This window comes from Salvelinus fontinalis, chromosome 1 (assembly GCF_029448725.1).
Source record: "Salvelinus fontinalis isolate EN_2023a chromosome 1, ASM2944872v1, whole genome shotgun sequence".
NCBI classification, from domain to species: domain Eukaryota; kingdom Metazoa; phylum Chordata; class Actinopteri; order Salmoniformes; family Salmonidae; genus Salvelinus; species Salvelinus fontinalis.
This window is the reverse complement of record NC_074665.1, coordinates 21,358,996-21,480,891: the sequence shown is the minus strand read 5'-3', so window position 1 is coordinate 21,480,891 and position 121,896 is coordinate 21,358,996. Positions and strand designations below refer to the sequence as shown.

General features: G+C 43.7%; 7 protein-coding genes and 1 long non-coding RNA gene across 15 annotated transcripts in view; 3 read left to right on the top strand and 5 right to left on the bottom strand.

Annotated features, from left to right (window-relative positions):
• Positions 1-810: 810 nt before the first annotated feature.
• Positions 811-6,321, bottom strand: LOC129837245 (5'(3')-deoxyribonucleotidase, mitochondrial-like). Its single transcript, XM_055903296.1, has 5 exons — positions 5,566-6,321; positions 4,962-5,062; positions 4,141-4,201; positions 3,915-4,029; positions 811-3,733 (listed from the first exon to the last, which is right to left on the bottom strand). Exons 1-5 carry the CDS (start codon positions 5,833-5,835, stop codon positions 3,594-3,596), a joined length of 687 nt encoding a protein of 228 aa, XP_055759271.1. The 5' UTR covers positions 5,836-6,321; the 3' UTR covers positions 811-3,593.
• A 925-nt stretch (positions 6,322-7,246) lies between these two features.
• Positions 7,247-23,001, top strand: cops3 (COP9 signalosome subunit 3). Of its 2 annotated transcripts, XM_055902942.1 has the most exons (13): positions 7,247-7,605; positions 7,760-7,917; positions 8,930-9,059; positions 9,334-9,446; positions 10,514-10,563; positions 11,114-11,206; positions 11,328-11,507; positions 11,699-11,839; positions 14,947-15,120; positions 21,490-21,576; positions 21,714-21,827; positions 21,945-22,025; positions 22,246-23,001. In XM_055902942.1, the coding sequence occupies exons 2-13, from the start codon at positions 7,863-7,865 to the stop codon at positions 22,297-22,299; spliced, it is 1,272 nt and encodes a 423-aa protein (XP_055758917.1). In that variant the 5' UTR covers positions 7,247-7,605; positions 7,760-7,862; the 3' UTR covers positions 22,300-23,001. The 2 variants fall into 2 exon arrangements, with proteins under 2 accessions (XP_055758917.1, XP_055758908.1); XM_055902933.1 differs by lacking the exon at positions 7,247-7,605 and having other exon boundaries at positions 7,745-7,917.
• A 4,465-nt stretch (positions 23,002-27,466) lies between these two features.
• On the top strand, positions 27,467-63,443 carry usp22 (ubiquitin specific peptidase 22). 6 transcript variants are annotated; one of them, XM_055902664.1, is made up of 13 exons: positions 27,467-27,971; positions 45,274-45,406; positions 48,331-48,444; positions 48,743-48,844; positions 54,323-54,489; positions 54,850-54,997; positions 57,235-57,340; positions 58,973-59,131; positions 59,430-59,556; positions 59,720-59,811; positions 60,816-60,878; positions 61,033-61,182; positions 62,064-63,443. In XM_055902664.1, the coding sequence occupies exons 1-13, from the start codon at positions 27,852-27,854 to the stop codon at positions 62,104-62,106; spliced, it is 1,524 nt and encodes a 507-aa protein (XP_055758639.1). In that variant the 5' UTR covers positions 27,467-27,851; the 3' UTR covers positions 62,107-63,443. The 6 variants fall into 6 exon arrangements, with proteins under 6 accessions (XP_055758639.1, XP_055758898.1, XP_055758880.1 ...); XM_055902905.1 differs by lacking the exon at positions 27,467-27,971 and adding an exon at positions 28,994-29,144; XM_055902757.1 differs by lacking the exon at positions 27,467-27,971 and adding an exon at positions 30,154-30,242.
• On the bottom strand, positions 63,436-75,911 carry LOC129837190 (tumor necrosis factor receptor superfamily member 13B). The gene is made up of 5 exons (XM_055903171.1): positions 75,823-75,911; positions 68,789-68,938; positions 66,464-66,580; positions 65,213-65,497; positions 63,436-64,634 (listed from the first exon to the last, which is right to left on the bottom strand). Exons 2-5 carry the CDS (start codon positions 68,901-68,903, stop codon positions 64,381-64,383), a joined length of 771 nt encoding a protein of 256 aa, XP_055759146.1. The 5' UTR covers positions 68,904-68,938; positions 75,823-75,911; the 3' UTR covers positions 63,436-64,380.
• Positions 75,912-78,194: 2,283 nt separating this feature from the next.
• Positions 78,195-85,189, bottom strand: sstr2a (somatostatin receptor 2a). The gene is made up of 3 exons (XM_055903047.1): positions 84,625-85,189; positions 80,080-80,868; positions 78,195-79,858 (listed from the first exon to the last, which is right to left on the bottom strand). The coding sequence occupies exons 2-3, from the start codon at positions 80,803-80,805 to the stop codon at positions 79,442-79,444; spliced, it is 1,143 nt and encodes a 380-aa protein (XP_055759022.1). The 5' UTR covers positions 80,806-80,868; positions 84,625-85,189; the 3' UTR covers positions 78,195-79,441.
• A 14,088-nt stretch (positions 85,190-99,277) lies between these two features.
• On the bottom strand, positions 99,278-101,493 carry LOC129836258 (somatostatin receptor type 5-like). The gene has a single exon (XM_055902220.1). The coding sequence runs from the start codon at positions 100,820-100,822 to the stop codon at positions 99,770-99,772; it is 1,053 nt and encodes a 350-aa protein (XP_055758195.1). The 5' UTR covers positions 100,823-101,493; the 3' UTR covers positions 99,278-99,769.
• Positions 101,494-101,586: 93 nt separating this feature from the next.
• Positions 101,587-107,759, bottom strand: LOC129836408 (uncharacterized). The gene is made up of 3 exons (XR_008756656.1): positions 107,548-107,759; positions 106,358-106,470; positions 101,587-101,942 (listed from the first exon to the last, which is right to left on the bottom strand). It is a non-coding gene; the product is annotated as an uncharacterized LOC129836408 (long non-coding RNA).
• A 140-nt stretch (positions 107,760-107,899) lies between these two features.
• Positions 107,900-121,896, top strand: part of LOC129836315 (zinc transporter ZIP11-like) — a 144,499-nt gene continuing 130,502 nt past the window's right edge. For both annotated transcript variants that reach the window (XM_055902438.1, XM_055902357.1), the window contains exons 1-3: positions 107,900-107,966; positions 108,555-108,672; positions 110,372-110,410. In XM_055902438.1, the coding sequence (XP_055758413.1) occupies positions 108,565-108,672; positions 110,372-110,410 (147 nt within the window). In that variant the 5' untranslated portion in view covers positions 107,900-107,966; positions 108,555-108,564. The remainder of the gene's footprint in view (positions 107,967-108,554; positions 108,673-110,371; positions 110,411-121,896) is intronic.

Genomic DNA, 121,896 nt, shown 5'->3' with positions numbered 1-121,896 from the left:
TCTGCATTTCTTGCTTCAAATCTGGCCTGCCTTCTTTTTAGGAAAATGTCACTGTGGTGGTGGCTCCTTCTATGGGTGGCTGTGGAATGGCAGCCCAGATCGTAACAGGTGTACAAAACATTAGGAATATCTGCTTCCCTATTTCCATGACATAGCCTTCACCTGGATACACCTGGTCAGTCTATGATCCCTTATTGATGTCACTTGTTAAATCCACTTCAATCAGTGTCGATGAAGGGGAGGAGATAGGTTAAAGAAGGATTTTTAAGCCTTGAGACATGGATTGTGTATGTGTGCCATTCAGAGGGTGAATAGGCAAGACAAACTATTTAAGTGCCTTTGAACGGGGTGTGGTAGTGGGTGCCAGGCACACTGGTTTTTGTCAAGAACTGCAATGCTGCTGGGTTTTTCACACTCAACAGTTTCCTGTGTGTATCAACAACGGTCTACCACCCACAGCACATCCAGCCAACTTGACAACTGTGGGAAGCATTGGAGTCAACATGGGCCAGTAACCCTGTGGAACGCTTGACACCTTGTAGAGTCCATGCCCTGACGAAGAGGCTGTTCTGAGGGTGGTGGGGGGCGGGGGAAACAACTCAATATTAGGAAGGTGTTCCTAATGTGTTGTATACCCATTGGACGGCGCACAATTCGCCCAGCATCATACGGGTTAGGGTTTGGCCGGGGTAGGCCGTCATTGTAAATAAGAATTTGTTCTTAACTGACTTGCCTAGTTAAATAAAAGGTTAAATTAAATAAAATGTATTATACAAAAATATTCTATCTATAAAGTATTGAATATTGCTATTTTCAATGTTGCATTCTTTATTCGATCTGTTAACGACAACATTTAGTATATTCTCTGTTCTCCAAAAAACACATTGACATAGATATCATCCAGCACCAAAGACATAAGACATTCATTGACAAGATGCAGTGACAAGTGAACAGACTTCGTGAGATACAGTGGTTGACTGAGCAGTGGACACACATCGCTTAACCCTAACTCACCCCACAGACAGGGTCATCATCAGGGCAATCGTAACACTTAGGCTGTGTACGTACAGTATGTTCCAACAATCTTGACAACATCTCCTTCCCTTCATGACAACTGTAAAGAAACTTGGAAGGGTAAAAAAAATCTATACAAGAGAATCCATGGGTTTTAAAATGTGATTAACATGAGTGATACGAGGAGAAGAAAGGAGGTGGCATTGGGACACATGAGGCTAGCTAATGAGGATATTTTATTTTACCGTTATTTTACCAGGTAAGTTGACTGAGAACACGTTCTCATTTGCAGCAACGACCTGGGGAATAGTTACAGGGGAGAGGAGGGGGATGAATGAGCCAATTGTAAACTGGGGATTATTAGGTGACCATGATGGTTTGAGGGCCAGATTGGGAATTTAGCCAGGACACCGGGGTTAACACCCCTACTCTTACGATAAGTGCCATGGGATCTTTAATGACCTCAGAGAGTCAGGACACCCGTTTAACGTCCCATCCGAAAGACGGCACCCTATACAGGACAGTGTCCCCAATCACTGCAACAGCATGCTGAAAGAGTTAGACTAAGACCAGTTAGAATCAGAGCCTTATAGAGTACCACAGTATGAGTCATAATACCCATAAAACCTAAAACAGGGAAATGGTTCCAATAATTTCCCCACCATTTATTTGTTCCATAGGGGATTTTAGAAACACTTAAAATAAGGCCTGTGTTTCGTGTAGGCTTACCCTGGCGTGACGTTTGGATAATTGTGAAAATCTCTCTAGGACAAGGTAATTTTTAAATCAATATATTCGCCTATAATTTACCCCCAAAAATGGAAATGCTAATTAGCTGCTAAACTGGCTATCATAAAGAACAACAAATGCCATGATGATCTGGACTAGACTGCCGAATCGAGGCAAAGGTAAGAATCTCTGGATTAACTATCTAATGTTAGCTAAATGTAGTAAATAAGAAATAGGCTACATTTCTTTAAATGGAAAATTCTGTGAAATGTCTTGTGCAAGTTTAAAAATGGACACATTCCCTGTTAGAAAAGGTATCAGTTAGAGATGACGTGCAGGAGCTTGGAGGGATTTATAGTTTTGCATGGTGTCTACTTTGATGCTAATTAGGATTTTTGAATCAGAGTAAATAGAGCCGAGTATATTGATAGAAGTCACCTTGTACAAGAGAGATTTACATGTTTATCAAAACGTCACGCCAAGGTAAGCCTACACGAAACAACCCTTATTTTAAGCATTTCTAAAATCCACTACGGGAAAAATGTATGGTCGAAAAACAATTGGAACCATTTCCCTGTTTGACCGCTAGGTTTTATTGGTATTATGACACCTCCATTGTGGGCCTCTATATACGTCAGGCCAGAGCTAGCTATGCCCTCTATGTGAATCACTGGGGTAAGGGATACTCACAATAGGTGAACTAGCAACGAACAACATTAGCACCAATTTCAACAAAAGGTACAAAAGGCTAGAGACATTCAGCTTGGTGTAAGTATTACTTCTTCACTGGACCACTTTGTGAACACTCTCCGCGGAGTCAGCAGCACGTGGATGTTTCTGGTTTTCAGGGATACAGTATCTTCAACTAAACTTCCGTTTCCCCTGAAAAACGTGGGGAGTCCGCTCAGGTGTCTTGCTACGCCTGCTACGTTAGGTTGCTTTGTGAATATACTTTAAGGCCTGTAAAGACACTTATCAAAAGAAATACATTTGTTTTGATGGAAGAGCTTGACCATATTCACAGCAGAGCGTATTGGATACTTTGAGTTGTAATATGCTATGATCTTTTTCTCAGTCAACCATTTTCTTGTCTCAAACAATAAGACACATAAGACTAATGCAAATCGATTACATAATGTTAAAATTTGAAATAAAATAGGAAGGTTTAGCATGTCTTTACAATACATTTGAATATATAATTTATATATTCTTTTAAATAAAGTATATTCACTTTTTCTAAATCTGTGTTTTAAATCTGTAGACATTAAGTTTATATCATGCAACCTAGTCATATCTGTCATTCTCAATACTTGCCTGTGGATTGGTGGATGCTTTAAAACACTTTAAAAAATCTAGCTAAACTAAGTTGAGAAAATAATATGTAGGGTACAATTTGATCCATGTTGGCACAATGTTGGAACACAACATTTACAAAATGGAGTCACTCCTATACAGTACCTGTGAAACAAAACTGTATGGCCCTCTGGCCAATGTCCTGGTCAACATACAAACAAAATATGTAGAAGGAACAACTAATAATAGTCTTATACAACTATAAAGAGTGAGTCAAAACAGTAAACTCTCCATTTACTCTCTACTCAATATTGTTGCTGGTCTTTCAGTGCAATCATTTTCAGTATTTCTACATCATGCTTCAGTCGATGTGTGCCCCCTAGTGGTAAAACAGATTCATATTCTCTGACATTGGCTAAATAAGGTACAGTAGAACCCTAAACTTCAAGTTCGAGATTGACTGTGGTGTATTAGTAGAGGTATTCACCCTTTGTACCCCAATACAGTGTAGGTAATCAGGGTGGAGAAGGGGAGGTTGACGTGTGTATGAGGGGGGCTCAGAGCCTCTTGTCCTCCAGGATGCCCCTCCAGTCATCTGCCCAGGAGAGCAGGCGCCGGTGGCTGGAGCTGGGAAGTATGTGCTTGTTGTGGCAGGTAGTAAATAGGATGTGCTCCCAGCTTGGGTTAGGCTCTACACCTGCCACAGAGGCACATCACAAAGGTCATGTAAAGCTTGTAGATTAATCGAACAGTCAAATACTAACTACCAAAAATACCTATATGTATGACACTAGCATGCATATGGCACCATCATATAAATACATGCACATATATTTACACGCGCAGTTTTCCAGCTTTGCTACAAATACTTGACTCACCGAGGATGTCTGGCTTGTCATCTATGAGGACGTCCCCAGTCACCACAGTCTTGTCTCTGGTTAGGATGATCTGGTCCAAGAAATCATAGCCCAGGTGCTTCTCTATCCAGGCATACTGAACACATAACAGGGAGAGCGCAAAGACCAGAAATATTGTTAGAAAGAGGTACCACAACCACCACTCTGCCTCCAGCCTAAAGGATTACTGTCTTGACTCCGAGCTTACCTTCTCATATGGGCAGTGTATATAATGTTTTATAGGGCTGGTGCAAATAAAGACATCTGTGCTGGAAAACGGAGAAGAACACAACTGGGTTAATTTGTTTTCAAAGTCAATTTTCTACAACATACCGTTTTTGAAAGGTGAGCAAAGGGGATGTCCTAACATGAGGATATAGGCTAGTATTGGAACAGAGTTACTGTGAATGTACTGTATCGTGGTGAGGGCATTTGCTTGAGGTTAACTACTATATGGTTGTTGACATAAGGTCGGCCAAAATGAAACACTAAAGCAAAGGTTCCCTCTATAAAGACAGCGTGGCCTCTGTAGCTGTTGGTAGAGCATGGCACTTGCAACAACCAAGATAGTGGGTTCGATTCCTAGGATCACTCATACATAAAATGCACGCATGGATGACTAAGTTGCTTTGGAGAAAAGCATCTGTCTGTTTATGCGCTATTAGCATGATGACATTTTAACACGGCAAATGCATACAGCAGAGCACACCATGACATAGCAGTTCCCTTCCTGAGAGGATTACCATGCTACTCTAGGACCACCTGCTCGCCTTCTCCACCCTATTTGTTTAACATGACCCATAGAATATAGCCTGACGGGTGACGACTAAATGGCAAATAGTCTCTAGGTGAGGATCAAAACATTGTAAAGCACTTTGGGAACACAAACAAAACAGCAATTCCTTCTCTTTGAACAGCTGACTCACAGGGCAAGTGTCTTTGAAATAAATGTGAGTATTTTAAGAATATTCCGTAAGCTATGGTATTGTTCAGATATGGTTTGAATGACCATATATGGTTCAAACTTACTTCTCCATCTTAGCCATCTCCTTGACGGCCTGCACTCCTCCAGGAAGGGGCTCCAGCTCTATAAAGAAGTCCTTTGACTCCCAAATGCTGATGGCCTTCTCCTACAGTCAATATAGCCTCTGCTTATCATCCAGACTTTTACAGATTGTGTGTGTGTTAATTTATGGCAGACACGGAGGACCTAGATGCATGGCATACTTTAATACTCTCATTATACAATGAGAGTATTATATACAATTATACAATAAAAGGGATATGGGAGACATCTTTATCAAGTGCATGCTTGCTATGACTATACTGTGGAAATAGAGCACTGTCTGAAGAAACTGGGGTTGCATTATAAAGCAGAATTTAAAGCACTTTGTCGAGCCACCATGTGAGTAGGGGTTAACTCAGCACAAGGACTTTCTTATAAATCAGATCTGTGTGTGACTGGCATTTACAGAATTCAATGTAATGACAGCTGCTGCTCTTGCAACCTTTTGAACATGCAGGGGACTTCTGATGCAAATGATTGAGCGACATAACGCCACAGACTATACAGACAATGAATGTATGAATATTTCCTGTTTTCAGACAGAATGCACAGTTCGGAACTACTTACACACAGGTCACTCCTCAAGTTCCCATACTGAGACGACACCCAGAATCCTCGTCTGTCCTCCAGGGTGATGTACGGTTCATTGGGGTACCTGGCCCGGTATTTCTTCAGGAATCCCCCTTCGAAGTCTGCAATGACGCCATCCATGTCCACCAGAACCCGAAGTCTCTTACCAGAGGATGAAGACATCTTGGCGGAAATACACTTGAACTGGTCATGGAGTAAGATCCTCCCTCTGTCGCGTAACGTTACTATTTTAGGCAGTAATGACATGATTTACTTGCTTCGCTGATTTCTGTCGGTGATCGAACGATGGCTTCAAGACTCACGAAGCGCGAGATAAGTATTCGAAAGTCCAGAAGAGAAAAAAGTGTTTTTCCTAATACTGATAGGGTGCCATTTAAACAAAATATATTTTGGGACGTTGCTAATGTAACTAACTATTTGACACTGTCGGCTATTTATTTATGGTTTCAACCTTTATTGCAATTGGTCAGGCTTTGGCACTTTTGCTGCATAGCATTAGCCAGCAAGCTAGCTAACGTTAGCACTACCGGTATATTGATTAGCGCACAGGGTCAAATTTGACCAATGCCTTTCAGCACTATATTTGGACTTGTTTACGACTCTTCAGTATGGACTGGTTCTACAGCAGTTAGTGTCGCATCTCACAACCATTGTCAGCCGCACAGCAGCTGTGAAATTTGGTACAAATATTATTAGAAGTGTCGCCTACTGTACAAAATCCTGCAGTCAAAGACAATGTCGTGAAACCAGATTACACACGTGTCCTCAGTTTCTCAGTGGGGTTTAAAAAGGCATTCTTGTACCATGGAGTGTGAACTGGAAAACATCTACAACATTTAACTTTTTACATCAAAAGATGCTGAGTATGCATGCAGCAGAGGGAGAAAAAAAACAGGGAAGGGAGGAATCTGTCAGATTCAGAGTGTTTAATAGTCACATGCACAGGGTTTGCAGGTTTGATTGCAGGTTACAGTGAAAATCTTAGGTGCCGAGCTCCAACATGCAAGACTAAGTGGAGTAAAATAATGAAAATTGTAATAAAAACAACAATAGAAATAGCACTATATACACCATACAAACTGTAGCAGTGATGAATAAATAAATGTCCATTAGGGTGGAGGCAGAGTGAAGCCTGTTGAGGGGGTGGGGGAACAAAGTGAAATAAAAGTAACAATATACATATTAACAACTGCAACAGTGATGAATGTCGTTGGGGTGGGGGCCCTCGGGGACACTGAGGGCCCTCGGGGACAGGCCCGAATTTCAGCTCTGGAGAATACAGGTGCTAGAATCTTTCCAGTTCCCACACAGCCATGAGTGCCATGAATCTGGCTAGCAAGACTACACAGGTGTGGTCAATGGGAAGACCTATCCAATGAGGAGGCCCCAGAACAATGAAGAGATTCTGAGTAGCAGCTACAGTTAACAGAGTGGAGTGTGCGGGCCTATTGTGTGGTTCGATAATTGTCTGTGGAAGGGAGCAGGGGAGGTCTCAGGCTCGTTGCTAAGCTGCAGGAAGACGTTGAGTGTCCCCTTTGTAGGGGCCCCCAATCTTGTTTTGCCAAATCACATCTGAAACAAGGCTAACGTTGTAGACATGAAAATTCATGTATTATTTTAATTGTTGTACTGTACCTTGTGTATCCTGTGAATGACAAGTAAACTTGACTCCATACGCACATACAGTCAAAAATGCAGGTGCTATTCAATTTACCTTGTGTTACTGGTGTCCCTGTCCTGATTTGAATCAGTCCGAGAAGAAACAACAACAAAAAACAGTACTGTCCTGTGGCCTCCACGGCTGCATTCGAGTGGGAAATCTCCAATTGTATAATGTCTTTGCCTGCAACCCGGTAGCATCTGCACCGTACTTCCTGTGTTTACTAGTGTGTGTGATCCTTAAAGTGGTAGCACAGGGAGACAAATTCCCAATGAATAAAATTCCTGATAGAACATAAAGACAATCAGCAGATGTTTTCAGGGGGTGTACGTTTCGAACGAAGGAGGAAATAAATGGTAACAAACAGCAATAACTAGGTTTCTGATGCATTTATATTTTGCGTTTAGCAAATCTGTGCCTGTCAATTTAAGAGCCTAAAGTTCCAACCGTAAATCTCGTTAGATCCCGTCTGTTCTTACGAAGGTCTCACGATACTTCTCTCTCTCTCAGTGGTGGCTGTGTTGCCCCCTGTCTCAGCCAGCACGGACGGAGTTGTTTCTGACATTTGAATGAAAAACAGTCTGAATTGCTACCACTTTGGACAGATGAAATAATGGCTTCAGCCTTGGAGCAGTTCGTGAACAATGTGCGGCAGCTCTCTGCACAAGGTATGGACACTAAACAGGTTTTAGTTCTCAGACGAGCTGGAACTATTAGCTAATGCTAACCAATGGGTTACTGTGCTGTTATCATGTATAACTAGCTAGGCTAGGTAGCCAAACTGGATAGATCCTTTTTGCTTTATCATGTAAACACAGCGCTAAATTTATTGTTTTGGTGATCGAGGCCTCAAAAAAGTAGTTCACAAAGATGCGTTTTTACCCCGGGACACTAATGTGTACCTCAAACAACACTGCAAACGAATACGTGTTTTAGAATCTTACTTTTTGTTTTTGTTAGAGAAAATAATTTCTGGGGTATGCCTTCCGGTAGTTCCGCCCTAAGCACGCGCGATTGGATGAAGAGCGCCATTGTCAAATGTTATTGGGCGACAGTCCCATCTGTAACGCAATATGCAATCCTACCATTGGTTATGCACCCAGTGCAGGCCTTGACAGGACACTTGACCGGCCGATATATTTTACAGCTGCCAAGTACCTCAAGTCCACGATGATTTCATCCACGGGGAAGTTTAGTAGGCGCAAAGAATGTGAGCTATGCAGCTAGACCGCGTAACATTATAAAAACGTGCTCAATATTCTATTCTTTAAAGCAAATATATATTACTAAATGATTAACGTTATCATTTACATATACGGGTGTATTCAGTTGACATTATGGTTATTTTGTTGGTACAGAGGTTTATAGAGGTTTGCTATTATAGCCTGTATTCTGTTGTTAGAAATAAGTGAGCAACATTATTAAATATTTATTTCTGACTATCATGGGCTTTCATCTCTGCGCAAGACTAGTGTAACGTGGGTCTGCTGTTGAACAGTAGAGTTTGGGAGGGCTCCATCTAAAAATGGGAGAAACACTTGTGTCAATTAAACTATTTATGATATAGACTCTTAATCCTATATTCACAAATGAACTCCCATTTATTTTGGACCTGTACTCTTCAACCAGCTCAAGTGCTGCATTGTTTGTTTACCTATTGTCTTTACTGTTGCATATCAGGTCAGATGACACAGCTGTGTGAACTGATCAACAAGAGCGGGGAGCTGTTGGCCAAGAACCTGTCCCACCTGGACACTGTACTGGGGGCCTTGGACATCCAGGAGCACTCCTTGGGCGTGCTGGCTGTGCTGTGAGTAGCCTGCTCTCTTCTGCAGTCATCTAATCGTTGATCAATGATTTTATAAGTCAATCACTGATCTAGGATATGACTTTGTCAGTTTCTGCTTACTGTACATATGTGTATTTAAGGCTCATAACTCAGGAAATTATATCACAGATCAAGGTGTTAAAATAAAATTGTCTGAAACTGGTTGTCTTTTACAGTCGACATTCTTTGTTTTAATACGGTGACAACATTTTTTTCTTGTGTACTCACGGACAGTTTTCACTTTCCCTTCATAAAGGTTTGTGAAGTTCTCCATGCCAAACATCCCTGACTTCGAGACGCTCTTTTCCCAAGTCCAGCTCTTTATCAGTACCTGCAATGGGGAGCACATCCGATATGCAACAGACACTTGTAAGTCTAAACGTAACTTATTTTTGGTTTCTAGAAGCCTTGTATTGATGTGTTTACTCCATAAGGTGTTAACGTCTTGTAGTGATGGAAGTGTTTTCTAAGCAATGTGGATCATGTTTTTCAAGGTCAAATGATCAGGGCAAAATGTATTTCGCTTGAACCTGTTAAACCAGGGGTTCCCAAACTTTTTTGCCCTGCAACCCAATTTTGACGTCAACATTTCTTGCGACCCCACCATGTTAAAAAAAATAAAAAATAAAAAAGAGGTAATCAACGGCCAATATTTACTATTTTAATTGGGTCTATGACAGTCTATTACAAATCAGTCTGACAGTATTTTTCTGGACAGTATTTCAATCTGAGGAAGCATAGTTTGAAGTGACTGAAATGCATCAAAGGTATTGGGATGTTCAGAAGATCATCAGGCAATAACTGTCCCCCGCAATGGAATCGGTGAGAGGACTGTGGATCTGTCTCTGTACATTAGTCACACGCGATATCTCAGACAGCTGTGTCTTGTAGAGATCCGGCATTTACAAAATGATACTGATTGGCCCAATGCGGGAGCTATAGTAATTAACTGAAATGTGTGATATCCCAATTGGCCCAAGGGTGGACGCTGCATCATTTGTGGGGGGGACATGTTTTGTATGATGATCTGTCTAGAAAATAATGTCATTGTTGATGTTCTTTTCCCTATCTGATTTAGTGCCTAATGATTTAGTGTTCTAATGAATCCTGCTCGGCTTGTGGTCATTGTAGAGGGAAACAGAAGACGGGTACGGGTTCCTGAGGGTGTTATCTTTCAGTGATGTGGTTGTAATATTTTGTAGCATAAACCATTCAAAAGGATAGAGCCACATTTTGTAGGAAGAAAACAGAAACGGCTCTGTTCATTACAACCGCATCTAGCGGCTACCAGAGATTAGATGTAACCGCGATTCTATGAACCAAGAACAATTATTCCGTATTTTTCCCCCCAGTTCCTCGCAACCCCATTTTCATATTCGGTGACCCCTAGTTTGGGAAATGCTGTAAAACCCACTATTTGATTATTCTCTCCACAGTTGCCGGCCTCTGCCATCAGTTGACAAACGCCCTTGTAGAACGGAAACAGGTAAGTCTTGCCAAAATGGGAGCAACACATTTCAATCAGAAGAGCTAATGCATGAACTTACTTGTCTATTAACATGGGCTGTTTGAGAAAATGACTCGTGTTTTTACAAGATAAGACTCAGCTTATGTCATTATTACTACTACTTTCAAAAACAAAAAGCCAACCCATGAGAAAGCATATTGGTTCATTCTATTTTATATAAGTTTAATGCAGCAGTTTTTTCAAAGAAGGCTAGAATTGGCTCTTAATTCCATGCTTGGATATTTTATTTGTAATCACAGCAGTGCAGGGTATGTGAAACAGATGTCAGTGTGCTAGGAAGTGTGCCAGGACAACTCAGGGTAAACTGATTGTACCAAGGCTCAAACCTGTGGACCTCTGCCTTGCTAGCACACGTGATCGCCCTGCTTGGCAACGTACTATCCAGTTATGCCACCAAAACGGAACCTCGATGGCACCATTGGCGACATTTCAAGCTAGCTGTGGAGTGAGTTCATGGCACATTGTTGTCTCTGTTACATTTGGTTTAATGCATCTCTTTCCTTCACAGCCATTGAGGGGCGTCGGCATTCTAAAACAGGCAATAGACAAAATGCAGATGAACACAAACCAACTTACCTCAGTTCATGCAGACCTGTGTCAGGTGTGTAAACCGCTTCATGTCAACTGGCTCTTTGGACTTTACATGATTATTGCAATGTATTGATGCTTGGCTATGAGACTAAGCATGAATGAACTCTACTATTTTGTGTGTACATCCACAGCTGTGCTTGTTAGCAAAGTGCTTCAAGCCTGTCCTCCCGTTTCTTGAGCTTGACATGATGGACATCTGTAAGGAGAATGGCGCCTACGACGCAAAGCACTTTCTATGTTACTACTATTACGGCGGCATGATCTACACGGGTCTGAAGAACTTTGAAAGAGCACTGTATTTTTATGAACAGGTACTGGCTTATTTGAGAATCTAAAATGTGTGTGCTAAAGCTGTTTTGGATGTGTTAGTGTTCCTGTTGTTATTAAAGTGAATTGATTTAGCAGGCTACTAGTAACACATTTGTTCATCTTAGTACCATTTGAAATGACCTAATTCCATTGTGTGATATACTTATGACCCCCCCCCCCCCCCCCCCCCCAGGCAATAACCACTCCAGCTATGGCAGTCAGTCACATCATGTTGGAGGCCTATAAGAAGTACATCCTGGTCTCCCTGATTCTACACGGCAAAGTGCAGCAGCTCCCCAAATACACATCACAGATAGTTGGGAGGTTCATAAAGGTGAGAGTGAAGATGCAAACATATTTTACATCCTTAGATGTGCCATTACATCTCGAACACTAGAACCGCTGGGCCTCGAGGGACCCCCCCCTTTAAGCTAATGAGCAGTCATTCTGACTGCACCATTCTAACAGTGTAATTAATACATCATATATATGCTATCGCAAAAAATATGATTTGGTTGTATTTATGAAGGTCTTAGCAACATTAGAATAAGATAAAACAAAATATTCAAATAACACAATAGCATTTTCATTAGTTTGTTACTGTAGGCTATATTTAAAAACAAAAATCACCAACATTCAAGTGTTCAATCAATTTGATTTGTGGAGTACCTTTTTAAGTATGAAACAGAAAGCATACGTGTTGGATCGCGGTAACACCAACCACCAAGACGCATTGTCAGCAAGATGCGTGGCCAAATGATAAAAACATCAGTAGCCTAAACATCATTATAAGTGTGCCTGATGAGTAATGAAAATCAGCACAAAAGCAATAATGGCATTATTTATTTTTAACCTTTATTTAACTAGGCAAGTCAGTTAAGAACAAATTCTTATTTTCAATGACAGCCTAGGAACAGTGAGTTAACTGCCTTGTTCAGGGGCAGAACAACAGATATTTACCTTGTCAGCTCGGGGATTCAATCTTGCAACCTTTCAATTATTAGTCCAACGCTCTAACCACTAGGCTACCCTGCCTCCCCATTAGAATGAATATAAGTGTTGATATGACAGCAGTAAACACAAATCGTCAGTTATTGTCAGCTTGTGCTTACATGTTGTGCTGCTTCATGCAATGGCATCAGTTGGAGGGTGTTCATGTCACAAACGAAAGCTGGTGAGTGCTTTGCTGATGTTTTTTGCTTGCAGTGTTGGGTCGGCTCTCTGTGATGACATTTTTGTGCTGATAATCGGCTGTAGCATTGTCACCGGCTTTGTTCTGTCCAAACAGGGCTCTCCCTTCCTGTCTCACCGTTTTCATTTGGTGGTGGCACAGCCACCTGCTCATTGCTCACTATTCTGGCTTTTTTTACGATTCGGCCTCGGCGGTGAAGGTTCAGGCTGAGCCTCAGAATCAGAAGAAGAATCATCAGAGATGTCATGATTCATTTCTTCCCCCACCGTCTGAGTCGTTTTCATTCAGATCTTGTAGCGAATGTGCATTCATTTGTCTTTGTCTTCTTGCCACTGTAAATTACACACACTCTCACTGTGTACTCCAAGTAGACCAGAGTAGACTGATTGGATTGGGTGGACTGATATAGGGGACATACCAGGGGTTCCGTTAGGAAACCGGCAGCATTTTAATTTACCGGACATTTTGAAAAATTTACCGGACCCATATGCATTGGGTGCGTCACTGGTGCTCAGAATGACAGAAATCCTATTTAGAATATAGTAATTCGTGTCAACAGAACATGCAAGTCAAGGATGCAATGGCGTGTGTCCTTCTCACCGAATTCTGATGCTCACTATGAAGATGTTAGAATAACTGTCCACATTGACTTTTCCTCAGCCAACAAGACGAGTAACAAACAGAAAAATCACTAGCCTATGTCAATCTACTATCACCCATAGTAGAAAAGTTGACCTCTTCTATTGGTCAGCTTTTCGAGAAAGAAATGGCCTATTCCAAACAGACTCTGGGACAGTTGTTGGACTAGAGATCCAAAATGTGTACAACCAGAAGACCTAGGCTACATTAACAAGTCAGATCAGATGATGCAACAGATCAGAACGTTCAGCTTAAACTGTTGATAAATGATTATTTCTTCACATTATAAGCGTGGCAATGCGCGCAAGGCAGTAGGGTAACCGCAAATGTTTGTTCCATAATGCAATTAGCTGGAAAACATCAGTGTCAAAGGGCACCGCATGTGCGAGCGGTTTCATGTGACAGAGATGAAAATATCCTTTAGAAAGAGGGGAGATCTAGTATGCAACAACTAGCATGGGTTGCTAATTTGACTAGGATTGTGCCTTTGGCTACTGGACAATGAAAGAAAGTTGATATAAAAGAATTGCCTCCAGGGATATGATCTGATTTTGGCTCGGCTACTTTGAAGCAAGGTAAGACATGCCTCATAATATGTAGTAAAACGTTCAGGTTTCAAACAATGAAGTGTATGTTTTCAAAATGCATACGGCCTCCAGCTCATTGCAAAGTGGTGTGTGAGGTGCTGGTGAAGCCTGTTCTGTTGCCTGTGCATGCTGTTTGCGATGCTGAAGCAGCAGCTCACTCGGTGACAGATTTTCCACTCAAAGGCTCTGTATACTGTAGGCCTAGGTGTGTGATCAATAAGATGCATAACGAATATACTGTACATGCGCCAATTTAATTGCACAAAATTATGCAAAGTCACCTATAGAGCGATGAGCATGACCAGTCAAATGTATTTCCATCGACTGTTATTTCCATCAATGAATAGGTTAAAAAGCATTATTTTGCAATGGGATTTTTTTTTTTCTGGGATAATTGGCCAGTGTCAATTTGATTTATCTGCTTTTCAACAAAGAATATCGGTCAAAAGCCGGCTGTTACCGGCTCACTGAAACCCTGGTACATAGCATTTTTTGGATTACAGTTAGAATAGATTAATTCAATAGAATGGTCTGTTCTTCATTCACAATTAGTGACTACATAGTTATGCATCTTTCGCTTCCCCTTGCTCATCAACTCACCCATTTCACACTTTACTTAATTGAATCTGTTGACGTGCGAAATTAGTTTTGGTTTAGGTTCAGTTTTGAGGCAATCTGCAGGGTGATTATCAACTGAGCACTGCACCTTCAACTATCGGGAGAAAGAGCGGAGCAGGACCTACTGTTGGGAGGAGGGGCAACGAGAAAACCATTCAAAAAATGACATGCCCTCCTTAAACTGGCTGTAACTCCAGTCTGTCTGATATTAATATTCTAACAACCATGTGTTATATAGAGTCAAGGACGGAGGGGGGCAAGACTTTGAAAATGGCAGAGTAATAATTTATTTACATTTTATGAACAGTCCAAATAACTGCTTTAGCGATTCTAGTGTTGTGCTTCTTGTACTATATACTATACATATGACATAGTATTACATATTCTACTGCTTTGTTTCTGCAGCCTCTCAGCAACGCCTACCATGAGCTTGCGCAGGTGTATGCCACCAACAACCCAGCAGAACTGCGTACCCAGGTGAACAAACACAGCGAGACCTTCACACGCGACAACAATACAGGCCTTGTCAAGCAGTGCCTGTCATCCCTCTACAAGAAGAATATCCAGAGGCTAACAAAGGTATACTTCCTTCCCTTACCACATGTCACCCTTAGCCAAGATATCCTTCCCCCACCCCACCCGAGCCACAGCCTGTTCACCCCGCTACCATCAAGAAGGTAGAGTGCAGTACAGGTGCATCAAAGCTATGACCGAGAGCCTGGAAAAACAGCTTCTATCTCCTGGCCATAAGACTATTAGAGTCCCCAACTAGCCGGCCGACGCCCAGTACCCTGCCCTGAACTTTAGTCACTGTTACTAGCCGGTTATCACCCGATACTCAACTTTGCACCTTAGACACTGCTGGCCTATGTACATAGTCATTGAACACTGGTCACTTTAATAATGTTTACATATTGTTTTACCCACTTCATACATACATACTGTATTCTAGTCAAGACTCATCCTATATACAGTGCATTCGGAAAGTATTCAGACACCCTGACTTCCACATTTTGTTACGTTACAGCCTCATTCTAAAATGGATTTTACACACAATAACCCATAATGACACAAAAAAAGTGGAAATATCACATTTACGTAAGTATTCAGACCCTTTACACAGTACTTTGTTGAAGCACTTTTGGCAGCGATTACAGCCTCGAGTCCTCTTAGGTATGACGCTACAAGCTTGGCACAGCTGTATTTGGAGTTTCTCCCATTCTTGTCTGCAGAGCTTCTCAAGCTCTGCCAGGTTGGATGGGGAGTGTAGCCGCACAGCTATTTTCAGGTCTCTCCAGAGATGTTCGATTGGGTTCACATCCGGGCTCTGGCTGGGCCACACAAGGACATTCAGAGACTTGTCCCGAATGTGGGTAGGGTCGTTGTCCCAGTCTGAGGTCCCGAGCGCTCTTGAGCAGGTTTTCATCAAGGATCTCTCTGTACTTTGCTCCATTCATCTTTCCCTTGATCCTGACTAGTCTTTCCTGTCCCTGCCACTGAAATACATCTCCACAGCATGATGCTGCCACCACCATGCTTCACCGTAGGGATGGTGCCAGGTTTCCTCCAGACGTGACTGTTGGCATTCAAGCCAAAGAGTTCAATCCTGGTTTCATCAGACCAGAGAATCTTGTTTCTCATGGTCAGAGTCCTTTCCAAGCGGGCTGTCGGGTTCTTGGTCACCTCCCTGACCAAGGCTCTTCTCCGCCGATTGCTCAGTTAGGACGGGCGGCCAGCTCTAGGAAGAGTCTTGGTGGTTCCAGACTTCTTCCATTTTTAAGAATGATGGAGGCCACTGCTTTCTTGGGGACCTTCAATGCTGCAGACATGTTTTGGTACCCTTCACCAGATCTGTACCTCGACACAATCCTGTCTGGGAGCTCTACGGACAATTCCTTCCACCTCTTGGCTTGGTTTTTGCTCTGACATGCACTGTCAACTGTGGGACCTTACATAGACACACCACGCCTTTCCAAATCATGTCCAATCAATTGAATTTACCACAGGTGGACTCCAATCAAGTTGTAGAAACATCTCAAGGATGGTCAATGGAAACAGGGTGCACCTGACCTCAAGTTTGAGTCTCATAGCAAAGCGTTTGAGTACTTATGTAAGTAAGGTATTTAATTTTTTTATACATTTGCAGAAATTTCTTAACAGTTTTTGCTTTGTCATTATGGGCTATTGTGTGTAGATTGATTGATTTAAAATGAAATATATATATATGTGATCAATTTTAGAATAAGACTGTAACGTAACAAATTGTGGAAACAGTCAAGGGGTCTGAAATCTTTCCGAATTCATTGTAAATCCTGCTGTACACCTTTTTTATTCATATACAGTTGAAGTTGGAAGTTTACATGCACTTAGGTTGGAGTCATTAAAACTTGTTTTTCAACCACTCCACAAATTTCTTGTTAACAATGATTATGGCAAGTCGGTTAGGACATCTACTAAGTAATTTTTCCAACAATTGTTTACAGAGATTATTTCACTTTAATTCACTGTATCACAATTCCAGTGGATCAGAAGTTTACATACACTAAGTTGACTGTGCCTTTAAACCGCTTGGAAAATTCCAGAAAATTGTCATGGCTTTAGAAGCTTCTGATAGGCTAATTGACATCATTTAAGTCAATTGGAGGTGTACCTGTGGATGTATTTCAAGGCCTACCTTCAAACTCGGTGCCTCTTTGCTTGACATCATGGGAAAATCAAAAGAAATCAGCCAAGACCTCAGAAAAATATTTTTAGACCTCCACAAGTCTGGTTCATCTTTGGGAGAAATTTCCAAACGCCTGAAGGTACCACGTTCATCTGTACAAACAATAGTACGCAAGTATAAACACCATGGGACCACGCAGCCGCCATACCGCTCAGGAAGGAGACGCATTCTGTTTCCTAGAGATGAACATACTTTGGTATGAAAAGTGCACATCAATCCCAGAACAACAGCATAGGACCTTGTGAAGATGCTGGAGGAAACGGGTACAAAAGTATCTATATCCACAATAAAACGAGTCCTATATCGACATAACCTGAAAGGCTGCTCAGCAAAGAAGAAGCCACTGCCCCAAAACCGCCATAAAAAAGCCAGACTACGGTTTACAACTGCACATGGGGACAAAGATCATACTTTTTGGAGAAATGTCCTCTGGTCTGATGAAACAAAAATAGAACTGTTTGGCCATAATGACCATCGTTATGTTTGGAGGAAGAAGGGGAGATGCTTGCATGCCGAAGAACACCATCCCAACTGTGAAGCACAGGGGTGGCAGCATCATGTTGTGGGTGTGCTTTGCTGCAGGAGGGCCTGGTGCACTTCACAAAATAGATGGCATCATGAGGGAGGACAATTATGGGGATATATTGAAGCAACATCTCAAGACATCAGTCAGGAAGTTAAAGCTTGGTCGCAAATGGGTCTTCCAAATGGACAATGACCCCAAGCATGCTTCCAAAGTTGTGGCAGAATGGCTTTAAGGACAACAAAGTCAAGGTATTGGGGTGGCCATCACAAGCCCTGACCTCAATCCCATAGAAACGGTATGGGCAGAACTGAAAAAGCGTGTGCGAGCAAGGATGCCTACAAACCTGACTCAGTTACACCAGCTCTGTCAGGAGGAATGGGCCAAAATTCACCCAACTTATTGTGGGAAGCTTGTGGAAGGCTACCCAAAACATTTGACCCAAGTTAAACAATTTAAAGGCAATGCTACCAAATACTAATTGAGTGTATGTAAACTTCTGACCCACTGGGGATGTGATGAAAGAAATAAAAGCTGAAATAAATCATTCTCTCTAGTATCATTCTGACATTTCACATTCTTAAAATAAAGTGGTGATCCTAACTGACCTAAGACATGGAATTTTTACTAGGATTAAATGTCAGGAATTGTGAAACTGAGTTTAAATGTATTTGGCTAAGGCAGGGGTGTCAAAGTCAAATGGACGGAGGGCCAAATAAAAAATTTAGCTACAAGCCGAGGGCCGGACTGTTCGAATGTTCATTGAAAATGTTTTAAATGACGCATATAGTCTAGTGAACCTAATTGAACCTACTGAAAACCTAACAAATATATTCCAATATGATCAGATAAATAAAGCAATATTTTCTTATGGCTCTGTCAGTAATCTTTAATTTTCAACAGACACAAAAGACAAATTTCCTTTATATAAAAGTCCCCATAACATGAACATTAAATGAAAGAAACCGGTATTCAAGGCACCATCAGTAGCCTATATTTTCTATTTTAGCAAAAGTGGGCTAAATTTACTTCAAAGAAAAAAACAATAATAGCAATTTTCTATCATCCACTCAACTGAAATATTTTTAAAATATAATTGGATTGAAATACAATAAAATAAAGTGCAAAAATCTATTAATCAAAAACAACACTTTGTTTAAGGAGAAGTAACATGCAGTGAAAACAAATATTAAACTTTAACTTTTAAACTTGAACTGAGTAAAAACTCTAAATATGTGATTGCACAGTAATGTTCACTTGTTTGAGGTTGAGGGTGATACTTGGTGGTGTCCCATCTTTTCCACAAGTTCATCAATGTTCGGGGTAAGGCTCTGAGCTGAGGAAATCCTCAGAATTGAGTGGAGGTGTTCAGCAGTAAGTCGACTTCTGTGTGATGTTTTGTTCAGGTTCATCAAAGAAAACAGTTGTTCACACAGGTATGTGCTGCCAAACATAGACAACGTTTGAGCAGCCTGGATGCGCAGCTGGGGCATTGTGTCGGGGAGGAAACGGGCGAACTCCGCAGCACCCACTGCCGCATATTTTGCCCTCAGTGCATCATTGCATTGGAGGTCAATCAACTCCATTTGGAGGTTTGGTGGTGAGCTTTCCACGTCAACAGCAAATGGGTTACCGAGCAGTTCCAACCTGCTTTTTTGTGCTTCAAAGTCAGCAAATCGGCGTCGAAAGTCAGCGGCAAGCATACCTATTTTATCAGCCAACTGTGCGCTCGGGAACGCACTGGTAGAGAGCTTCTCTTTCATGGTCTGGCAGCTGGGAAAGTGGCTCAAATTTTCTTTCCGCATCTGCGTCTCCCACAGAGTCAGTTTGGTTTTAAATGCCTTCACTGTACTGTACATATCAGAGATGACATGATCCCGACCCTGCAGCTGCAAGTTCATTGCATTCAGATGACTCGTAATGTCACACAGAAAAGCCATTTCACACAGAAACATTTCGTCTCGGAGTTGTGTTGTGTCTTTCCCTTTGCTGTCCAAGAACAGACAAATCTCCTCACGAAGCTCGAAACATCTTTGAAGCACCTTTCCCTGGCTTAGCCATCGCACCTCTGTGTGATAAGGCAAATCACCATGCTCCGTTTCTAACTCCGTCAGAAATGCCTTGAACTGGCGGTGATTCAAACCTTTGGCTCTGATAAAGTTAACTGTGCGCGTGATGATGCTCATTACATGCTCCATTTTCAAGGCTTTACCGCACAACGCTTCCTGGTGTATGATACAATGATAAGCTGTCAGCTCACCTGTCGCGTTTTCCTCTTGCATCTTTTCCCGTATCTTCGCCACCAGTCCGCTCCTGTGTCCACACATCGCAGGTGCTCCGTCGGTTGTCAAACCCACGAGTTTTTCCCAAGGCAGCTCCATCTCATTTACACATCTTGACACCTCTTCATACAAATCATGCCCCGTAGTTGTGCCATGCATAGGACGTAAAGCCAAAAACTCCTCTGTCACGCTTAGGCTGGAGTCCACTCCGCGGATGAAAATTGACAACTGGGCAATGTCAGAAATGTCGGTGCTCTCATCCACAGCCAAGGAATATGCAATGAAATCTTTTCCCTTTTTCACAAGCTGCTCTTTTAGATTGATGGACAACTGGTCTACTCTCTCGGCAATGGTGTTTCTGCTCAGACTCACATTTAAAAAGAGTTGCCTTTTTTCTGGGCAAACTTCGTCACAAACTTTAATCATGCAGTTTTTGATGAAATCCCCCTCCGTAAATGGCCGGGCTGATTTAGCGATCTCTTCTGCCAAAATAAAACTGGCTTGTAGCCTTTGTTCCATGTCCATATTCTTGTTTTTGTCCGCGTGTTTCGTTTCATAATGTCGTCTCAGATTATACTCTTTCAGTACCGCCACACTTTCTCCACACAGAAGACACACAGGTTTTCCAGCTACCTCCGTGAACATATACTCCGACTCCCACCTTGTTTGAAACCCCCGGTTCTCAGTGTCCACCTTCCGTTTTGCCATTTTTGATGGGTATCTGAAAGTTAATTTTACTGTGATGCTGACGACTGCTGTGCCAATAAATATTGAAATGAAGCAGCCTACTGCTCGGTGCGTCACCGTTGCATTGTGGGAAATGTAGTATTGGTGCGTGTAAAAGATCTGCGGGCTGCCGGCTTGCTGCGGTCTGCGGGCCGGTTCTAATAATAAATCAAGATCATCCCAGGGGCCGTAAAAAACTTTCTCGCGGGCCGGATGTGGCCCGCGGGCCTTGACTCTGACATATGTGGGCTAAGGTGTATGTCATCTTCCGACTTCAACTGTATACACGACCAATAAAATTTGACTTTATCAACTCAGCCCAAATATATCCTCCCACAACCTCCAAATGGACTTAGTCTTTTACCTCAATATACCTCCCTATACTTAAATATACCCCATTTAGCTCATGTATCTTCCTAAACTCAAATATGTCCCCCTCACCTCACATATACCTTCCTCCTAATATGTCTACCAATAGTCCCCGCTCACCTCATACCTCACCTTTACCCCCAACATACCATTCTCATCCCTAATATCCCTCTGTCTGCATTCAGCTATATTCAAAATATACTGTATGTCCTTCACCTCAAATGAACCTTCCACATCCCTATCTTCACCCTGTTACCAGGGTGTAAACAAAGTATTTAAAGTAAATGGTCAGATTGTATATGACCACTGTTCTATTTTTGCAGACTTTCTTGACGCTGTCCTTGCAAGACATGGCAAGTCGAGTGCAGCTGTCAGGGCCCCAGGAGGCGGAAAAGTATGTCTTGCACATGGTAAGCCAACGCGACCGCAGGAGGAAAGGCATGCTGTATCTCAGTACAACTAAAAACACTCACTTTTGAATGTCTGAAAGAAAATGGCCTTCACCTGATTTGATTTTTCAATTGGTTACGTTTTCTGTTCCTTACAGATTGAAGATGGCGAGATCTATGCCAGTATCAACCAAAAGGATGGCATGGTCTGTTTCCATGACAACCCGGAGAAATACAACAACCCCGCAATGCTTCACAAAATTGACCAAGAGGTAAGAGAATAGCAGTGTTGATTATCTATCCTTGTATGAAAATAACTGAAGTACAATGGCGTATCTCTTTTGGTAATGTTTTAGTGAAGTAAATGCCTTGTTCTGTGTCCTTCACAGATGCTGAAGTGTATAGAGCTTGATGAGAAACTAAAGTCCATGGATCAAGAAATCACAGTAAACCCGCAGTTTGTGCAGAAGGTAAGAAGCAACTGTTCAGTTTTTTTAGGCTCCTCTTGAGGTTTTCCAAGAGGAGTATATTTGAAATTCAGGTGTTTGATGGTTTGTGTTTTATTAATTTTTGAATATATTTTTTTTATTCCATTCTCAGACATATGAAGTAGCTATATCAAACATCTGGTCTTCCAGTTATTAGTATAGAAATTATTGCTAATGGTTAGGATCACATTGTGTGTTTCAGAGTATGGGAACGCAGGAGGATGATGTAGGCAGCAAAACGTCAAGTTACTCCTGAGAGCCATGGACAGGGGAGAACACTGCCACCCTTCAGGTTCTCATTGGATGACTTTTTTTTAAAGTGGAAAAACATTCTATTGAGTATGGACATTGGTCAAGGAAAATCTAAATGTGTGGAATGATAATTTGGTTATTTCTTTCACGGTGTCTTGAGGAAACCTAAACAAAAAAACAATTTTGTCAGTGTTTTATTTATCATTGTTCAGGCGGAAGAGCCACTGCTGCATTATCAACCATAATAATAAAAACTGGACTTATTTGTTCAAAAAGAATGTGTGATAAAGCACCGTTTTTCTGTTGCATGATATATATATATTTTTTAAGAATTTCCTTATAGGATAACATGCAACATTTGAGGAAATCTTAAGTCTCATGTTTTGAAGATCAGTAATTTCCCTCGACCTGCAAGACAAATTTTCTGGTATATCACATGGAGATTTGACAACAAAAACAAGGCTGTACTTCTGCCCATGAACAAATGTAGAAAGGCTAGTACAGTTTAAAAAATTAAACAATTGGTGCACTGTTTTTTTCCATCCCCTAGAGGTCTCTCGTGTACTGTGTTGTACTGTAGTTTGCATTTACTGCAGGTGGGGTGAGCTCTTGAGCTGGAGTCATACTTATCTGTTATCTGGAAGGACTCAAGAATACATTGATTCAGTAAATTGACACAATTTTGGATTAAATGGATCACATCACATTCCTGTTTTGTCAGCAGTGTTTACCCTAGTCTTCTGACATTCTGTGCTACTTATGCCTCAGTTATTTGTGCAGCGTTTCGTTTGTTATATGTGAACAGAGAGATATAGGATTTACAGTATTGCAAAGCCTCAACTTAACCCATTCATGTCCATAACAGACATTTTTAAATGTCCTTTGGTACACTTGTTCTCTGAGCTTACTGATGGATCATTTGAAGAAGAGAAAAAAAGTATCGGTCAAAGTCTATGTATACAATGTGAGTTTTTGGTATTGTACTACATTTCATTAATCAAGTCATGTGAATACATGTTCAAAGGATCAGATCTTAATAATGTTTGGTATATAGATTGCCTGGACGTGTGTGTTCTATCCATCTACACAAAAAAGCAGAGTGCTGAAGCAGGTAAAAAATCACCTGTCCTCTGTGCCAAACACTCACTACCAAGTTCCAAATGGCCTCTGGAAGCAACGTCAGCACAAGAACTGTTCGTCGGGAGCTTCATGAAATGGGTTTCCATGGCCGAGCAGCTGCATACGAGCCTAAGATCACCATGCCAAGCGTTGGCTGGAGTGGTGTAAAGCTTGCCACAATTGGACTTTTGAGCAGTGGAAATGCGATCTCTGGAGTGATGAATCACGCTTCACCATTTGGCAGTCCGATGGACGAATCTGGGTTTGGCGGATGCCAAGAGAATGCTACCTGCCTGAATGCATAGTGCCAACTGTAAAGGTTGGTGGAGGAGGAATAATGGTCTGGGGCTGATTTTCATGGTTCGGGCTAGGCCCCTTAGTTCCAGTGAAGAAAAATCTTAATGCTACAGCATACAATGATATTCTAGACAATTCTGTGCTTCCAACTTTGTGGCAACAGTTTAGTGAAGGCCATTTCCTGTTTAACCATGACAATGCCCCCGTGCACAAAGCGAGGTCCATACAGAAATGGTTTGTCGAGATTGGTGTGGAAGAACTTGACTGGCCTGCACAGAGCCCTGACCTCAACCCCATCGAACACCTTTGGGATGAATTGGAACACCGACTGCGAGCCAGGCCTAATCGACCAACATCAGTGCCCTGTGGAGGCTGTTATAGCAGCAAAGGGGGACCAACTTTAACACTGCTTTATTCTTTATTTTGGTGTTTCTAAAATGACATGTATGCTACTTGAAGTTCTGTGTGTATACTTGAATTCTCACTTTGTTTTCTATGAGTATATTGTTGCCATTTGTCATTATTATTCCATCACTTTAGTAGTTTTTAGTATTGCACGTTGTGTAACTATTCTTACACATATGAAATTGTATACTATATGATACGGGTAAGAATAAAGTAATCTACTCTTTACCACTTCAAATGTTAGGGGTGGACCTCATCGGACCCTTCATGAAATCCAGGAATGGCAACAGCTGGTGTCTGACAGCAACCGATTACTTCAAGTGGGTGGAGGCAATACTCATTAAGGTCAGTAAAGGAAGAGAAGGTGCTTAAACCTAAATTCCCTTGTATGACCCTTTTTAATGATTTACATAAGGAGCCTAATACATTCCAATAGGGGCCAAATAAAGAGTGGGGATTGAGAAAATGAGAACTCTTAGCCTAGCAAGTCTATTACCTGTAGAATGAACAATATTTCCATTCTTCAGCACCATCATTGCTGATACACTGTATAGAACTAATCCTGAAATGAAGTGAAGGAGAATCATCTCGTCTATCCTTTTGCTCCTCTCTGTGTGATCTGTTCATCTCCAAGGCTAATTCAGGTTTGGAACTGTGCTCCCTCCCGAGGGGTGTCTCTCACCCCTTACATTCTCTCCATCCATCTTTAGAGTTCTTGCTCCTCCTATCTCTTCCTCTCCATGGTGATGTCGTGCACAGTACTCTACATAATATTTAACATAAACAGCCATGATAGGGTCCTGTCTGTCTGGCGACTTGGTGTTTTGATACAACCAAAAACATCCACCGCAGACAGCACAGGTTACTTAAGTCAATATTCGCTACAAATCACATGCAATAACTGTTCATATATTTTTACCTTTTGAATCATATATTTGGCATTGGGCTTAGAACGGGTCAAATAAAAATAGTGGTTGCTTTTAAACAATTTAAGTCAAATATATTTCAAAATACACATGCTGAAGTTTTTTAAATTTGTATATATATATTTTTAAATGTTTTCTCAAGTCCAACTTTGACATTGGAAGTATGATAGATTATGATAATTGTAACATTTGGCCAATGTGGCCTGTCTGGACACTACTAACTACAGTGCCTTCGGGAAGGATTCAGACCCCTTCCTTTTTCCACATTGTAGTTACGTTACAGCCTTATTCTAAAATGCAAAAAAAAAAAAATATGTCCTCAAATCTACACACTATCCCATAATGACAAAGCAAAAACTGGTTTTTAGAAATGTTTGCTAATTTATATAAAAATACATACCTTATTTACTTAAGTATGCAGACCCTTTGCTATGAGACTCGAAATTGAGCTCAGGTGCATCCTGTTTCCATTGATTATCCTTGATGTTTCTACAACTTGATTGGAGTCCACTGTGCTAAATTCAATTGATCGGATGTGATTTGGAAAGGCGCACACCTGTCTATATAAAGTACCACAGTTGTCAGAGCAAAAACCAAGCCATTAGGTTGAAGGAATTGTCCGTTGAGCTGTGGTGAGGCACAGATCTGGGGAAGGGTACCAAAACATTTCTGCAGCATTGAAGGTCCCCAAGAACACAGTGGCCTCCATCATTCTTAAATGGAAGAAGTTTGGAACCAACAAGACTCTTCCTAGAGCTGGCCGCTCAGCCAAACTGAGCAATTGGGGGAGATGGGGGGCCTTGGTCAGGGAGTTGACCAAGAACTCGATGGTCACTCTGACAGCGCTCCAGAGTTCCTCTGTGGCATTGGAAGAACCTTCCAGAAGGACAACCATGTCTGCAGCACCACCAATCAGGCCATACAGAAGCCACTCCTCAGTAAAAGGCACATGACAGCCCGTTTGGAGTTTGCCTAAAGGCTCTCTGACCATGAGAAACAAGATTCTCTGGTCTGAGGAAACCAAGATTTAACTCTTTGGCTTGAATGCCAAGCGTCACGTCTGGAGGAAACCTGGCACCATCCCTACGGTGAAGCATGGTGGTAGCAACATTATGTTGTCAGGATTTTTTTTTCAGCGGCAGGGACTGGGAGACTAGTCAGGATCGAGGGAAAGATGAACGGAGCAAAGTACAGATGGATCCTTAATGAAAACCTACTCCAGAGCACTCAGGACCTCTGACTGGGGCAAAGGTTCACCTTCCAACAGGACAACAACCCTAAGCAGACAGCTTAGACAACTCCAGGAGTGGCTTTGGGACAAGTCTCTGAATGTCCTTGTGTCCCAGCCAGAGTCTGTACTTGAACCCAATTGAACATCCCTGGAGAGACCTGAAAAAAGCTGTGCAGTGACACTCCCCGTCCAACCTGACAGAGCTTGAGACGATCTGCAGAGAAGAATGGGAGAAACTCCCCAAATACAGGTGTGCCAAGCTTGTAGCGTCATACCTAAAAAGACTTGAGGCTGTAATTGCTGCCAAAGGTGCTAAAGCAAAGTACTGAGTAAAAGGTATGAATACTTATATAAATGTGCGACATTTCTTAAATGTTTTTGCTTTGTCATTATGAGGTATTTTGTGTAGATTGGTGAGAAACTGTGTAATTGATTTTAGAAATAAATGTGGAAAATGTCAAGGGGTCTGAATACTTTCCGAATGCACAGTATGTTGACAACCCAATGTCATGCCTTTACACCAAACATGTGTTCTGGACGTGAATGCGTTAAAGATGGAACTGTATATTTTACAGTCACAATTAAAAGGGATAGTTAAAGCATCTTTGGTACAGTCAGTGTGATGTATTGTATTTAATGTATGTGCCACCAGTGATTTTATGTAGCCAGTGGGAATCGCTTGACGGGCGGATATGGTTTGTAATAAAAAATTGAGCCAATCAGTTTCCGCATAGGGGCAAGACATAATAGGGACACACCAAGGAGGAGAGTCGATTAAGCTGCACCGGGCGCCCATTTACTGGGTGAAAAGTGATTTGCATTTATTTTGGAACTTGGCTTTCTCACGGTCACGAGACGGCTGCCCCGTTTTGACCGACGGCGAAGTTGGCTCAAACTCTGCTCTTCGGTTAAGCACGCGGAGCAGAGTATGATTCAGTGTTTTCACCTGCCTAAGTGGTTGCTTTTCATAGAAACGCTGTATCTGCCTTCCCAATGAAAACGAGTTTGAAAATTCTAACATATATTTAATGGAAAAGATAACGAGACATAATGTTGACTACATGACCGAGCGGCGCAAATTACTGTTCGATTTGAGTAGGTCGTACGGTTCCGCTGTGTGCAACCCGTGCCATTGTAATATAATCCTCTCAATCAAAACCAGGTACCTCCTTTCCATTGGTCAATAGAGGTATGAATGAGGTGGGGCTTGCCGCAATGCTCGCGGTGTTCTGTTGAAATTCCATTGCCGACCATTAAAACAACTGGGACTAACAATTTACCGAAGTGGAGACAACGAGAAATACGACCCAATGTTGGATTTAATTGCAGAAGAAATGTTAACATTCGGAAATGGGATTACTCAAGGATTGCATTGATGTGTACTGCATTTTCCTCTGGTTTAGCCGTGGCTAGCTAACTCTCAAGCTAGCCGAATCGGAACAATCGGTAGCTAACCAGCCAGCTATCCAACGTAGCTAGCTAACTACAGTAACTCTACAGACTTGAGTTATATGTAGTAGGACAAGGACGGTGCACGTTTCATCGCTAAAAATACGCAAAACGAATGTTGTTTCTGTCATGAGTCCAGCCGGGTGCCCCCATGTGAACGGTTTCAAAGTGGATAACTGGAAACAGAATCTACGGGTTATTTACCAATGCTTTGTGTGGAGTGGATCTGCCGAAACCAGGAAACGCAAGGTAAAAATGTTAAACGTTAGCTGACTAACTCAGAACATGCAGCAACAGACCGCTTCTCAAGAGCACTGCCCTCGACGTCTCACAGGCTAGCTGTCGCACATCACTATGTCTAAGTACCAAGTCACACAGGAAGAGGCAGCTCATACAAGTGTGTGACAGACCCTGGTTAGACCTAACGTTCACGATAGCTAATTGACTGACTAGCGATATTTACTACGGGTTACCACTATAACACTTGTCGAACGTTGGCTAGGTAACGTTAACCAGCTACAGTGCACATTTTCAGGCATGTCTGTTTCTCTCGGCTTGGGCAGTTGTACGTTTACTAACGGGCGGGTGCAGTTTTGGACAGGATTGACACTGAGGGGGGTGTGTGTGAGACCTTTAAGATACTACCTAACCTCCCACGTCTCATACATCACACAATCATGTGTGCGCGCGCCTGTAAGCACTCCCTACTCTGTTTACGGTGCTTGCATCCCCAGCTAGCTAAATTGCTTGTCTGTCTGGAAACGATCTCGTAGGCTACACAGAAAATAAGTACATCATAGCAATCTGCATGCTTCTTGAATAACATGAACATAGTACTTGGGTTATTTCGTCCAAGTGTACAATTCCTTTGTTAGATCTACTTTTCCGTGTGCCATCTGCGCTCATCACCGTCCGCCCCCGCGCAACGGTACAGACAGACAAAATACGATTATCGTATGAGCCAAGTACAGTCGGGTCTGGGGATATTATATAACTCACGTAGTTAACTATTGTAAAAAAATATTATAGGCGTGTATGTCCATATCATGATAATTTAACCGATGCGTCCATTGGCTACAGGCAGTGCGTATTAACACACAGTAGGAGAGAATCACCAAATAATTTTCACCAATTTATTTTCAGACAGCTTTGGGAGACCATAGTCTCAAAGCATATTCAGCTAGTCTGCATTAGAATTATCATGCAGTACAGTCTGTGTCCACACAATGCGTCATATAACTGCTGTCGTTTTAGCTAGACTAGAGCCTCCACTTGTTGGTGTCACTGTGTTGGTAGGCAGTGCATCGCCTACCGTCTCCGTTAACACATTTTCAAAGGTTAGACCGTCTTAAACCAACTAAGCGTTTTGCCCGAGTTCATCATGTGATACTGAGAGGTTGCAGTGAAGGATTCACACAAGCAGTAAGCCAGCAATGTCTATTCTTTTGACCCAATCCAGATATCATGTGTGTGTGGTTGGACTAACCCCAGGAGTTTGCATACCTTAGTCCTCATGTAACACTATTGTCTGTTCAGGGCTGCGATGTAGATGCAGCAGGGGTGTGGGGCTCTATGCTGAACTTTTTTTTTTACAAGGAGCACGTGTAAGCCTAAGTTGAAAAATGTAGGCGCGAGCACAATGGAAAATATTTGAGGTAATGAAGCTAGAATCCCTGTCTGTTTCCCCCCTTAGGCCTCTCTCTCTGTGGGTTCAAGGGTTTATTGGTATCATGTGTACAGTGTAGCTTCCTTCCAAATGGTTTCAACATTGTAACTGTTTCATCTCAGAGCCTTCAGCTTGCTAACCGCAACACACACACTGTAGCCAGTATTGGTAAGGTAAATGGTAACCATCTCACTATCTAAAAACATTCGTCCTCATAGGCAAGAGAACGGGAACGGACGTCAACTCCATCTTTTTACCAGAGATGTATTTAAAAATATATATATACAAAAATACTGTGATACTATTTGGTGGAATGTGCTTTGTGGCTTGTCCCAGGGGGGAAAAAACTAAATTGTCTTAACTGTTCGAGGCACAAACAGATCTTCTCCCTATCAGATCACTAAACTATGGTGTATGTTTCTCATATCGAAGTTAATGACTGAGCACAGAATGCATGCATCCTACAAATGACACTCGCTGAACTCAGATATTCTATATCAGAATGAGTGCTTCAACCAATACCATGTGTGACAGCTGTGAGCAGTCTGCTACACCCCCCTAACCAGCCATATAGCCTACTCGGCTGCTTCTCTCCATCCGTTCTTTCTGCACATCTCCATCAGTTTTAATATGTTACTTAGCCGTGATGGCGAGCTAGAGTGTGCAGACGGGGATGGGGTTGGAGCGGCTTGCAGCGTGAGCCCAGTGGATACGTATCTCCTGTAAGAACAAGCAGACCAGTCTGACTTTGCTGTCACGCTGCCTCTGAGTGCCGCTGCCTCTGAGTGCCGCTGCCATAGATGAAAAAGAGGGCACAGTGAGTCATCCGTGGCCCTTTAACATCCCCGATAACCGTAAGTTTCTCTAGTGGAGCTACCTTCTCTCCGTTGTACTGCGAATTGCTGTACGTTTTATGTAATTTTATAAACCATGTCGGGGGTGTTTTTTTGTTTTGCTTTTTTTAACTCGCAGGCTGCAAATTGTTGGTTTGATAACAATCTTGTTTAGTCATGTTACTTGGCTAGCAAGCTAACCCCATGGGACCTTGGCTATGCACACATTTGGATGGCACAGAAAAAGGGATAGATAACCTACTCGGATACTGCTTCAAAGGTAGGATACATATGCCTAATGTATTTCAAAGATAAATCTGAGTCAAATCAATCTTTAGTTCTGGTGTGAAATTGTTTTGTGCCTAACTTTTGGTGTGTGCGAATGAGAATGAGTGCTGTGTGTGAGGGAGAAAGCGAGTGAGAGATTGTAGGCTGTGTAAAGTTGTCTGAAGAGTAGGCTAAAGATGGTTTCATATTGTTTTCCCCTGCCACATTGAAAATGTAGCTGATTTATGCATTTATATTCCTTACTACATTCCTCCTGCCCAATCACAGGTAGGCCTTTGGATATGAGTAAATCAGCTATTTTCAGCAATAGGCTTTTCTATTATACAGAGAAAATGTGAAGTAAAATTCTGTGTGTTGTATTAAGGACATGTGTGAATATCAGGGGAAGATTTTTGTACAGAACGTATGGTAAACGGGCATCTGGGGCAGGGCAAACTGTGATATTTGGGCTGATATCACGTTGTTAGTAAAATGTTGGTATTGTGACAACCCCACTCTGATAATAGGCCAATTGTCTTGTAGTTTACCAACCATATTTTATTTTTGTGTCTATCTGTGCTAAACATCACCTTTTTGGGCCCTCGCCAGTTAGCATCCCTGCTTTCTAGTTGTTTGACTCCACGCCACCCCATCTTGCGTTAGGCTGGGAATCTATATTTAACCATATGTGGAATGGTAATCTAAACCCACCTGTCCACTGGGTGGTGGTGTGTTATGGGGAGACCTGTGTTCAGAGCTGTCACTGACCAGGCTTGTTATGTTTAATCAGGGCTGACGCGGCGACCTGGGGTTGTGGAATGGCAGTGACACACTGATGAATATCTATATATTTTTACCCCCCTCTTTCTGTCAAGTTCTTTCTCTACCTCTTTCTTTCTCCTTCAGCTCTCCTTTCATACCCCCCCCCCCCCCCCCCCAACACACACACAGTCGCCCCTGCTCCATGGATACCTCAATTAGGGTAAGTGGAGTGAGTGATGCAGGGATGAGGAGAAAACAAACGGATCGACCATCTGGGCTGGACCTCCTAATGAGCAGTTGATTGTATCATCAGTCTGTTTTAAACGCCTCATTTCTGTCCTGAGAGGAACAGACCCACAGAGAGGAGGTGACATGCCACCCAGGTCGTGTTCGCTAAGGCACATCGTAGCGAAACCCTTTGAAACAGAAAGGTATTAAAATAACTGCAGGTATTACCTCCCTGTATCACTATCAAACCTGTTCCATGCCTCAACCTAGTCATTCTCTTATGATACTGGCAGTGCCCACCTCCTAAAGCCGATGACGGCTGCTCCATTGAAGCAGTTGTTTTGAACGCACCGTGTGCTGTCTTCATCACCGCCTTTGACCAGCCACTCTATGCCCCATTAACTTTGAATTTCGCTCTCATGAAATCGTCTGGCAGATGGGTCTTTTGAGTGATCTGATTGTTGAGGAAAGCCTAGCGCCTAATACCTATGGTCAAAATCATAACCTTCGTTCGGCCATGTGTCCCTCCCACCTAACTATTTCTCTACTGAAACGTTCAAATCTAAGTTTATTTGTCACGTACACAGATTTGCAGACTAGGTCCAACAGTGCAGTAGAATGTCTAGCAAATACAACACAAATAATAAAAACATTTAAACAAATGTCAGAATGAGTCCCATGTCAGATTCCAGAATGTAAATGTGTGTGTGTAGCATATAATTTGGACAATAAAGTATGTACAGTAGTAGGTATATTAGAATGACTGATGTCCAGACAGTAATATAAATAGTACCTCAAGTGATACATTGTATTCAGAGTACCCTTTTCCACATTTTGTTACGTTACAGCCTTATTCTAAAATGTATTAAATAGTTGATTTTCTCATCAATCTACACACAATAACGGGTGGACTTCAAGTTGTAGAAACATCTCAAGGATGATCAATGGAAACAGGATGTACCTGAGCTCTATTTCATGTCTCATAGCAAAGGGTCTGAACTTCTGTAAATAAGGTATTTCTGTTTGTTTTTTTAAATAAATGTACAACATTTGCGGAAACTGTTTTCACTATCATTGAGGTATTTCGTGTAGATGGATGAGGGGTGGAAACTAATTTAATCTATTTTAGAATAAGGCTGTAACAAAATGTGCAGAAAGTCAAGGGGTCTGAACTTTCTAATGCACTGTACATGGAGCATTAGTGTCAAGGTGCAGGGCAGAGTACCGGGCAGGTAGCTGGCTAGTGATGGCTGTTCAGTCTGATTGCCTGGTGATCGAAGCCACTCCTCATTTTTAAAGCAGCCTGCTTGGAGTTTTCCAAAAGCCACCTGAAGACTCAACCATAAGAAACAAGATTTTCTGGTCTGATGAAACCAAGATTGAACTCTTTGGCCTGAATGACAAGCGTCACATTTGGAGGACGCCTTGGCACCATCCCTACGGTGAAGCATTGTAGTGACAGCATTATGCTGTAGGGATGTTTTTCAGCGGCAGGGACTTTGAGACTAGTCAGGATTTGAGGGAACGATGAACAGCGCAAAGTATAGAGATCCTTGATGAAAACCTGCTCAGGACCTCAGGCTGGGGCGATGGTTCACCTTCCCACACGACATTGCTAAGCACATAGCCTAGACAACGCAGGAGTGGCTTTGGGACAAGTCTCTGAATGTCCTTGAGTGGCACAGCCAGGACTTGAACCTGATCGAACATCTTTGGAGAGACCTGAAAATAGTTGTGCAGTGACGCTCCCATCCAACCTGACAGAGCCTGAGAGGATCTGCAGAGAATAATGGGAGAAACTCCCCAAATACAGGTGTGCAAGCTTGTAGTGTCATACCTAAAAAAATATCGAGTACTGAGTAACGTGTCTGAATACTTATGTAAATGTGATATTTCAGTTTTTTACACATTTCTCAAACCTGTTTTTGCTTTCTCATGATGTGGTATTGTGTGTAGATTGATTGGGGGGGACAATATAATCCATTTTAGAATAAGGCTGTAACAAAGTGAATGAGTCATTACTTTCCAAGTGCACTGTATATACAAAGGTATGTGGAAACCCCTTCAAATTAGTAGATTTGGCTATTTCAGCCACACCTGTTTCTGACAGGTGTATAAAATCGAGCACCCAGCCACGCAATCTCCATAGACAAATATTGTCAGGTGGATGGATTATCTTGGCAGGGGAGAAATGCTCACTGACAGGGATGTAAATACATTTGTGCACAACATTTGGGAGAAATAAGGTTTTTGTGTGAATGGAACATTTCTGGAATCTTTCATTTCAGCTCATGAAACATGGGACCAACATTTTACATGTTGCATTCATCATTTTTGTTCTGTATACTACCTCTGAGCTATAGCCAAAGAGTAGATATTCCATTTTTGTTTACTTTAGATTTCAGATGAACATGGATTAGGGATGCTGTTGTGAACATGGACTCGTCTCAGTTACGTTTCTTGAGAGAAGGAACTGAGGGTTAGCAAATTTTCAAGCGCAAACCATCAACTATGCTGCATGGCCTTTGGCTTCCAAGGGTCTCTCCCATGTTCTCTCAACTCCATGTATCTTATTGCTTTCTATCCCATGATGCCTTGCACTTCACAGCCATGCTGGCTCACAGCAGCTAGCTCGCCTCATCTGCATGCGTTTGAACTGTCACTATTCATCCTCTGCTGCCACGTCCTCCCCCTCTTTCTCCCTCTAGGTCCCTCTCTCTTTCTCTTCTCTCCAATTCAACCTCCATTTTTCACATTATCCCTCTGCAGCAGTATGCCTTCCATTCCATATACCCAACCAGTCACAATGGATTCAGGTTATGGTGGCCCTAGCCGTCAGTTATGTGTAAGATGTTCTAGCCCAGTTTTCACCCTGTCTGTCTCTCGGTCGGAGCAGGAAAGTAAGTGGCTGTCTTTGTTGGTCAGTACACTGAGGATCTCTCCATCGGCCTGCTGCTCGCCTCTCCTGTTTGTGTAGTTGGCGCTGTCGCACTTCCTCTGACTAGCCCCCTTTCCCCCTCACTGCATCATGCTCCATCGCCAACACAGCAGCCCTTCTCTCACTCTGGCCAAGGCAAAGTCTGATGTCATCCCGGAAGAAGACCAATCAACATTCTTAGGCCACTCACTCTTGTCCAGTTCCACTTCCACAGTCACCCTCTTCCACAGTCACCCTCAGGTTCTAGGTGTGTGTGTGTGTGTGTGTGTGTGTGTGTGTTAAACTAAAAAGCTTCAGCATGAATGGGTTTGTATCGTGTGTGTGTGTGTGTTCAACTAAAAAGCTTCATCATGAATGGGTTTGTATCGTGTGTGTGTGTGATGAATCAGTGTATAGCGAGCCAGCAGCAGTCTTGTTCATGGACACTGCTCTGTCTTTATTAGATGATCTGGTCAGGGGGCACCGCTGCGATGGATACGCCTCCTTATTAACACCAACAGAAAAGGATGTTGACAATATTGCCATACTCTGGGTTTGTGTTCAGTACGGTGTGCAACTTTGAAAATCGACGGAAACGCTACTGCGCTGAACGACCAGTTGAAAAATGCTGATTGTGGTACACTTTTCTTTTTCAAATAGGTTAATATTACAGTTGCTTTGTCAAACAATGCGTGCGTTACTTTCAGAATCCTATCTCTACCGGGTGAGTGTTTCCCGTGATCCGGTTTCCTCAGTTTTCGAGCTAGCAGAGAAATGCCATGACAGCTGCTGTCCATAAAAATGTATAGAGGGCACACCACTGATCTTTGCCATTGATCACTTCTGTGATAGCAAAGCCCATAGAGCTTTCCTGTGTAGTGGCAAGTGTGTCCTCTATACATCTCTATGGGTCTGTGTTAGAGATCATAACTGCCTAAAATACGTTTGACTGGTCATGTTTATCGGGCTAGGTTCATTTTAGCTTTATGTAGTTAGTTTGCATAACGTGTGTACTCGTTATTCGTCGTGCTACTTATTTATCGCACAGCATACAGAGAACCTGTTTTGAGGGGCGGAATGGCCCATCACCTGTCAGACGGTGCGAGAGCAGGTCCTCATAAAGCTGGTACTGGAAGTGAAACGTGCTTTTATAAGCCCGGTCATTGTGCAAGAATGAGCACACGGTTGCATTTAGAATTGTTAGCTGTTTTGATGGCCATGATTTTTAAGAAGGGTGATAAAAAAATAAAAAAAATCTCCTCTCAGTCTCAACTGGTATTTAAAGCGTGCCTGCCATTGGAGTGCGTAGGCTATAGTCAACGGTAGGAAAGCTATCAGCCACCAATTTACCATGTGACCTTGAGGGTGTATAGTTTAAAACCTGAACGTTTTACTTCAAATAGTGAGAAATGTCTTAACTTGCTTCAAAGTAACCAAAATCCAACCATTAGAAATGTAGAGGCAGTTAACGACTTCCTCATGCCATTTTAACCAGCATTTCTCTCCTGAAGAAGAGTGTGTGAATATTTATTTGACATTTTTATTTAACCTTTTTAACTAGGCAAGTCAGTTAAGAACATATTCTTATTCACAATGACGGCCTACACCGGCCAAACCCGGACGATGCTGTACCAATTGTGCGCCGCCCTAATGGACTCCCAATCACGGCTGGTTGTGATACAGCCTGGATTCGAACCAGGGTGTCTGTTGTGACGCCTCAAGCACTGAGATGCAGTGCCTTAGACTGCTGCGCCACTCGGGAGCCCAAGAAAAGAGAACATGGTAGAGGGACAGAGGATGGGGAATGCAGATGGCTGAAGTGAAGAGCACGATGAGAGGAACAGACGGAAAGGAAGAAAGAAGAGGGGGAGTGAACAGTGGAGGAGAAATCTCAAAGGATGTGTGAGGGCAAGCTGTGAGTCTGGGACAGACCGAGGGAGAGGGAGAGCAGCTGTACTGCAGTGCAGAACACCCAGTACTCTGTCAGACTAGGGGTGTGTGTATTTCCTCTGTTTTATGGAGATAACCTGATCCTATGTCTTTGGCTGGATTATATTACTCAAACAAAAGAATGAGGAGGAATGCATTGTTCTTCCAGTCATTTTGCAGATTCCACATCCTCTGTGTCCTACCTCTCTCTCTCTCACGTCTTGCTGCTTTTACTCACCTTTGCTCCGGCCCTCTCTTTCTACATCCCCCGCTCCCCTTTGCTCCCGCCCTCTCTTTCTACATCCCCCGCTCCCCTTTGCTCCCGCCCTCTCTTTCTACATCCCCCGCTCCCCTTTGCTCCCGCCCTCTCTTTCTACATCCCCCGCTCCCCTTTGCTCCCGCCCTCTCTTTCTACATCCCCCGCTCCCCTTTGCTCCCGCCCTCTCTTTCTACATCCCCCGCTCCCCTTTGCTCCCGCCCTCTCTTTCTACATCCCCCGCTCTACTTTGCTCCCTCCCTCTCTTTCTACATCCTTTGCTCCCGCCCTCTCTTTCTACATCCCCGCTCTACTTTGCTCCCTCCCTCTCTTTCTACATCCCGCTCTACTTTGCTCCCTCCCTCTCTTTCTACATCCCTCGCTCTACTTTGCTCCCTCCCTCTTTCTACATCCCTCGCTCTACTTTGCTCCCGCCCTCTCTTTCTACATCCCCGCGCTACTTTGCTCCCGCCCTCTCTTTCTACATCCCCCGCTCTACTTTGCTCCCGCCCTCTTTCTACATCCCCCCGCTCTACTTTGCTCCCGCCCTCTCTTTCTACAGCCCCCGCTCTACTTTGCTCCCGCCCTCTCTTTCTACATCCCCCGCTCTACTTTGCTCCCGCCCTCTCTTTCTACATCCCCCGCTCCCCTTTGCTCCCGCCCTCTCTTTCTACATCCCCCGCTCTACTTTGCTCCCTCCCTCTCTTTCTACATCCTTTGCTCCCGCCCTCTCTTTCTACATCCCCCGCTCTACTTTGCTCCCACCCTCTCTTTCTACATCCCCGCTCTACTTTGCTCCCTCCCTCTCTTTCTACATCCCGCTCTACTTTGCTCCCTCCCTCTCTTTCTACATCCCTCGCTCTACTTTGCTCCCGCCCTCTCTTTCTACAGCCCCCGCTCTACTTTGCTCCCGCCCTCTCTTTCTACAGCCCCCGCTCTACTTTGCTCCCGCCCTCTCTTTCTACAGCCCCCGCTCTACTTTGCTCCCGCCCTCTCTTTCTACAGCCCCCGCTCTACTTTGCTCCCGCCCTCTCTTTCTACAGCCCCCGCTCTACTTTGCTCCCGCCCTCTCTTTCTACAGCCCCCGCTCTACTTTGCTCCCGCCCTCTCTTTCTACAGCCCCCGCTCTACTTTGCTCCCGCCCTCTCTTTCTACAGCCCCCGCTCTACTTTGCTCCCGCCCTCTCTTTCTACAGCCCCCGCTCTACTTTGCTCCCGCCCTCTCTTTCTACAGCCCCCGCTCTACTTTGCTCCCGCCCTCTCTTTCTACAGCCCCCGCTCTACTTTGCTCCCGCCCTCTCTTTCTACATCCCCCGCTCTACTTTGCTCCCGCCCTCTCTTTCTACATCCCCCGCTCTACTTTGCTCCCGCCCTCTCTTTCTACAGCCCCCGCTCTACTTTGCTCCCGCCCTCTCTTTCTACAGCCCCCGCTCTACTTTGCTCCCGCCCTCTCTTTCTACATCCCCCGCTCTACTTTGCTCCCGCCCTCTCTTTCTACAGCCCCCGCTCTACTTTGCTTCCGCCCTCTCTTTCTACATCCCCCGCTCTACTTTGCTCCCGCCCTCTCTTTCTACATCTCCCGCTCTACTTTGCTCCCGCCCTCTCTTTCTACATCCCCCGCTCTACTTTGCTCCCGCCTTCTCTTTCTACATCCCCCGCTCTACTTTGCTCCCGCCCTCTCTTTCTACAGCCCCCGCTCTACTTTGCTCCCGCCCTCTCTTTCTACATCCCCCGCTCCCCTTTGCTCCCGCCCTCTCTTTCTACATCCCCCGCTCCCCTTTGCTCCCGCCCTCTCTTTCTACATCCCCCGCTCCCCTTTGCTCCCGCCCTCTCTTTCTACATCCCCCGCTCCCCTTTGCTCCCGCCCTCTCTTTCTACATCCCCCGCTCTACTTTGCTCCCTCCCTCTCTTTCTACATCCTTTGCTCCCGCCCTCTCTTTCTACATCCCCCGCTCTACTTTGCTCCCACCCTCTCTTTCTACATCCCCGCTCTACTTTGCTCCCTCCCTCTCTTTCTACACCCGCTCTACTTTGCTCCCTCCCTCTCTTTCTACATCCCTCGCTCTACTTTGCTCCCGCCCTCTCTTTCTACAGCCCCCGCTCTACTTTGCTCCCGCCCTCTCTTTCTACAGCCCCCGCTCTACTTTGCTCCCGCCCTCTCTTTCTACAGCCCCCGCTCTACTTTGCTCCCGCCCTCTCTTTCTACAGCCCCCGCTCTACTTTGCTCCCGCCCTCTCTTTCTACAGCCCCCGCTCTACTTTGCTCCCGCCCTCTCTTTCTACAGCCCCCGCTCTACTTTGCTCCCGCCCTCTCTTTCTACAGCCCCCGCTCTACTTTGCTCCCGCCCTCTCTTTCTACAGCCCCCGCTCTACTTTGCTCCCGCCCTCTCTTTCTACAGCCCCCGCTCCACTTTGCTCCCGCCCTCTCTTTCTACAGCCCCCGCTCCCCTTTGCTCCCGCCCTCTCTTTCTACATCCCCCGCTCCCCTTTGCTCCCGCCCTCTCTTTCTACATCCCCCGCTCTACTTTGCTCCCTCCCTCTCTTTCTACATCCTTTGCTCCCGCCCTCTCTTTCTACATCCCCCGCTCTACTTTGCTCCCACCCTCTCTTTCTACATCCCCGCTCTACTTTGCTCCCTCCCTCTCTTTCTACATCCCGCTCTACTTTGCTCCCTCCCTCTCTTTCTACATCCCTCGCTCTACTTTGCTCCCGCCCTCTCTTTCTACATCCCCGCGCTACTTTGCTCCCGCCCTCTCTTTCTACATCCCCCGCTCTACTTTGCTCCCGCCCTCTTTCTACATCCCCCCGCTCTACTTTGCTCCCGCCCTCTCTTTCTACAGCCCCCGCTCTACTTTGCTCCCGCCCTCTCTTTCTACATCCCCCGCTCTACTTTGCTCCCGCCCTCTCTTTCTACATCCCCCGCTCCCCTTTGCTCCCGCCCTCTCTTTCTACATCCCCCGCTCTACTTTGCTCCCTCCCTCTCTTTCTACATCCTTTGCTCCCGCCCTCTCTTTCTACATCCCCCGCTCTACTTTGCTCCCACCCTCTCTTTCTACATCCCCGCTCTACTTTGCTCCCTCCCTCTCTTTCTACATCCCGCTCTACTTTGCTCCCTCCCTCTCTTTCTACATCCCTCGCTCTACTTTGCTCCCGCCCTCTCTTTCTACAGCCCCCGCTCTACTTTGCTCCCGCCCTCTCTTTCTACAGCCCCCGCTCTACTTTGCTCCCGCCCTCTCTTTCTACAGCCCCCGCTCTACTTTGCTCCCGCCCTCTCTTTCTACAGCCCCCGCTCTACTTTGCTCCCGCCCTCTCTTTCTACAGCCCCCGCTCTACTTTGCTCCCGCCCTCTCTTTCTACAGCCCCCGCTCTACTTTGCTCCCGCCCTCTCTTTCTACAGCCCCCGCTCTACTTTGCTCCCGCCCTCTCTTTCTACAGCCCCCGCTCTACTTTGCTCCCGCCCTCTCTTTCTACAGCCCCCGCTCTACTTTGCTCCCGCCCTCTCTTTCTACAGCCCCCGCTCTACTTTGCTCCCGCCCTCTCTTTCTACAGCCCCCGCTCTACTTTGCTCCCGCCCTCTCTTTCTACAGCCCCCGCTCTACTTTGCTCCCGCCCTCTCTTTCTACAGCCCCCGCTCTACTTTGCTCCCGCCCTCTCTTTCTACAGCCCCCGCTCTACTTTGCTCCCGCCCTCTCTTTCTACATCCCCCGCTCTACTTTGCTCCCGCCCTCTCTTTCTACAGCCCCCGCTCTACTTTGCTTCCGCCCTCTCTTTCTACATCCCCCGCTCTACTTTGCTCCCGCCCTCTCTTTCTACATCTCCCGCTCTACTTTGCTCCCGCCCTCTCTTTCTACATCTCCCGCTCTACTTTGCTCCCGCCCTCTCTTTCTACATCCCCCGCTCTACTTTGCTCCCGCCCTCTCTTTCTACATCCCCCGCTCTACTTTGCTCCCGCCCTCTCTTTCTACAGCCCCCGCTCTACTTTGCTCCCGCCCTCTCTTTCTACAGCCCCCGCTCTACTTTGCTCCCGCCCTCTCTTTCTACAGCCCCCGCTCCCCTTTGCTCCCGCCCTCTCTTTCTACATCCCCCGCTCCCCTTTGCTCCCGCCCTCTCTTTCTACATCCCCCGCTCCCCTTTGCTCCCGCCCTCTCTTTCTACATCCCCCGCTCTACTTTGCTCCCTCCCTCTCTTTCTACATCCCGCTCTACTTTGCTCCCTCCCTCTCTTTCTACATCCCTCGCTCTACTTTGCTCCCGCCCTCTCTTTCTACATCCCCGCGCTACTTTGCTCCCGCCCTCTCTTTCTACATCCCCCGCTCTACTTTGCTCCCGCCCTCTTTCTACATCCCCCCGCTCTACTTTGCTCCCGCCCTCTCTTTCTACAGCCCCCGCTCTACTTTGCTCCCGCCCTCTCTTTCTACATCCCCCGCTCTACTTTGCTCCCGCCCTCTCCGTCTCCCTCTCTGGTCTGGCGGAGATCAGCTGCTGAGTCTCAAGGCTCTGCTTAGATCAGGCAGGATTGACTTTGGCATCCCTCTTTCGCTCGCTCTCACTCCTCTTCGCTCCTCTCCCCCCTGCTCTCGTCTTGTTTTTTTTTCTTGTTTTTTTCTCACACACACACTGATTGTGCTTTTACTGCAGCTCACCAACTGTGTTGTGTGATTTTTGAGGCTGAGGCAATAGTCAAGGTGTGAAGATGTCCCTGTGATCTCTCGGCTCACTCAGGTGGCGTGCTTCTAGGGACACCCTGGCAGGACAGCTTGAACGCGGCGACATGGTCTCGTTGCATAAATGGGGTGCAAAATGGTACAGCAGAGAAACCGTGACAGTAAGGTTACCCGAACGGCAGCCCGAAGAAAAGGGATCAAAAATCTAGGTTAGTGGTTACTAAACGGTCGATCGCCTCGTCGTTCTCCACGGCATTCCTAGTCGATTGTGAAACATTTCTAGAATAAACAACGATAAAGCCTTGCATTCCTACTCTATTCTGTCTACTGCTTTTGGCAATAGGTGCACTTATTTCAGCTGCCCTGCACCTGGTAGGCAAAGTGTTCCCATTTCGAGCCGATTCATGCGTAAACTCTGCATAGTCATCGTGCCCAGAGTAAATCAAGTCCACCTATAGGCTTACCGTGAGTCAGTCGGATTGCTCAGATCAGCGTGTCTGCAGCTTCCGCGTTGATACTTAATTCAAATACTTTGAATGTTTCCAAACTTTGCGTTGTCTTCAGTCCAGCCAGAGTCCATCAAAGAACAGGAAGTGGCCAAACCACAGAAGAAGATGACTGTAGTTTTCGGTGATGGCTTTATATGGGATAGCTAGCAACTTGTAAACAATTACCCATTCCTGTAAGTGAGTGCTATTTTAATGGTAATGTTAAATAATAGGCTACACATTGGCTGTAAAGCAAATTGACTGTCTCCCATTTAAGTTTATTGGGATGGTAATGACTTTTGTTATTGATAATTATTACTTGGAGGTCGCTAGCTACAGCGGTATCTTCAACCAAGCCTAGCTTTTAGCTAGCTAGCTGCTCTGCAAGCTAGCTTCACTCCCTATAAAGTTAGAGAAACAAGTTGAGGAAAAAGTAATAAAATAAGCATGTTTTATAACTTGAAACAATATATTTCTGTCATGAATGAAAAGGAATGTTTTGCAATCTACTAAAATAAATGCGATCTCTGACAAAAGACAGGCTCTCCTCCATCTTGCGTTACAAACACTGACGTGTCTGGGGGAAAACCAGACACATCATATGGGCTATCGAGCTGAAGCATCTGTTTTTAGAACATTTTCTCACCCCCAAATATGGTAGTGGGAGGAAGTCCGGTAGTGGGAGAAGATGGAACTTCTGCTAATTTTGTCATCGATGAAACATCTGATCTCAATATATTTTCCTGTTCCCAAAACGATACTGAAATACATTTTAATTAACACAACGTAGTGTTGGTCTCATTTTTCATGCGCTAAAATAAAAGATCCCAGAAATGTTCAATATGCGCGAAAAGCTTCTCAAATTGTGCCAATTTTGTTTACATCCCTGTTAGTGAGCATTTCTCCTTTGCCAAGAAAATCCACCCACCTAACAGGTGTGGCATATCAAGAAGCTGATTAAACAGAATGATCATTAGACAGGTGCATCTTGTGCTGGGGACAATAAAAGGTCACTTTAAAATGTGCCGTTTTGTCACACAACACAATGCCACAGATGTCTCAAGTTGAAGGACCGTGCAATTGACATGCTGACTGCAGGAATGTCCACCAGAGCTGTTGCCAGAGAATTTAATGTTAATTTCTCTACCATAAGCCGCCTCCAGCATTGATTTTATAGAATTTTGGCAGTACATCCAACCAGCCTCACAACCGTGAACAACGTGTAGCCACCCGGGCAACTGATGAAGCTGTTGTGACAGCACAAACTGTCACAACCCGCCTCTAGGAAGCTCATCTCCGTGTTTGTTGTCCTCACCAGGGTCTTGACCTGACTGCAGTTTGGCGTCGTAACCGACTTCAGTGGGCAAATTATCAACTTCAATGGCCACTGGCACATTGGAGAAGAGTGCGCTTCACAAATGAATCCCAGTTTCAACTGCAGATGGTTGACAGCATTGTGTGGGTGAGCGGTTTGTTGATGTTTATGTTGTGAACAGAGTGCCCCATGGTAGCGATGGGGTTGTTATGGGAAGGCATAAGCTACGGACAGCGAACACAATTGCATTTTATCGATGGCGCAGAGATACCGTGGCGAGATCCTGATGCCCATTATTGTGCCATTCATCTGCCACCATCACTTCGTTTCAGAATGATAATGCACTGCCCAATGTCGCAAGCATTTGTAAACTATTCCCGGAAGCTGACAATGTCCCAGTTCTTCCATGGCCTGCATACTCACCAGACATGTCACCCATTGTGCATGTTTGGGGTGCTCTGGATCATGTACGACAGCGTGTTCCAGTTCCCGCCAATATCCAGCAACTTTGCACAACCGTTGAAGAGAAGTGGAACAACATTCCACAGGCCACAATCAATAACCTGATCAACTCTATGTGAAGGAGATGTGTCGCGCTGTTTGAGGCAAGTAGTGGTCACACCAGATGCTGACTGGTTTTCTGATCCACACTACTTTCCTAGCTTTTTTTTATTTTTTTTATCTGTGACCAACAAACACACATCCGTATTCTCAGTGGCGAAATCCATAGATTAGGGCCTAATTAATTAATTTACTGATTTCCTTCTATGAACTGTAACTCAGTAAAGTCTTTGAAATTGTTGTATGTTGTGTTATTTTTGTTCAGTGTAGAATTTGTTTACGAATGCACAAAATTTGATAGATTTGACACTTTGCCAAAGTTTTTTTTTTATTACGTTGTTTAGTACTGCAAGGTTGAATTGAGTATGTGCACTTCACAGAGAAAATCTGCAAATACTTGCTAAAACACGCCAATAGGATCTCGCTAGCTTGTGCTTGGCTTTGTTCACCGCCTTGCTTGTTCCGCCCGCTATGGTTAATTTGCTCCTACTGTAAACGACACAGATGAACTATCTTGGTTTAGTGAATATAAATATCTTTGCTACATTTGTCCATTCAGTAGCGGGGAAAGCCTCCGTGAAGATGGTGTACGGCGTAATGAAATATGTCACAATGTGTACGGGGCATTAGCAGAGGGGGAGAGCTGAAGTGCGGTCTGACTTTGAGAGGTGGACCCCCTAATGCTCTCGTTCCTCTGAGACTGACCGTCAGATGCAGACACCATCAGTCCAGTCAAATAAAGAAAACAAATGATTTCAATTTATGCTCATTTAAGCTGGGCCTCACAAGTAATACCACATATGATCTATTACCAGTCTGATTATATACGTAAAGTTTTTACAAATAGAATTTCAAAATGGTTTGAGAAGAACAACATTGGCAGGGCAATTCAAGCATAGCCAACAGACAGTGATAATGTATTGGGCATATAGCCTACTGCACAAACCTCATTGCTCCAGAACAGCTTTTAAATAGGTTGTTGCATAGGCTTACTTTTTTTAAGTCCAGTTTTTTTTATACAAAAATATGAGCGGTAGATCTAGGCCTGCATTTTGACTCCAAGTGATCTCGGCTCAGAAAAGTTTGGTGACCTCTGATTCTAGGTCTATTTCAAGAGCAGGCTCTAGAGTCTAGACAATGACGTGTAGAAACCCTGGCTGACTGACAGGGGGCACTTGTATTGAAGCCACCATGCATATGGGTACTCCTCTAGTGGACTCGTGATCTCCAGACTGACGATGCCATTGGTATGGGAAAAGACAGATTTGGCAGGTGTGGTAGCTGCTGATCTGGCAACCCTGTTGTCAATCTTCTCCACCCTGCCAAAGGTGCAGAGATTAGGCAAGGACAGTGAAACTAAACATGTCAGCTGAAAATGGCACGCTGGCTTTCTCTCTCTATGAAAAAGGGATATGTTTCATCATTAGCCCTCCATCCCTTTGCGTCTCAGAGATGCCAGGTGTGCAACCTAGCCTGTTTGGTGAAAAGATCGTAAAGAACAATGTCAATTTTCTCCGCATTTTGTTGATGGCTGCCCATAGTCACTATAAACTGTCTGAATCCAGTCTAATTGACTTATCATCCTAAACTCATGAAGAAGCTGGTAACGATGCTTTTGGTTTCTCTGTTAGTGATCGTCAACCTGTGGCCCTCTCTCGCCCCCTGCAGGCCAAGTCGTGTATCTGTCACATGTGCGGCGCCCACCTGAACCGGCTCCACTCCTGCCTCTCCTGCGTCTTCTTCGGCTGCTTCACCAAGAAACACATTCACGAGCACGCCAAAAACAAACGACACAATCTAGGTAAGATGATCACAAGCACGACAACTGACACAACCCTGCTTATGAGAACGTCACAGTAAAGAGCTGTGTGGCTGTAGTGTAGCTCCTCCCCTATGGACCACGGCCTGAGTCCCATCATCTCAGCCCTGCCCTCCGAGAGGAGAGGCCCTAGAACATCTGCTCAGCTCCACTGCCTCAGTCTCCTAACACATTCATATTCAACACATCAGACCTGATCAGCATCATCAGCACCACCACAACACTCCGCCCACTGCCTCAGTCTCCTAACACATTCATATTCAACACATCAGACCTGATCAGCATCATCAGCACCACCACAACACTCAGCCCACTGCCTCAGTCTCCTAACACATTCATATTCAACACATCAGACCTGATCAGCACCACCACAACACTCCGCCCACTGCCAGGTCTCCCCCCGAAACATCAAAGACCTCTAATTACCCCCTCCGCTTAAGGAGGTAGGCCTTAGCCGCCCCTCCGCCGCCTCTATTCACATAAGTAGCTAATTCTACTGTTGTGGAGGAGGGTAATGAGCACCCAGCCTGCTTCATAAAGCAGAGAGACGGTAATTAATCACAACACAATGCAACACCCCAGGACTATTCCCCAGGAGCTATTGAATGTCACCTGTGTATTTGGTCCCACCTAGACTCTAGGCACCAATGAGTTATTTGCTGCAGCTAGGTCAGTACATTGCAGACCAGGGTCTAATTGGCCTTGTCCTCTTCCTTTTTTCAATACTGTGCGACTGCACTGCAACGCAAAGTAATGGGTCTCCGGCTCGAAGCTAGGATAGGATATACACTCACCGGCCAGTTTATTAGGTACACTAATCTAGTGCCAGCCCCCTTGCCTCCAGAACAGCCTGAATTCTCTGGTGCATTCTCCGGTGCTGACGTGATGACATCATGCAGTTTCTGCAGATTCGACGGCGGTACACCACCACCACCAGTCTGTACTGTTGACACCAGTCAAGATGGGTCCATGGTCTCATGCTGCTTACGCCAAATCCTGACTCGGCCATCAGCAAGACGCAACAGGAACCGGGATTTGTCGGACCAGGCAATGTTTTTCCACACCTCAATTGTCCGGTGTTGATGACTGCGTGCACATTGGAGTCACTTCTTGTTTGTAGCTGCTAGCAGTGAGACCCAGTGTGGTAGTCTGCTGCAATAGCCCATCCGCGACAAGGATCGACAAGTTGTTCGTTCCGAGATGCTGTTCTGCACACCACTGTTGTCCTGCGCCTGTCGGTAAACGCTAGACACTGTCGTGCGTGAAATGCCCAGGCGGCCGGCCGTTTCTGAGATACTGAATCTGGCGTGGCTGGCACCGATGATCATACCACGCTCGCTCACTTAGGTCTCTCGTTTTGCCCATTCTAACGGTCAATGGGACTGTAACTGAATGCCTCGATGCCTGTCTGCCTGCTTTATATAGCAAGCCACGGCCACGTGACTGTCTGTAGGAGAGATCCCTTTTTGTAAACGGGGTGGTGTACCTAATATACTGTCCACAGTGTGTGTATAGCAATTGCTTTTCTCTTCCCAATCTAGGGAATAAATTGACAAAAGTTATTGTGCCATGTTTAGATGAACTAATGCTTGTTAGGGGGATGATATAGGCTGGTGTTAGTGTTGTGGCAGGCAGGCTTCCTATGTGCTTGGCAACACAGACCGTTCAGTGTTATCTCCTAGCCCAGGCTCGTGCGCGCCCTCCCTCCCAGCCACTCTGGAGATTAATTGGTGTGTTAATTAGGTTAGCTACTGAATAAAAATGTGCCAGCGTGCAGATAGATTTACGCTACAGCAGCAGAAGAAAAGGACAGATCTCACCAGACTAGCGTGCAGGGTAATTAACACGTCTTCGTAAACACTACAGAATTAAATTAAAACGATTCCTTCTCTTCTTGATCCTTTCACTCCATTGTCCTTAAATGTTCTTCCTTCCAGATATTTGATCTGTTCTTCTATTTACCTCGTGTTATGTTTGTCTTCTCTCTTTCTCCCCCTCCCTTTTCTGCGTTCCCATGGTTACCCGAAGGTCCATTGGTTTATTTTCGTTTTGGTCTTCTCCAGCAATAAGCCTGGTCTCACCTTGTTACACAACTCTGTTTCGTTCTCTCTCCTGTTCTTGTCGTGCCGTTGACAGCGTGGCTGTCATACAATCTGAGGCCTAAGGCTAGTGTTTCACTCTCTCTGTTGTGCTCGATTAGGGAGTTGCCTCCGTCGTTGATGTGACAATCTGCAGGGAAGTTCTCTTTTCACGGCAATATCAGCATTATAGGCTTAGGTGCAATATCCACGGCATGTTGCATCTGTAGAACAAAGTTTTTTTTGTTTTCGGTGTGAATTGAATCTACAGGCAGACTTGATGTTCTTGTATTTGCTATCAGCATCAGCTTGGTACTAATTCACCTATACCTGCAGGGCCCAGCCTGACATTTTCAATACATTCAGTCACACCAGTCAACACCATATCTAATCCACATTAATACTGTAATTAATCATGCGGCCGACCATTTACACACACACACGCGCGATGTACACCTGCCTCAAGCAGGCAATTGAAAGAGGCAGGTTGTCATGGGAACTGCAAACAGGTATTGACGCTGCGGTTGCTTAAAAGGTGAGGCGGATATGATAGGTAACGGGATAGAGAGGTAGCTTTCGCCTGTTTTTTTTGTCTGTTTCTCTCTCCCGCTGGCTGTGTCTCAGTAAAGATGTCAGCACATAAGCTGGCCTTGCAGAGGTATAGAATGTGTTCAAGAGTGGTGTAGCTGCTAGCTAGCTGCATACCCACCTTTCTCAACAGCTAACCTGGGGGCTACAAATTAGCCAACATAGCCTTGAGCTTATTCATTCCTTCCTCCTCCTCCCATCTAATTTCTTCCTCTCTCGGTCTCTCTTTTTATCTTCCAGCTATAGATCTATTGTACGGCGGGATATACTGCTTTGTGTGCCAAGACTACATATACGACAAAGACATGGAACAGATTGCCAAAGAGGAACAAAGGAAAGCGTGGAAGTTGCAAGGTAGGTTCTTTCCCCTATTTAACCCCTCAGTAGTGCCCTCTGGCTTGCAACATAGCACACTGACACCTCAGCTGTAGGTACATCTTTAGGGATCCACAGTGTAGTACATTGATGCACCTCTTGTTGTACATGCACTATGTAAAACACCTGTATTCACTAATAGAGATTCCACTGCCTTGGGCCATGTATGTTTCCATATTTCTTATTCACTTCCTCTCAGGCTTATGGTTAAGCTACCTGGCTTGTTAAATTTTAAGTTTATTTATTTTTGTTTTCTTTCCTGTCGTTTGAATGTCAGGTGTAGGGGAGAAGTATTCGACGTGGGAGCCCACCAAGCGAGAGCTGGAACTGCTGCGGCACAATCCAAAGCGCCGGAAAATAACAACAAACTGCACCATCGGTGAGGGCACCTCCAGCGCTGCAGAGGCTGGTTATAGCAAGAGTTGTCTTGTGCCTGGTCCCATTATCCTAGCTCCTTACCCTGGTCCCTTTCATCCTAGCTCCTTACCCTGGTCCCTTTTCATCCTAGCTCCTTACCCTGGTCCCTTTTCATCCTAGCTCCTTACCCTGGTCCCTTTTCATCCTAGCTCCTTACCCTGGTCCCTTTTCATCCTAGCTCCTTACCCTGGTCCCTTTTCATCCTAGCTCCTTACCCTGGTCCCTTTTCATCCTAGCTCCTTACCCTGGTCCCTTTTCATCCTAGCTCCTTACCCTGGTCCCTTTTCATCCTAGCTCCTTACCCTGGTCCCTTTTCATCCTAGCTCCTTACCCTGGTCCCTTTTCATCCTAGCTCCTTACCCTGGTCCCTTTATCCTAGCTCCTTACCCTGGGCTTTCCCCTTTCTGTGTTTCCAAATATGAAAAAACACAATGACGGGATATGCGATATGGCAGAAGGAAGTTCTAAGGCTTGGTGGTGTCATTGCCATATTGAACACACCAGACCTGCAAACACAGAAGGGTTAGAAGGAGGCCGGGACTAACACAAGCCTGGTCTGCATCTCTCTTTCTGGGTGTAGTTCATTCCGTATGAGGTTCAGTGTGATGACAGCAGCTGCAGTGCAGACTGTGGGTGTCTGGAGCACATGGGTGGATAGAACTCCCAGTCTCTCCTGAATCTCATTGCAGGGACTCCAGTTGGGTGTGTCTGAAAATGTGTGCGCAAGAGAGAAATATACACAGTCGTGTTAGGTACTAAATACACCAGACAACAAGGAAAAGCTCAAACCAAGTTTATTCACCCAATGGGTCAGACAGCTGAACAGACAGGCATGTTCCCACCAGTACAAGGATGTGTGTGTGTGTGTGTGTGTATACCCCACTTTAGGTGAAGTCTCCTCCTTTTCTGAAAGTTAAGTGATACGGGTAATAAACTGTTCCTTCTCCCTTAATGTGAGCTGACATGACCTCTGCCCCCATTCCTCACTAATCCACAGCTCCCCACCCTTATCAGTGACCACAACCATGTGACTGCCTTTCCCCTTACTCAGTAACATTCCAAGCCCCTGTCCATATCCAACCTTCATTGACCCCATCATATACATTCCTCCTACAGATAACCATTCACTTCTGGTGTAGCAAGTAGTTCAAATTACAGCCCAACAACTGAAGCCAGACTGTGGCCCTTCTCCTTTCCACAGGATAACTGATGTCTAACAATAACGGGAACGTTCCGTATTCTCCTCTGTCCCTCAAGTACCATGAACAAGGAGATTTCATATTTCAAGTTCAGAGGTCAGAACTCATCAGTAGTATGTTATCGATCAGGGTTTTCTGTAGTGCTGTCCATTGGGAACCTTCCTCCTCCCTTTCTCACCCCTCATCCACACAGCGAGGGAGCAGCTCTGCTCACACTGAGATGGAGAATCAATGGTGTTAAACAGCGTCCCTGCAGGCGACTGCTAGCCGCTCGCTGTCCCTCTCCTCTCGCTCTATGCTAAACGTATTGAGGTTGGATGAGATGAAAAAAGACCAAGTCTAAATGTGTTTTTGTCAAGCTGCCTGTGTGTGTGTGGCTGAGTCCAAGTACATTGAACCTGAATGAAGCCTAGGTGACACACAGAGAATGGTGCATGATGGGGAATGTGTTCATGTCCAGAAGGCAGAAGCCTCCTCGCTCTCTTGACAGGTGCTCGCAACTGGATCTGCTTGTCTTCTCCTCAATCCCTCTCTCGTTCCGTTCCTCGTCCCTGTTTTCTCTCTTAACTAAACTCCCAGGGTTGTAACGTGAGCAGGTGGTCAGGAACAAGGACTTGGAGCAGGTCCAGGCTTCAGAGCATGGCATTTAGCCTCTGTCTGTGTGTGTCTGTGCAAGAGGGAGACAAATATTCAGTAGTATGTTATTATTGATCAGGGGTTTATGAAGTGCGGTACAGTGGGGGGAAATGACCTTCGTTTCGCATCCCTCTCTTTCTCACCCCTCCTCCACACGGCGAGGGAGCAGCTCAGAGATGGAGAATGAATGGTGTTAAACGGCATCGCTGCAGGCTACTGCTAGCCGCTAACCACTCGCGTTCCCTCTGTGCTCTCGCTCTCTCTGTCTCTCTCTCTCTCTCTCTCTCTTTCTCTCTCTCGTGAGAAATATGAAATGTGATAATTTTTTTGTCAAGATGCGCTCTTGCCCGCTTAGGAAAGACACAGAGAATGGTGCACTGTGGGAGGTGTTTTCATGTCCGGAAGGGAGCGACCTCCTCACTCTTGTCTCTCCCTCTCCATCCCTCCTCCTTTTCCCTCCATCTCTCTTTTTCTTGTAACTAAACTTCTAGAGGGAGCAGCTGGTCAGGGCCAACGTGTGTGGCGCGTGTGCCTGGTCTCACCTGTCAGGGATGCCCATCTCTCTGGGTCTCTTACCCTGTTGTCCTGCCAGTTTGGGGCTGCTGTGTTCACTCCAACCTTCCTCTAGGGACCACTGTGGCCATCTGTGATAGTGTGGCCTCCACTGGTTCTCGTTTACTGTGGTGCTTTTGGCACTGGAAATTATATTCAAGATGTGTTTTCTCTGTCTGTCTGTTTCTGTCTGTTTCTTGCTCTCGCGCTCTCTGTCTGTCTCTCGCGCTCTCTGTCTGTCTCTCGCGCTCTCTGTCTGTCTCTCGCGCTCTCTGTCTGTCTCTCGCGCTCTCTGTCTGTCTCTCGCGCTCTCTGTCTGTCTCTCGCGCTCTCTGTCTGTCTCTCGCGCTCTCTGTCTGTCTCTCGCGCTCTCTGCCTGTCTCTCGCGCTCTCTGCCTGTCTCTCGCGCTCTCTGTCTGTCTCTCGCGCTCTCTGTCTGTCTCTCGCGCTCTCTGCCTGTCTCTCGCGCTCTCTGCCTGTCTCTCGCGCTCTCTGCCTGTCTCTCGCGCTCTCTGCCTGTCTCTCGCGCTCTCTGCCTGTCTCTCGCGCTCTCTGCCTGTCTCTCGCGCTCTCTGCCTGTCTCTCGCGCTCTCTGCCTGTCTCTCGCGCTCTCTGCCTGTCTCTCGCGCTCTCTGCCTGTCTCTCGCGCTCTCTGCCTGTCTCTCGCGCTCTCTGCCTGTCTCTCGCGCTCTCTGCCTGTCTCTCGCGCTCTCTGCCTGTCTCTCGCGCTCTCTGTCTCTGTCTCTCGCGCTCTCTGTCTCTGTCTCTCGCGCTCTCTGTCTCTGTCTCTCGCGCTCTCTGTCTCTGTCTCTCGCGCTCTCTGTCTCTGTCTCTCGCGCTCTCTGTCTCTGTCTCTCGCGCTCTCTGTCTCTGTCTCTCGCGCTCTCTGTCTCTGTCTCTCGCGCTCTCTGTCTCTGTCTCTCGCGCTCTCTGTCTCTGTCTCTCGCGCTCTCTGTCTCTGTCTCTCGCGCTCTCTGTCTCTGTCTCTCGCGCTCTCTGTCTCTGTCTCTCGCGCTCTCTGTCTCTGTCTCTCGCGCTCTCTGTCTCTGTCTCTCGCGCTCTCTGTCTCTGTCTCTCGCGCTCTCTGTCTCTGTCTCTCGCGCTCTCTGTCTCTGTCTCTCGCGCTCTCTGTCTCTGTCTCTCGCGCTCTCTGTCTCTGTCTCTCGCGCTCTCTGTCTCTGTCTCTCGCGCTCTCTGTCTCTGTCTCTCGCGCTCTCTGTCTCTGTCTCTCGCGCTCTCTGTCTCTGTCTCTCGCGCTCTCTGTCTCTGTCTCTCGCGCTCTCTGTCTCTGTCTCTCGCGCTCTCTGTCTCTGTCTCTCGCGCTCTCTGTCTCTGTCTCTCGCGCTCTCTGTCTCTGTCTCTCGCGCTCTCTGTCTCTGTCTCTCGCGCTCTCTGTCTCTGTCTCTCGCGCTCTCTGTCTCTGTCTCTCGCGCTCTCTGTCTCTGTCTCTCGCGCTCTCTGTCTCTGTCTCTCGCGCTCTCTGTCTCTGTCTCTCGCGCTCTCTGTCTCTGTCTCTCGCGCTCTCTGTCTCTGTCTCTCGCGCTCTCTGTCTCTGTCTCTCGCGCTCTCTGTCTCTGTCTCTCGCGCTCTCTGTCTCTGTCTCTCGCGCTCTCTGTCTCTGTCTCTCGCGCTCTCTGTCTCTGTCTCTCGCGCTCTCTGTCTCTGTCTCTCGCGCTCTCTGTCTCTGTCTCTCGCGCTCTCTGTCTCTGTCTCTCGCGCTCTCTGTCTCTGTCTCTCGCGCTCTCTGTCTCTGTCTCTCGCGCTCTCTGTCTCTGTCTCTCGCGCTCTCTCTCGCGCTCTTTGTCTCTCGCGCTCTCTCTCGCGCTCTTTGTCTCTCGCGCTCTCTCTCGCGCTCTCTCTCGCGCTCTTTGTCTCTCGCGCTCTTTGTCTCTCGCGCTCTTTGTCTCTCGCGCTCTTTGTCTCTCGCGCTCTTTGTCTCTCGCGCTCTTTGTCTCTCGCGCTCTTTGTCTCTCGCGCTCTTTGTCTCTCGCGCTCTTTGTCTCTCGCGCTCTTTGTCTCTCGCGCTCTTTGTCTCTCGCGCTCTTTGTCTCTCGCGCTCTTTGTCTCTCGCGCTCTTTGTCTCTCGCGCTCTTTGTCTCTCGCGCTCTTTGTCTCTCGCGCTCTTTGTCTCTCGCGCTCTTTGTCTCTCGCGCTCTTTGTCTCTCGCGCTCTTTGTCTCTCGCGCTCTTTGTCTCTCGCGCTCTTTGTCTCTCGCGCTCTTTGTCTCTCGCGCTCTTTGTCTCTCGCGCTCTTTGTCTCTCGCGCTCTTTGTCTCTCGCGCTCTTTGTCTCTCGCGCTCTTTGTCTCTCGCGCTCTTTGTCTCTCGCGCTCTTTGTCTCTCGCGCTCTTTGTCTCTCGCGCTCTTTGTCTCTCGCGCTCTTTGTCTCTCGCGCTCTTTGTCTCTCGCGCTCTTTGTCTCTCGCGCTCTTTGTCTCTCGCGCTCTTTGTCTCTCGCGCTCTCTCTGTCTCTGTCTCTCGCGCTCTCTCTGTCTCTGTCTCTCGCGCTCTCTCTGTCTCTGTCTCTCGCGCTCTCTCTGTCTCTGTCTCTCGCGCTCTCTCTGTCTCTGTCTCTCGCGCTCTCTCTGTCTCTGTCTCTCGCGCTCTCTCTGTCTCTGTCTCTCGCGCTCTCTCTGTCTCTGTCTCTCGCGCTCTCTGTCTCTGTCTCTCGCGCTCTCTGTCTCTGTCTCTCGCGCTCTCTGTCTCTGTCTCTCGCGCTCTCTGTCTCTCTCTCGCGCTCTCTGTCTCTGTCTCTCGCGCTCTCTGTCTCTGTCTCTCGCGCTCTCTGTCTCTGTCTCTCGCGCTCTCTCGCGCTCTTTGTCTCTCGCGCTCTCTCGCGCTCTCTCTGTCTCTCTCTCTCTCTCGCGCTCTCTGTCTCTCTCTCTCTCTCTCGCGCTCTCTGTCTCTCTCTCGCGCTCTCTGTCTCTCTCTCTCTCTCGCGCTCTCTGTCTCTCTCTCTCTCTCGCGCTCTCTGTCTCTCTCTCGCGCTCTCTCTCGCGCTCTCTCGCGCTCTCTCTGTCTCTCTCTCGCGCTCTCTCTGTCTCTCTCTCCCTCAGGTCTTCGAGGTCTGATCAACCTGGGAAACACGTGTTTTATGAACTGCATCGTCCAGGCCCTCACCCACACCCCCCTGCTGCGGGACTTCTTCCTGTCCGACAGACACAAGTGTGAGATGCAGTCCAACTCCTGTCTGGTGTGTGAGATGTCACAGCTCTTTCAGGAGGTAAGGGCTTAAAAATATATTTCTCTTTCAGTCTCACACGCCTCCTTTCTCCTACCTCTTTCTCTCTCAGCCCACCTCTACAGCTGTCTAACCTTCATCAGTCTCAGCCCAACTATCTACACTTTTCTTTTCTCCCTCTAAAACTATTATTGTGGACGTACTTAGAACGTAGTATGGTTTAAGTGCCTGTTTCATCCCGCCCCTTCTCCAACCTTCATTTTCTCTCTCATTTCTCTTATTCACCTTTACTTTCTTTCTCTCTTCATCCCCCTCTCTCCTTGTTCCATTTTTATCTGTCCCTCTTTTCCACATCCTCTGCCTCTCCTAATGTTTCCCTTTTCGTCCCCCTCTCTCTCTCAGTTCTACTCGGGCCACCGCTCGCCCCACATTCCCTTCCGGCTGCTGCACCTGGTGTGGACTCACGCGCGCCACCTTGCGGGCTACGAGCAGCAGGATGCCCACGAGTTCCTCATCGCTGCCCTGGATGTGCTGCACCGCCACTGCAAAGGTCTGCATCATAGTACACGCACCCACGCACAGACACACACATACACACTACATTATAAGCCTTAGAACTACCTTGTGCATACGGGAAGTATTCAGACCCCTTGACTTTTTCCACATTTTGTTACGTTTACAGCCTTGTTAAATTGGATAACATTTTATTTCTCTTCAATCTACACACAGTACCCCATAATGACAAAGCAAAAACAGGTTTTTATAAATTTTTGCAAATTTATTAGACTTTTTTTTTTAAACTCACATTTGATATAAGTATTCAGACTCTTTACTCAGTACTTTGTTGAAGCACCTTTTGGTAGAGATTACAGCCTTGAGTCTTCTTGGGTATGACACTACAACCTTGGCACACCTGTATTTGGGGAGTTCCTCCCATTCTTCTCTGCAGATCCTCTCAAGCTTTGTCGGGTTGGACGGGGAGCGTCACTGCACAGCTATTTTCAGGTGTCTTCAGAGATGTTTGATCGGGTTCAAGTCCGGGCTCTGGCTGGGCCACTCAAGGACATTCAGAGACTTGTCCCGAAGCCACTCCTGCATCATCTTGGCTGTGTGCTTAGGGTTGTTGTTCTGTTGGAAGGTGAACCTTTGTTTATGTGTAACTCTGTTGTTTTTGTCGCACTGCTTTTGCTTTATCTTGGCCAGGTTGCAGTTGTAAATTAGAACTTGTTCTCAACTGGCCGACCTGGTTAAATAAAGGTGAAATTAAAAAAATAAAAACATTCACCCCACTCTGTGGTCCTGAGCGCTCTGAAGCAGGTTTTCATCAAGGATCCCTCTGTACTTTGCTCCGTTCATCTTTCCCTCGATCCTGACTGGTCTTCCAGTCCCTGGCTCTGAAAAACAACCCCACAACATAATGTTGCTACCACCATGCTTCACCGTAGGGATGGTGCCAGGTTTCCTCCAGACGTGACTGTTGGCATTCAGGCCAAAGAGTTCAATCTTGGTTTCATCAGACCAGAGAATCTTGTTTCTCATGGTCAGAGTCCTTTAGGTGCCTTTCGGCAAACTCCAAACGGGCTGTCGTGCCTTTTACTGAGGAGTGGTTTCCGTCTGGCCACTCTACCATAAAGGCCTGATTGGTGGATTGCTGCCGAGATGGTTGTCCTTCTGGAAGGTTCTCTCATTTCCACAGAGGAACTCTGGAGCTCTGTCAGAGACCATTGGGTGCTTGGTCTTGGTGGTTCCAAACTTCTTCCATTTAAGAATGATGGAGGCCACTGTGTTCTTGGGGACCTTCAATGCTGCGGACATTTTTTGTACCCTTCCCCAGATCTGTGCCTCTACAATCCTGTCTCGGAGCTCTTCGGACAATTCCTTTGACCTAATGGCTTGGTTTTTGATCTGACATGCCATGTCAACTGTGGGACCCTATATAGACAGATGTGCGCCTTTCCAAATCATGTCTAATCAATTGAATTTTCACAGGTGGACTCCAATCAAGTTGTAGAAACATCTCAAGGATGATCAATAGAAACAAGATGCACCTGACCTCAAGTTTGAGTCTCATAGCAAAGGGTCTGAATACTTATAAAACAGAAATATCTTATTTATATATTTTTAATAAATTTGCAAAAAATGTCTGAACCTGTTTTGGCTTTGTCATTATGGGGTATTGTGTGTAGATTGATGAGGATAACTAGTCTATTTTAGATTAAGGCAGTAATGTAACAAAATGTAAAAAACAAAAAGGGAAGTGGTGTGAATACTTTCTGAATACACTGTATATACATTGACGCATATATTACACACACACACACACACACACACACACACACACACACACACAGATTGTAGAAAGCAGACTGCTCTACTCAAATGGCACCCACACTCTCTACTTCAGCCACAGTCAACGGGTGGGAGGAAAAGCAGGAATATGAGCGAGGGGGAGACAAGGAACTGCAGAGGAGGGGAGTGTGGGAAATGGCTGTGCTGGTCTGCTAACTGCCCCGATCAGGCTGATAACTGATGGCCTGGATGAGATGAGATGCAAATGACTGACTGGCAGCCTGGATGAGATGAGCTGAGAGGTTACTAATTGACACAGACACTCTACATAAAAGCGCTGATTGTGTTTGCTTGGCTCTGTGTCGTCCTCCACCATCCCTCTCTCTCTCTCTCTCTCTCTCTCTCTCGTTCCCTCTCTGATATTGTGGGGAGGGTTGATATGGTAGTTCGACATGCTTTGATTCTCAATCGTGTGTCCGTGTCCCTGTGCTCACCAAGGAGATGACAACGGGAAGAAGGCTAACAACCCCAATAACTGCAACTGCATCATCGACCAAATCTTCACTGGAGGCCTGCAGTCTGACGTCACATGTCAAGTCTGCCAGTAAGCTCCTGTGTGTGTCATTGTTTTTTTTCCTTTTATGTGACATTTATGCTTCATCCTTACTTTGTCTCTGTGTCTCTGTCTCTCTGTCTGTGCTCATGTTGCATCATGTTTTACATCACTCAGTGTCAGCCTTGGTCTGACCCCCTCTCCTCTGCAGTGAGTCAGGGAGAGTGGGACTGATTTGAACAGACACACACCACCCACTGTTTCACTCCCTCTGCTGTAGCAGGCCCCCTACTGGACAGTGTAGATTGACAGTGTTCTATCCCCACCTGGTGGGCACTTGGAGCATTGCACAATCTTTGTTTGATGCATTGATTTAGAAACCTTTTGTGCAACATTTTGAATACATAAACTCAGCAAAAAAAGAAACATCCTCTCACTGTCAACTGCGTTTATTTTCAGCAAACTTAACGCGTAAATATTTGTATGAACATAACAAGATTCAACAACCGAGACAATAACTGAACAAGTTCCACAGACATGTTACTAACAGAAATGGAATAATGTGTCCCTGAACAAAAAACAAAAAGGGGGTCAAAATCAAAAGTAGCAGTCAGTATCTGGTGTGGCCACCAGCTGCATTAAGTACGGCAGTGCATCTCCTCCTCATGGACTGCACCAGATTTGCCAGTTCTTGCTGTGAGATGTTATGCCACTCTTCCACCAAGGCACCTGCAAGTTCCTGGACATTTCTGGGGGGAATGGCCCTAGCCCTCACCCTCTGATCCAACAGGTCCCAGATGTGCTCATTGGGATTGAGATCTGGGCTCTTCGCTGACTATGGCAGAACACTGACATTCCTGTCTTGCAGGAAATCACGCACAGAACGAGCAGTATGGCTGGTGGCTTTGTCATGCTGGAGGGTCATGTCAGGATGAGCCTGCAGGATGGGTACCACATGAGGGAGGATGATGTCTTCCCTGTAAGGCACAGTGATTAGATTGCCAGCAATGACAGCAAGCCCAGTCCGATGATGCTGTGACACACCGCCCCAGACCGATGTTCGGATGTACCGATCCTGTGCAGGTGTTACACGTGGTCTGACACTGCTAGGACGATCAGCTGTCCGTCCTGTCTCCCTGTAGCGCTGTCTTAGGCGTCTCAAAGTACGGACATTGCAATATATTGCCCTGGCCTCATCTGTAGTCCTCATGCCTCCTTGCAGCATTCCTAAGGCACGTTCACGCAGATGAGCAGGGACCCTGGGCATCTTTCTTTTGGTGTTTTTCAGAGTCAGTAGAAAGGCCTCTTTAGTGTCCTAGGTTTTCATAACTGTGACCTTATTTGCCTACCGTCTGTAAGCCGTTAGTGTCTTAACGACCGTTCCACAGGTGCATGTTCATTAATTGTTTATGGTTCATTGAACAAGCATGGGAACAGTGTTTAAACCCTTTACAATGAAGATCTGTGAAGTTATTTGGATTTTTACGAATTATCTTTGAAAGACAGGGTCCTGAAAAAGGGACGTTTCTTATTTTTTTGCTGAGTTTACATGCAAACAAATATTGTCAGTGTTGTGACTACTTATATGGTGGGAGTCATAAGAAAGTTCCATAAGCTTCAGATCTGTCAAAGCCCAAACCTTACAGTGCCGTTCCCTCAGACTCCTCCCCTCTCGTCCTGTAGCGGTGTTTCCACGACGATTGACCCGTTCTGGGACATCAGTTTGGACCTGCCGGGGTCGTCCACGCCCTTCTGGCCCCTCAGCCCCGGGGGGGACGGCAGCACACTCAACGGAGAGAGCCACCTCTCCGGGGCCACCACGCTCACAGACTGTCTTCGCAGGTACTGCTCATACCTTTATCTCGGTTTCTTCCTCTCTATTTCTCTCTTTCTCTATCCCTCTCTCCATCTATCAAAGGCCACCACTCTGACTGTCTCCTCCGGTATCTCATTACTATTCTTCACTTCCATATCACTTCCTGTTTGTCTCTCTAGTCTGCTGTCCAGCTCTCTCCACATCAATGGTGACACCACCAATGTCTTTCACACACACACACACACACACACACACACACACACACACACACACACACACACACACCCCCGGAGTGTATTCTGACCATGGTCCCGTCTTCTGCAGGTTTACCCGACCAGAACACTTGGGGAGCAGCGCCAAGATCAAATGTAGCGGTTGCCATAGTTACCAGGAGTCCACCAAACAGCTGACCATGAAGAAGCTCCCCATTGTGGCGTGTTTCCACCTCAAAGTCAGTGTGTGTCTTTTCTCTGTATTTGTGTAAAAGGTAGTGAGAGCTCCAGGTTTATTTCCCTTTTCCACTTCAAACTCATGTCCTACCGCTGTTGTCTCTACCCGCTCTCTCTTTTTCCATGTTTTTCACTCTCCTCTTTCTCTCTTCTCCCCCTCTCCAGCGGTTTGAACACTCAGCGAAGCTGCGGAGGAAGATCCCTACATACGTCTCCTTCCCCTTAGAGCTGGACATGACTCCCTTCATGGCCTCCAGGTCAGTCTGAACAATGAGCCAGGCCCACCGTGGAAAAGATGAGGGCTGCATCTCAGTAGTCTGAAGTTACTTCCTCATATTTTCGCCGGGTGAAGTCACCAAGTGAAAGTCAGCCCTCTGATGGTCTCCTTGATATGTAGCTTTCACGTTGCGATTCTCAAATCAGTGCTAACGAAGGAAAGGAGACAAGGAAGGGAAGCCCCTTGAGTCAACTGAGATGCAGCCCTTCTCTGTCAGAATTAAATAGGTGTGTGTATGCGCTGTCTGACCAACCACGTCCATTTTCTGTGTGCTTAATTGGTGTGTTAACTTAATTAGCCAAACACAGGTGTGTGTGTGTACACATTAATGCAGAACTCCCTGTGCGCATCCCCTGATGCACAGCATGTCAAAACAACACCTGCTGCTGAGGGGGACTCAAATGGATTCAGATCGCTCTCCTCCAGAGAGGAAGAGCGATGCCTGGAACTGCATCAGTTAATTGACTGAATGAATGTGTGGGTGTGTATGAAAGAGATGTGTTATATTGGTGTGGAGGTGGGAATGTAATCTCTAGGGTTAGTGTCACACCAGGCAGTCAGTCAGGGGCCTCGTTGGAAACCGTGCCTGGCAGGTTGAGGTGTTAATGTCATAGCTAACTCGGCTTAATAGGGGTGCTTTAGGATTCATTGTAATCTACATGTGCGATATTCAAGGGATCATTCACCCAAATTACAAAATCACATTGGTTTCCTCGCCCTGTAAGCAGTCTATGGACAAGGTGAGACGGCAATCCATGCTTTGGTTTCGTTTCCCTGGTACTGTTAGCGGTAGCATGTGGCCGCGGTGACAGGGAAACTAAACCAAAGCATGGATTGCCGTCTCCTCTTGTCCATAGACGGGTTAAGGAAAACCAATATGTGATTTGTCATTTTGATGAACTATCCCTGGAGTGAAGCCTGCGGATGGCTTAGTAGGACCGCCTTTGTTCATCATTGCTGACATGTTGTCTGTGTGTCTTTCAGTAAAGAGAGCAGGATGAACGGACAGTACCAGCAGTCGGTAGACGTGTTCAACAACGACAATAAGTATGTGCGCTGTCCCTCTAACAATGCTACTAGGTTGCATATAAAGAACAATATAATGACAGTGAATTGGCTCTTACTTACTCTCTTGCTTTGACATGAACCAATTCTCATCCATTTTCTGCCTGGCTTCCCATCTCCTGTTCTCTCCCTCCAGGTATTCTCTGTTTGCGGTGGTCAACCACCAGGGCACTCTGGAGAGCGGTCACTACACCACGTTCATCCGGCAGCACAAGGACCAGTGGTTCAAGTGTGACGACGCCGTCATCACCAAGGCCAGCATCAAGGACGTGCTGGACAGCGAAGGGTAAGCTCTGAAAATATCCTAACTTTGAACTGTGGTCATAACAAGTCATATTTGTTCACAAAAGTAGTACACTGGGCCTTTACTAGTATTAGCAGACTGATATGTAGACATCTGTAGCACGGGCAGACTATTTATTTTGGCAGAAAAGGTAGCTGTATAATATAGAACAGTATCTTGCAGGATTCAATAGTTGGAATTGTAAGAGTTGACTGGAATCCAGAAAAGAACAAAACCCTGTCGTCAGACATGGACATCAAAAGGTGCAAAGACCCAAAACATCCACATCAAATTAAATATTTTTCTTGATCTAATATATCAAGAAAGTATTTTTATATTCCACAAGTATTATCAGATTAACTGTTTTGTACAGATAATACTGGTTTACATTTTTTCACAAAAGTAGTGCGCTGGGTATCTACTAGTCCTGTATTAGCGTACCTATATAGACATCTTCAGCGTGGGCAAACCATTTTCTTTCTGCATTTGCCCCCTTAGGCTTTTCTATTTTATTTAACTAGGCAAGTCGATGAAGAACAAATTCTTATTTTACAATGACTGCCTACCAGGGAACTGCCTTGTTCAACGACAGATTTTTACCTTGTCAGCTCTGGGATTCGATCCAGCAACCTTTCGGTTACTGGCCCAACCCCAGTAGTGATTTCAAATTAATATCTGACCCTGTATTACTGGTTAGGGGCAGGTTTGACCTAGTCCAGCTAGGTCCGCTCCAAATGTAATCCAAAACTCCGTCTCCCCTTTCGGTTGATGTGTCCTGATGCATTAACCTCTACCTTCTGTTGTTCATACTTTTTTCATTATCATTTAATAATTACTTGTATGTATCAGTGTGAAATCTTATCGTTGAATCTCTCTGTTCTCAGGTACCTCTTGTTCTACCATAAACAGTTTCTGGAGTACGAATAGCCACCTCCCTTCAGCACTGATGTCAACAGCCACCGAGACTTGCAACAACAAGATGGTGACATGACGCACGCCTACCTGAAACTCTACATCAGTGACGATTGAAGCTGGGGGAATGGAGGGAACGGAAAATGAATCATGCATTCTTTCTGAGTAAAGGACACTCCAAAACCAATCTGCACTGAAGCTACTCGGATCTACTTGATAAGGAGGAAGAGAGGAGAGGGGGAGGGAAGATTGCAAGAGGGGGAGGGGGGGGAGTGTGACTATGGAGGCCTTGTTGGAAGAGAAGGCGCTTCCTTTGCTCTCGATCTCCCTCTTTCTCTATTCTTGTTTCAGACAGATGGGCAGATGGAGGGACAGACTGACTGTGGGCACATCTCATAAAAACTTCACATTCAGTTATTTGATCATTTCTGAAATCCATCATTCCACCCACACATACACCCATCTACAAGTGACCAAGCAATTTCAAAGGCGGAAATATATTTGGTTGTCTAATTTCTTTACGCATCATTATTGCGCTGACTGCAAAACAAGCTGACAAATGGTATTTACAATATTGCAAAGACAAAAGTGGTTACTATAATCGTTGTTTGTGACTTTTTAGTAAAAAAAAATACTGTATGATTAATCTAACATCTATTTTTTAACTACGGAAAAAGACTTGAGTTGAAGAAGCGGAGTGTTCTGTGAAAAAGCTATCCTCTTTTGTGTTTTACTATTCGCGACGGCAGCGAAAATACATAACTATATTTTTATAATTAATTTTAGTTCTTGTTTATGGTTTCCCATCCTCCCCTCTGCCTCGAACAACCCCTGTCCTTGTTATGTTGTGCAGTCATGTCTTTTTCAAAAAGAGACCGTTTCACGCTTGTTCGTTTCTTGCGCTGATGGTATAATTCTTGTGTTGCTGACATGGTGGGGAATTGGTTTCAGGTGATGCGTTGTTGTGAATAAGAAAAGGGCTGGCACATTGTGTATCCTGCCGGAGACGATGGCTCGATCTGACAGTGTTAAACCTTGTCCACATGTTTCTCTAATTCCGTGTATGCGCGCACGCACGTGTGTTGTGCATATGTTTGTGTACTGAATCAGTACTTCCCATTTAGCATGCTGTCTACGATGGATATAAAGTCGGTGTCAGAGTTATTTTTTTTCTTTCACATCATGTATGTTAAAGTATGTATGTATGCTAAAATAAGAAACCAAGGTATAAACTGAGTTACTTTATCGGCCAAGGATCATTATGGTCTAGTCAAGACTACATCCCCAACACTTTATCTGCTGCAAGAACTGGACACTGATGGTGAGACCCAAAATAAAAGCCTATATCTTTACTCGCCTGTATGCTGCAGGGTTTTATTAGCTTGTTGAAGATTTACTGGAGGTCTTTCATGGCACATGGAGGCCACCCGCCTGTGAATGTCCAGCCAGGTCACCTGTCGGTATTTGATGTCGGTCCATGTCTGAGCACGTCGGCGTGGAAACCGGCCACTAGGGGCAACAGTGAATGCGTAAGCATCAGCCTCTGGTGCCAAAGGTTGCATGTTCAAATCCAGCAATAAAAATATGTTCTTGAGATTTGTGTTTTAAGCCTATGCCAAACCATAACCCTTACCGTAAATATTCTAAGTTAATGCCTAGCCTTAAACATGAACTTCGTAATTTGACGTTTGAGAAACATGGATGAACGTCTAATTCTGACAGAGGTAGTTGTAATGTCTCCCGAGAGACGGAGAGGGTGTCCTAATTTGATCATTTTTGTTGCTGAGAATTTTCTTGCACAACAGGAAATGCAAGCTTGTGTATTCAAGGTTTTTAAAAGGCTTTTAAAGTTTGTAATCTCCACTTTTAAAATGTCAGACTTGATTTGCCGGATTGAAAAATGTATCAACCACTACAAAAATGTCCATTAATTATAATCCACATAATTCACATTTCTTGTTGCTGCAGGATTAGTTTCCTGCTGTAGAAAACTGGCTCAAATGAAGATCCAACATCTGTACAGGCATATATAATGTTCTGTCACTCGCTTCTGTCTCACTCCAGTTTCTCCTGTATCCTTCACCTATTAATTTCTGCTCTCCAGACTGCTCACACATTTGATCTTGGGACAGTGTTTCTTTCCCCCCCACTAATTGTTCAGGTTAGGATTGGGGAGGAGAAGGTAATCCTAGATCTGTACTTAGGGGAAACTTCACCCTGGAGTGGGCGGTATCAGATTTCTCCAGAGTTGTTTATTTATTTAGTGTCCAGTCTGGTTCAGTTCTGCAATCAGAAGCTGGGCTGACTAGGGGAGCAAATTATTCTCTGTGATGATCCACACTGAGGGGCTCTGGTAGGAGAGTGGAGGTCCTGGGGGACAGCCTGCTGGTAGAGGGTGAGTGGGGGTCTCGGCTGCTTCTCTCCCCTGCCAGGCACTCCGAGGTCAGGGAAGCAGTGGACACACACACAAGTCTCTGTGGGGCTGGACGAACGGCTCAGTGTCACACTGTTTATCTGGAGCAGGGATGGATCCATCAGGCAGTCTAAAGATGGTACGTACGCACACACACACACATACAGGTTATCTCGATTTAAAAGGAGCCATGTTGAGTTAAAAGATCGTGATCTTGGATCACCGCTGTGATTAATATTATTTGACCCTGCTGGTCGTCTATGAACATTTGAACATCTTGGCCATGTTCTGTTATAATCTCCACCCGGCACAGCCAGAAGAGGACTGGCCACCCCTCATAGCCTGGTTCCTCTCTAGGTTTCTTCCTAGGTTCCTGCCTTTTCTAGGGAGTTTTTCCTCACCACCATGCTTCTACACCTGCATTGCTTGCTGCTTGGGGTTTTAGGCTGGGTTTCTGTACAACACTTTGTGACATCAGCTGATGTAAGAAGGGCTTTATAAATACATTGATTGATTGATCTTTTTTTTAACCTTTTATATCTTAATGAATATTCATAAATGGACAGTTGCCCCCCCCCCCTAATGGTATGGTTCTGGAAGGCATTCCCATCCACGGGCCTGATCCTAGATCAGCACTCCTATTCTGAGTGGCTTTATGAGGATGTGACCTGTGCTACCTTTTTACGCTAGATGTGTGCCCAAACTGACCTTTGGAGGACTGGCTGTGCTGGTTAGGCTCTTGGCCCTTCTGGCCTTCATTACCCTGGGTGTGACTGTTCTGTGTGGCCCCTGGTCGGGGGGGCCTCCTCAGCAGTACCAGCAGAGCCACAGACAGGGTCAACAGCAGCAGAGTCAGACACAGGCCCAGCAGAGAGTACACCAGGATGGCTGAGTTAGGCAGGCTTTTGGGTAGGTAGCCCCCCCTGATGGTATGGTTCTGGAAGGCATTCCCATCCACAGGCCTCAAGATTCCATTCAAGGCAGGCTGTTGGGCTTGAGGGAATTAAATGACTTAAATTAAATCCTTATGTACCCTGCAATAACGTCCATGTAATGTGAAGTGAGTCGTAACGTAGCGTATGCACCATTTCCAAATGTCAACGCTTTACCTCTAGAGTCTAGACGGTTCTCAGTTCTGAACATCATCAAAGCCAAATGCATTTAATCCCAAAGTTATCTTATTTAAATTTGACTGAATTAGAGAGAACACCAAATGGCACCCTATTCTCAATATAGTGCTCTACTTTTGACTAGGGCCTTATGGGAGGGCAACGTTTGGGACATTACATTTCAGCTAGCCCAGCCGTGTAATCCTGAGGTAATGAAGCACCTGGCTGGGTAAAGGGCATTTGAAAAGGAATTGGTGTGCTCAACTCAAATGTTTGTAGAAGAAAAAAGTATTTGGTTGCTGGGTTCAAAAGGTATATATTTTAAGAAAGGAAAAACCTCCACTCTGGATTATTCTTTACGTTTTAATGTATTTTTTAGCAGCAGCAGAGGTCAGAGCAAACGGCCACAGCCTTGACCAAACGCTGGCGAAGACTGTGGCCGAATCTTGTCCGTTTGCTTTGACCTCTGCTTCTACAATAAAAAAAATGTTTAAAGGGCATTCAAACGTAAAGAATATTCCAGTGTGTGTGTGGGTTTGTCCTTTAAAGAAATGTATGACAAGCTGCTGCATTTGTGAAGGGGTCGCTTGCATGTCAGTTGTTATACATATTGGATCGACTGCCAGAAGCGCTTTTGGAGATAGCTGTATGCTCAATGAATTACATAGTAGTGTACAAACTATTATGACGGTTTGAGTGTGTTACAGAGAGAGATAACAAGAGACAAAGAGAACATTTAGCACCTAATATTCTGATGAAAAAGGGTTTGCTAAGTGAGCGTCCTATATGTTTTGTAATAGCTACAACATACTGGGCGGATGTATAGTACTTCAGAATGCTGTTCACTCACTCTGACACTGGTGGGAACACTCTGAGGGATGGCTGCCACACACCGCAGCACACCTCAGACACTTCTTCAACAGCCTGTCATAGTACTGCCCTGGGACCGCCTTACACCCCAGAGACACTGGCAAAGACAGACACACACAATGGCACAGGGATGGTCTGAGTATTGTAACATGCATGGTATATTCTTCCTGTGTTTTGACACAAAATGGCTACCATGTACAGTATCAACCATGATTCCAGTAGGCTATACATGTTACTTAACCCTACAAAAATGATATTGAGATTAATTGACCTTTTGTATTATCCTTTTACCACTGATGCAACACCATTAAATTAAACATGTATATGTAATTAAATACAGTGCCTATCAATAATTCACCCCCGTTGGATTTATTCACATTTTATTGTGGGACTAGAATTTTTTTAATTTTTTTTTTATTAAATGTCAATGAGCTATACATTATACCCTCGGATTGTGTATGTGTGCCATTCATTGTCTCAAGGCTTAAAAATCTTCATTTAACCTGTCTCCTTCCCTTCATTTACACTAATTGAAGTGGCTTTAACCGGTAACATCAATAAGGGATCATACTGTAGCTTTCACCTCGATTCAGCTGGTCAGTCTGTCATGGAAAGAGCAGGTGTTCTTAATGTTTTGTACACTCAGTGTATATTGACTAGATAAGTATTCACCCCCTGAGTCAATACATGTTAGAAACACCTTTTGGCAGCATTTACAGCTGCTGAGTCTTTTTGGGCAACTCTCTAAGAGCTTTCCACACCTTGATTGTGCAGTATTTGCCCATGTACTTTTTTCAAAATACTCTTCCCATAGATTTTCAAGTAGATTAAGTCAAAACTGTAACTCAGCCACCTAGGAACATTCACTATCTTCTTGGTAAGCAACTCCAGCGTAGATTTGGCCTTGTGTTTTCAGTTATTGTCCTGTTATTGTAATCAGTCTCCCAGTATCTGGTAGAAAGCAGACTGAACCAGGATTTTGCCTGTGCTTAACTCCTTTCTCTTTCATTTTATCCTGAAAAACTCCACGGTCCTTGCCGATGACAAGCATGTCCATAACATGATGCAGCCACCACCATTCTTAAAATGTGGAGAGTGGTACTCAGAGGTGTGTTGTGTTGGATTTGCCACAAACATAACGCTTTGTATTCAGGACAAAAAGTGTATTCCTTTGCCACATTTTTTCCATTATTACTCTGCCTTGTTGCAAACAGAATGCATGTTTTGGAATATTTGTATTCTGTACAGGCTTCCTTTTTTTTCCCTCTGTCATTTAGGTTATTATTGTGTAGTAACTACACTGTAGTTACTGATCCACTGATCCAGCCTCAGGAGAAAACTATCACAGCCATTAAACTCTAACTGTTTTCAAATCACCAAGGACCTTATAATGAAATCCAAGAGAGATTTCCTTTCTCACCGGCAACTCAGTTAGCAAGGACGCCTGTATCTTTGTAGTGACTGGGTGTATTGATACACCATCCAAAGCCTAATCAATAGCTTCACTATACTCAAAAGGATATTCATCATCTGCTTTTTTATTTTATTTTAGCCCATCTACCAATCGGTGCCCTTCTTAACAAAGCATTGGAAAATCTCCCTGGTCTTTTTTGTTGAATCTGTGCTTGAAATTCATTACTTAACTGAGGGACCTTACAATTAGCTGTATGTGTGTGTGGTACAGAGATGGGGTAGTCATTAAAAAAAACTTGTTAACACAGAATCCATGCAACTTATTATGTGGCTTGTTGAGTACATTTTTACTCCTGAACTTACTATTTAGTCTTGCCATAACAAAGGGGGGGGGGGGGAATACTTCTGCAACCAAGACATCTCAGTAATATATTTTTTATTAATTTGTCAAACAAAAGTATAATTTTGACAATGGAGTACTTTGTGTAGATCAGTGACAAAAAAAAAATCACAATGAAATCAATTTGAATCCCACTTTGTAATGCAACACAAGGGGTGAATACTTATGATAGGCACTTTATCTCTATGTATAACTTTGTAGATTGAGTCCACAGGAGGTTGGTGGCACCTTAATTGGGGAGGGTGTGCTTCTGGTAATGGTTGAAGGGGAATAGGTGGAATGGTATCAAATATGTCAAACACATGGGATCCATATGTTTGATGCCATTCCATTTACTCTGTTCCAGCTATTATTATTACCCGTCCTCTCCTCAGCAGCCTCCACTGATTGAGTCATATGGACAATCATACGGTGTATTGGCCTCTCACTGACTTCTCAAGTCAGTGTATGTGTTATTGCCCCCGGCGAGCGTTTGTGTGTATGTGAACTTACCACAGTACTCGATGCATCTGAGGTGGCGATAGGGCTGCTGGCAGACCATCTGACAGGTCAGACACTTCCTGACCAGGCGGTCCCAGAAGTAACCCTCAGAACAGCCTAACCCCATGGCTCAGTTCGGGTGTCAACTCACACTCTGACTCACTGAATGACAGATGGGGAAGTCAACGTCAGTTCATGGAATCCTTGTGTTATTTGTATTTATTAATGATCCCCATTTAAGTCCGCAGCTACTCTTCCTGGGGTCCAGCAACATATAGGCAGTTATATACAAAAAATGTTACATTACATTTCATAACACTTAGTAATCAGTCTTGGATCACTTTAGTTGTACACTATATTATCCTGTCCAACTAGCTCCAGAATATATCAGAAGAGAGGGCAAGGCTCCAAAAACAACCCAAAACAACTTCAAAGATTTAAATGACATTTTCTTGACAGAGGAATACTGCGCTGCGCTCTACTGGGCACAGAATCACTGAGCCGGAGAAAGTACTCATGTTCAACGTATGAAGCTGCGCCTCGCCTTGTTCTTCATAAAATTGACTCATACATTTGTTCTTATCTGTGCATTTGCTTAACCAATTCTCCAGCAGTGTCATGTAAGTCCTTTTACTACGGATTTGATTCCTTTCACCACACGTGACGTTGTCATGGTGTTTTTGTTGGTGTTACACTCTATAGCATAAACAATGGCTCATTGCATACACCCGTAAGTATTCAAGGCATGATGTTGATCTTTTATGTCTGGATATCCGATTAGTAAAAATGTTTACCCCCTTCTTAAAAATGAGAGACTCCATCTTTTAAAAAGTTATAAACCATGAACAGCATAACCAACTCACATGTACATTTTAAAAAATCATCTCCTTACATAATGTAATAAAACAAATATCATATGACTTACCTACAGAGAGATGAAAGACATGTATGGACCTTTGCTTGAAATGTGCCTCTCATGCAGTGACATTGGGCTACATGTATTTGAGTTGGGGGCTGATTTGGGTACAACCGCGATGTCTTTTCTGGGACTTCCCCCTTGCACAGAAGGTGAGCTACTCTCTTGTTATGGTGAGTCATGCTTGATAGGTGTGAATTGTGACTAAGATTTTCGAATTTTGTCATGTCTATTCATATACTTTTACTAAGCAATATGAACTTGCCTACCTTTCCCAAATATTGAATGAGAGAGTATGTTATTTACAGTGGTCTGTTACATTGGTAAAATGTAATGTAATGTAGACTGCGGCTCACAGCAGCCTTGTAGTATGATGAGGATTTGGAGAGCAACATAAAGCTCTTATTTAAGCAAGTCCCGAGGAGGTGTGGTTATATGGCCAACATACCACGGCTAAAGGCTGTTCTTAAGCATGACGCAACGCGGAGTGCCTGGACACAGCCCTTAGCTGTGGTATATTGGCCATATACCACACCTCCTCCCCTTTCTAAAGTCTTCGAAACCCAAGTTAATAAACAGATCACTGACCATTTCGAATCCCATCGTACCTTCTCCGCTGGTCACGGGTGCACATCAGCCACGCTCAAGGTACTAAACAATATCATAACTGCCATCGATAAAAGACAGTACTGTGCAGCCGTCTTCATCGACCTGGCCAAGGCTTTTGACTTTGTCAATCACCGTATTCTTATCGGCAGACTCAATTCCTTGGTTTCTCAAATGACTGCCTTGCCTGGTTCACCAACTACTTCGCAGACAGAATGCAGTGTGTCAAATCGGAGGGCCTGTTGTCCGGACCTCTGGTAGTCTATGGGGGTACCACAGGGTTCAATTCTCGGGCCGACTCTTCTCTGTACATATCAATGATGTCACTCTTGCTGCGGGTGATTCCCTGATCCACCTCTACACAGACGACACCATTCGGTATACTTCTGGCCCTTCCTTGGACACTGTCTTAACTAACCTCCAAACAAGCTTCAATGCCATACAACACTCCTTCCGTGGCCTCCAACTGCTCTTAAACGCTAGTAAAACCAAATGCATGCTTTTCAACCGTTCGCTGCCGGCACCCGCCCGCCCGACTTGCATCACTACCCTGGACGGTTCTGACCTAGAGTATGTGGACAACTACAAGTACCTAGGTGTCCTGCTAGACTGTAAACTCTCCTTCCAGACTCATATTAAATATCTCCAATCCAAAATCGGCTTTCTATTCCGCCCTTAAAGCCTCCTTCACTCACGCCGCCAAACTTACCCTAGTAAAACTGACTATCCTACCGATCCTCGACTTTGGCGACGTCATCTACAAAATAGCTTCCAATACTCTTCTCAGCAAACTGGATGCAGTCTATCACAGTGCCATCCATTTTGTTACCAAAGCCCCTTATACCACCCACCACTGCGACCTGAATGCTCTAGTCGGCTGGCCCTCGCTACATATTCGTCGCCAGACCCACTGGCTCCAGGTCATCTATAAATCTATGCTAGGTAAAGCTCCGCCTTATCTCAGCTCACTGGTCACGATAACAGCCACCCATAGCACGCGCTCCAGCAGGTATATCTCACTGGTCATCCCCAAGCCAACACCTCCTTTGGCCACCTTTCCTTCCAGTTCTCTTCTGCCAGTGACTGGAACGAATTGTAAAAATTGCTGAACCTGGTGACTTATATTTTCCTCACTAACTTTAAACATCAGCTATCTGAGCAGCTAACCGATCGCTGCAGCTGTACATAGTCCATCTGTAAATAGCCCACCCAATCTACCTACCTCATCCCCATATTGTTTTTATTTACTTTTCTGCTATTTTGCACACCAGTATCTCTACTTGCACATCCTCATCTGCTCATTTATCACTCCAGTGTTAATCTGCTAAATTGTTATTACTTTGCTACTATGGCCTATTTATTGCCTACCTCCTCACGCCATTTGCACACAATGTATATAGACTTTTTTTTCTTTTTCTATTGGGTTATTGACTGTACGCTTGTTTATTCCATGTGTTGAGTTTATTTCATTTTTACAGGGACAGTGCACATTAATCAACGTTTCAGTAAAAGTGCCGGTTTCAGCCAGGCGGCTAATTTTTAACCGCAGTACCTGGGCAGGTTATTAAAAGCAATTACAATATAGACAATCATTGAGCAGTGAGCACACGCAGAGCAACATAGGACAAAAAGCAACAAGACAAAATCCATAAAAGCAACAAAGAGTGTTTCCATACCTCACAAGCTACAGACAACATGGTAACTCTGTGTTGTTGTGTGTGTCACGCTGCTTTGCTTTATCTTGGCCAGGTCGCAGTTGTAAATGACAACTTGTTCTCAACTAACCAACCTGGTTAAATAAAGGTGAAATTTTTTTTTTAAGAGCTTTATATTGCGCTCCGAATCCTCCTCATACTACAAGGCTGCTGTGAGTCTGCAGTCTCCGTTACATTACATTTTACCAATGTACCATGAGCCAGTGACACACAACATTAGAGCCATATACCACAAACCCCAGAGGTGCCTTGTTGCTGTTATAAACTGGTTACCAACGTAATTAGAGCAGTACAAATAAATGTTTTGTCATACCCATGGTACACAGTCTGATATACCACAGCTGTCAGCCAATCAGCAGTCAGGGCTCGAACTACCCAGTTTATAAATTGCAATAAACTTACATGGCCGTCTCACTATGCTATTTGAAAGAGCGTGGACGCATCTGTCCTGCGTAACCATATTCTGTTTCATAGGTCACTGTTGATGAATACAGACCTAGGCCTACATATACTGCAAATCAGAGTGTGTCTTCACATGCATGTGAGTCGTTTTTAGATTGGAACGTTGGGAGTTTAAACCACGGCCGAGTCATACAAAAAACTGTAAAAATGGGACTTGATGCGTCTCTGCTTGGCACTCAGTATTAAGGAGATAGATTGGGGGTGTAATTGTACGTCAAGCTGCTTCATGCTACAGAAATTCCTATGAGCATTCTGGCTCATGCAAGACTCCTTACTAAATGTAATAATAATAACACTTTTGCAAAGGAAGGAATTTGCAATGACTTCACAGCAAAGTAAATATGCATGGGTGTTGAGTCACTGTGAAACTATAAAATTGGCGTCGCATAATTACACCCTCCTCTGCACCTGGTGTACAAGTTCTCTGCCAGCCTGAAGTAGATTTCATGTAGAAACAGGCAAACAGTTCACCTACAGAAACCTACTAACCCTCAGAATAGACCTACAAGAAACAGATGTTCAGTCAAATAGGAGGAAAAAGGAAGACCACGCAAGTCAACACACTCATCTCAAAAGCTAACAGATTAGTCAACCCAAATGAGTATAGCCATCCATTTTCAAATGTAACTGCTTTTAATTGCAAGTAGTAGTCGTAGTAACAGCAGTAGCAGAAGCAACAATATGACATATTTACAAAAACCATTCAGGATCTCACAATGTCTGTTTGTTTGATTGTGCATCTGTATGACCAAAGAGCCTTCTTTAATCCTATCAGAGTATGTACATTCAGGTCCATAATTATTGGCACCCTAGATACAGATGTGCAAAATAGACTGTTTAAAATAAATAATACAAACACTGAGCTATATTGTCTGCAACAAAAATTGGAAATTATTATTTTATACTAATACAATTGTTTTATCGAAATATTTTGTTTAACAAGTAATACAAAAAAGATAGGGGTGAATTATTGGCGCCCCTGTTTTCAGTACTCTAGGACCCTCCCCTTGCAAGGATAACGACACTGAGCTTTTTTCTAACATGTTTTATGAGATTGGAGAACACGTTGGGAGGGATCTGAGACCATTCCTCCATACAGAATCTTTCCAGATCCTTGATATCCTTCATCTGCTCTTATGAACTGCCCTCTTCAATTCAAACCACAGGTTTTCAATGGGGTCCATGTCCGGAGACTGAGATGGCCATTGCAAAATGTTGAACCATTTCTTTGTGGATTGTGGCTGTGTCTTTTTCCTCGTAAAGGGAGGGTGCTGGAGTACTGAAAACAGGGGTGTCAATATTTTAACCCCTATTTTATTGTTTTTATTACTTGTTAAACAAAATCTTTCTCTAAACAGTTGTATTAGTATAACATAATTCCCCTATTTTTTTGGCATACCACATAGCTATTTATATTGTTTGTTTTATAGTCTTTTTTTTGCTCATCTTTATCAAGGGTGCCAATAATTATGGACCTTACTGTAGATTTAGTGTATCCACTGTGGTTTGGCCTACCATTGCAGAGTAGTTTGAATCTCTATATCCGCCCGACATCCTTGGGGCAATCACATCATTTCAGAAACTAACCAGCTGAGGGAGACATTTAGCAACATTTGTGGTGATATCCCAACCAGATTTGCTCTATTACAGTATTAGCCATAAAACATTTGGTTTTTCAACGATTTTATAGAATATACATATCCCTCCCATTTCTATGGCCATTGAGAGTAAAACAGAACCCCTCTAAACATCGTTCTAATAATTTGCTAACAGTGTGTCTCTTCTGCTACCTCTATCTCTACAAAAACTAAGCAGGCATTTTAGGGGTGCAGGGTTTCCAAGAGAACAAAGTGTCAGAGGAGATACATTGCAGTGTTATGTACACCTGATAAATTACCACCCCAGTAAAAACTATTTCCAGCCCCAGTAGACTACCTCATATAACATTGAATACTCTCTATCAAACCAATTGGAACACCAGTGGCATCAGGCGGCCATTATTTTTGAGGTGGCACGATGTATGTGAGGATAGAGGGGGTTTCAAACACCCGAAACAGCTTTTTTCCCCTGCAATCCATAGCCATAATCATTATGCCTAATTCTAATCTACACATTCCAGAGGGTGTCGTTCTGACTGTATTCAATCCCACATCTTAATGTACTGCACAAACATGCCTCGGATATTACATTCAAATTACAACACAGTACATGGGATGATAACACACAATCAATACAGGCACATATCATGGCATAATTAATACACAAATATCATGATATTATCATAAGGTGCCAGATTACATTTAAACCAAGTATTTTTTTCTGCATATCTAAGCAATATGTCAAGCTGTCTTTATCCTCCTAACTGGTGTGGTTTTTCTTTTTACTAAATATGCTTCCACTAATCTCTGCTAATATCTGGGTAAAATATTGAAAGGAATGTGAGTCTTATTCAGTACATTTAGAAATTGCTTGCTTTTCTAAAGTCTAGCAACCTTGCCAGCAGGCATGCCAGCTAAGATAGTTAGACAAGCTGATCTAACTTGATTTATAGACAGTGGTGGAAAAAAGTACCCAATTGTTATACTTTTAATAGAAAATGACTCAAAAGTGAAAGTCATCTAGTAAAATAATACTTGAGTAAAAGTCAAAGTATTTGTTTTGAATTTTACTTAAGTATCAAAAGTAAATACTTATATTAAGCAAATTATACAGACAGATTTATATATTTTTATGTATTTATGGATAGCCAGGGGTACACTCCAACACTGACATAATTTACAAAAGAAGTATTTGTGTTTAGTCAGTCTGCCAGATCAGAGGCAGTAGGGATGAGCAGGAATGTGTACTTGATAAGTGTGTGAATTGAACAATTTTCCTGTCCTGCTAAGCACTCAAAATGTAACGAGTACTTTTGGGTGTCCAGAGAAAATGTATGCAGTAAAAAGTACATATTTTCTTTTAAGAATGTAGTGAAGTGAAAATAAAGTAAATATAAATAGTAAAGTACAGATACCTCCAAAAATGACTTAAGTAGTACTTCAAATGATCTTTACTTAGTTACTGTACACTACTGTTGATAGTCTCAATAGCTTGGTAGCTACACACTGGGCACAGTCGTCAATTCAACTTTTATTCCATGTTGGTTCAACGAAATTACGTAGAAACACAACGTTGCTTCAACCAGTGTGTGCCCAGTGGGTAGTTATGAGGCTGGGAGATACCTTCCCTAAAGCCAACCTCATACAACTGCAAGGTGGCTAGTATAACAGAGAAACAACAAAACATGTATTCATCAAGAAGGAATCAATAGGCTACATAGCTTGATCAAAATTAATTGACAAACATACCTCCTGCGAGTCCTGCCCATCACCTGCAGCTAAAATTAAACGATGTGCGAGTCACTCCACACTCACTCGCCTCTTTCAGTGAAGATACTGCATGCACTAGAGTATCTAGCATCAACTGCCTTTGCCAGTCTGTTTGTGCTATCATGAAAACTCATTGTCAGGCCAAACATGTTTGGTTGACAACGACAGCAATGGAGTTGGCAAGAGCACAAGCAGATCTGGGATCAGGTTCCTGTATTTCACCTTGTAGAGCAAGAAGAGGAGCTGATATTGAGTAAAACACTATCTGATTATGAGAACTGCTCCCTCCTTTGACTGCCAGTCAGTAGTGTACGGCCCCCGAGTCATTTAGAGGTGAACCACTTGTGACGCTTGAACCTGAGAGACAGACGCTTGACACGATGAATGGGGATGGTGTGGGCTGACCTCTGCTTTTACTCCTACGGAAAAGACTGTGTTTGAGGACAGTGTACGACCGTGTTCGACCCCTTCCTCTCGCTCTCTGTGGGTAGTTTGTTTAGTTAGCAATCATTACACAGACACACACAATGTTCTGTACTTAAGCCATCTCTCCAGATGACCATCTATATTATAATGTTTCCTTTAAGGTTCAGGAGCGTTAATTTATTCACTAATGAAGTAGATTTTTTTGGAACACTGCCACAGCTGATATGCCGTAATGAATGGGCTAGATAGATAAATGTGTGCACATCGACTCAGTGTTCAGTACATACCCTAGCGACCGTAGTGAGTCATGGCGACAGAAATTATGAGTCAAGTGGCAGTCCCTGACTCCCTGCCAATCGAGATTTGAACTCAACACACACACATTTTGTTCTATCCTTGTGGGGACCTAAAATGTATTTCCATTCAAAATCCTATTTTCCCTAACCCTAAACCTAACCATAACCCAAATCCTTATTCTAACTCTAATTATAATCCTAACCTCTAATGGACTTTGTCCTCATGGGGATGTGAGAAATGTCCCCACGATGTATCATTTTCCTTGTTTTACTATCCTTGTCGTACTTTTGGGGATTTTAGGTCCCCACAAGGATAGAAGAGCCAACCAATACACACACACACAGACAAACACACTGCCCTGTATTATGAAAGACCAGTATAAAATATCATCCATCTGAGAACTCACATGTAACAAACAAATTATGACATGTAATTTTACAATATTTTACACTGTGCATACCGTTTGCAAACTGAAGGAAAGCAAGCGACTAAGAGAGACATTGCTCCTACAAACAGGACAATAGGAGCTTACTGTAGAATAATGTATGACCTTATTGGCCCTCTTTGCCCTCCTGTAAGTACATTTTGGGTGAGGCAGAGTGTAGATAGTTCCTCCATACAAACACCACCTGTTCTCTTCAAGGTGTCTGGGACTTTGTCTGTGTCAGTCTGTGTGTGTGTGTTCAGGAACAAGATAGTGATAGCAGCTTCTAGCCCTTCACAAAGGAACAACACATTGAGAGAAGGCTGAGGTTCCATCCTCCTGATCCTATATGTCTTTATCCTACGCCATCCTCCTCTTGGGTTAAATTTATGTACAGGTCGACCTAATTTACTGTACATGAGGGAGAGAGTTCCACTGCCTCTGGCATAATGATGCTAATTACAACGCCTGATGTCACCATCTTAAAGAAAACCACTAATACGTGAGAACATCATTTTTTGTGAACAAATGTTTCATTTTGTCGTGTTAAGGTTGGTAGCAATATGTGGAAATCTGTTGCAGCTCAAGTCGACTACACAACCCGCAATGCTCTCTCTATGGGCTGGCTGGCTAGCTAGCTAGGTAGGCTGCTAGCTAGCAAATAAAGCTACACACAATAATACCAAAGTCAATATCAGCATGTAAAGTAGCTAGTTTGCTGTAAAATCACCTCCCCCCTCAATTTTTTTGGGACTAATATTCCAATGTTCAACTTGCAGATCGATGTGCCTCGCAGAGTGGAGTCTGACATTCTCAATGGCCATGCAACAGCATCATGCAATGCACCCTGGACTGAAGAGACAGACAAATAGGAAAAATGTGGTGGACCCTCTGTTAAATTAAACATTTCTCGAGGTAGGAATATCGCAAAATATGATCAATGGCTCATTCGATAGAAGACAACCTCCTGTGTTATGGCATCGGTCAGTATTGAAATCTGACAAGTATGATAGACGTTTTCACCATCTAAAAGTCGTATTCCTATTAACTTCCAGTGTCGCGAGAACGACTTTATCGCAGTGCTAGGTCATACAGGGTGGATTTCTGCCTGCTTGAACGGCAGTAGCTCAGATACACATGAAAAGTCCCCGGGAATTGATAGAACATCACTCAGAGATGCATCAAAACAATATAACATTCAAAATGGGTGAATCTTTCCTTTAATGGGCTGTGAAAATAGTGGCTCACACACCCTAACATGGTGAGGCCTTCCAGGGAACACACACACACATATACACACACACAGAGGAAGGCAGGCAAGTACACAGAACCATGGATTCCCCATCTGTACACATTTAGAGAGATAACATTGCCCTTGGACTGTGGTGGTGAAATGCACCCATCTCTCTACCAACCAATAGATTGCAGCTGTAGCTCTCTCAGTGATGCAATACTGTTCATTCAGAAATCATCAGCGTCACTCTGACAGCATAGAACTGATGCTGAAATACAACTCCTCCTGTTGAGTATCAACAAGATTGGCACCACGACAGCTTGGTTATGCTAGGAGCATATCGCCTTTAAGCCAACTAGTGCTGACAGCAGAAGAGAAAATGTCATACCAGATAATAAACTGTACACAGTATATGAACAGCCCATCTCGGAGACCGTGAATGTGTGAGTGTGTGTGTGTGCTTGGCCGTGCTAGCATCTAAAGGTTGAGCCAAATATAAATCAGAGTAATGATCTTGATAACTTTCTACAGACGAATGGTAGTAACAAGGGGAAGTTAACATGGGGTGTGATCTAAGCTAAACTGGGGTTTACAAGGAGATCAAAAACACATCACAGAAAACCATGTCTATGTACAACATCAAGATCGTTTGAAGTTGGAGAATCAATGATCAATGATCCTGGATGCAAAACTCAAGTCTCCAGCTTCAGTCAGAGGACATCTGGCTTGGTGAGTAACATCTTTCCTGATCAATAAATAAGATGCGTTATCAAAAGTGCTTTCTCATATCCTGATCAAGACAGTATGAATCAATCCCTGTCAATGAAACATGAGAGACCTGTTTTTCATCTTCCTCCATTCAATCTCTTTCTTTGCTTTTCTGAGAAGGATCTTAGCAGATGTGTTCTAATGCAGGGTTTCCCAATCTCGGTTCCGGGGCCCCGCCTGGGTGCACGCTCTGCCCCCCCCCCCCACTACACAGGTGATTCAAATAACTAAAGATTAATGATGAGTTGGTTATTTGAGTCAGCTGTGTAGTCCTAGGGGCAAAAACCAAAAGATGCACCCGGGGGGGCGAGTTTGGGAAAGCCTGAATCCCCTTGGTGTTTGGGCCGCTGTACAGCAGAATATAGAAGAGTGCCTTTAATATGAGCAGTCCTAACTGCTCCACACCGTCCATCTGCTCAAGGAGACACACAAGCAGCCCACACACACACTCAGATGCTGGTCTGCAGCTCGCCATTGAGCAGCGCGGCGTTGTGCATTTCCGCGGTGACGTCGTTGACCATGCGCGTCCGCTCCATTCGGCTGTCGCTGCGCTCCGCCTCATCCAGGCCCGCCACCTTCTTCAAGCACAGAACGTTCTGAAAGCTCTTCTTGAAGTTGTCTGACAGGAACGCGTACAGGATGGGGTTGGCACAGCTGTTGGCGTAGCCCAGCACCACCACAAACTCGAAGGTGCTCTTGAGGACGGGCGTGGTGTCGATGGTGCCAGTCACCGAGGTGACGTTGAACACGTAGAAGGGCAGCCAGCAGAGCACGAACATGGCCACTACGATGGACACCATCCTGGTCACCTTCCTCTCCGAACGCTTACGCTTAGTGGAGCCCACGCGCATGCCTGACGACTTTACCTATTGGACGGGGAGAGAGGGGATGCATCCATTGTTATTGGTGATACTACCTTCTTAGATGCCACAACTGTACCTATCGCTATGGTTACAGGCAACAGGTAGATGGACAACAGGTTCCAGTATGTCAGAACGGAGAACTTGACCAAAGACGTCGGCAATAATAAAGATAATAAAGTGAATTTGAAAAAAACCCCCACCATGAACAGGGAGGAGGGGCTCACCTTGATGATGATGAGCAGGTAACAGAGGCAGATGACGATGAGCGGTAGGAAGAAACCTAGGAGGAAGGTGTAGAACATGAAGGCCGTCTGATAGGCCCCCTGAGGCTCCGGCCACACAATGGTACACGCCCAAGCCTGGTTATTATTGGGCATCAGACCGCTGAAGATCATGATTGGCAGGTTGACCAGCAGGGACACTCCCCACACGGTCAGGTTGATGATCTTAGCCACGCGTGGCTTCCGCCACTTGGTGGACTTTATGGGGTGGACCACGGCCAGGTAGCGGTCGACGCTCATGACCGTGAGGCAGAAGATGGAGGTGAACTGGTTGAGGGAGTCCACAGTCATGACCAGGCGGCAGAGTACGGCGCCGAAGGGCCAGTGGACCAGGGCCAGCTGCATGGCGATGAACGGTAAACTCAGCATACAGAGGACGTCAGCAACAGCCAGGTTCAGGATATAGATGTTAGTCACCGTCTTCATCTTGGCGTAGCGCAGGATAACATAGATCACCAAGGTGTTGCCGGTCAGCCCCACGGCGCACACTGTGAAGTAGATGAAGGTGATGACTACGGAGCTGGTCTTATCGAAGGCCTGGTGGGTCTCGTCCGGTGTGTCATTCCGGGACCCCAGGTCAGACTCGTTCCCTGGGAAGTAGCTGTCGTAGTACAGGGGCTCGGGGAGGGAGAGGTTGGGGGGCGACGGAAGGAGAGGCCAGGGATCCATACTGACAGAGGAGGGCTGGGTTGGGTCTGTTTCAGGGTTGAAGACACTAATCTCACATCCCACCTGAGTGTACAGTACAGAGAGAGAATGGAGACAGTGGGTGAGAACAGAGAAACTCAATGACGAGGGAGAATACATTCCTTCAAAGCACCATGGTAACTGAGCCTGCTATATAATGGTTTACTCTATGGCTTTCACTCAACATTAAGTTACATAATAAAGCCTGGCCCTTCATTTATAGGTCCCCACACAATATAGGACTTGCAGGACTCCACACTCCTCCTGTAGGGCTTTTTGTGTTTTCATTTGAATGTGTTGAATGGTTGGGACTTCAAACCCCTGTGTTGAACAAACAGCACCGAGCTGATGTGAAACCCTTTGAAAAACACCCATGGATTCTCAAGTGTAATGAAACTACTCTCCAATGTAAAGGTGTTTGTTTTATGATAAGGACCAGACCATGCCAAAATAATGTTTGTTGAGAATTGATTTAAAATGGAAAAACAAAACCCATGCGCAGGGAAAATGTCAGGATTTCATGCTGTTATTTCTGTTGGGCATAAAGCTATCTGTGGATCTAGGTTTATTGTGCAAACACAAGTCCTCTATTGGATTGGTGGTGATGAGCCGCTCGCACTGCATGGGAAACCTGTAGCGCTCTGGTCAGAGACAGTGGCAGCAGGGTCGTAGCCAGGGTCTGAGTTTTAGAGGTTTGTTAAGACAGTTGAAGCTCATTTACTGCATTTATATACAGTTTAAAAACTCAAAAATGCTATTTGGACAACAGCAAAATCCAGCATCAATGACCCCAGCCATTATCACATTGGTTGAGGTAGCTTCATTCACCTCCGTCGATCTACTAAGACATAGCCTATTAGCTATACAATTAGCCGCTACACTCACATTAGCTCAAAACCGGGATTAAAAACGAATTGAATATATACAGAGGGATCTGTTAGCAGAAAAACAATTTTATTAACAAAAGATAAACAAGTACATTTGCTTTAAAGAATTTGTTTGGTTGCAGTTTAACAGCTAATTTCCTGTAATTCTACACATTTTGCCATGACTGATGCCATGTTAATATGACATATTAATATGCAAATTACAAAAACAATCTATGGGGGCCCCTGGAGGTCAGGGCCCCTGGGCACGTGCCCTGCATGCCCAATCAGTAATTCGGCCATGATTACTAGTTTAGATAGTCTAGCCAGCTAACTAGACTAGTCTAGCCAGCTAACTAGACTAGTCTAGCCAGCTAACTAGACTAGTCTAGCCAGCTAACTAGACTAGTCTAGCCAGCTAACTAGACTAGTCTAGCCAGCTAACTAGACTAGTCTAGCCAGCTAAAACATTTTAATAACTGACATGGGCTATTTGAGTGACTGTCAGTGACTGACCTATAACAAGAGGAAATCTGCTGATGCGCAACCAAGTTTCAAAATGTCTCTTTGTGTATTCTACTATTCTAACCCTCAAAACAACCTCAATTCATAGGGTTAAGGACTCTACAAGGCGTCGAAAGTGTTCCACAGGGATGCTGGTCAACGTTGACTCCAATGCTTCCCACAGTTGTGTCAAGTTGTCTGGATGTCCTGTGGGTGGTGGACCATTCTTGATACACACGGGAAACTGCTGAGCGTGAAAAACCCAGCGGCGTTGCAGTTCTTGACACAAACAGGTGCGCCTGTGACCTACTACCACACCCCGTTCAAAGACACTTACATTTGTGTCTTTCCCATTCACCCTCTAAATGGCACACATACACAATCCATGTCTCAAGGCTTAGAAATCATTCTTTAACATGTCTCCTCCCCTTCATCTACACTGATTAAAGTGGATTTAACAGGTGACATCAATAAGGGATCAGAGCTTTCACCTGGTCAGTCTGTCATGGTAAGAGCAGGACTTCTTCATGTTTTGTATACTCACTTTTTCACAGCACTGTATACACTATTTGCCCCCTTTCAAATGTGATCTACTTTTGCATATTTTTGATATTGAATGTTATCAAATCTTCAACCAAAACCTAATATTAGATAAAGGGAACCTGAGTGAACAAATAACAACAATTCCATACTTATTCCAGGTCCTGAGGCAGCAAAGCATCCCCAAACCATCACACTACCACCACCATGATTGACTGTTGGTATAGGTTCCTTACTGTGGAATGCAGAGGCATAATGGGACCCATGTTGTCCAAAAAGTTATACTTTTGACTCATCTGTCCATAGAACATTCTTCCAAGAACCTTGATGATCATCCAGGTGTTTTTTTATTTTTTTTGGCAAAGTTGAGTCAACTTTTTGGATGAGATGGGTCCCATTATGTCTGGCGAAAACCAAACACTGCATTCCACAGTAAGAACCTCATACCAACGGTCAAGCATCATGGCGGTAGTGGGATAGTTTGGAGATGGTTTACTGCCGCAGGACCTGGACGACTTGCCTTAATAGAAGGAACAATGATTTCTGCTCTGTATAAGAGAATTCTACAGGAGAATGTCAGGCCATTTGTCTGTGAACTGAAGCTGAAGCTTAGCTGGGTCATGCAGCAAGACAATGATCCAAAACACACAACCAAGTCTACATGAAAATGGTTATAAAGCAACACATTTGAAGTTTTGGAATGGCCTCGTCATTAGTCTAATCTAATCCCAATTAAGATGTTGTGGCAGGACGTGAAATGAGCAGTTCATGCTTGAAAACCCACAAATGTCACTGAGTTAAAGCAGTTCTGCATGTAAGAGTGGGCCAAAATTCCTTCACAGTGATGTGAGAGACTAATCAACAACTACAGGAACAGCATTTGGTTGCACTCTTTGCAGCTAAAGGTGGCACAACCAGTTATTGAGTGTACGGGGGCAATTACTTTTTCACACAAGGGAATTGGGTGTTGCATAACTTTAATAAAATAAATAAAATAAGTATCATTTTTTTGGTTATTTGCAAACACAGGTTCCCTTTATATAATATTGGGTTTTGGTTGAAGATCTGATAACATTCGGTATCAAAAATATGCAAAAATAGAGAACATTAGAAAGGGAGCAAATACTATTCATGGCATTGTATATAGCTTACACGTACATATATATTTTTTGTTTGACTAGATTTTTTTTTCACAATTCGAAAAAAATTGTGGCAGCAATTCCCTTTAGAGTTAGATTTTTTTGTAATATTCTAGATATATTTAAAACGTAGCCAATAGACAAATGTTAGAAAGTATTAACTATGATATTATTAGACAACTCTTTGGTTCAGAATCGATTATATGCATATTTTATGCAGAAATATTGGCCTTCTAAAATGCAGATGGTTATGATTATTCTGTCTTCTATCATTCTAAAATAGTTCTCACGCCAAACAAGTCTTCAATTTGTGATATTTTTGTCAATATTGCTGGTGGGGAGGTTATTTTGTGTTATCGTTTATTGGTTCCTCTGTTTGGCCACCAAATGTAGACACTAACATTCAATTAATGTCATATGTCAAGTACTACATGGCGGTTGGAATTTCAACAATGGACAATTACGGATACATTTGGGGCATTAAAATTCAACAGCGTGCACAATGGCGCACGACAAATTGCCTAATCTTGATCAGAATATAAAATAACAGGTGCGCTGTTATAATTTAATACAGATAACATAATTGAACAGGTGACAATTGAACTAAAGAAATATCCATGTCCGATTAAAAATATGCATTGGTTACACGTTTGGTAGGCCTATTAACCTTTGACGACTGGTTATCACAATTAATTTACTTATTGTTTGGTAATAGCACGTACAATTTCAAGATTCATGTAGGTTAAACTTACCTTATATTGTGAAATATTTACGCCACATTAGATCCATTTTGACAAGGTGTTATTTCAGCCAAGAGTATTCCGACTTCCACTTCTGGGCATCAGTGAAAATCCATGGGAAGACAGCATTCTGCCCCGTGGCTTCCACTTATTAAAGTATCATCCACCTGTCCTCCCATTACGTACAGTGGTATCTTGTGCACCAAAGTGGTAACGGTCATCACCACATATCTAACAGTTATGTGTAATATGTCAAATAGGCAATAGGCTACAGTATATATTCAATTTTTTCTTTAAAATACCCTCAGATAGCAATTACAATTGTGTAAATCATTTGTAGATCGTTTTGAGTAACTGATGTATCCAAAAGTAGCCTACTGGCGCTGAATCAACGACCCGAGCAAATGCCAAATCTGTTCTAGCAGGACGACTGAAGCGCAAAGGAGAGCGCAGCCAGTCAGCGCGCTGATGAGCGTTGCACTCACTCACTCACTGCTGCGTTCGGTGGAATTGGATGATGGGTGAGTGCGCGTTTGCTGCAGGTTTCATCTCTGCATGCAGATGGAGCTGCCGATCCGCTATGCTCTCACCCCTCCTCCCTCCTCCCTCCTCACCAAACTCCCCCAATGTGCGTCAGTGTCCATCCGCCTGCGTGAAGGAAACTGCCATTAAGAGTTCCTCGCTCTGATATTTTCTAGGGAGGATATGTGCTCGTACTAATGACCTTAATGGAAACGGTTGGGTCAGTCACTAGACGGAGCATTTTCTCTGTTTACACGAGAGCTACAGCGCGACAGACTCTGCGCATCCAGAGTTTATAGTGAACACTGGAGGTCAAGCATCTTCTGAACGATCTCTGTCAAAAGCGTCTGAGAAAGTTCCCCTTGTTCAAGCACCTTCTTCCGCGTGGGGCATGTATTGCACACTAGGTTAACTTGTGTTTTTTTAAAAGAAGGAATTCAGCCGGGGTCTCAATTGAGAGTAAGAATTGAGAGTAAGAAAAGTAGAATACAACCAGGTGCAATTCGAAATATTGTTGTGTATCAGCAGTTTTTGTCTTGTACAGTCCTGGCCAAAAGTTTTGAGAATGACACAAATATACATTTTCACAAAGTCTGCTGCCTCAGTTTGTATGATGGCAATTTGCATATACTCCAGAATGTTATGAAGAGTGATCAAATGAATTGCAATGTCCCTCTTTGCCATGCAAATGAACTGAATCCCCCCCAAAACATTTCCACTGCATTTCAGCCCTGCCACAAAAGGACCAGCTGACATCATGTCAGTGATTCTCTCGTTAACACAGGCGTGAGTGTTGACGAGGACAACGCTAGAGATCACTCTGTCATGCTGATTGAGTTAGAATAGCAGACTGGAAGCTTCAAAAGGAGGGTGGTGCTTGGAATCATTGATCTTCCTCTGTCAACATGGTTACCTGCAAGGAAACAAGTGCCGTCATCATTGCTTTGCACAAAAAGGGCTTCATAGGCAAGGATATTGCTGCCAGTAAGATTGCACCTAAATCAACCATTTATCAGATCATCAAGAACTTCAAGGAGAGTGGTTCAATTGTTGTGAAGAAGGCTTCAAGGTGCCCAAGAAAGTTCAGCAAGCGCCAGGACCGTCTCCTAAAGTTGATTCAGCTGTGGGATCGGGACACCACCAGTACAGAGCTGGCTCAGGAATGGCAGCAGGCAGGTGTGAGTGCATCTGCACGCACAGTGAGGCAAAGACTTTGAGGATGGCCTGGTGTCAAGAAGGGCAGCAAAGAAGCCATTTCTCTCCAGGAAAAACATCAGGGACAGACTGATATTCTGCAAAAGGTACAGCGATTGGACTGCTGAGGACTGGGGTAAAGTCATTTTCTCTGATGAATCCCCTTTCCAATTGTTTGGGGCATTACTGTGCAGCCGTCTTCATCGACCTGGCCAAGGCTTTCGACTCTGTCAATCACCATATTCTTATCGGCAGACTCAGTAGCCTCGGTTTTTCTAATGACTGCCTTGCCTGGTTCACCAACTACTTTGCAGACAGAGTTCAGTGTGTCAAATCGGAGAGCATGTTGTCCGGTCCTCTGGCAGTCTCTATGGGGGTACCACAGGGTTCAATTCTCAGGCCGACTCTTTTCTCTGTATACATCAATGATGTTGCTCTTGCTGCGGGGGATTCCCTGATCCACCTCTATGCAGACGACACTATTCTGTATACTTCCGGCCCTTCCTTGGACACTGTGCTATCTAACCTCCAAACGAGCTTCAATGCCATACAACACTCCTTCCGTGACCTCCAACTGCTCTTAAACGCTAGTAAAACCAAATGCATGCTTTTCAACCGTTCGCTGCCTGCACCCGCACGCCCGACTAGCATCACCACCCTGGACGGTTCCGACCTAGAATATGTGGACATCTATAAGTACCTAGGTGTCTGGCTAGACTGCAAACTCTCCTTCCAGACTCATATCAAACATCTCCAATCCAAAATCAAATCTAGAGTTGGCTTTCTATTCCGCAACAAAGCCTCCTTCACTCACGCCGCCAAACTTACCCTAGTAAAACTGACTATCCTACCAATCCTCGACTTCGGCGATGTCATCTACAAAATAGCTTCCAATACTCAAACTGCATCCAGTTTGCTGAGTAATCACAGTGCCATCCGTTTTGTTACTAAAGCACCTTATACGACCCACCACTGCGACCTATATGCCCTAGTCGGCTGGCCCTCGCTACATGTTCGTCGTCAGACCCACTGGCTCCAGGTCATCTACAAGGCTATGCTAGGTAAAGTGCCGCCTTATCTCAGTTCACTGGTCACGATGGCTACACCCACCCGTAGCACGCGCTCCAGCAGGGGTATCTCACTGATCATCCCTAAAGCCAAAACCTCATTTGGACGCCTTTCCTTCCAGTTCTCTGCTGCCTGCGACTGGAACGAATTGCAAAAATCTCTGAAGTTGGAGACTTTTATCTCCCTCAACAACTTTAAAAATCTGCTATCCGAGCAGCTAACCGATCGCTGCAGCTGTACATAGTCCATCTGTAAACTACCCACCCAATTTACCTACTTCACCCCCCATACTGCTTTTATTTATTTACTTTTCTGCTCTTTTGCACACCAGTATCTCTTCTTGCACATGATCATCTGATGATTTATCACTCCAGTGTTAATCTGCTACATTGTAATTACTCGATTTATTGCCTACCTCATGCCTTTTGCACACGTTGTATATAGATTCTCTTTTTTTTCTACCATATTATTGACTTGTTTATTGTTTACTCCATGTGTAACTCTGTGTTGTTGTCTGTTCACACTGCTATGCTTTATCTTGGCCAGGTCGCAGTTGCAAATGAGAACTTGTTCTCAACTAGCCTACCTGGTTAAATAAAGGTAAAATAAAAATAAAAAAATATATAAAATCTGGAAAAAAGCTTGTCCAGAGAAGACAAGGTGAGCGCTACCATCAGTCATGTGTCATGCCAACAGTAAAGCATCCTGAGACCATTCATGTGTGGGGTTGCTTCTCAGCCAAGGGAGTGGACTCACTCACAATTTTGCCTAAGAACACAGCCATGAAAAAAGAATGGTACCAACACATCCTCCGAGAGCAACTTCTCCCAACCATCCAGGAACAGTTTGGTGACGAACAATGCCTTTTCCAGCATGATGGAGCACCTTGCCATAAGACAAAAGTGATAACTAAGTGGCTCGGGGAACAAAACATCGATATTTTGGGTCCATGGTCAGGAAACTCCCCAGACCTTAATCCCATTGAGAAGTTTGGTCAATCCTCAAGAGGTGGGTGGACAAACAAAACCCCACAAATTCTGACAAACTCCAAGCATTGATTATGCAAGAATGGGCTGCCATCAGTCAGGATGTGTCCCAGAAGTTAATTGACAGCATGCCAGGGCGGATTGCAGAGGTCTTGAAAAAGAAGGGTCAACACTGCAAATATTGACTCTTTGCATCAACTTCATGTAATTGTCAATAAAAACCTTAAACACTTATGAAATGCTTGTAATTATACTTCAGTATTCCATATTAACATCTGACAAAAATATCTAAAGACACTGAGGCAGCAGACTTTGTGAAAATGAATATTTGTGTCATTCTTAAAACCTTTGGCCAATACTGTATGTCAGTCACTGACAGTCACTCAATTAGGGACAGATCGACATTTACTGAGGGGGAGGGGTGGTCCAAAATAGCAGTGTTTTTTAATTTGGCACAGGGGAGGGTAGTACGTTTTTCCAAGGTTGACTTTCGCCCTTCGGCTCGTATTTTATATATTATATATATCATATAAGGAAATCAGTCAATTGAAATACATTCATTAGGCCCTAATCTACAGATTTCACATGACTGGGAATTCAGATATGCATTTGTTAGTCACAGATACCTTTAAAATATTTGTCAGTATCTGGTGTGACCACCATTTGCACTATGCAGCGCGACGCATCTCCTTCACATAGAGTTGATCAGGCTGTTGATTGTGGCCTGTGGAATGTTGTCCCACTCCTCTTCAATGGCTGTGCGAAGTTGCTGGATATTGGCGGGAACTGGAACACTGTCATACACGTCGATCCAGAGCATCCCAAACAATCTCAATGGGTGACATGTCTGGTGAGTATGCTGGCCATGGAAGAACTGGCACATTTCCAGCTTCCAGGAATTGTGCACAAATCCTTGCATTATCATCCTGAAACATGAGGTGATGGCGGCAGATGAATGGCATGACAATGGGCCTCAGGATCTCGTCACGGTATCTCTGTGCACCTGTGTAATGATCATGCTGTTTAATGAGCTTCTTCATCTGTCAGGTGGATGGATTATCTTGGCAAAGGAGAAATGCTCAACAACAGGGATGTAAATACATTTGTGCACAACAATTCTGAGAAATAAGCTTTTTGTCCGTATGGAACATTTCTGGGATATTTTATTTAAGCTCATGAAAATTGTGACCAATAGTTTACATGTTATGTTTACATTTTTGTTCAGTATATTCAGTTGAAGTCAGACGTTTACATACAAGTTTACAGCTTAGCAAAATACATTTCAACTCAGTTTTTCACAATTCCATGACATTTTATCCTAGTACAAATTCCCTGTCTTAGGTCAGTTAGGATCACCACTTTATTTTAAGAATGTGAAATGTCAGAATAATAGTAGAGTGATTTATTTCAGCTTTTATTTCTTTCACCACATTCCCAGTGGGTCAGAACTTTACTTGCAGTCATTTAGTATTTGGTAGAATTGCCTTGAAATTGTTTAACTTGGGTCAAACGTTTCGGGTACCCTTCCACAAGCTTCTCACAATAAGTTGGGTGAATTTTGGCCCATTCCTCCTGACAGAGCTGGTGTAACTGAGTCAGGTTTGTAGGCCTCCTTGCTCTCACACGCGTTTTCAGCTCTGCCCACACATTTTCTATGGGACTGAGGTCAGAGCTTTGTGATGTCCACTCCAATACCTTGACTTTGTTGTCCTTAAGCCATTTTGCCACAACTTTGGAAGTATGCTTGGGGTCATTGTCCATTTGGAAGACCCATTTGTGACCAAGCTTTAACTTCCTGACTGATGTCTTGAGATGTTGCTTCAATAGATCAACATAATTTTCCAACCTCATGATGCCATCTATTTTGTGAAGTGCACCAGTCCCTCCTGCAACAAAGCACCCCCACAACATGATGCTGCCACTCCCATGCTTCACGGTTGGGATGGTGTTCTTCAACTTGCAAGCCTCCCCCTTTTTCCTCCAAACATAATGGTCATTATGGCCAATTAGTTATATTTTTGTTTCATCAGACCAGAGGACATTTCTCCAAAAAGTACGATCTTTGTCCCCATGTGCAGTTGCAAACTGTAGTCTGGCTTTTTTTATGGCGGTTCCTTGCTGAGTGGCCTTTCAGGTTATGTCGATATATGACTTGTTTTACTGTGGATATAGATACTTTTGTACCTGTTTTTCCAGCATCCTCACAAGGTCCTTTGCTGCTGTTCTGGGATTGATTTGCACTTTTCGCACCAAAGTACGTTCATCTCTAGGAGACAGTACGCGTCTCCTTCCTGAGCGGTATGATGGCTGCGTGGTCCCATGGTGTTTGTCTCTTTTTGCTTGTGAGTTCTTTGCCAAAATGGATTTTACATGCGTGTTAAAAAATGTTTAGACCCCAGTGAAACAGGAAGCCATGGAAAGCCACAATACAATTCCTTAAACTGAGATGAATTTAGAAAAGTAGGATGTTAATGCAGATTTAATTTTGTTTGATTTTATTCATAAGAATCTTTAGGGGTGCCAAGTTTTGACACCTATCCTTTAGAGATTTGTTTTGTATTATTAAACAAAATATTTATCTTTTGAGCAATTGTATTATTATGAAGTAAAATATTTTCCCCTATTTTTTTGAGCATACAATATAGCTCAGTATTTGTAATATTTATTTTAAGGTCTTTTGCTCATCGTTATGAAGAGTGCCAATAATCTTGAAAGTGACTGTGTGTCTGAATTCAATTAAATTAAAACATTACACAAATGTTCTGCTTATGTTCATGGAGACATCATCCAGAACAACATGTGATGTTATGACATGATTGTTCCAAAAATGTCACCTGAACATTCAGTACACTGATCGTACAAAACATAAAGAACACCTTTGTTATATTGAGTTGCACCCCCTCCTTTTGCCCTCAGAACAGGCTTAATTTTTCAGGGCATAGACTCTACAAGGTGTCGAAAGGTATTCCACAGGGATGCTGGCCAATGTTGACTCCAACGCTTCCCACAGTTGTGTCAAGTAAGCTGGAAGTCCTTAGGGTGGTGGACCATTCTTGATACACACGGGAAACTGTTGAGCATGAAAAACACAGTAGCGTTGCAGTTCTTGACACACTCAAACCAGTGCGCCTGGCACCTACTACCATACCCCATTCAAAGGCACTTAAATCTTTTGTCTTGCCCATTCACCCTCTGAAAGGCACACATACAAAATCCATGTCTCAATTGTCTCAATGTTTAATAATCCTGCTTTAACTGGTCTCCTCTTCATCTACTTTGATTGAAGTGGATTTAACAAGTGACATAAATAAGGGATCATGGCTTACACCTGGATTCACTTGGTCAGTCTATGTCATGGAAATAACAGGTATTCCTAATGTTTTGTACACTCAGTGCACATGGAAGTAGTTTAGTGCAAAATCTAAATCATTTCCTGATCTTTTTTTACAATGCTCAGATACGTTAAAACAAACTTATTTCATTTATTTTTTGACTGTCTGTCTGTTTTCCCATGTATGAATCAGTTATTCAGTGCGTTAATAGCAGCGAGGCCAAATATGATCTTTTAACATTCTTGGTGATTACACAATACCAACATTGTATAATTAAGCAATAAGACCCGAGGGGGTGTGGTACATGGCCAATATACCACAGCTAAGGGCTGTTCATTCGCATGATGCAAAGCGGAGTGCCTGGACACAGCCCTTAATTAACCATGGTATATTGGCCACTTACCACAAATCCCCCAGGTGCCTCATGAGCTATTATAAAAGCTGGTTACCAATGTAATTAGAGCAGTAAAATAAATGTTTTGTCATACGGGGGGCGGCAGCGTAGCCTAGTGGTTAGAGCGTTGGACTAGTAACCGGAAGGTTGCAAGTTCAAATCCCCGAACTGACAAGGTACAAATCTGTCGTTCTGCCCCTGAACAGGCAGTTAACCCACTGTTCCTAGGCCGTCATTGAAAATAAGAATTTGTTCTTAACTGACTTGCCTAGTTAAATAAAGGTAAAAAAAAATAAAAAAAATAAAAAAAAAATAAAAATAAATAAAAAAATAAATAAAATACCCGTGGTATTGGGTCTGATATACCACGGCTGTCAGCCAATCAGCATTCAGGGTTCAAACCACCCAGTTTATAATCATCAACAAAACTGGACAGATTTTGTGTTATTCTAACTTTTTGGGAGGGATGGTTCATATTTTATTTGGTTAGGGCGGGTAGTCCATCTGTAGATGTTCTACAGATAGTTTGTTGATAATATGACCATCTGTTGATAAGCAACTGCTTACTAAGGTTAGGGTTAGGGCTAGGGTTAGGGCTAGGGTTAGAGCGTCTACAGATGGACTGTCCAAGTCTTGCCGAGGATTGTTCTTACACCTTTCCCACAACGTAACGAAATGTTCAGGAAACATGAACAGAACCCGTTTTGGTTTGCTGGGTATGCTCTTAACTTGATTATTTTAGCTGATTTCCAAAACCTCCAAAAATGACTTTAATAAACATGTCAAACCTGTCACTGCCTGACCAACAGACTACCACCATTATATATCACAGATATTCCACGAAACGTGGGTATTTAAAAAATCAAGGCTTTGAGATCAGTAAGTTTGCACCCTGAAGCTTCCAATCCTTCATTGGTGGCCTTGCCAACTTTAAAATTAAAGTATTTTAATGTGCCATTTCAGTTCCAGATATTGCGCAGGCTATGAGATGGATTACTTGTTTTTGTCGTCTTCTTTCCCCCATGCTCTATCGCATAACCACTGACAGTTGTTTGTAAGGATGTTTGAGTGGATGTGTGGTGGCTAGAACCAGGATTGATGGCTCTTTGTTCCAGAAGTCTGAGTGGGGGACTCCTTTACCTCTGATGGACACCCGCTGTGCTGTAGTGGACACATCGCATCTTCCCATCTCAGGTCATCTGCAGCCATGTTGTTTTGTTGTGCTTTTTCATTCCCCACGTCCATGACATTGATTCTCTCCGCTCTGTCTGCCCTCGCAGCACGCCGCAGAGAGTGTGGCACGTCAAGAGGATATAGAGATAGCGAAGTGACATGTTGTGATTCGTCTCTGACACCTCTGGATCCGGACACACAAGGATTACGATATCGTCATGACCATGATATCCATTGACTCTCCAAACAGTACAGACCCTTAGGATAGTGTGATAGATGTTTGTCCAGGAATATGCAGACCAAATGTCAATGAGTCAAAAAGTAGCAGTTGCGATGCCATACCTCCATTCTTGGTTTTAAAGCTAGTGGTAGTGTAGAGGAGTATGGCTGAACATTTAATTGATTTCCTTGTTTATTCTATAGCTTCCTGTTGCACAGGTAGACGTTTAAAGCTGTTATATCTGTTTGTAATGAGGAGGGATTTTCTCTCCCTGTTGCAGAAAAACATGTAGTAAACTACCAGGCCCCCCCCCCCCCCCCCCCCCAGGCCCTCCATGAGAACAACAAACCCAGGGATCACATAGCCTGCCTGGGAGAAATGTTGTTATCAGTGTGAGAGTCAGCCTCACTCAGGGAACCCAGTACCACAAAGCCCTGTTTTGGAGTTTTATTGTGACTAGAATATGAAAGAATGTTTATCTGCTTCAGACTATGTTGGGATATGATATTCAGAGCGGGTCCTTGGTAAATTATTTTTAATCTGTTTGAGGATGAAAAATGAGACGCTATCCCACTGGGATCACACTGGTTGAATCAATGTTGTTACAACATCATTTGTCAATGTACTGTGATGTGGAATCAACGTGGACAATTCATATCATTTGAAAAAAAAGTCTTCAACCAGTACTGCTTTCATCTCATTTCAACCAGCGTTGTGAAAAATGTCATTAGGGTAAGATTTCAACTTAAATATATTGATGTAACAACCTATTAGTCAGGTTAAGTCAATCTAATTTCAACATATTCATCAGAACTATGTACATAAATTGCGTTGACAATTCCACAAAATAAAAAAAAACATTTATCCTATATTGATTGGGTGGTAGACATTATGTTTAATTGTAGATTTGATTAGACATATTTTATTTGGTATGTTTGAATCAATATCATCTCACTGGGCACACACTGATTGAATCAATGTTGTTTCCATGTCATTTCAATGAAATTTACATTGAATTGACTTCTGTGCCCAGAGGGATTGTTTTTAACGTCACGATATCAACACAAATAAAGAGGCATATTGAAATAAAATATGAGGCCACAGCCCAATGATTTCTTCCTGAATAGTGACTCCTACTGGTATAGGACAGGTGATGCACTTCAGTGAGTACAAGTCCACCATCCAGATGCCTACCACTATCTACCGTGCTTAGCTTTAGAAATAAGCTGTGTTTGTCTTAGCTGAGCCATCACGTCAACACGTTTAGACATGGATCACTTTCATACTTCTTTGCGTAAACTACCTAAATCACATTGCGTAACTAACTTTTCTTACAGAAACTGTACGTGGAAGTACATTCTGAGTGAGGTTGGACTTATGTAGGCTACATTGACATTTGATTTGCCCAAAGGACACCATCATTTCAACGTGTAGCTAGGTACACTATCATTCATCCATAGTTGATTGGCTCTTGAAAAGTTTAGAAGTAGTCAATATTAGCCCTATCAATAGGACGCCAAATGCATGATATTAATAATACACTTTTACCGTTGAATATTGTATTGTACATGAAGGATGGTTGTTTGATATCAAATGTAATCTACAAGTTAGAAATATGTTGGACTCACATCTCCATCTCAACCGAAAATCTAAGTTGAAGAATAGGACAATCAAATCAAACTTTATTTATAACACATTGTTGGATTCTGGGTTAAACTTGGGACATTGTTATACTCTGAAGTATAGTATCTGAGGAGTGATAGAGTGAACATCAGAAGTTAATAGGGATAGGCGTCCCGTCGACGGGACAGTTGTAAATCATGCAGCGGCTTGTCACGATCGCAGATTTTAGAGAAACAACAAACATCGGTATATATAAGTGTCTTATATCGGATGAAAGATTAAACTCTTATTAATATAACTGCACTGTCCAATTTACAGTAGCTAATACTGTGAAAAAATGTCATGCTATTGTTTGAGGAGAGCTCCTAACAACAACACTTTTTTCACCACAATAGGTTTGATACATTCATCTCTGATGGTGAAATGTGTACGTACATTCTGAAATCTTGCTCTGATTTATCATACAAAGGGTCCCAGAGATAACATGAAGTGTCGTTTTGTTAGATGAATCATTTTTCGTATCCTAAAAAGGTCCATATAGCATGCACGATCGATTTTGTATTTCCACTCATTCAATTTGCAAAGAAAGGAATCTGTGAAAATATGACCCTAAATGTTGTTTCAACCAGTCAAATCACGTTCTTATTTATTCCTCAGAGATCCTAGAACGTACCAGACTTCACTATATCATTAGGGGTGTAGTATATCCTATAGGACACCAAATTTGGTTAGAGAGCGATGCCTTCATGGCACGCCGATGACGCGGGCGGTCTTCACTTGATCGACTGTAATTTTTTCAAATAAGCACCAATCATTGTCAAACAAAGCTAGCTAGATAGCCAATGAGCTGGGCTTTACGGGAGTATCCGGAAACCCCGTATCTGGGGGGTTTCCAGATACTCTGGTATGTAGCTGCTAACCTTGTGCAATAGCAAGGCATTTCATTTTGAACAAATATTAGAAGAATATGGAGAGTTATGAAAACTGGTTGTTTTGCAAATGTTGAACTTATAATATGGCTACTAATACTGGAAAAGCTAAATAAAAAGTCCAAGTATACAGATGACGATATTCTTGCAGAAAAATGTAAAGTGAATGTAAATGTCTCCTTCACGATTTGCCCAAATGTACCTGGGTGACTTTACACTAAATGTCGTGTAGTTTGCTCATACTTCAAGTTATCCATCTGAAACTTTATTACCCTATCACTTCGTCTTCCTGTCAAACCATAAAAGATGTAAGGATTAGAGAGGAGGAGGAGTGCCTAAATTGGAGTAATATATACACACACACACGGTGGTGGAAACATGTTTTGTCTAATGCATCTGTATTGATCCTCTGGGAAGAATTAAACTTGGTTAAGCTTTCATAGTGTCCGTTGAGTTATTTACTCTGACAATTAGAACCTAACAACATGTAAAGTTTAATTTGGTGCTATTCTTTAACTTTTTGGTTGCGATGGAGACGTGAATCCAACATATCAACTCATTCATTTGTAGACAAACTGGTTATTGAATTGAGAACGCAACCAAATAATCAACATTCGAAGGAGCTTCCGCTTGGATAGTATACACTGTATTCTGTATATAATTAATAACATATATAAAATAGGGGACTGTGAATCTGTCTCTGTCCATTAGTACGTTAGTATGTTCGTACGTTCATACATTCGTCCGTTCGTCACACGCTATATCTCAGACAGCACTGGCACGATTTTGACTAAACTGTGGTAAATAATGCATCTTGTCATAGAAATCCGGCATTTACACTGATTGGCCCATGGCGGGAGCTATAATAATTAACTGAAATGTATTAGTCATACGCAATGTTTCAATTGACCCAAGGGTGAGTGCTGCATCATTCATGGGGGACGACATGTTTCCTGCTGCCTTGTTTCAATGTTTACCATGCTAGTTGAAATTATATGATTTGTTTTTTTAAATCCAATGTATTTTCCATGTTGATTCCACGTCACAATATGTTGACAATTTACGTTGAAACAACGTTGATTCAATCAGTGTGTGCCCAATGGGATGTGTGTGTCTTTGTGTGTGAGATTGAGAGTTATTGATAAAGACGTGCTGACAGCTATCAGACATAAATTGTGTAATTTAACTTTATTGATTCGTTTCCCACCTACACTCCCATGGCGGCCATTACGCTTCTTTACTGCAGTCTCTCACAGACAGTTAGCAGCTGCTTCCCATTACTGAACAGGGTTGGATCGCATCTAGCAGAAATAACAAGGCTGTAGTAGGATTATCTTTTAAACGTTTTAAATGCAGAGACCTCTAATGACCCAATTTCAGATACCCATAATTCCTATGGATTTGCACATCATAGAATTGCACATGTGCGACCTTGGAGCCACAGTCAAGAATTTGATCTCCCTTTCATGTTGTTCAAACCCAGAATGATGACGCATTAAGCAAACATGCCCCCATTGGCCCTCGATATTGATCAAGCGTGGCTATGTGTCATTGACCGTCAACCCTTTACCTCGAGCTCCGAGGGCTGTGGGCCCACGTCTACACACAGACCGCTATGGAGTCCAGTTGTGTGGGTTCACTTTATTTCTTCCTCATTGTCCCTCAAATATGGACAGGCAGAAAGCTTCCAAATCATTTTGAATATCTTCCCTTTGCAATAAGAAGTTGTTAAAAAAAATGTAATACAAAAATATGCGACAATTTACACTCGTTTGAAATCTGTCAGTGAACCCTTGAAAAGGAGCATTTTTTTAGCCAGTGGAACGTCAACTCCTCTAAACTTTTCTGTTTAAAGAGAAAAATAACCTAATTAATGAAAAAAGCATCTAATCAACAAAGCCATTATTTTCAATTAACTCTGCAACTCTTCCAACTATTGACTTTTTTCACAACTGCCACCAGTTTGATGCTAAAATTTTGACAACCAATACATATTGACATAGTAAAATAAATAAAAATGTAGGATATTTCATGCTGAAACCCTCATATTAAACATCAATGGTATTCACTAAATTTAAGGTTTATATTTAGGATCCTGTTTTACAGCTTTGAAATTGTATTTTTTATTTTATTCAATGATTTCCTATATTTTACATGTGATAAGGCCACACAGAGGGCCAGAGATAATTACAGACACCTGTGATAATCTGAAGTACCAAAAAGGGTCACTAGATGTCTTGTGATAGACTACATACGATCCTTGAAAGTTACCAAAATTCTGGTAGTTTACTGGTAAACATGAAATGTTTCCAGTAATATACCCTCCCTTTGCAACCCAAGTCAGAGCCTCTCTCATAATGTGACTTCACCACACAATCAACCACAAGTAAACTGTTTATATACCAGGTAGGCTACAGTCATACACGAATGCTACTAAGTAGTTTAACTTGAGCCTCACAGATTAATCATTTTTGTAATAAACCTAAGAAGACAAAACACATAATTGTGATTTGTATGTTTTCAATGCAATTCAATTTCCATCAGTTACTTTTCTCCCGTTTGATTTAATATTTAAAACAGAAAGGTGACGATACTGTAGTGAGTAGGTGAGATTCAATCAGCAATATGTAATACGTATCCATAAACATTATTTGTAAATTGTGAAACTAATTTAACACGACAATAGGTTGCGCGTTAAATTCAACATGAAAGCAACTACAACAAAAATAGTTGATGACGATGGCAGTGATGATTATGATTTTAATAATGATGATAAAGATGATTATGCCATCCCTCTCGGTCTTGTATTTTCTTTGTCCATTGTCGTGATAAAGAATCAGTTGCTCGATCATAAAGTTTCCATAAAGCAATTCATGTTTCATTCATCTTCCTTTATCAGGAAAAACCTCACTCTATTACCATTTTAATAAGTAAAAAACATCCGTAGTTACAGTATAAACATTCTTACTCAATGAACATTCAATATAGGACTAATCTTGGGATGAACCAAACACCTTTTCTACTTGTCTTTTGTATCTCACCCCAAACAGTTCTGTTGGAAGAATTTCCCATAAAGAAAACATCTTTGAGCTTCCATGACATCCATGACATCACTGAAAATGTCCAGACAAAGTTGATGTGAAAGTGTTCCTATGGCGGGTCAGGACACTAACAAGGCAAATCTATTACATGACCCCCCCCCCCCCCCCCCCCCCCCCCCCCCCGCCGCTGCCATCTCAATCACACGATCCTGCTAGAGAGACGGACACATAGCAAACTTGCCGTCATTAAGTGTACTTCTTTTGTGGGTCTTCTGGGAGATCTTTGTCTTGGCCAGCGGCACATACTGTAGCTACCATCTTGTTTACATGCCACCTGTTGTTGTCTCTCGGTTGTCACAGAATTTATTCCTCATTTAATTAGTTATGGAAAATCGAATTACAGTGGTGTGATAGAGCAGCGGGGCCTCACCGCAGCCTTATTAGAAATGAAATTAGAGAACAAGTCAGAGCGGTGCGGAAATAGAAAACCTATTATCCTGTAGAAAAACAGCTGTACAGAAGTGTATGTAGAAACACTTGTATAGAAAAACACACTAATCTTTTCCAACCTCCTTTATATACAAAGGACATGTCCAAAGACACAGAATAAAATGTCATAATTTAAAGAGAAAGTTGGCGTACATAAAAAAAGTTTCCAATGTTTTTCAGGAATCTCTATGCCACCGCACTGTTACCCATCCCGCTTGTATCGTTGAGGTCATAGCGCTCCGTGTCAGGGTTGCATTGCACACTGGGAAACCTCTTGGTGGGGCAGAGGAGGGTGAGGAAGTGGCGTCCGAAGGTTTCTGAGAGGCAGGCGTACAGGATGGGGTTGGCACAGCTCCAGGAATAGGACAACAGCACAACGAACTCAAAGCACCTGGCGAAGGTCAGCACCAGGTCCGTATGGTACAGCGAGCAGAAGTTGAAGGCATAGAACGGCAGCCAGCACACGGCGAATGCCAGCACCACCGCCACCACCATCTTGGTGACTTGGGTTTCCAGGCGAGGGCTCTCCTGGCCTGGGGAGCTGGCCTGGTGGCGGTGGGTCCTCAGTGTGACCACCAAGGCGGTGTAGGAGACAATCATAACCAGGAAGGGCAGAGCAAAGCCCAGGACAAATGTGTAGGTGATGAAGGCCAGCCACCAGGAGTCGGAAGCCACCTGGGGGTCCAGGTTACACAGGCCGTCCCTAGCCGAGAAATGAATGGTCATGGGGAGGACAGGCAACAGAGAGAACAGCCACAGGAAGCCGCTGACTATCTTGGCCCGCCTGGGCGTGCGCCAGCGGGCAAACCGCAGCGGGTCAACCAGCGCCATGTAACGGTCAATGCTCATCACGGTCAGGCAGAAGACGCTGGTGAACTGGTTGATGCCGTCTAGGACCATGACCAGCTTGCAGGCCAGGTCCCCGAATGCCCAGTGGTTCTGGAAATTCTGCATGGCGATGAAGGGGAGGCCCACCATAAAGAGGCCGTCGGCCAGGGCCAGGTTGAAGATGTACACCGTGGTGGCAGAAGCCATCTTGTCCAGCTTTAAGATAGCAACGATGACCAGGGTGTTCCCGCCCAGCCCTACGATGCACACAGCCAGGTAGAGAACAGCCATGGTCACACTGAACACATCCAGATCCTCCTGCAGATACATGTCCTCGTCCACATAACTGGTGGTGGGGTCAGCTATCGACCCCGCATTGTGAAACGTCTCTGAGGTGAATGAGGAGTCCATCTTCGCTCAATGCGCCCGTTTTTCAATGTTTGGTTTGGATAAATTGTGGATCATTTAAAAAAAATATGAAAAACTTGATAAAAAGCAGCAAAAGTCACAAGAACAGTTAGAGTTCAAAAACATTTTGGTCTTTTCCTCTGCAAACAGCTTGACAGTGCCTGTCCACCGTTAGCATTCTCATAACAAAAATAACCCCAAAAACCTGTCTGTTACTTAGCCCAAGAAAACATCCATCCTCAAAGACAGGAAAGTTCTGTGGTCACATGCTGTCCAAACCAACTGTTTCTTTTTTCTTTAAAATCTTTCAAGCTGAGTCCTTTGGTGTCCTGGAGGAAGCATTCTCTGTGGTAAGAAACTCGCACCCATGTCAAATGGAGCACTTCAGTGAAGCTGGACGCTGTGTGTGAGAGGGCTTTTATATCTCCCCATGCAGCATTGAAGTGTGTGTCCACGGCTGCGAGCCCCATCAGTCTCCCTCTGGCTCTCCTATAAGCCTAATAAGCTCCCTTGGCTCTCCCGGCACCGCTGTTATGCCGTTTCCAAGGTGTAGCCAGACCCATCTGTTACAATACTTTTGTTTTGATAACTAAACTAAACATTCTCCACAAAGTGCAATCCAGCTTCTTTTTTTTCTTCTTCCTCTCTCCTCTTTACCCTCACCCCATCCTTCTGTCTCACCCAACCCACCCCTCTGCTCTCCTATACTCCCCTCACAGTTCGGCGGGGGGGGGGGGGGGGGGGGGGTTCACTCGGAGCTGAACTAGCCCCCACTGCCACACACCCCACCACTTCCCGCTAGGGCCACCCACCTTCTAAACTGGCTATAACAGATGAGCTGTGGACAGGAATGAAGCCCCCGCTGGTTATTGAGGCCTGTTTTTTTCCGCAGTTGTTTTTAGTCTTTTGTCTTTTGCTTCTCTCTCTGATTGGCTTTATTCCGTGGCAGTTCATTCATCATGGGGAGAGAAAGAGAGTGAGTGCGAGAGAGAGAGAAAAAGAAAGATGGCCAGTAGGCAGGCAGATAAAATGCAGGGTGAGTGATTGTCTCGGGTCCTGTTTTCCCTCAGACATGGATAGCTAGAATACTCCAACAGCCCACAGACCCAGGAGCCACCTGGAACTAAACAAACACATCAACACATCCAACAAATCAAATTATTTTTGTCACATGCGCCAAATACAACAGGTGTAGACTTTACCGTGAAATGCTTACTTGTGAGCCCTTCCCAACAAAAAATAAGAGGAATAAAATGCACAAGAATGAAGGTATCTATATGGTACCAGTACCATATCAATGTGTAGGTGTATGAGGGATTAGAGGTAGATATGTACAGTGCATTCGGAAAGTATTCAGACCTCTTCTCTTTTTTCCACATTTTGTTACGTTACAGCCTTTGTTCTAAAATGCATTAAATAAATAAAAAATCCTCATCTACACACAATATCCCACAATGACAAAGTGAAAACAGGTTTTTTGACATTTTTGCAAATGTATTCAAAATAAAAAACAGAAACCTTATCTAAATAAGTATTCAGACCATTTGCTATGAGACTCTAAATTGAGCTCAGGTGTATCCTGTTTCCATTGATCATCCTTGAGATGTTTCTACAACCTGATTGGAGTCCACCTGTGGTAGGTTCAATTGATTGTTCATGATTTGGAAAGGCACACACCTGTCTATATAAAGTCCCAGAGTTGACAGTGCATGTCAGAGCAAAAATCAAGCCACGAGGTGGAAGGAATTGTCCGTAGAGCTCCGAGACTGGATTGTGTCGAGGCACAGATCTGGGGAAGGGTATCAAAAAATGTCTGCAGCATTGAAGGTCCCCAAGAACACAGTGGCTTCCATCATTGTTAAATGGCAGACGTTTGGAACCACCAAGACTCCTAGAGCTGGCCACACGGCCAAACTGAGCAATCGGTGGAGAAAGGCCTTGGTCAGGGAGGTGACCAAGAACTCGATGGTCACTCTGACAGAGCTCCAGAGTTCATCTGTGGAGATGGGAGAACCTTCCAGAAGAACAACCATCTCTGCAGCACACCGCCCAATCAGGCCTTTATGGTAGAGTGGTCAGACGGAAGCCACTCCTCAGCAAAAGTCACATGACAGCCTGCTTGAAGTTGCCAAAAGGCACCTAAAGGACTCTCAGACCATGAGAAACAAGATTTTCTGGTCTGATGAAACCAAGATTTAACTCTTGGGCCTGAATAACAAGCATCACGTCTGGAGGAAACCTGGCACCATCCCTACGTTGAAGCATGGTGGTAGCAGCATCATGCTGTGGGTATGTTTTTCAGAGGCAGGAACTGGAAGACTAGTCAGGATCGAAGAAAAGTTTAATTGAGCAAAATACAGAGAGATCCTTGATGAAAACTTGCTCCAGAGTGCTCAGGACCTCAAACTGGGGCAAAGGTTCACCTTCCAACAGGACAACGACCCTAAGCACACAGTCAAGACAACGCTGGGGTGGCTTCGGGACAAGTCTCTGAATGTTCTTGAGTGGCCCAGCCAGAGCAGGAACTTGAATCCGATCTAACATCTCTGGAGAGACCTGAAAATAGCTGTCCAGCGCTGCTCCCCATCCAACCTGACAGAGCTCGAGAGGATCTGCAGAGAAGAATGGGAGAAACTCCCCAAATACAGGTGTGCCAAGCGTGTAGCGTCATGCCCAAGAAGACTCAAGGCTGTAATCGATGACAAAGGTGCTTAAAGTACTGAGTAAAGGGTCTGAATACTTATGTAAATGTCAGGTGGCTTCGGGACAAGTCCAGGATCCAGTTGCAGAGGGAGGTGATCAATCCCAGGGTCCCGAGTTTGGTAATGAGCTTGAGGGGACTACAGTGTTGAACGCTGAGCTGTAGTCTATGAACAACATTCTCACATAGTTATTTCCACTGTTGTCCAGGTGGGAAACAGCAGTCTAAAGCACAATTGAGATTGCGTCATCTGTGGATCTGTTGGGGCGGTGTGCGAATTAGAGTGTTTCCAGGGTGTCTGGGATGATGGTGTTGATGCGTGTCATGACCAGCCTTTCAAAGCACTTCATTATTCAACCTTTATTTTGACAGGGAAGACATATTGAGACCTAGGTCTCTTTTCCAAATGTGCCGTGACTACAGATGTGAAGGCTACGGGGCTATAGTCATTTAGGCAGGTTACCTTGGAGTTCAACACTTGAACAACATCATCATCGCTTCAAACATGTCCAGGTGCTAAAGTGGTGCAGGCGAGTGGAACGTTCAGGACCATCATAATCACAGTACAGTGCCTGTAGAAAGTATTCACACCCCTTGACTTTTTCCATATTTTGTTGCGTAACAGCCTGAATTTATAATTGATTCAATTTAGATTACTTTGGTCACTGGCCTTCACACAATACCCCATAATGTCAAAGTGGAATTATGGTTTTCGAAATGTTTACAAATGAATAAAAAATGAAAAGCTGAAAGATCTTGGGTCAATTAGTATTCAACCCATTTATTATGGCAACCCTAAATAGGTTCATGAGTAAACGTGTGCTTAATAAGTTGCATTAATTTTTCAAACACAGATTCAACCACAAAGACCTGGGAGGTTTTCCAAAGCCTCGCAAAGAAAGACACCTATTGGTAGATGGGTAAAAATAAAAAAGCAGGACGATATCCCTTCCGAACTGAGTTGCAAGAGAGGTAGGAAACCTCTCAGGGATTTCATCATGAGGCCAAAGGTGACTTTAAAACAGTTACAGAGTTTAATTGCTGTGATAGGAGAAAACTGAGGATGGAAAGAAGGAAGCCTGTACAGACTAAAAATATTCCAAAACATACAAATAAGGCACTAAAGTAAAACTAACTAAATTAACTTTATCTCTTGATTACAAAGCGTTAAGTTTGAGGGAAATCACAAAACACTACACTTGTTATGTTTTCTAGCAAGGTGGTGGCTGCATCATGTTATGGGGCGGCAGGTAGCCTAGTGGTTAGAGCGTTGGACTAGAAACCGAAAGGTTGCAAGATTGAATCCCCGAGCTGACAAGGTAAATATCTGTCGTTCTGCCCCTGAACAAGGCAGTTAACTCACTGTTCCTAGGCCGTCATTGAAAATAAGAATTTGTTCTTAACTGACTTGCCTGGTAAAATAAAATATGGCTATGTCTGTAATCTGCAAGGACTAGGTAGTTTATGATAAAAATAAACTAGAATAGAGCTAAACACAGGCAAAATCCTAGAGGGAAATCTGGTTAAGTTGGCTTTCCAACAGACAATGGGAGACAAATTCACATTGCAGCATGACAATAACCTAAAACACAAGGCCAAATATACACTGTAGTTGCCTTCCAAGACAACACTGAATGTTCTTGAGTGGCCTAGTTACAGTTTTGACTTAAAAATCTATGTTAAGGCTTGAAAATGGCTGTCTAGCAATGATCAACAACCAACTTGACTTAGCAAGAAACATTTAAAAAAGAATAATGTGCAAATATTGTACAATCCAGAGACTTACCCAGGAATATTCACAGCTGTAATCGCAGCCAAAGGTGATTCTAACATGCATTGACTCAGGGGGTTGAATATTTAAAAAATCAAGATACGTATGGGGTTGTTATTGTTTAGTATTTTGATTTTACAAATTTTTGAAAGTCTCTCCCACCTCGGCATTAAAGTATTTCATGTAGATCGTCGACAAAAAAAGTACAATTAAATAAATTTTAATCCCACTTTGTAACACAACAAAATGTGGAAAAAGTCAAGAGGTGTGAATAGTTTCTGAAGGTACTGTACCTGTCTGATCCACTCTTGTATCTGAGAAGATCTCAAATTCTAAATGTTCCCTAAATTCTCACTTTCCATTACCCACACCCATCGACTCCTGGTGCCTGGCCTTTTACAGGCCCCTTTAAAGTGAGAAATGCCTTTGTAGTCTCAGTACCTGCTTAGGTTGTTCGTACTCCATAGAGTGGTGCTGGTTTTCCTCTCATAAAACTACTCTAGAGGCATTTGGTTTCATGGAGCTAAATGTTCGGAGTTTCTCAAATCATTTTTCGAGCTGTCTTTCGAAAAGTAAGTGCAAAGCTGTTGGTTTGTGATCAACTAAATCTCCTGAACATTTACAGTAGGAAATGTATGTACCGTTTGTAAATAAATAACCAAAAAGCACTGTATGTCAGAGTGTCGAGCTGTGAAGTTTTATAAATGACGTATGATCACTTTAGGAGTCAGTCAGGCGAAAACTAAAGAACCGTGAGTATTTACTGGCCAAAGATTTAAGGAGGTCATTTCCACTGTGTCTGTGTGGAAAAAACATTCCAGGGTGCCACTGCGTTTACTCTTCTCCCATCTTTATCAAAACACAGCATGGACCACTCAAGCAGAGCTGTGAAGCACTTTCGACAACACACACACACACACACACACACACACACACACACACACACACACACACACACACACACACACACACACACACACACACACACACACACACACACACACACACACACACACACACACACAATACTTAATGCTTTTAGCTGGATGACTAGAGCTGAGCTTACCTCCATCCTCTTTGCTGTGTATTGTCGGAAGATTTCCACAGAATGGAATCTAGGGCGTTGCGATGCGACCCACACAGCCTGACCATTCAGGGCTACTTGTTAAATGGAACCAACTGAAAACAAACCAAATAAAGTTGGTTAAAAGTCCAATGCAGCAATTTTTATCTCAATATCAAGTCATTTCTGCATAACAATTAACTACCTTTCAGTGATTGTTTTCAATTAAAATGGTCAAAAATAAACAAAAATAGCTTCTTAGCAAAGAGCAATTTCTGTCTGGGAGTGGTCTGAGTGGCGAGGGGATAACTGAAAACTAGCTGTTATTGGCAGAGAGGTTTCGTAATCTTTTTCTTATTGGTCTAGTAAGTAATTTATCACCTGGTGATGTCACCAGGCAGGCCAAAACTCAATCCCACCAAAACAGGTTGAAGTTTCACTATTTCTAAATAGCTCTAAAAGGGCCTTATCATATTTTTTTCTGATTTTACAGTATAATTCCAACCTCATAGTGGGGAAATACATATAAAACACAGGCAAATCAAGTTTTTGACTGCACTGGGCCTTTAACTGGACTATAGCACCATTGATTAACAATAAGGACAACTCACTGGCTGTCTTGAGGTTTCATGGGCTTAAAAACCCTGAACCATGCATTATCCTCCCACCTTGTGCATTTGAGAGATGGTCTGCACAATGACGTGTCACATACGAGGGTGGTAGCTCTGACAGCTTTGGCTATGTCATGCATGGTAAGGATCATAATGTACCTACAGTTAAAATTAGACCAAGCTAAGCAGAACCAGAACAACAGATCAGCAAAAGCCTTAGAGTAGACCAATAGGCACAGACGTCAGTTCGACTTATATTCCACGTTGGTTCAAAGTTAGTTCGCTGAAAATGAAAACCAGTGTTTGCCCAGTGGGGAGAGTACATTCATTGAGAGGAACATTCTGAATTGATCTGCTTAAGGCCCTACTGCCAACACAGGGACAGCTTAAATATTGAAGCTGATATAGGAAAATAATCCCAATGGTTACTTACAAATCCTCAAGCACAATAACAGACTATTTACAACAGACCATTGCAAATAACAGACCCTAGCAAATTGTCCGTGGGCTATTGACATTCAAAAATAGCTTACAGCTTACATTCACAGAGGCACTTCATAGGGTGTAACTACGTCACCTTACCTGAACTGTCCCATGCAGTGGTACTTCAACCTATTTTCTGCTACATTGCTAAACTGCTTTATCTCATCTGCTAGGCAGGACCCAGAGAGATTGTAAATAAAAATGACCTCCTGACAAAGCTATATAGTGTGATATGCAAAATCAATAAAAATAATACTATGCAGGAAATGATCAGTTTGAAAAAAATTGAACATGACATTCATAAAACACAATTTGTAATATTTATGTCAAAAGTTAGTGGCATAGGCTGGCTGTGACTTTGTGAATGAAGGCTTATTGTCCTATCAAATTACAATACACGCCTCCAAATGCTGGAATAGCCAATGGCATCTTGCGAGGGGCAGTGCTCAACCTGTCACAGAAACGTGTACAAGGAAGTAGGAAGTAAATACATTCGACTTGCCGTGCCAGAAGCGACAGTAAGAATTTTAAATGATTTAATGATTTTCAAACAAGATGAGAATATATTAATCTGTCACCGGATAACGATTGTGTCTTGGTAATGCCGTAAAGCACGTGTTTCGTTGCAACATAACCAGCGCAGCGAACAAAAGCAAAGTTATCTGACAATGTCGTCTGATACTGCTAGGCCAACTCTTTGAATGATACTAGCAACGCACATTGATTTCAGATAGAGAGCCAAAAGAGACAAATATTTTGGACAGAAATAAAGATGGAACAATGCAATGAAATGCAATAGCTAATGTTTCTCTTCTTGCTTGCCAAGCAAGTTTATTTAGCTAGCTAGACAGCTAGGCAGGACGCTTGTGGGGTTGGGCAGTAATTTGCAAACATGCCATCCTGTCACGTTCCTGAACAAACAGGATTTAGCACACACGCCTTTGTTCTACAAAATTATCTGTTATTTGGAGCACTCGTATTACAGGGATTTCCTGAAAATGTACCTTACATTCGTCAAGTTAGCTAGCTACTGTGACTGTGTCGTAAAAACAACCTAAAGTATCCTGTGCGGCTCCACTCTACTGTGTGCATCTCTCTGTCCGCAGGATTGGCACCATGCTTCCAGGCTACAGTCCTGTGACCCAGGCCCTGCTGGGAACTCTGTTCACCTGGGGCCTGACTGCTGCTGGGGCTGCCCTGGTCTTCATCTTCTCCAGCCGACAGGTAAGGAACTGGTACAACGTTTCTCTGTGTGTTGCTGCTGTATGATGTTTTACTGTGTTGTGACACTGGTATATGCACACAAATACAGTTTATGTCCCTGGTGTGAACTCCAATATGTCCCTTAGTTTCACTAAATCAATTGCAGTATATTTGAATGGCTTCAGCAGTTCTAGTTCCATAGAAATGGAAAGTTCAATTGGTGGGATGCTACCGTCCCACCTGGCCAACATCCAGTGAAATTGCAGAGCGCCAAATTCAAAAACAGAAATACTCATTATAAAAATTCATAAAACATACAAGTGTTATACATCGGTTTAAAGATGAACTTCTTGTTAATTTAACCACGGTGTCAGATTTCAAAAAGGCTTTACGACAAAGCATACAATTTACACAGTCAAACAATTATTAAACATTTACTTGAAAGACTGCAGATGCAAAGTTTGGTAAGAGAATTACAGTAAAATATCCTTCAGTTTTATTCTGTTACCATGCGATTATCTGAGAACAGCGCCAGCAGACAAATCATTACAAACAGTTACCAGCCAAGTAGAGGAGTTACACAAGTCAGAAATAGTGATACAATTAATCACTTACCTTTGATGATCTTCATATGGTTGCACACAAGACTCCCATTTACTCAATAAATGTTTGTTTTGTTTGATAAAATCCCTATTTATATCCAAAAACCTCTGTTTTGTTCATTAATCCACATGCTCAAAGGCAGTCACAAGACAGACGAAAAATCCGAAAAGTATCAGTAAAGTTCGTAGAAACATGTCAAACGATGTTTATAATCAACCCTCAAGTTGTTTTTAGTCATAATAATCAATAACATTTCAACCTGACAATAGTTTCGTCAATATAAAAGGAAAAGAAGAAAGGCGTGCGCATGGAAAAACCTCTGGGACACTGCAGTGTCCACTCATTCAAAGTGGTCTTACTCCCTAATTTTTCAGAATACAAGCCTAAAACAATTTCTAAAGACTGTTGACATCTAGTGGAAGCCATAGGAAGTGCACGTTGAGTCCTAAGTCAATGGATACTGTATTGGCATTCAATAGAAAACTACAAAAATTAAACAATTCCACTTCCTGGATGGATTTTTCTCAGGTTTTCGCCTGCCATATCAGTTCTGTAATACTCACATTATTTTAACAGTTTTGGAAACTTTAGAGTGTTTTCTATCCAAATCTATTATATGCATATCCTAGCTTCTGGGCCTGAGTAGCAGGCAGTTTACTTTGGGCACGCTTTTCATCCGGAGATGAAAATAGTGCCCCCTACCCTAATGAAGTTAACAAACCATACAACTGTATGCACAATGACTACTTTGAACAATTTACACAGTCAAACAATTATTAAACATTTACTGGAAAGACTGCAGATGCAAAGTTTGGTAAGAGAATTACAGTAACATATCCCTCAGTTTTATTCTGTTACCAAACTTTATATATGCACAGTAAATGTGTAGTAGTAACAATTTGTTAAAATTCTTAAAAGTAGTCATTGTGCGTAGAGTCATATTGTTTGTTAAACTTTGAAATCACATGGTGTTTGTTTGATTTTTCACCTTAAAATGTAAACCAGAGTCTCAGTGTAATTCCGTTACCATGGAATTGCTCTGAACTAAACATCACATTGGATTGTTGATGCCCTTGGTTTAACTTCACTCGTCCTTTCTCTCTGCCCCCCTCTTCAGAAGCGGATATTGGATGGAAGTCTGGGCTTTGCTGCTGGGGTAAGAAAATATGCTTCTGAACACACACACCTGTCCTTCCTTTTTTTCCAAACCCAGGGTTCCTCTGCTATCTGTCAACACGTGAATATGAGCAGATGTCAGATGTGACAGCCTTTGAGTTGTTGTGGTGGACTCAGTTCTCTGTTTTCCAAACATTTCTTGAAGATTCTCAAAGCCAAATGAAGGGTGAGACTTTTCCAAGGGTATTGCCTACTGCCTTCTAAGAAGAAGTCTATCTTTCTGGGATAGTTTGGCAGACGCATCGCCTCCCTTACAGTTAGGGATCTGATTCGCAATTTTTGTTTGTTGTATTTGTCTCATCGCTGCAACTTCCCAACGTGCTCGCGAGGCGATGGTCGAGTCATGCATCCTCCGAAACATGACCCGTTAAACCGTGCTTCTTAATACCCGCCCGCTTAACACGGAAGCCAGCCGCACCAATGTGTTGGAGGAAACACTGTTCAACTGACGACTGAGGTCAGCCTGCACGTGCCCGGCCCGCCACAAGGAGTCGCTAGAGCGCGATGAGCAAAGTAAAACCCCCCCCTGCCAAACCCTCCCCTAACCTGGACGATACTGGGCCAATTGTGCGCTGCACTATGGGACTCCCGATCATGGCCGGTTGTTATATGCCTTAGACCACTGCACCACTCGGGAGGCCCTCTCTGATTCGGGATCTTAATTATGCATCTGATTTATACTCCCCTATGTCTCGTAGAATGTAAGAAGAAGAATATTTATTTAAGGTATTGTTGCCACCACTACAAACGCTGAAAGAAGTCTACCTTTAGTAGGTGCCCATGGGGAAACTGGAAATTAAGTTAACATTTCTAGTAAAAGTGTCTCTATCCCCAAATAATTTAATTTTCTAAGTAACATTAATATACTGATTTGATTAAAATGAAATCAAGAGAGCCAAGTGACCGCTATGGTTTCAGAGAGATGTAGTTATTTTTGAACTAGCCAGAAGTTCACAGCAGCAATCCATTTTTTATTGGCCTAATCATAAAGTATGAGTTTATTAAATAATTCATACAAATGGGTAGAATTTATTTTTATATTCTGAATTTTCTAATTCTGAGTGAAATTAATTTCGCAGTTGATGCTTTTACATCATTCTGATGCCTGCATAAAATATTTTCACTGTGAGGAGTTCAGACAGAAAACACAACAGTTTAACAATTTTTTACTTGACAATACAATATCTTGACATTAGGCTCTGCAGCTTCAGGGTAGCTCACTGCCATATCAAAGCTAAGTCATTACCATAAAAAACTTCAGGGAGTGAGCACATCATAGCTACATATTTTTTTATTTAACTAGGCAAGTCAGTTAAGAACAAATTCTTATTTACAATGACGGCCTAGGAACAGTGTGTTAAGTGCATGGTTCAGGGGCAGAACGACAGATTTTTACCTTGTCAGCTCGGGGATTCGATCTAGCAACCTTTTGGTTACTGGCTCAACGCTCTAACCACTAGGCTACCTGCCGCCCCAATATCAGCTGATGATATCAAACACTCAGGTATCCGGTCTGAAGTGGCTTCGCTTTATTTCTGGGCCCGACTATGGTCTAGATCTGAGGGAGGAAGTAAGGAGCAGTTGATTGATCACTATAAACATGAATTAAACTATTAGCCTACACAGAGTGTAGAAAAATACCTGAAAATAAGCTGCAAACGTTGAGGATGTTTGTGTACCTGCTACTTTTCCTTGTACTGGTTAACTTTAGGACTTTTCTCTTTAGGACTATTTTTGACTCCTCAGTACTATCAGAGCGGAATGTAAGAGTTGACTTGTGGTGACTGAGGAGTGTCTGGACTGGAAGGGAATTTAGTAATAACATTGCAAGGCAAAATGCAAATACAGTCCTCCAGTCCTGCTCTATGCAGAGGCAAGGCCGAGAGCTGCTTCTATCTGCCTCTCTCATTCGTCACTCCTCCGCATGGTGACCTTCTCGCAGGCAGTGGGGCTCTGTTCATTAAAGTCTGTTGTCGGCATCTGCTCCTCCGCTGCCTCACTCACTTTGTATTCTGATGCTCACAGGTAGCTCACGCAGTCCCTGAAATGCGCTGGGAGTAGTTTTTCGCTGAGGGGTTCAGTACCATTCCTCTCTCTGCTTTCTCCATCTTTACTGCTGCTCTTCCCAGCTTTTACATTTGGCTGTAAAGTCTTGCATCTGGGACAGTGGCATAGACATTTAGCTAGTCTTGGCAAACACAGTCCTATGCTTTGTTTTACTCTGAAGTGGATCCCTATGGGAGGAGAGCTTGTTGAAGGAAGTGCGCTTCTATTGTTACAAGGCCCACTGGTCTCTACAGTCATAACAAATAAACCGCAGACTAGACACAACCCAAAGGGCTGAATTCAGACAAGCATCTGTAGAACGTTTACAGTAGAACACCACTGTGTTTAACTGTGTCTATGTCGCCTTCTTTGGAGTGGATGCATTTCCTCATTATTTTAGAGGTTCAGGTAGCAAGGCAAGGCTGGATTTGCTCTTTGCATGTTTAGGTGTGTGTGTGTGTGTGTGTGTGTGAAGGAGAGAGAGATCCTTATCCTACCCATGCTCATTTAAGAGATGCTGGTGTGTGCAGTCAGTCGGTGGTGAGTGTGGAGTCGTGACTGCCTAAGGGTGGAGAGGAATTTTAAAGAGACTATTGATCTGAGACAAAGACCTGAGCTCTATAGTACAATGGAGAGCTTTCCCTCAGGGAGATGAGGGAATCTGGATGGGGAAAAGGTGAGCTCTCCCTCAGGGAGATGAGGGAATCAGGATGGGGAGAAGGTGAGCTCTCCCTCAGGGAGATGAGGGAATCAGGATGGGGAAAAGGTGAGCTTTCCCTCAGGGAGATGAGGGAATCAGGATGGGGAAAAGGTGAGCTCTCCCTCAGGGAGATGAGGGAATCTGGTTGGGGAAAAGGTGAGCTCTCCCTCAGGGAGATGAGGGAATCAGGATGGGGAAAAGGTGAGCTTTCCCTCGGAGATGAGGGAATCTGGATTGATGAAAGCAGACCCCAAAGATCATAGAAAGGATTGTCAGAAGTAGGTGAGTCACAAATAGATACTAGGCTATACCAGAGAGGTGACCGCTACTGTTACAATGTCTCTCGCTATGAATAGAGAAAACGGACGAGGGAGACTGCAGATAAGAAACATGAGATTGAAGTTTAGGGGAGCTGAAATCAGTACCTTTATTCTTTTATTGACATTGTTCTCTTTTTGTCCAGCTCCTGTGCCAGCTGTGTATGTGCATCAACATTCAATTTTCATCTTTCTGACGTCCACCTAATTTGGCACGGAGTCAGTTAGCATTTTGTAAATGTCATGTATGTGTCCACAAACACTACATATGGAGAGGGAGAGATTAGTTCCAGGTAAGGAGTTGGCCAAGTTCCTTATTTATTCAGGTGTCATGCATGGCATTCCCTTCGCTTTGCTCAGGAGAAATATGGCTTCTGAGGCATCTGCATTAGACCCAGGAGGGAGCTGTCTATAGAAACACAAGTTCCTGTCTAGAAGAAACATCCAGAATAACAGAATGAGATGGGAAAGAGGAGATGTTTGCGTTCTCTTAATTTGATCACTCTTTTGTTGCAGAGAATTTTCCTGCGCTGCAGGAAATTCAAACTTGTAGTGGCTTCGAGGTTTAAAAACTCTTCTAAAGTTTATAATTTCCACTATAACATTTCAGAATGGATTTTCCCTAATGAAAATGGCGTCAACTCATACAAAAATGTCCATTAATTGTAATCCACATAATAATTCACATGTCCTGTTGCTGCAGTATTATTTTCCTGCTGTGAGAAACTGGTCAAATTAAGAGAGGACATCTGTAGGAAAGAGTGAACGACACTAAAGAAAGAACTGAGGTTGAAATTGAATCGTTGATGACCTGACGTGATACAGTAGGCGATATTGAAACGGTCCACTGGGTGCAAAAAGAATTTCGCAGGGACTTCACATGATTGGATTGTTGTTTGACGGACATTCTAACAATGCATTTGCATTTTACTTGAGTGGATATGACTGGGTGCATACATAGTCTAGTGTGGGAGAAAGAATGCAGTCAAGGAACATGCATAGTATTGAGGAATGTGGTTATTCCAGCACATGCGAAGGAGAATTACATTCTGATAAGAGCAGGATATGTTAATCTTCTTCAACGCCTTGAAATTAATCCAAATATATAGAACAAAATGTGGGAATAAAACAGCAATATATATTTTTTTAGTGCTAAAGATTAATCATGTCTCGTTCCTTAATGTTTCCAACTTCCATGAGTTCTAGGTCTCTGTGCTTAGTTTGCATAACCTGCCACACTTGTCAAACATCATAGAGTGATGGAATGTTGTGCTGGAAACTTACATTTGTCTAGAGTTGCTGTCGGCGAAAATAAACAGAACATAGAAAGCTAATCCATCTAGCTAGCTACGCTTCAATGTGTCTTGTGTTTATTTCTACATTCCATAGTTCGTAATAACAAGTCATTTGTGTTGCGTTGGTATTTATCCACTTAATGCTGAGAACGTGAGCCTAGACGGACTTTCTGAAATTGGCTGCTTATTGTCCCTGGACCGTTCTGTCCAGTAGGCTCCGACAAAGACTGTTACTCATTGTGTTTGAAACAGCGATGTTCTCAGCTTTGTGTTACTTGTACAGATAAACAAACATGATGTTTTATAGGAAAGTAGAGATAAACTATTCAAAGCTCAACTTGTGGGGTCTATGGGAAGATCCTTCACTGCAGTGACTGCACAGGACCCTGGTTTGATTTAGGTCTACTGTGAATATACCTTTGCCATTATAGTGTATTAACAAGCCAACAAAGGTAGAATATTGTCAATTAATTGCAGGGTTACACTTAGGTGAAAACTTGGTAATTCCATCAGATGTGGTAAACACAAGTGTCGGGGTAACTAAAATGAGTTAATATGAATTAATACATACTGTGCTAACTGAACGCAAAACCAAACGAAACAAATATTTTCTAACATTGTTATACATATAATAATAGATAGGATTATTAAAGCTACATAACAAACAGAAATGTTTTGCATGATCATTCAAATATAGTGTGCTGTAAGCGCAGCACTTATTCATTCAGATGGAGTAAGAAGATTATGATTGTGTTATGTGTACGCTCAATCATTTAGTATAATTCTAATGGCCTTAACATGGAACACGTAGCCTACTGATGCAGGTGCAGTCTGTGTACAAAACATTGGAGTCTGGTCCAGTCATTCAATGCCATGGCCTTTTCCACGTTTGCACCGTTATCGTTATGCACACTTGCTGCTCCTCATTCAGGCCCCAGGGGGCGAAAGCTTCTCCCGACCCCAGAGCAACGTTTTCTCCCCTGTGATCTCCGGGGAAGTAGCCTGCGGTGTTTCCAAGCACCGACCTTTCAGTTGAAACTCCTCATCAATAAAGTGTACTGTCAAACTACTGTACTGTAGGGCTCGCCTGTTCTACCAAAGGTCTGTTGTAGTCGCGTAATAATCAACAAGCTCTGTTAAAACTTTTCCCTTCATTTTGTTATAGAGTGTTGGGATGGTGACTTTGGAGAAATATGTGCGAGATGGAATCTTGTATATCCTGTCCCGCGTGTTTATTATCTTGTTGAAGCCGTCTTTGCTGACTGTGTAAATAGGAATCATGTCTTTGGCTATCACCTATGTGACTGCGAGATATTTTTTAGAAGACGCAATGGCATGCCTGTTTAAGATAGGTGGCTTTGGTGCTGTCGACCCCCCCCCCCCCCCCCCAGTGTGGGATGGTTCTTCTTCAAATTATTCAATATACTTGTCGCCACAACTCCTAGGCACTTTTTGCACAACACTTGCATTTGGTTGACATCGGTTTACCTGTAGCCCGAAATACTGCCATACCACTGAAGATGTGCTCTACTTTGGCACCAAATCGATCTCGTTAGCACTCGCAGCACTCATGTTTCTGAGGTTTCCAAGGTAAAGCCCTTTCTCTCCTCACCAGCATCTAACCGCACGCTCTAAACGGGGATGTTTGTGATTGGCCAGTATGTGATTGGTCAGCATTCTCTGTGCGTGTAGAGAGCGAATGAACGGAGTGTAGCGTATCTCATTGGAGGAGGTACTGTAGTCTAGTTTCTGTTTTATTAATGGAGTGTCAAAGAAAGGAGAATATCGCAATATGGATATTGCACATGTCAATATCACAATTTCGATCTGAATTCAATTCATTGTGTAGACCTATCTGACACCCACATACATTATGGTCCTGGATACTCCCAAGTTATGCTGGCTGACTCGAATTAGCATAGCTGTAGGCTTGGACATGTGCAGACTACTGGACCAGCTAGGCAGACATCCGTGACCGTTCACAAAGTTACAACTTTTTCAGGATGACTACTGTGACTTTTCTTAATTGCCCATTGGCTTCGTAGGTTCAACAAAACAAAATTCTCAACATTTTTGTTGAAGTTTGTTGACCAATGTCGATTGCTTCAATAACGCTCAATGTCGGCTTATGTCGGAGAACGTATGGAATTTTCATGATCATTATTGTGATTCTTTGACCTTTTCAGAGACAATGTGATATAGGTCATTGGTTCTTCTGCCTCACGCCTCAGTAAACAACAGTCCATAAACGCTATCAAGATTGCATAGCCTGTTTGATCTCTGGATAATGCACAGTTTGTTGTTCTTTTTTAGTTGATGTGGAACAGAGTGGAAGCCTCAGTGTCCATAAAATAAGGGATGCTTTTGAAAAAAAAACGGATTTCTTCACATGCCGAAGCCAGATCAATCCTGACTGCTAGGCCTAATTGTGCAATATCCTGAGATGTGATGTGCTCTGACATATAATACAGATTTTCAAATAACCCATGATGACGTGAGACTGCTCAGCAGGCAAGCTTCTCTATTCTGAATGTCCTTTCTTCAATTGATATTGAATGAGGTAGATGGTAAAGATGTATAGATAGTTAGGTGGACATTGGCTATAAGGAAGAGCACACCTGCAGGTATGATCATCAAATAAAAAAAACTAATTTGGTTTGTCACATGCGCCAAATACAACAGGTGTAGAACTTACTGTGAAATGCTTACTTAACCAACAATGCAGAGTTATAAAAAAAGTAGGTAGTTTATAGTTTAGTTTATTGTGCTCAATAAACTAAATAAACTCAATAAACTAAAGGAAAATAGTAACGCAACAATAATGAGGATATCTCTCTATCTCTCTCTATCACAGGAGATTGGTGGGACCTTAATTGGGGAGAAAAACACCTACCCATTCAAGGGGTTTTCTTTATTTTTCCTATTTCCTACATTGTAGAATAATAGTGAAGACATCAAAACTATGAAATAACACACATGGAATCATGTAGTAACCAAAAAGTGTTTATCAAATCTAAAATATATTTTGATTTGTTATTCTTCAAAGTAGACACCTTTTGGTTTGATGACAGCTTTGCACACTCTTGACATTCTCTCAACCAGCTTCATGCCGTAGTCACCTGGAATGCATTTCCAGGTGACTGGGGCTGTTTTTCATGGTTCGGGCGCTGTGGGCTGTTTTTCATGGTTTGGGCTAGGCCCCTTAGTTCCTGTGAAGGGAAATCTTAACGCTACAGCATACAATGACATTCTAGGCGATTCTGTGCTTCCAACTTTGTGGCAACAGTTTGGGAAAGGCCCTTTCCTGTTTCACCATGACAATGCCCCCGTACACAAGCGACGTCCATACAGAATTTTTTTGTCGATCAGTGTGGAAGAAATTGGATGGCATGCTCAGAACCCTGCCCTCAACCCCATCGAACACCTTTGGGATGAATTGAATTGGAACGCCGACTGCGAGCCAGGCTTAATCGCCCAACATCATTGCCCGACCTCACTAATGCTCTTGTGACTGAATGGAAGTCCTTGCAGCAACCATATGTATATAGGAACCATGAATTCTGCTCTGCGTCAGACAATTCTACAGGACAATGTCAGGCCATCTGTCTGTGAGCTGAAGCTGAAGCGCAGCTGCGTCACGCAGCAATACAATGATCCAAAACACACACTCAAGTCTACATGAAAGTGGCTAAAAAGCAACACATTTGAAGTTTTGGAATGGTCTAGTCAGACCTAACCACAATTGAGATGTGGCAGGACGTGAAACGAGCAGTTCATGCTTGAAAACCCACACATGTCATGGAGTTACTGCAGTTTTGCATGGAAGAGTGGGCCAAAATTCCTCCACAGCGACGTGAGAGACTAATCAACAACTACAGGAAGCGTTTGGTTGGAGTCATTGCAGATAAAGGTGGCACAACCAGTTATTGAGTGTAAGGGGGCAATTACTTTTTCACACAGGGGCGTTGGGTGTTGCATAACTTTGTTTATGAAATAAATTCAAAAAGTTTAATTGTTGTGTTATTTGTTTATTCAGGCTCCCTTGGTCTAATATTAGGTTTTGGTTGAAGATCTGATAACATTCAGTATCAAAATATGCAAAAGTAGAGATCTTTTTCACGGCACTATCATGCCCTCTGAAGTGCAATCAGTGGCAACCAAGCTACAGTGGGGAGAACAAGTATTTGAAACACTGCCGATTTTGCAGGTTTTCCTACTTACAAAGCATGTAGAGGTCTGTAATTTTTTATCATAGGTACACTTCAACTGTGAGAGACGGAATCTAAAACAAAAATCCAGAAAATCACATTGTATGATTTTTAAGTAATTCATTTGCATTTTATTGCATGACATAAGTATTTGATCACCTACCAACCAGTAAGAATTCCGGCTCTCACAGACCTGTTAATTTTTCTTTAAGAAGCCCTCCTGTTCTCCACTCATTACCTGTATTAACTGCACCTGTTTGAACTCGTTACCTGTATAAAAGACACCTGTCCACACACTCAATCAAACAGACTCCAACCTCTCCACAATGGCCAAGACCAGAGAGCTGTGTAAGGACATCAGGGATAAAATTGTAGACCTGCACAAGGCTGGGATGGGCTACAGGACAATAGGCAAGCAGCTTGGTGAGAAGGCAACAACTGTTGGGCGCAATTATTAGAAAATGGAAGAAGTTCAAGATGACGGTCAATCACCCTCGGTCTGGGGCTCCATGCAAGATCTCACCTCGTGGGGCATCAATGATCATGAGGAAGGTGAGGGATCAGCCCAGAACTACACGGCAGGACCTGGTCAATGACCTGAAGAGAGCTGGGACCACAGTCTCAAAGAAAACCATTAGTAACACACTACGCCGGCATGGATTAAAATCCTGCAGCGCACGCAAGGTCCCCCTGCTTGGAGCGGCCTAGCCAGTCTCCAGACCTGAACCCTACTTGTCATGCAATAAAATGCAAACTTAAAATCATGCAATGTGATTTTATGGATTTTTGTTTTAGATTTCGTCTCTCGCAGTGTACCTATGATAAAAATTACAGACCTCTACATGCTTTGTAAGTAGGAAAACCTGCAAAATCGGCAGTGTATCAAATACTTGTTCTCCCCTCTGTATATGCAGCTCAGTCATACAACACTAAGTATTTGTTCAAAGAGAATGATATCTTCGTGATAGGTTTGGTCATATGCAATTTCACCAGCTATTTTCATAGCTACATCGCAACACCGTATCAAACCTCAAACTAGCATCCATTATTCTCACCTTGATACCTGAGGCTTGTTGAGACCTTAGGCTGAGAGAGAAATGACGATCGGCTCCGGATCGTACAGGAAGATCGCCCGCTTCAAAATCTCGAGGACTCCACTGTCGCAGCTCAATTTCCCGGATGGCTTTTTTTGTTGTGTAAGCCATAAGGCCGCGTGATCTCTTGGGGGAAATTAATACAGCCTACGTTTCCCTAGTCTCCAGACCAAGTCTAAGGCACTGTAATTAGCAGCTAAACACTCAGGTGGAGTTGCCAATTTTCCTCAGAGATGTCCGACCCAGGGAGACCAGAGCCATATTACCAATAGGGGACTGATTATGCCGCTACACGCTTCATACTACTTCCTGTCCTCGAGCAACAGGTGACTCTAACCCAATCATATATTTCTTGCCAAGACCTCCATGACAAGGAGACCTCGTAGCTGTGTGGTGTAACTGACTGAGCAATATAACTGACCCCAGATTTATACATATAATTGACCCCATAATTGACCCCATTTCTCCTCCACCCAGGGTGAGGAAGAATATCACGTTGAAATAATAATTGTGAAAATATCTCTGTGTTCAACCAGGTAACTTTGTCATCATCGTTAGTGGAGCCCCTTTTGATGAAAGACAATGAGGAAGAGCGCGTTCACTGTTCAGTTCACTGTTCACTGTTCAGTCCCTAAAACCTTATTTGAGTTTTTTAATTGACCCCAGATATACTGTGGAGGTGTGCACTCTTTCCTCCACCCAGGGTAAGGAACAATGCCTGGGCAAAGTCATAATTACAGGTTACAGGTTACTCTGCCATTGCCAGTGGAGCCTCTGTTGCTGATAATGGTAGTCGATAACGTGTTCACTTTTTCAGTCCCCAAAACCTGAGAGCGGGACTAGATATCTAAATAATTGATGCAGCAAGAAGGAAGTCAGGGTAACACAAAAAAGCGACTCCATATTGTGAAGAACTAATCACTCCCCCAGACAGACTGACTGACAGAGCTGCCTGTTGAAGCTTGCCTGTCGCATCCAGCCGCTGATGGAATAATGGCTGTCCTCAATAACAAATCAAGGCTTTTTGTCTCCCAGAAGTTAACTTTAAACCTGGTGGCTCCATTTGAAAGAAAAATGCGTAATAATTGGATGAATATGCAAATGTCAGACAAACCCAGCCAATAGCTCAGAGCCCCAGCCTGTTCAAGTCTTAATTAATCTTATTAAAGGGTGTGCAGTGTGTTAAGTGTTCGGGCTGTAGGTCATAAATTAGATTATTAGACTACCTCTATATGAAAGCGAGGGAGAGGAGGTCTGATTACAGTAAGTCTTTAGGGTGGTTGGCGTTGAGTGTGACAGTCTACAAGTGTTCATCTAGTTGAGTTCAACCAAGATCATGTGGTTTAGATACAGTACTGAAGACTGTAAGATTGTCATTCAAATAAGGTGTGACCAACCAATCTCACCTTTTTAGCTGAGGTTCAGGTTGGGCTTGGTGCTCTCTGGATGGAACAAATAGGTAGTTCATTGGCAGGTGACTTCCGGTGAGGCCGAAGTAATGTTGTTAATCGATACCACAGTGGGTTAATTGAAACGATAGAAATGAGTCTCTCTTTGTGCAGACACTATTGTCATCTCTGCGGCAATGTAACCAAGGCCATCTTATTTATTTGATACTCCTTGGGTTATTTTCAGCCCATTATTGAAAGCATGAGTCAGTAGATAGAATATTTTCTTCCCATTATGACCAGATACTATTGCTGGCTATGTTTGAGATTTTTTCCCCTTTGTAATGAACTGTCTTGTTTGATCCTCCTAATCCAATAGTTGTTATATATATTTTTCCCCCCCCCCCCGATCTGCAAT

Coding starts and splice junctions, on each gene's coding strand:
- cops3 (XM_055902942.1), top strand. CDS start 7,863: ATGGCTTCAGCCTTGGAGCAGTTCGTGAACAATGTGCGGCAGCTCTCT. Junction 11,207..11,327: donor TTCATGCAGACCTGTGTCAG/GTGTGTAAACCG, acceptor GTACATCCACAG/CTGTGCTTGTTAGCAAAGTG. Junction 15,121..21,489: donor ATATCCAGAGGCTAACAAAG/GTATACTTCCTT, acceptor CTATTTTTGCAG/ACTTTCTTGACGCTGTCCTT.
- LOC129836258 (XM_055902220.1), bottom strand. CDS start 100,822: ATGGACTCCTCATTCACCTCAGAGACGTTTCACAATGCGGGGTCGATA.
- usp22 (XM_055902664.1), top strand. CDS start 27,852: ATGAGTCCAGCCGGGTGCCCCCATGTGAACGGTTTCAAAGTGGATAAC. Junction 54,490..54,849: donor TGTCACAGCTCTTTCAGGAG/GTAAGGGCTTAA, acceptor TCTCTCTCTCAG/TTCTACTCGGGCCACCGCTC. Junction 54,998..57,234: donor GCTGCACCGCCACTGCAAAG/GTCTGCATCATA, acceptor GTGCTCACCAAG/GAGATGACAACGGGAAGAAG.
- LOC129837190 (XM_055903171.1), bottom strand. CDS start 68,903: ATGGGGTTAGGCTGTTCTGAGGGTTACTTCTGGGACCGCCTGGTCAGG. Junction 65,498..66,463: donor GTGTTCCCACCAGTGTCAGA/GTGAGTGAACAG, acceptor AATTCCCTCAAG/CCCAACAGCCTGCCTTGAAT. Junction 64,635..65,212: donor GCACAGCCAGTCCTCCAAAG/GTCAGTTTGGGC, acceptor TACCATCTTTAG/ACTGCCTGATGGATCCATCC.
- sstr2a (XM_055903047.1), bottom strand. CDS start 80,805: ATGGATCCCTGGCCTCTCCTTCCGTCGCCCCCCAACCTCTCCCTCCCC. Junction 79,859..80,079: donor ACCTGCTCATCATCATCAAG/GTGAGCCCCTCC, acceptor CCCGTCCAATAG/GTAAAGTCGTCAGGCATGCG.
- LOC129837245 (XM_055903296.1), bottom strand. CDS start 5,835: ATGTCATTACTGCCTAAAATAGTAACGTTACGCGACAGAGGGAGGATC. Junction 4,202..4,961: donor GAGATGGCTAAGATGGAGAA/GTAAGTTTGAAC, acceptor TCCGTTTTCCAG/CACAGATGTCTTTATTTGCA. Junction 4,030..4,140: donor TACACTGCCCATATGAGAAG/GTAAGCTCGGAG, acceptor TTATGTGTTCAG/TATGCCTGGATAGAGAAGCA.